The following is a 144179-nucleotide window of genomic DNA, read 5'->3' as shown; positions in this document are numbered from 1 at the left end:
GTGAAAATATTGACGATATTGCATTTCACTCCACAGGGGTGAATTAACTTTAGATAGCTATAGAGATTATGGTTAAAATTGATATTTTACTCTCTGAGTTGAACGCTCACTCCTATTCACCATATTTTTCCAGGCTACAGGAGAAGACCTTTTTCAGAATAACCTGTTCCTTTCCTCGCAGGTTATGAAAATAAAAATTTTCTAACTATATTATTATTATTATCTAAATTTGTAATTTAGAACTCCGCATATACTAGTAGTAGCATTAAGCCTGTCAGGGACTGCATGAATTTAAGTTTTTGTATTAACAAATGAAAAATTTTTATGAGTTTTAAATAGTTTATAAATGATGTAACAGGATTGAGCTGGGCTCCCCTAATTTTAGTTTCTGATAATTACTGGGCTAAAGTTGGCCCGAAATAAATTTATAACAGTTTAATTTAAATTATTTTATATGCATATTGGGCCTAAATTGTGGGCCTAGTCATGGGTTGAGGAATAATTAGGCTTACTACGGGCCTCGAGGCCTTTAAGCTAGCCCAGGTCCTAGCGCCGGTCCGGCCCATAAGTTGGGGCATGACATGTTTGCCATAGCTTCTATCACTTATTGCTCTTGATGTTGCTCTTGCTATCTTTGAATTCTGAGTTCAGCTTTTCTTCTTTTAAACTCTGCTCTCAAAACTTTAGCTTTCTTTTCAATCTGAGGATCAAAAAATTAAATCAATTTATGTACTTTTTGTTCTTCTCGTATAAAAGATATGTACCTGAAAAAACAAAACAAGAAAATCTCAAAGCAAAATGATAAAAAAAGAAATTAAAATAAAAAATAAAATGCCCAAATTAACCAAACTATCAATCGTCTAATATCAAACAAAAACAAATCCTCGGTAACGGCGCCAAAAACTTGATGCGTACTCTGCAAGTATACGGGTCATTCAAGTAATAAAGAAAATATATCGTCCTACAGGGATTTACTACTTGAGTACCAAACTATCAATGTCACGATTATTTGGGCAATCGATAATGTGTGCCAAAGAGTAGGGTAAGAGATGCAGTATTTTAAATTGAGAAAATAAGAAAATTATAATAAAATAAATAATTAAATTTCTAAGTACTATACTAATTTACTAGAATTTCAGCAAGTAACTAAAGATTTAATTAATTAATGGCAAAATTAATTCTAGAGTTGAGGTTCATTAAGTAAATTTCATTAGGATTTGGATAGGCAAAACTAAGATTAAGGGAAGTACAAATTTGAAGGAAATTGATTCTAATTTCCTTTAATTTCTCTTTCAAGCAAACTAAAGAGTGTTTTAAAGGAAACTGAACCCCATTCTCATGTGATGTTTAATTACCTAAAACCCTTTAAGCACTTTAATCAACTTAAAATTCTTCTTAACTCACTAGTTTATTTCTAACACTAGATGATTAAGTTTCATTATCTTGATTATCCATCATAGATTTTTACCACTCGATCCATCAATCTAAGATTAAGAATAAAACCCAAAGAGTACCTACAATGGGTATGTAAATGAGCACACAAGATAAGAATCAAAACTTATATATACTAAAATCTGATTAAAACCAGTCTAAATCCATAAATAAAACTTAAATCATTACACCCAACTCTAAAATCGTAAGTATCTACTCACTCATGCTTGTATTTACAAGTAGAAAATATGAAATAGAGCAAGAAAACATGAAAATAAGACTAAAAATAAAAGAACCCAGAAGAAGAGAATTTTAATCTCTGAAAATGGAAGCTGAAAAGGTCATTCTGCAGGTGTTCTTCCTTAAAAAATGATGTGGTTCCTTCTTTTTTTCTTCTTTTGATTTTTCTCTCTCTTTCTCTGTGACACTCTTACTCACTTTGAATTTATTCTATATGGATCTTTTTGCCTTTAAACCTTATTAAAACCTATCAAAAACATTAAAATTCCAAAAATCAAATATAATGAAACTAAAATTAACAAATTAACTAAAATAAGCACTAAAAGTATAAAATTACTAAACTAAAAAGAGAAAAATAGATACAAAACTATCCTAAAATACCTTTATAAAATGAGTTTATCACTCTCCTGGAGACAAGCTAAAGCTTATTGGTTGATATGGAAGAAGATTTATTAAATCCATTTGTTTCTTTTCTTCTTTGTTTTTTAATTTTTTTCCCCTTTTCTATTGCCAAATTTAGTTCATGGGAGAAACAAAACAAATCTCTTTATCCATATTTTTAAATACCATGCAATCTGAAAGAAGATTATCCATTGCATTCGAAGCAGAAATCAACTGACCATATAATATATGATTTTCCTTCTAATGAACTTTAAGTACTGAGATAGTGAGCAAAAACGCAATGAATTTTTGTGGATCAGAAAAGAAGACAAGGCTGAGCACTATGCTAAAAGTACAATTCTGAAAGTAGAGGATATGGACTTAGCTTTAAAAGAGTATTGAAGATTAAATGATGTTTTACTGTGAGAAATATCTAAGCTTTTTGCCTATCTAAGTAATTTCTTGAAGGAAGGACCCATTATGGTCTATCAGTGAATCTAATGAATGCTTGTAGAGTTGGGCCATCAAAGATGTGTATAGTTGAAGAATGTTGTTGAATTTTTGAGCTATTACAAATAATTTAACTGATAAATGAGCATTCTAAAGCATTCTAAAGCTGCTTAATTTTTATGTAAAGCTGCAGACTGTATTTGCTATTGCAGTTTCTGTTGTTATATTGTTGTTCTGTGGCTATTGCATACTAAAAATATTCAGCTTTTGTTCTTATTACTGTATGATGGCAGACTAGCATAGGCATTTCAACTAATCTGAAGAAAAATAATTCACAAGAATGGAATACTAATGTTCAATTTCTAGCTCTAAAAGAAAGTGTGGAAATGAAAAATTTGAGACTTCTAGCGAAGTCACTTTGGGTCTACTGAAAAATCTGGATCAGTGGGCTTCTGCACTGAGCTCAAAATAAAAGTATCTGACCCAGATTGCTTATATTTGAAACTCCTTTTGACACCTGCAGCTTGATTGTCTGCACATAAAGCCTGGAATGATTCTGATTGGGCTTCTCTAGGATCTTCAGCCATCAATTCAGCCATTTCCTTCAATTTCTTGTGTCGATGCCATGCCGCTTGTATGAAACAAGCAGCCCATGTTCTCCACTGATGAGAATAAAACCTGAGTTTGTGCTTAACTTGTTCACTATGTAGCCTTCTAAACTGTGCTGCTACAAATTTTAAGTCTTCTGCTGTAAGAGCAAATGCCTCCACTTCAGAAATAGCTTTGACGGTTCGGGTGGATGAAGGTAGGATGATGGTGGTGTGTGGGTCTAAAGCCCATGTCAGCAACTCTTCACAACAGAAGTCCCCAGGGCCAATTCTGCTTGAGTTGAAGAATCCGGTGCGTCCACCATTGGTGGTGTAAGATTCAAGATCGCCTCGAATTATGAAGAGCATTTGATTCACAGTATCACCTTCATGCAGAAGAAACATACCTTTTGCACATAATTGAAGCTTTAGCCTCTCACAAATTGCATCCAGTGTTGTTTCATCCATTTGATCAAACAGTGGGACCTATTTAAAATGTAATGAACAGAAGAAGTCAAACAGATATTTCCTTACTAACAAAGACTGAATTCTGCAATTTTTTAACCCCCATTTTATTGCAACTTTTCCTGTTAATCACAGATTGCAATGTAGCAAATATATCAGTATGAATATGTTTATAGGATCAAAGCAATCAACTTACTCGTCGAACTAGATCAATGCATAAATGACGTTTGACCTTTCTCTGAAGATCTATGGGAAGACTTTTGATAAGGGATTGTTCATCAACGCCTTTGGTAGCCAGCCACTTGTACTGATCATACTTTCTAATAGACTGCCTTAGCTGGGGACTTAGCTGCCTGTAATGCATCCATTTTTCTGTATCTGTTCTCTTGATCCTCCACTCTTCTAATCGCTTAGTCATGGATTGAAGGAACCTCTGCAAGTGATTTATGTCATCAAATAGACAAATACTATCTAGAATCTTGTTTAGGGACTTGGGGGTTTCTTAGATGCCAAAGACCGGAGGAATGATTTTTCAAAAGCCAAGAAGCAGTTGGTGCAATTATTTGCATTTTCTTTTGATCACTCTTCAGAATTTTACCTTTAGAACAAGAAATTTAACCTGAAGTTAAAAAAAAAAAAAAATGATTCTTGAATCTTAGTGGCAAAGTTTGGATGAGCCTATAGTAGATACATTTATGCCTTTTCTTTAGCATGTAATTGGTCAGGAGCTAAACGCATTTGAGCTGTTTCTTCTAAAGCTAGCAAGAAGATAAAAATTCCACGAAGACATAAAATCAAAACATAGAAGAACTTACTTGCATATTGCCAATGAGCAATGCAAAGAGTACAAGACCAAGAATCGCGACAATGGTAACGAAAATATTTTCTCCAACATGAATGGTTGTAACTAGATTTTGTCCTAGAGTACTGCACACATTAATGAAAAATAAGCATTAGAATAGCCATGGATGATTCTGAATTGTTTCATCGACCATAAGGTATTTCAATAGAAATATAAAATTCATTACTACAATTATCTTTGGGGAACAAAGCATTCTGATATGCTGATCAATTCAGTTGTTGGAAATTATAAGTTCCTTAAAAGAACTTTGCCTGTAAAAGCTAGCAGTTAGAGGGAGATGCCATCAAGTTGGAAGAAAATTGTATTTTAAACTTTAAATAAGGATTTTAATGATATTATTATTATTATTCTAATTACTAGTATTTTGTTCTTTTTCTCAGGAACAACTGAATAGAAGACTAAGTTTAGATAGCCAGGGTGTTTTCATGCCAGAATTAGCTGTTTCCTTCTTCCATAGCATTTGGTCAATACTGAAAAACAGAACAGAACAAATATTTACTAATGAATTTGTTTGTTTACCTCAGGTTTTTTAAACCCCACCAGAGACAATAGAAGTACTTGTTCATAAAAGCTGAACCTGCAACACTTAATGATACCGCATCACCATATATGCCAAACTGATAATTCAGTTCACTATTTGGCTGACACTGATTTGTAACGTTGCTTGACTTGAACCAGTCAACCCTTGTAGGGTCTTTAACATTGCGGCAATCGAAATACTTATTTGGGCAGTATGGCTTCTCAAGATTGCAGGCTCTATGCCAGCAATCTTCCTGTCTCTCAATTGATAAAAGGTACCAGCAAGCTCCTGAAACCTGTTTAAATGAAGAGAATGAGCCTGTTTAAGGTAGTTCAGTTTCAGCCTACATATAAAAGATCTGTAGATACAGCTCTTTTCAAAAATGAAAAAGAAAAAAAGTAGGACAGAACTAATTAAAAATAAAGAATTCACAATTTCAAGTTATGATAAGTATCTTATGGGGACAGAAAATTGAAGAAAATGCTACATCAAGCTCAACATGATTAGGCAGTTTTTACTGACATGGCCTGCTAACATGAAAAGCAGAAGGTTGTAAGCTGCTCCGGCCCAAGATGTTTGCATCACAATACCAGTAGCCTCAATTTGTGAAGAAAGTGGGAATATAAGATAGACTCTAGGTAGGTACTGAAACAGGATGCTAAACCAAAGGATATTCTTTGAGTGTATCACTGCCCAACCTTCAAGATGAGGGTCAATTACCCAAATCAGCATCTGAAAAAATGGAAAATTATCATTGGAACAACAATTATCATGACCTTAATATCTATTAAATGGCGTGAACTAAATAAATTTTTTAGAGCACTTACCTGAGGAAGGGGCAAGGCAGCAACAAGGTCCAACCAAAATCCTTTGTGCAGATACCTCTCTGCAATTTTTGAAGGTTCTATAACAAGCTCTCCTCTCCCGAATACACGGGAAGAAGGTGCAACATAAGCTGTATGAAATTTAACAAATATATGAATCCAGTAAAAGATATCCACCACTGATCTTATGATGGTAAGGATGACTTTGAGAGGTGTTGTAATATCTATGCACACATCTCCTCTAGCTATAGGCAAGAAGAAGAACAAAGGATCAACAAACAATGAAACCAAGCATGCTGCAAAGAAAATACTGCTCCATTTGCGAATAATTTTGCCTCCAGGATCCAATACTCTTTTCTTTGCTCTCTCAAAATCCTCTGAGAACACTCTCTGTAGTACTTTTGCTCTCAGAGATTTTCCTGTTTTCCTATTATGAATCTCTTCATCTTTGTTTCCTTTGATTGTAGTGAGGTCTGCCACTTGAGAAGTGTCATAAATTCTGAACCAAATCAAAACGAAAAGCTGAAATGTTATATTCGGAAGGTGATTATTATAGTATTGAGTTATGATTAGGATTATTTGTAATTCCTATAGACAAATTGGTATAAACTTAATCCAGACACATTTTACAACATTTAATCTATTGGTATTAATTAACATGAGATTCAATTAGAGAAAAAAGTGATAGAAATTAACAAAAGAGAGGGTGAACCTCAAATATCTTGAACCACCAAATAAAAAACCCATCTCAGGATTCTTCCAAAAGCAACAGTATTGTTCCTGTCAAGATTCCATAGATGAACTCTTTATGAATATTAGGCTTAGAACCTGATGAAATTAATGAAAATTGAGTTTTAAGGAGAAGAAAGAAATTATATAATTGTGCATCAACTTGAATGGAGATTATACCTTCTTTTCCCAGCCTATGCAAAGCAAAGAACACGAAAAAAAAATTCTTTCTCAATTTGAAAGTTCAATAAGATCCCACAAGTTGACCAAGATAGGTTCATCGACATTATTAAGTCAATTAACATACCAAAACAATGAACAGGATGGTGCAAAAATTGAAAAATAAATGTTTGTTCGTGGAAGGTGCTATATTTCATAAATAATTGTTTTTGCTTGCTAGGACTTTGATCTTGAAAAATGTTAAGTTTGAACTTAGAAATTTATTTGTTTACTCTACCTGTAGTTCAACAAAACCAGCTCAGTTAAGCCTGTCTCAGATGGCAACTGTAGGATTAGGTATTTCATGACCTTCTCGTCTACCAATGGATAAAATAATCACCAGTAGTACATTTCCCCAGAATTTACTGACATATCCCAGTCAGGACTCAACTCAATTCCACACCACCTGCCTGAAGAATCCTGGAATCCACATAACTTGTACTAGGTTAGATTTGAAGCTATTTGTCAGGAGACAAATGCGAACTCTCTACTAAATAATAATAATAAATAATGCTTTATCAAAAGAAATTCTTGGTAGGGGAAATATCCCGGTAGATTGATGCTTTACACCTTTAGTGTTGTTCTTTTTGGCCTACTTTGTTCACTTTTTTGTGGCGTATGTAGTTTATGTTTGTGGTTCTATGCTGCTTGCAGCCTTATATTCTTCCTGGGTCTCAAATGATCAATATAGAAATATTTATTCATTTATGTGTGAGACAATTTCACTTGAGGATCAAGCACAAACAAACAGGATGCTTGCTGATAATTAATAAAACAACCAATACAATTTTTTTTTTTCATTTGTAGTCTAAATTCTTAAGCAATTGAGAAAGAAACAATGGCGTTAAAAGTGCATTCCTTTCACTTTTAGTCTGCCAAAAAGTCTGGCTCAGCTGGCTTCTCTAGCCCTTGTTGCTTATGTTTGATATTCCTTCTTGTGCTTTCAATCAGACTCTCCGCATACCTATCCCAGAACGACCTTGGTGGTTGCATTTCAAGCTCACTGCCACCCAGTTCAGCAATTCTCTTAAATTCTTTATGGCGGCGCCAAGCTGCTTGTATAGAACATGCTGCCCATGTTCTCCACTGATGAGAATAGAACCTGAACTTGTGCCTAAGCTGTTTACTATTCACCCTTCTAAATTGTGATGCTACAAATTTCAAATCTTCTGCTACTAGAGCAAATGCCTCCACTTCAGTAATGGCCTTGATTGTGCGTGTGGATGATGGAAGGGGGATATTGGACCGTGGATCCAATGCCCATGTCACCAACTCCTCACCACAGAAGTCACCTGGTCCGATAAGATAGGAGTCCAAAAATCCAGCACGGCCACCATTGGCGGTGTAAGAATCAAGGCGACCTCTTATTATGAAAACCATTTGGTTGACAGGATCACCTTCACGCATAAGAAACATGCCTCTGGTGCACAATGCAGCCTTAAGCCTCTCACATATTGCATCTAGCATAGTTTCATCCATTTGATTAAACAATGGCACCTGCAAACCATGTCAAAGGAAAATTAAGGACCTCAAGAAAGGAATCACTTATACTGTGTTACTTTCACCATTCTACTCCAACTTATCTCATTGTAATCTGGCTCTAATATTCACTAGCTTGTTACCAAGATTTTAATGTGTGATCCTATGTGTTTCTTAATTATTGTCTGCTGCTAGTAATTATATAAACATTTGCAGGATCAAAACAATAGACTTACTCGTCGAAGGAGGTCAAAGCAAAGGTGGTTTTTCACTTTTCTCTGAAGATCAGTAGGAAGGCTTTTGACGAGGGATTCTTCATCAACCCCTTTAGTAGACAGCCACTTATATAAATCATATTTTCGAACAATCTGCCTTAGATCTGGAGGTAGGTGCCTATGATGCATCCAGTGTTCTGTATCAGTTCTCTTAATCTTCCATTCTTCTAGCCGGATGGTTGTGGATTGGAGGTATCTCTGCCAGTGATGTGGCATCAAAATCATTGCCATATTAGCTCACACAAGATGATTCAGAATCCTTAAAATTTTTTACAAGTCCCTAATTAGATTCCAAATATAGTCTTCTGGCTGGTAAGAGGCAATCTGTAGTTCATTTTATCACTTCTCAGGGAAAAGGGTGTGGATTCTTGAATTTATATGTCAAATTTTGGAGGCCTTATGCTCCAAACAGTTAGAGCATTTTTATTATAATTTTATCCAGGCAAATTCTACTAATATTTTTATTTGCTCTGAAGATGCCATTTCTTCTGAAGGCTATATAAGTGAAATTGTTTGGATAGTTACAGTTGAAAGACTTACTTGCATATTTCCAATGAGCAATGCAAGAAGTATAAGACCAAGAGTCACAAGGATGATCACAAATATATTTTCTCCAATGTCAATGCTTGTAGTAAAACTTTGGCCCAGAGTACTGCACATATCAATGAAGATAGAACATTAGAGACTTTGTAGCAGTTGACCGTTTAAAGAGATGAAGCAGTTTTGCATTTTTCTATTGTGGAAGCTCAAGTCTTGTAAACATCTAATGGATTAATTTAATTAGTGTTTCTGATATTTGCACCTTTCCCAGCTAAATAGAGTAAATTTAGCTAGCCATGTCCGATTCATACCGAAAAATAGTTGTTCCGATGTGCACAATCATAAAAGAGAGTTAGAGTCCTTGAAATTTAATACCTTCCAATCAGAAATGACTGCATTGAGGGTTAAATAAGCTTCAGAAATGTGATTACCTCAGGTTCTTTAAACCCCACCAGAGGCAGTAAAAGTATTTCCTCAAGAATGCTAAACCTTGAACATTGTATATCACTGCATCACTGTATATGCCAAATGGAAACAAGTTATTATTCGGATCACATTGACTCGTGACATTGCTTGACTTGAACCACTCAATCCTGTGAGGATCTTCAACCATGCGGCAATCGAAAAATCCAATTTGACATTGTGGATTCTCAAGATTGCAGGCACTTTTCCAGCAGTCTTCTTGTCGCTCCATTGATAGAAGGTACCACCAAGCTCCTGAAGCCTGCCTTCAAAAAAATACATCAACAGGTTGAAAATTATTTTGGCCCATACAGAAACAGACATCAACCATCAAAAGAAATCTTCAATAGCTGAAGACTGCAAATAGTGTCTGCTCAAACACTTGGATAGTGAAAACAAAACTCAAGAGCATGATTAATGTGGTTAGGAAGTTTGCACTGACATGGCCTGTCAACATGAAAAGCAAAAGATTGTAAGCAGCTCCCGTCCGTGCTTTTTTACTCACAACACCAGCACCCTCTATAATTTGTGAAGAAAGGGGGAATAAAAGACAAATTCTTGGAACGTACTGAAGCACAAGAATGAGCCAAAGAAGGTCCCTTCTCTTTGTCACTACAACACCTTCAAGATTGGGAAGAATTACCCAAGCAAATATCTGATACGCAGAAGGGAAAATGATGTTAGTAGAGACATTAAACAGTGATTTAAATGTACAGAAGTTGCCATTGCCACCACTTGCCTGAGGAATGGGAAGTGCAGCAAAGAGGTCTAACAAAAAGCTTTTTCTTAGATAGCTTAATGCAATTTTTGATGAGTCTATAACAAGCTCTCCTCTCCCAACAACGCGGGAAGATGGTGCAACATAAGCTGTATGAAATCTAATTATTATATGAATCACATAAAACACATCAAGCAATGATCTTATGAGGGTAAGGACTTTTTTGAGGGATACTGCAATTTCTATGCAGAGTTCTTTTCTGATTATTGGCAGGTAAAAGAATAAAGGATCGACAAAGATAGAAAGCAAGCATGCCCCTAAGAAAATCTTGTTCCACATATGTAAAATTTTCCCTCTAGGATCCAATATCTTGTTCTTTTCCTTCTCATAATCCTCAGAAAACACTCTGTGCAATACTTTTGAAGTTTTCTCTGCCTTATCTGTAATATCCTTCCTGGACGTCAGATCAGGTACTTGAGACACATTAAATCTGTGCCTAAGCTTTGTCATTTCCACACCATTGATTCCCTGGAGGTCATCTAATCCCCTAGGCTCAGCTTCAACTCTGAATAATTATTTAAAAAAAAAAAAAAGAACATTTTTAACTCCAATAAACTAAAAATACAGTCATCATGATGACAAAGAACCAAAAATAAAGAAGGGAACACACCTTACATGTCTTGAGCTGCCAAATCGACCCATGATTCTTCCAAATACAAACTCTTTGCAAAGATTGAGCCTCGAATCAACTAATGTTTCATTTGATTAATTTGCTTTTTTTTGCTGTATGCTATTATAGCTTTTTGCTGTATATAATAGCCAAAAAAACATAAGGAAAGAGAAAAGCAAGTTCACCAAAAGAAGTCTTTAACATGAAAGAAGATGACTTGGTTAATAACATAATAAGACGGGAAAAAAAAGTATGAGAGAAGGTGGGTGCTGATTTTCTAATAAAGATTTCAGGCATCCGGTAAGACAAGCATGTGAAATCATCATTTTTAAATAAGAAATTGATTGTTTACTTGTTCAATTTATTTTGTCCAACTAAACCACCTCAGGTGGCCCTTGCTCAGCTGGCGAATGAGGGAGTCAGCGCGAGACCACGAGTTTTCAATAATCTACTAAGGGCGTAATAAGTTTATGTAAAGGAAATAAATAATAAAAGCATCATAAGTATTGATTGCAGAGAAGCTGGCAAAAAATATTTGAAAGATAAAGCTGAGGACTTTTTGAGTTTGCTTAATAATAGTTCCTCGAAAGTACGATCAAGTTAGTGAAGTTCCATGTGTGACCGTACATGAAATGAGGTGTTAGTTTGCGTGAATTGGGGGAGAATGACTAGAAGTCTTCCATGGAGATGTGAGCATATAATTTGCGTATCAGAGCTTAAGGTTTATGAGCTTACCATTGAGAGGGAATGTGTCAAGGTGATGAGATTCAGGGATGGCAAGGTACCCTACCCCAACACGAGTTCTACAGTGTACTTGTACCCCGATTATATAGAAATAAGGATTAACTAAAATTGCCATAGTTTTAATAAAAATTTATTTTTATCTCGGATTCCAAGTGTGCGTTCTACCTCGATGAAAAAAGAAAAAAAGTAGGCCTTGGTCTATTTTTGGTGTTGCAGGGGTTTGTCGGTGACTGATTGTTTGGGATCTCATACTTACTGCAGAGTGTATGGTGTATGAAATTCTAACCATATTTTTTTAATAATTTATATTTATCTAAAAATTTAATTCTTTTATAAAATATTTAAATTATATTTATTTAATTATTTATATAAGTGAATTCGAATGTGCAATATAATACCCAAACGTTAGGTTGGTTGTCCCATAATAAATTAAAAGTGAGTTCCAAATCAGTATATGTTATAATAGGGCAGCATGACAAGAGAGAAATGATTGAATTTGCAATTTTGTTCATCCATAACACATCATAAATAGATTTCAATTCAAATAAGTTTATAAGAAAATTTATGTATTTAGAATATTTTTTAAAATGGTAGAATTCATTTGAATTCCATAGTTATGTTTGAAGTAATTTATAAGTAAAATGTATGTCTTTATTTTCATATTTTATTCTTATTTATATAAAAAATTTATATAATTTGAGGTATTTAGACTATTTAATAGAAAATTTTATTGAATAAATTAAATTCTTACAAAATCATACCACTTTTAATATGAATTAATTTTTTTCAAAACGATTTTTTTTTTCAATTAAAAGATTTAAATTCTAACAATTTTAAGCTTTCATGCACACAAGAATTGAACAAGAGAATGAACATAAATGAGTAAATCATCTGTGCTATATTATATTGATGAATAATGAAGCATAATTATATGCATTTATGCACACTTCTTGGAACCCCTTTTCAAAAGAGTCGATTATTCACCTCTCATCTAAGAAAAAATCTGGCTCAGCTGGCTTCTCCAGAGAGCTGCCAGCACCAGAATCTGTCCCAGATTGTTGCCTGTATTTGATACTCAATCTAGTGCTGGCCACCAAATTTTCTGCATACCTAGACCAGAATGAGCCTTGTTGTGGCACTCCAGGCTCATGATCTCTCAGATGAGCAGTTTCTTTTAGCTTTTTATGCCGGCGCCATGCAGCTTGTATGAAGCAAGCAGCCCATGTCCTCCACTGATGAGAATAGAACCTGAACTTGTGCTTAAGTTGCTTACTATGCAGCCTGCGAAATTGTGATGCTACAAACTTCAAATCATCTGCCATGAGAGCAAAAGCCTCTACTTCAGTAATGGCCTTGACCGTGCGTGTGGAGGAAGGAAGGGTGACACTTGGTCGCGGGTCTAATGCCCATGTCAGCAACTCCTCGCCGCAGAAATCACCAGGACCAATCCGGCAAGAATTGAAAAATCCAGTGCGGCCACCATCTGTGGTATAAGAATCAAGGTGGCCTCTGATTATGAAGAGCATTTGGTTGACTGGATCACCTTCACGCACAAGGAACAGGCCTTTTGTGCACAATGCAGGCTTAAGTCGCTCGCATATTGCATCTAGCATAGTTTCATCCATTTGATCAAACAGAGGAACCTGTGAATCATGTCATCCAAGATAACTAATCAATTATACTTAAGTTTCAAATCCCTTTTGTGCTGCAATGAGTTTGAGTCATATCTTGCTATCAAGAATTTTATCTTTATAGTTAAGAAAGTTAACAAATTAATTACTTTTCGAACTAGATCAAAGCATAGGTGACGTTTGATCTCTCTCCGAAGATCCATAGGTAGTCCTTGGAGGATAGCTTCTTCATCAACCCCTCTGGTAGCCAACCACTTATATTGGTCATATTTTCTGATGGAATCCCTTAATTCTGGAGGCAGTTGCCTGTGATGCATCCATTGTTCAGTGTCATTTCTTCTGACTCTCCACTCTTCTAGTCGCATGGTTGTGGCTTGGAGGTATCTCTGCCAAAATACATGATATCAGTATAATTTTACCAAGCTCCGAGAATTTTAAGAACCAACTACAAGAAGAAATCTTCAGGTTCATAGTTGCAAGAAGAAGGTTCAGAGGATTTACTTGCATATTCCCAATAAGCAATGCGAGAAGTACTAGTCCTTGCGTCGAGATTATGATGGTGAAGATGATTTCCCCAACGTATGTGCTTGTATTAAGATTTTGCCCTACTGAACTGCAGACATAGTTGGAAAAGATTATAATGCAATTAAAGCACTTTCATATGGCCCATTGCTCACTCTCAGGGTGTTTTTTTAGCTCACCTAAGGAATTGAAAAGGTAAATTTCATACAGCCACAGGCTTTAGAGGCACAAATCCATCATTTTTCCTTGATGATGCATATAAAAAATTTCACTGAATTAAAAAGGTATCTCCAAATACCAGAAAATGTTGTATCACAGAAAATTAACTGACCTCAGCTGCTGCAATCCCCACCATAGACCATAGAAGTACTTGTTAGGAAATGCTGAGCTTGTCGCACCAGCTTGCAATGAATTGATATATATGCCCCACTCATAGAAGCTATTACTTGGATTGCATATATTTGTGACATTGCTAGAGTTTAGCCAGGCAACTCTTGCAGGATCTTGGACGCTATGGCAATCAAAGTATCCATTTTGACAATTCTCAACTTTGCAAACACTTTTCCAACAATCTATTTCCCTCTGAACTGATAGAAGGTAATAGATAGCTCCTGAGACCTGTTTATGCCAGAGAAATGATATTTGACCCCAAAAAATGGAACTAGATGCTACTTGTCAACTACAAAGAACCTTTGAATTTCAGAAACACGAGAAAAATGGAGTTGTTTATACTGACATGGCTTGCCAACATGTAAAGCAGAAGATTATATGCAGCTCCTGCCCATGCTGTTTCTGTTACTACACCGGTGGCCTCAACGATTTGTGATGTGAGAGGAAATATAAGATAAAGTCTTGGAAAGTACTGAAACAAAATAACAAATGGAAGAACAGTCCTTGTGTCTGTCACTATCGATCCTCGAAGATTGGGGATGATTAACCAAATTAATATCTGAAGAATAAACAAAACATAATAAATCAAGAACTTTCATAACTGAAAGGCATAAACAATGGATACCATCCAAGGAGAAGGCCTTGAACATACCTGAGGAAGAGGCAAGGCAGCTATTACATCCATCCAAAATGCTTTCTGTAAGTACCTAAGTGCAATCTTTGAAGAGTCTATTACAAGCTCTCCTCTTCCAAAAACTCGAGAAGAAGGAGCAACATAAGCTGTATGGAATCTGACAAATATTTGAATCACATAAAAGACATCAACCACTGACCTTATGATGGTAAGAGTGGTTTCAAGGGAGAATCCAATGTTTATGCACATATCATCATTGGCTATAGGTAAGTAGAAGAACAAAGGATCGATGAACAACGAAACCAAACAGGCTGCCAAGAAAATCTTGCTCCATTGATGAATAGCTTGCCCTCTTGGATCTAATATCTTGTTCCTAGTCCTCTCATAGTCCTCAGAGAACACTCTGCATAAAACCTTATCTTTGAAAGACTTCCCTGTCTTTGCATCAATTTCCATCTTGTATCCAAGTACTGCTGCATCAGTTCCATTGATTATAGACAAGTTTCCTACTCCACTGTCATCTTGAAATCTTTCAGAAAAAAACCAGAAAACAGAAATGAAAATTTTGTAAACTTTCAAAACTGTAAGAATTTTACTGGGTTGTTAAAACTTGCAAATTTCTAAGAGAAATTGATATTACAAACCTGGAATTGCCGTAATCCATTCAGGTTCACTTGAATCAATTAATGATTTTATCAGTAAAACCAACAAAAAAAAAATAATCTTTTCCTTGTCAAAGCTAAGCCTTGGATCAAGTTGAAAATTAACTTTGAGCCCAAAGAGCTGGAAAGGAAGTTCAATGTCCACTTGAACAAGGAATCATTAAAAGGCAAGAAATCAGCCAATATCATATATTAATTTGAAGAATAAGAACTTTCAATAAGGGTCTCTCTTTATGCAGCACTAGAAATATAAAAATTATTGGTTAGACAAGTACATTATTATTTTAATTAAACAAAGAATGCGTAGAGAAATGAACCCACAAACGCTAATTAGCTCAGCTGATATTGATAAAGACATATAAGTCCTGACATTGAGTTTCAGAGTCTGAAACTGATTTTCTGAATGAAAGCACTATTTTAAATGTTGTTAAAAATATAATTTGAAAAAAGTTGTTTTATTATTTTAGTGTTCTTATTACTAAAACTGATTAAATTTAATTTTTAAATATTTTTTAATACTCTTTAATTAATATATTTAAAAAAATAATTTTCTCAATAATAGTATCACCAGTAATATCAAAAAAGCCCATAATAAAGTCAAATGTAATAAAGTCAAATGGAATAAATAAATTCTCTGCCAAGAATCCAAGTCCAACTTAATAACAAATATACAAACTTCTGTGCAAGCTTAAAAGCAACTCGCATGGGCCCTAACATCACTGGTATTTGGGTGGATTAGGTACAGGGTTAGATGTTTCAATCAATATTTTAAATATAATATCTGTAAGATAACGCCTGCAAAGCCCAACAAGAAGCTTTGTTGAATAAATCACATGGTTCTTTGGACCCAATAAACTAATAGCAGCAATTTTTAAATCTGTGTCATCATAATCTGGAAGTCTTAAGAAATTTAAAATTGGTATGACATTTAAGTGATTTTTTTAATTGTTTGATCTCGCCATCCATTGCATCATCTTGGCCATTGATTAATGAAAATCAATTTGGAAGGCGTAGAATTCCAATTCTATAATTTTTTTTATCAAGAGGTTGATTATTCGTTAAGTTACACAATTTTGATTATTAATTAGTCCACATGCCTGTTGAATACTTGATCATTTGTTAAGTTACACAGTTTTGATTATTAATTTGTTCACATGCCGGTTGAATAGTTGATCACAACCTGGGTAGTTGACTTGGGGCGCGTTTGGTTAAGAAACTAATTACCCAGTAAAATAACATGGAGATGCAATATGTTTTCTTTTTTTTTTTTTGGGAGAGTTATTACATTTTAATGTTGCCAGTACTTGACCTGACCAAACCCTTATAGAACAAATCTGATCCGACTGAATCTTAATAAAACGGATTTGAATACTATATAATTGGGTGCAGAATAAGTTCGGATTTGAAAAATAATATCCGTAATGGGTTTAGATTTTATATGTTAATTGTTTATTACTCAAACTCATTTTATATAAATATTTAATTAAATATAAAATATATTTTTTATAATAATATTTATAAATTTTATATTTTTATTTTATATAAAATAGAATTTAAATATTTTATGAAATTATTAAATTTTTAAAATATAAATTACTAATAAAAATAAATTTTTTATGTATATTATTTATTAAAATATATAAAATTAAACGGATTCGGGTAATAATAATTGGATTTAAGATGGGTTTAGGTAATTGATAATAAATTTTAATCTGATTTGAAATAAATTTATATTTTCAAAATATTAATCGAGTTCAGATTGAGTGATTTTCGTGGATACACTACTCATTATCATCTCTTAACCCATGAACACATAAGGTTGTGTATGAAACAACTATAACCATCTCAAAATGTTAAACCAAACATCATCTAAGTTAAATATATAATCATTCAAAGGGCTTAAATCACAATTTTTTTTACCCAAGTTTCACCATTATTTTGGTCAACCTTTATATGTAACAGGGATTTTTCTTATCTAAACTTAATCAACTCAAGCTATAAGATATATGATAAAATTTATTTATAAAATATATGAATCCTGTATTTTGAATTTTGAATCTATGGTCCATTAGAACTAAATCAGAATTTACAGGTTGGAACATTGGCAGATAGATTTCAACCTTAGATAAATATATGGAGGGCAATTACAATAATATTTGTGCTAGGAAATAGGAACTACCCATACAATGTCTCCATTATATACCCATATAATTGAGTTGACTAAGCATGTTGAGTGATTTAAGAGAGCGGTGGCATACCTAGGATTTAGATACAAGGAGCTAGCGTTACAAAAATATAATGGTTAAATTATGATATATAGATAACGTTATATTTTGAATATTAATTATTGAATTTTTACTAAATTATAAGTAGTAATATAGATATTTTGATTTAAATGCTCTAATTTTTTTTTTATAAATTCTTGCATTTTTACAACATAAATGTAATTGCTAAACCGATATAAAAAAAGAGATTTACAAAATATAAGTTATTTACGAAGGTTTTATAAAGTTTTGGGGGTAAAGGTAGAAATTTTTTTTGAATTGGGTAAAATTTTAATATAAAAAAAGAACATTTAAAAAGTTATTGAAGTAATTGTAAATTTTTTAAAAAAATTTTGTATGATAATGTAGAAATTGTTCATAAATGAGATAAAATATAAATATAAAAAGAAAATTTTAAAAGATTTGTGGACTTTAAATCTTTAAAAAAAAAAAAAAAGGCTTGAGGCTGATCAGAGAGAGAGGCCCAAGCTTTAAGAAATACAAAACCAATGTCTGAAAAAAGAGACCATAGAACAACAGCTAACAATCCAAATCAAAGATCTGGTCCATGAAAAATTATATTATAAAATAGTGGTATTTTATATAAAATGGTAAAATATAAATATTTTTTAATAATTTATTTACTAAATTAATGGCCCATTGGTAAAAATTAATAAAAAGTTTTTCTAATCTGTCAGACAACCGTGGGACCACCCCAGTCAGGAAATACCAACTGAGAACGATCCTCTATAGCCCGGAACATTTCCTAAGAAATGATCCAGCCGTTAATCACGCTCTGATCCCACGGTCACGGTTCATCCACCAGACTTAGGTTCCTGTCTCCTTTGTGCTAAAGGACACAGATGTACGAGCCTATAGAACAGATCCTGTTCAAGTAAGGTCGTATCCTAACGCCTTGCCAAGAACCCTTTTAAACTAGTTGACTATCTTGTTCAATTTCGATGTGGGACTTAGGTTTCTCATCCACAAAAACCCCAAAAAACTCGCCGAAGCCTTTGTAAGATGCTGAGAATATTTGTAAAAATTTGAGTTAATTTAAAAAAAATAATAATAATCTAAGCAAATTAATAAATGCAATTTCGTAGATGGTGCCAATTTCAGTGATCCCTCCTTCATCTTTGCAGCACACCATTCCTCTGCAACACTCTGCTGACTGACCTCATAAGGAGAAGACATGCAGGTAATCATTAGATTTCCATCCTGACAGCTTTCCTCTTCCAATAGGTTACAGTGGGAAAATAAGTGTTCATACCATCATATGCTATGCTGATTCTCTATTAAATTTGCAGGTCCTTTAAATTATATAAAATCTAAATTAATAAATGTAGAAAGTTAAATTTTAAATAATTACAATTAATTAAACATATTTATTTATATTACTAATTGTTAATAATTTATTTATTACTTATAACTTAAAATAAATAAAAAAATAAAATATATTTTTATGGGATGGAGAGGGTATTTTTTAAAAAAATATTTTTAATTAATGTGATTATTTAAAAGAAAAATAAACTCAAAATTAAGAAAAAAACACAAAAGAGCTAATCTGTCAGACAACCGTGGGACCACCCCAGTCAGGAATTCTAACTGAGAACGATCCTCTACAGCCAAGGACAACTCCAAAGAACTGCCCCAACCGCTAATCACGCTCTGATTCCACGGTCGCAATTCATCAACCAGACTTAAGTTCCTGTCTCCTTTGTGCTAAAGGACACAGAGGTACGAGCCTATAGAACAGATCCTGTTCAAGTAAGGTCGTATCCTAACGAGTTGTCAAGGACCCTTTTAAAGTTATGGCCTATCTCGTTGTACTTCGATGTGGGACTCGGTTTCCTTACACGCGGCACCCTACTTTTGTCTGCGATAATAAAACAAAGCTCTCCAAAGCCTTGTAAAGTACTGCAAATATTTTGCTGACAGATTGAGATTGTTTTTCAACCTAAAATCTGTGAAAAAGTTGTAAAATTATATCATAAAATCTTTAGGTTTTACAATCTATTTAAAATACCTTTTAAAAAATTTTTAATTATATTTATGTAAATATATAAATAAATTTTCTTATACATTTAAACATAAAAAGTTATTAATTTTTTTAAAAATTTTATATTCAAATTATTTTAATTTTAAAGGAAAATTTTTCGTCATTAAGTAATTAATATGATAATAATTAAAATTATATATATATATATATATATATATATATATATATATATATAAACATCATATTTAAAAATATAATTTCAAATTTTAACCTTAAAAAGATATAAATATAAATAATAAAATTATTTAATAATAATATATAGAAATTAAATCATATTTATCATAATTAAAATATAAAAAAATTGTTAAAAAAATAATATACAAATTATAATAATAGTTATAACTATAATGATGTAAAATAAACAAATCACGATTATTTTAATAAATTAAAAAGAAATATTTTAAATTATAAAAATTTAAATTTATAAAATCATATTTATTCAATTTTACTATTTAAAATTACAATTTTATCTTAATTTTTCTTGATTTCAATTTTACATACGTTTACTCGAGATTTTAACAACTATCTTAAAAAATTTAAACATAGAATTTTATATTTATATCTGTCAAATTTAAGTGAAAAAATAAAAATCAGAAAGTTGAATGGATGAACTTTTAACTCAATATCAATATTAACAGTCATTTCTAAAACTGCAACTCATAAACAAAGAAAGAAAACCAGATCAAACAACAAGAACCTCAACCTTTTACAGAGTCTGCATTTCATAGTGAAAAAAAAAAAAAAAATACATACGAATAAGATGTAACTGCATAAATGCCTAGATCAACAAAAGTATGCAAAATGGAGAATTTGAACTCAAATTCATCCAGGAATGCAGAACAAATAACTTACTATTAAAAAAAAAAAAAACGCAAATGGGCTGGAAAAATACACAGGTAGCACGGAGGAATGCAGGGAAATTTTAGCAAATGGGAAAAACTTGAGCAAATACCAATCAATCTCACAAAACTTTGTAATTACTTACTCATCCTTAAAGGATGACAAAGGGGGAGGGAAGAAACCAGGAATGGCAAATGGCTCAAAAATGTGACTTGTATTAATCGGCAAAATTACTATTCATAGCTTCTTTCTAATCTTGTGTGGCAGAAGCAGCCTCTTTCAAACATGACCTCATTATTGTCACAAGCTTTGAGCAAGCATCAAGGCAAAGCTGCATTGCCTGTTAGTAAAAACAAACTTAGCAAAGCCAAACCACAAAATTGTATGCACTTTATATTGCTTAACGTGTACATTGCGGGGGGGAAAAGGAACCAGTTAGTTTGAAAATGTGACGTGTAACAAAGATGGTGGCGTGTAACAAAGATGGTGGCAATTTAAGTGATACCTCATTCATCTTTGCAGCAGACCATTCTCCTGTAACAGTCAGCTGAGTGACCTCATAACGAGAAGGCATACAGGTAATCATTAGGTTTCCATCCTGACAGCTTTCCTCTTCCAAAATTGGATCAATGACAAGGTTTGTACCAAGACAAGACTAGGCACCAAGAGATGTATGTTCCAAAACATGAGAAAATTTGATAAAAGAACAAGCATGAACAAACTTAGTGCAAAAGATTAAAGCAGCCAGATTTATCTTCAAAAAAAAAAAACGAAAAACTAAAGGTAATTATATAGGCATTTAAAGCTTATTGAACCATCTTCAGGATGTTTTTGGCTGCATAATCCTTCACTGCAAAAGGCTACAAAAGAATCAACTCAATAGAGTGGAACATCTTCACAATACCAGATGCAAAACAAATCTACCAATAAGGCACCTAATGTAAACGTAGCCACTCAATTTTCTATTCTCTACCATCTCATTAAATCACATGTTTCATAAACAAAACCCTAAAGTTAGAAAGGAAATTGAGAACATCTTTTGGAGGAGCTCTAGTCCTCAATTCCTCGTGTGACGCCACCAGTGTATATTCTCCAAATAAAGAAATATCAAATCTTCGAAGTCATGTAAAATCCATTGACAAATCCATCAAATTTGACACTATTGTCAAAAAATAGTGAAGATCTCACCATAGCAGCAAAAAAGAAGGAAGGTATAACCAAATGGTACCAAATTGCTTGCACCAGTAACAACTAATGAGGAAAAAAATATAGCCATGAACTTAATCTCTTCTCGACTATGATCCCTAAGACGGATTAATATCTTCGCAAGGGCATGGAAGATAATGAAATACAACAAAATGATAAACCATTGAAATCACAATGAAGGAATTAAGGTCCTAAGGGCTCCCTTTTTTCACCGATGAGGAACATGAGTTGGCAGGACAAAATCAATAAAGAATGATGGTCACCAGGGACGAAGCCATGATTGGGCCAAGGGGGACACTGGGCCCCCCTGAGTTTTCAAAATTTTTTAGGGGTATAATGGTAGTTTCTCAAAAAATCAGTATCTTTTACTATTGCCATATACCCCCCTAAAATTTCAATAAGTATTTTAAAATTTTTTAGGGTATAAACATAATGATAATTTCTCAAAAAATAATATTTTTCACAATTGTCTATCAAATTTTGATGGGGCATTGAGCCCCAATATTTTAAAAATTTGTAGGGGTTTATTAGTAATTTTATAAAAAAAAACTCTAATTTTTTTTACAGCCCTTCTGAAAGAATGATATAATGGTGAAACACAAATTTTTTTGCCAAAGAAAATCCAAAACATCATTGTCTGTCGGCCTCTTTTTCTCCATCCATTCTATTTTAACGTAATCACTAAATTTTATTCTTTGAAATGTAAATTATTGAATAAGATTATCAAATGGAAGTCTAGCCACACATCTCTCTTTTGTGTGCGTGTGTGTGTGTGTATTAATTTTATGAATTAAATTTAATTGGATCCCCTAAATTGAATTTTTAGCTCAGCCACTGTACATATATTAATTTTATGAATTACATATCTTAAATAGAATTTCTGGCTTCACTAATTACATGAGCATAATTGTTTGATAGTAAAGATTTTCAGTTATCTGTCAGATTGTCGGAGTTCTTTTAATAATTTGCATCGGACAATAATCAAACAGACTAATTAGATGAATGCTGATAGATATTAACTAAATGTAATAAATGAATGAGTAAATATATGAGGCATGCTTCATGCTTAATCACAAAAACAAGTGTCAGAAAACCAGAAGTTAGTGCAGGATGCATACCACTGAAACTCCAGCAACGAGGTCATACATCATAATCCCTGCATCAGCCAAGGCAAGGCTTGCACAAGATATTACAATGGGAATATCACCTGCAAACAAAAATGATGAAGCTCATTAATGGGTTCAAAGTTAAACTTATCCAGCATCAAATAAATTTATGTTTATAGATTATGCTGCACAAATGAGGACACAAACTTCCAAAGAAAGATCTTGTATCAAAACTTAACACAAAAAACACCAGTGCCCAATATCAGTTGATGCAATGACAGCTGTGTCAGAAAGGTATTTGTGCTATCTGCAGATTAAACCTATCATTCCTTTGTGGAGGAACATCCATTGTAAGAGAAGCTTAAGTTTTCCTACCCTTCCTTTCTTGTTCATCATTTACCTTTTCATTTTTCAAAAATCTAAATAGGCCCAGACTTAAAGGTTAATGTGAAGCATTAACTTACTGCCACCAGATTCCAACACCAATGCAAAAACATCTACAGTTGTCTTGGGAAAAGTTTCCAACATTATTGCACCTTCCAAAGCTTTATGAAGCATTGAGGAAAATTCTTTATGGTCTGATCCCTAACCAAAATGATTTTCACATGTTAGATACAGATGCTTGCAAAACAAAATAAAAGCTCAAAACATGAGCATCAGAAAATTCATAGATGCCTTTATGTCATCTACCTGTCCACGGACTGGGGTGGCAAAAGTTGTATAGCTCACATTGCAATTCAGCCGGCCTACATCACTATACATCATTGCTTTCTTACTTTCTCTGGGCCCAAATCTGAACCAATAAAGACCCATAAAACTAAAACATGTTACTGTTGCATAGCTGATAGCTCTGCTAGAATGGGTACTTCACAACAACCCCACTGATGAATTTAAATAGTTAAATGAATAATATATATATATATATATATATATATATCAGGGAGAAGATAATATGCGTATTAAGGGAAAAGATAGACTCACACAGATACAATGACCTTTGTATTTCCAAACTCGGCATAAGCTGATCCTGCAGCAGCATTGACAGCACCAGTCCTGAAAACTGCAAGTGAAAATCAACTTAATAATCTTTCAAGGAAATAATATAAAAGCACATCTTCTTCTTTTTTTTTTTTTAAAGTGTGTGTGCGTGCGCGCGCGTGTGTGTGTGTGTGTATGCAAAAGCCAGTAAGATGACACTGGTGCATGCTTGTATATGGCAACCAGCAGGATTCAGTATCCACCACAAAAACTCTGCTTCTAGAACATGAGATTCACTCTCATCCATTGTAGGCTGAAACCCTAAACAGTGGATCCTCAATTACAAAAGAAACACAACCAGTGAAAACACATGATGAGATTATGAGATTGCATGCCCAAATGTGAACAACACATCCCAGGCAGCACCATACTTTGATATGTGAAAGACAGAAAGCTCAACTTTCAGAAAAGCATCTCTTCACGTACTAGAATTTGAACTACCCTGAAACAAATGATAAATAAAACTAACAAGGAATAAATCGAATTGCCTTTGTACCATACCACTTTGAAACAACTGAAATACAGCATTCTTTAGAAAATAATTAGATATGAAAGTGGAACCTAAAGATTTAAATAACAGGAAAGGTGGGGGAGGAAGCGGGGGCCGGGCGGGGGGAGGGAGTGGGGAGAGGTGAGGGAGGTTGGGGGAAAGAACATTCATGATTCATTGAATTTCAAGTCATCTTGAAGAGCCCAATGAAGTCCTCAGAACATGCATTGCCAACAAAAAGTTACAATCAGTAATCACTGGAACCCTAAAATACAAGTAATGCCTTTTAATAATCTTGAAACATCACAGCCCTTCACATAATGGGGAAAAAAGGAAAGGAAAACATTCAAGAATGGAAACATAGGTAAGACTTCTAATATAATACAAAATTTTATCATCAATCAATAAACCATGTTGCTCAAACTTGGGCACTTGTATCAAATGCATATCCAATTACTCAGCTTTGTTCAAGTTATTCATAATTTTTCCTCAAACTTGGACAATTATACCCAATATCCCTGTCCATTTTAAGCGTCCAATAAATGTCCAACAAGGGTTCACCATAGCAAAGAGAAGAGTTGAAGCAACAGAGAACGACATAGATATAAAAACCCCAGACAATATTTTGCAAGTACAAAATTATATGAACAACATTCAAACAACTGATAAACATGTCATATGGCTAGTACCTGAAAACATATCAATAGAGGAAAGAAAATTCTTACCCTTCAGTGAGAATGTTCCATACCCATATAATCCAAAAACACAAAAGATAGAAAGACCCACGTTAATCCAATCACCAATCATGTAAGCCAAATACATCAAGCAAATAACAAGTGTAAAATAAATCAAAATCCTAAATTGTAGCATAAAAATAATAAGATAATGCAGCAAACCAAAATGAACCAGATAGTTAAATAATAAAAATACAGCTTTAAAACAAAACTACTAGAGTAGATTGCATGAGCTCAGAGTTCACTCTACACAGAGATAAACCAACCAATAACCAAGAAAGAAATCAGAACCCAAATGAAATTTTCAAACACCCACCTCGAAATACTGATCATACAAAAAAAAAATCAATTAAACAACAACAAAAAAAAAGGGGGGAGCAACGGGCTATGATCAAGTATAGAATGCAAAGCAACAAAAGCAAACAACTCCGCTTTCAAAAAAAAATGTAAAAGCAACAAAAATAAAAGAAAAACAATCCTAATATATCATGAATAAAAATTGAGAGAGAGAGAGAGAGAGAGAGATTACAGGCGGGTCGACACTGGTGGAAGCCGCGGCCATCGGGACGGACCCAATCGACATCGGAGTCTTTGAAAATGGGTGGCCGGGATTTACGGGTCGGAGCAGGAGAGTACGTGGTCGGAGCTAAACCGGGTTTCGAGGCCATTCTCTCTCTTTCTTCGTTTTGGAGTCCCAAAGGCAAAGGTTTGGAACAACACAGGGCGCTTTGAGAACTTTGTCCAGGGTCGTTACAGGTTTTCCCACTCTAGCATTCCAAGATCAAACGATGTCGTTTAATGCCTTGTTAAGTTAATATTTTTTTTTTTCTTTATATTGTTAGAAACTCCAATTTCGCATCTCACCCCTCATGATTGAAGAATTTATAATTTTGAAAATAAATTTAATATCATAAAATTTTTATTATATCATTTTTACTTTAATTTTTTAACCTCTTGACTTTTTATTAAATTTTATTTTTTATAAATAACATCTATTTATTTTTACTGAAGTTTAAAAATAAATATTTTTACCTTTTTTTGAAAGTTTTTAAATATTTTTGCAAATATCATATCTGTTATTTTTTATTTTAACTGAATATTAAGTTTTTTTTAATATTATAATTTTAAAAATTATTTTAATATTATTAAATTTTATTATATTATTTTTTATTTTGATTTTTAAGTTTTTTACTTTTTTAAAGTTTTTAATATTATTAAACTTTTTTATTAATTTATTATTTTATTTCTTTTATGGAGATGATGGTTTCCAACAGATAATTTGGATGGCTGAGAAGGAATGTCTCTCTTTTCCTTGAACTGTTCACATGTATATTATTATTGTCTGAACTTATTATAATTAACAAATTATTACCATTTCCCTTAACTATTAGGTACTGACATTTTTTTTCATTCATCTCTAAAAGACAGACTCTAATACAAGTGAGTTATAACATATTAGTTAAGATAATTGAATCAAATACCCACCAACTCTGAGCAATCTCTCCATCAATATTCAAGACCACCAATTAGATTGCCAAAGTATATTATTATTTTGATTACTTTAATTTAAAGAAATAATTTTTTGAAGCAGGAATATATCATTTTTGCATCTCAAGTACACTTTTTCATATAAACAAGTAAAAGGAAATCTTTACAGTGCAAATTTGGTGCATGATGTGACCATCAAGCTAGCCAAGTATCATTGACAACCCAAAAGAAAAACAAAAAAAAAAGACAACATGAATTTTCTACTGTTACTTTTTATGTACATAAAAAATTAAATACAATCAAGAAAATTTATATGACCATTGTCTTTCTCCTATTTTGGTTAAAAGTATATGTAGAAATAAATTTAATATATATATATATATATATCAAATGGGCAACCTCAAAAACTTGCTTGCTTCCTCTCTACTTAGGAAACCAAAACAGACTTGTACCAGCAAACTGCATATACCTAAATCAAAGACTTGCCTTAGTGTGGCTAGTTTGTCAAGGAGATTTATTTGCCATGCGGAATGATTCAAACCTAGGTTCAGTTAAGTCCACAGCCTCATCATCCTTGGCACGACAACTCCTAGCTTTTGAAGTCAAGAGAATCAATCTTTCCATATACTCTGATGAAACAGGAACTTCTCCCTTGGTGTTGTGTTCAACAGAGAAGGTATGCTCAACATCCAATGGCATAGAGCACATAGCTGACTGTTTAACTGACATGTCTCCTCTCAGCTCTGCTGCATTGACAAGACTTTCAACTCGAATATCTGGTTTTTGAATGTATGACTCGCTTTTCATGCTGCGTGAAGAAGACATCTGCATGACAAATGAAACATGAATGTATTAAAGGGGTATGTGCACATACCTGTATTAACATTTGAGGAAATTTGGGATAACATTTGCAGCACAATCACTGGCTCACATGTATAAGCAAGCTTTGGTTTCTTGGAAATCAGAACTGATATGTTCAATTTAGCATATATTTATATCGCGGGGACAGGCGAAGTATATGCCCAAAACTCAAGCAATTAACAGCAATTGTTTTCAGTCTCAGAAATTGTTTTCAGAGACCACTGGATTTGACAATTGCAACATGTGTGAACATTAAACAGTAATTCCATGTCCAAGGGATACCCAAAACTCAAGCAATTAGGTATAGAACTAATGGGACGTAAACTACAGAATACGTATTAAGAGGTGTTATACATGTCTACCAAGGAGATGTCCATGGTATTTGTTTATGTTGAATTGTATTGAAAAGAGGTATAGTTTTACCGTATTATCATATTTCTTACTGTACAATCTCGTAATTTCCGCTTGTATTGCCTATAAATCATTTTCGAACTCTCTTTATGTTCAATGAGAAATCATTCAATACCAGCAAAATATTATCAACTAGAAAGCATGATTGTCCAGTGCAATAGATATATTTACCTTAAAGAGATTTACAGGAATGTTTCTCCTTCTAGACTTATTTGGTGAAATAGTTGAGAGGATTTGTACAACCTCACTCATGGTTGGTCGAGCATCAGGATCCAACAGCAGGCACTCCTTCGCTAGGTAAGCCATTATCTGCATTTCTTCTTCTGGGAAGTTACCTTTCAAACGTGGATCGGGCAATTCTGATACTACTCTCCCACTTTCCTGCAAAAGAGGAGTAGCCTACAGAAACAAGAAGTTTAAATCACTCGTATCATTTCCCAAAACAGTTGCAGTTGCGTAATTGTCTTAATAAAAACATGATCATGAGAATTCAGATCCAAAATTGCAAGAAGAGACAATTAAATGGAAAAAAGATGAGAATCTTGGACAATTTCCCCATTCAGGTAGTGCCAATATATACAACGATACATGTAAATAATAGGAACAATTCATCTGCCAAGGAATTTATGATATTCGGCAAAGGATAAATGCTGTCAAGATGTTTAGATTGCACTTAAAAGAAAAGCCAAACCATTAACCTAGGGGAATGAATGCATGCAATACAATGGAGATGATTAAATTTACCCATAAGACGAGGCTTTCTTCTCCTTTATTGGTTGATTTATGGATGGGCTGTCGACCAGTAATAAGCTCAAGGAGAACTACCCCAAAACTAAAAACATCTGACATGAGAGAGGCCCTCCCAACCATTGCATACTCTGGTGCAAAATAGCCAAAAGTACCCTGCATTCTTGCAGGAGAACTGGAACTGCTGGGAACACCATCAGCTTTTAAACGTTTAGCCATACCAAGATCAGTAATCTGCACATTTGTAGTTCATATAGATTGTAAATGTGTATGAATTGAGCAAGTAAATGTGTGATAGCATCTCATAAATCTATCTTACCTTATTCATTTCAAATTATTACTTCCCCATAATCACCCATATGGTGGGAGGTAGTTTGATTCAACAAAATTCACAATCAGCACAATTTTCATCATTCTATTTGGAATTACTATTAATAATATTAACCACCAAAGCATTAAGATCCTTACTTTTGCTCTCCAGTTTTCATCCAGGAGGATATTTGTGGATTTGACATCTCTGTGCAAAATCCTTGGAGCAGCCGCTTCATGAAGATATTCTAAGCCCCTGGCAGCTCCTATTGCAATTATAACACGAGTTTCCCATTTCATGCTTTCACCCAAAACTCCATCCAAACAATCCCTCAAGTTACCATTAGGCATGTATTCAAAGACCAGCAACCTCTCAGAATGTTTCCCTTGGAATTCCGAGCAGTAGCCAAGCAAGGGCACAACATGACAGTGATAGAGTCTTGATAACACTTCAACCTTAGCAACAACATATTGCACTAAATACGTATGGAAAATTGTGGAGTACACACTTATCTCATTTTTTTTCAAGACAACAATGGACTGAAAATTTTTTCCTTAACCAACAAATGAAAAGCAATGGAGAGATGAAGTACCTCTTTTGAAAAGACAGAGTCCGCATCAGGCCCTCCTTGAGCTTTAAGTCGCTTAATTGCTACAATTTTACCATCTCTAAGCTGACCACGATATACATAGCTGCTTCCACCATGTCCTATAAGATTGGAATTGGAGAACTTATTTGTTGCATAATCCAATTCAGAGAATGAAAATCGGATGATGGTGCCATGTAAAATCTCTGAATCACTCCTACACAATAAAGAAGCTCTGCGAAAACACCCTGAGAAATTGGGAACAACAAGTCATAAAAAAAGAAAAAGTTGAGCAACAAGCAGTTGACAGGCCATACTTTTATTAGAACCAAGTCAGGCTGATCACACAAAACAACATCATCATAATAAATCCCACTTACCTGAGATAGGATTAATGGGCCAATTACTATTGACCTTGATTTCTGATGGTGAAGATGCCTTATGACTTATTAAGTTAGTAGCACTGTTGCAACTAGTTTCTCCGTCTGAAGAGAACATCGGAGGCTGGATAGGGCATTTAACTTTTCGATAGACACAGCAAGTTATGGAAGCAAGAAAAGCAAGTGTTGTAAGTATGACACATAGTAGCAGAATGATTACAACAACTTTGCCAGAGAGGTGATTTCTTCTAGCTTGAGTCTTTGCAAGAGATCCTGAGAGTGACAGCACGATATCAGACCATTACTCTTGCAAAAGCAAATGACTCAACCAAAAAATCAATCCACACTCTTTTACGATGGAAAGCCACCTAATACAATGCACAAACACAGTTCTAAAAGACTAAGTTATGCATAAAAACATAAGTATCCCATCACGAGTTATAAGCAAGGGAGGGCAAAGAGGTAAAAAAACAAAAAGAAAAAAAGAAGAAGAACAAGATTACCAGAAGTGCAGTTGCAAGCAGTAAAACAGGTAGCATCAACAGTGCCTGAAGCTATTTTAGGAAATCCATCAGCGGCACATGCACATGTCCATATATCACCACTTGGTCCTCCAACTGCCACATAAAAGGCAAACCAGTGAATATGAACAACTAATTTGCATACAAACACCATATACAGACATCTTCCCACAACATGCACATGTCCTTGGGGCAATATATAGGATAGAGAAAACATGTCTGTAGACAGTTTTTCTGAAAAACTACTGCTGAACTTAAGTTTTTAAAACACAGGAATCCAACTCAAAAAATTCTTCCAAAATATGTATCTCAAGAATAGTGCACGCTTTGACAAGGAGAATTTGGAGGTGCAATTAGATTACAATACAGTTATTCATTGATGAATTTATATTTCATAAAAAGAGCAATAAATCTACCAGTAGCTGTTCCAAACTCCACAATATCAGGAAATATAATAGCTACCAGAATCTTTTGCTATTTGTGCTTTAATTATAGCAGCTCTACCTGGCATATGGATTCGTGAATTGAGGCATCAGCTATTATTTCCCCCTAATTTCCTAGATTAAAAACTTTTGATAGGAATTTTTCATTCGAGGATCTTTTCATGACTTGTTATTATTTGCGCAGCAAAAAGTTTATTTTCTGTCAAACATTCAGCAGTAACTATTATATATCCACTAATTCAGAACTTCTAGATAATTATATCACAATCAGCAGCATACCTATGTTGCAATTGCAGGATGTAGAACAGTTAGATTTAGTATAACTCTGATTTCCTTGATATGGCAATGAACATGTACATGTCCAATTTTTTAAGCCTGACGTAGTGGAAACTTCATCTGCACCACCAACTAACCAGAAATCAAACTTCAGTGCATTTACATAGATGGCAAGAATAACAGTTCAGCACCATGTACAAAATACCTAAACATTGTGAAATGTTAATGATGTAGAAAAATCTCTGATAACAAATTGACATAGAACCAGAGGAACAAAGGGGAATAATGGGGTGAGAAACTAATTCTCAGTTGGTAGAGAAAACATTCTCTAGATTAAAGAGAAATAAATTCTCAATTTTATTAACTCAAGTCAATAATAATCATAATAATAGTTAACAAAATACCTTGAAGACACAGGTAATTATAATAGTATTGTCAATCCTATTACTAGAAGGATTTGTAATCCTTAAACAAGTACACCCTAATTAAATACTAATTAGGAATAGAAAACCAATAAAGCTCTTCTTCCTAGACTTCTTCCAACAGTAAGTAGTTCAAAAACCCATAGAAAATAATCCTACATCAGTTAATGCATTGCAAGGAAAGGCATTTACTTTGGGAATGTCAAAGATAACCTTCCATCACCTAGCCATCTCTACTCAAACATATTCACATTACTGGTTCCATTATCAATGCAAAAATAGTGCAATGGGTGACACACGTCTATTGCAATGGAAACATAACCAGAATATCTTTGATTTTATATGTCCAGGCTTTCATAGGTTTGCCAATGTACCAAGGCAGGTTGTAAATGAGGTATATATTTTTGTGTTTTAACATTAATTGGAAAGCCAAAACAATAGACAGGATAATTATGTATACCAACCACAAAAACCTTGCTGAATCCAGATAAAACCAATGAGGCAAGCAAGGGCAACTTCCACTTGGACCTTCATTTATTGCAACACTAGCCATAAAACAAAAATTCCACTCAATTCTATGTCGTAATATAAAACATATCTTCTAATAGTTAAATTTTGAAAAGAAAAACTCAAGCAATACAATTATCCAGTAACTCTTAGAAAAAATATAAAACTTTATCTAGGAGCAAGCAGCAGTTCAGCACTGGCTGAAAAGAAGAGAAAGACAGAACCATCTCCTAAAGAAAAAATTTTAAACTGTAAACTTAGCAGTAAACATTATCCAACTGTTAATCTGTACTAATATATTTTCAGCAGTTCCAAAGATGAATAATGCAATTTCCAAGAATCAAAGTTTCATCATCCCCTTGAGATTGAGATTCTATTCAAGGAATAATAAGATTGAAATTGTATTACTCCCTAATGAAACAAAAAGAAAAAGCAAAGCACTGATAAAGTTAATATTAAAAAAAAAAAAGGAAAAAGAAATCAAATGGAAACCTTCATTAGAACCAGGGGCTTGCCTCCCAAACTACTTTTTTGTTTCCAAGTACCTCCCAAGCTTCTCTGATTTTAAATCCTCCAATCTGCAACAAAAAAATGATAGCAAAAGCTTAATGAAAGGTGATGACTGTTTAACGCAAGTACAAAATCACAGGTCCAGGAAAAAGGAGAATGCTTTAAAATTTTGCAAACCAAGAAATAAAAGCTTCAACTGATTGTCAAACCACATGCCCGATATCTAACCATAAAAATTAGCACAGAGCAAGACGATCAGGGCATACAACTTTGCAAATTAGTAGGAATTGATGAATACATGGTTGGCCAGAAACACCTAAGCTTCCAGTGATTTTCCATATACAGTGCAATGCAAATTACTCAAGCAAGTTACAAGCAATATAATACCAGATTAAACTCAATTATGGTGCTAGTAATACAATATTTGATAAACGCTCTAAGTAAATTATTGGTCATATAGAGTTTTCAGATGTACTATCTAGCAATGTAATGATATACAACTGTAGACCTTAAATGCAAAAGGTGTCCGAAGAAATAGGGACATCTAGACAATTCATTAATAGGGGACAACTAACACAAATTAATTTAGATATGAAATGACTCCGGAAAAGACTCCTTCTAGACTAAAGGCAACCCAGATGTAACTCCACGAACTAAATACAACCCATACTTTAACTCCCCAACCCAAATATAATCACATTAATGGAGAAAAAGTGAAGACCCACCCGAATAAATAACAAGTTAACAGAAACTTCAGAGTAACATGCTTAAGAGTAACATCCTGCTTCATCCATACAATTGCAATAGAACTATTTTCAAAAATGAACTCAAAACCAGCAGGACTATTGTCCTGCATAAGAAACTTACAACACCATAATAACAGTTCATTAACAACCATTATCTGAAAAACACTGAAAAGGTAGCTCAGTCCAATACAAAGTAACACTCAACAACTCACCCTCAAATTTCTAGCGTTAACTGAATGAAATCTAAACCAAGTAAAACACAGCTAAGAAAGTCCAAAGATAGGATAATTCCAAAATGGGGAAAACCAATCACAATTTGATGATATAGAGAACAAGTTAATAAAAAGTCAAAAAGAATCAAGAAACAGACACTTGACACCATATAGTAATGCCGGATAGAGAAAAATCATGATTTTATTAAGACGGTAAACAAAAATAGGAAATAAGATAAAAAGAAACAGACCCATCAACCACACCTCTTGAAAGCAACATACTTGCAAATACGAAAGATACCTTTCAGCCATTTTAGAATGGCTAATCAGCTAAGTTTAGAATATAATGAAAACCCACAATTTGTTTGTGCTAGTTCCGCTCAACAAAGTAAATAATAATAATAATAATAATAATAATAATAATAATAATAATAATAATTAATTAAGCTGAAAATTTTGTGAAATATCATTGGGACAACGCTAGCTTCTGCCTAACCCTTCTAAAATGATATTTATTTTAATTATTAATTTTCAAAAATAATTTACATTATTTTATGTAATATAAAATATTATAATCACTTATTTCATTGTTTTAACAAAAAATTAATTAATTAAATTTTAATTTTAAAAAATAAAATATATAATATTAATTATTATTTTTTAAAAAAATTTATAATATTATATTTTAAGTTAATTAGTAAAAATAATATTACATTTAATTATTTAACTATTTTCATCAAATTCTACGTATTATAATAATAACAAACTCAAAAATATAATTTTTTTATTTCATTTTTCTCTTAATTATTTTAATATTAATTAATTAAAATAAATTTATCTTTATATCTATAATTTACTCACATAATTATAATCATTGATAAATTTTTTTATTATTATATGATTTAATTTATTAAATAAAATTACATATTTAAATAACTATTAAATGATCAACTTATAAAATTTAAAAGCTACAAAAATAAAAATTATTAATATATATGTAATTTATAAGTAAAATTTCATATGTATATGTATATGATTAAAATAAATTAATTAATGATTATAAGTTTAATTTATTATCTCAAAATAATATATTCTTTATAAATCAATTATTAGATGTATATAATTATATTTTAAAAATAATATTATTTGTACTAATCATTAACCCCTAAAAAAAATTCTATTACCCGCATCATGAAGATCCAACAGTGCCAAGGCTTAACAGTTGAAAAGACTTGGCTTCAAAGACATGAGTTGTAAAGTAGAATTTCAACATTTCTGTGGAAAAAGTGGGACCCACAAGTCAGTGACAGCACTCAATCCAAGAAATTATTTCCAAAGTATAGTACAAGGTGGGCCCCGCGCAGACGACGACCGTATCAAGTTAAACATAATTAGGATTGGCTAAAAGAAATTGTATCATCGCATTAAGAAATTATACAATACATTTACGATCTGTTTGGAAAATTGTTTAGCGGTAAGAAAAATAAAGAGTAGAAAAAAAAATTATTTTTTTTTACTGTTGTTCAGATAAAATGGGAGAAAAATAAAAAAAAGAAAAAAAGTATGATAAATTTTTAATTTTATTTATATATTTAAAAAAAATTAAAATAATAATATTTTAATTTTGATATAAAATTCTACACTTTTATTATTATGTCTTCAAATTAAAGAAAAAATAATAGAAAAATAGAGGTTACTTTCTCTCCTCTTTTTATTTTCTCTTCATTTTTAAATAAAGATAAATATTAATCCTAAATTATTTTTCCTTATTTTTTTTCTTTTCTCTCCATTTTTTCCATATCTATACAAAATGATATGATTTCATATAAAATAACTTATATGAAATAGCAAACTAATTAATAATAAATACATATATATAACAATCATGCAGTTTTTTTTTAATTTTAATAATTATAATTTTTAATTTTAATAATTATAATTACTGACATATTAATTTTATAATGACTTACTGTTTCACATAACTTACATAGAATTATCGTTCCACTATAAAATTACTCCTAACATGATGGCGTGGAGTTAATTTGTAGAAATAATAGTATTTTCTGTATGAAAAAACTTTTTAGGCTCTGACTTATTCAACCTCTAAGTATTAATCTCTCTTCACTTTTAGAAATTGAGATATTAAAGGAATATTTTAACTAAATCTAAAAAAATATATTAATATTTTATATTTAATAATTAATAGTAAATTTAATAATTATTTTTATTAAAAATTTTACTTTAAATTATTATATCAATAACTAATTACTAACATCTATTATCATTGAACAAATTCTTAATTTCTCTTAAAAAAAAGAAAAATTTAATAGCTTCTTTTCATTGTATAATAAAAAATAGACAACTACTATCAAATAAATCAACTAGTATTTTCTCTAATCACAAAACAAAAATTTAATAGCTTCTTTACGCTGTATAATAAAAAAATAGACAACCACTATTTCTACAATTACACTTGCTAAGTTCATAATTAATTTAATTAATAAAAACTATATAGACTAATTTACATTTTTTATACTGACTATTTATATCTTAATTTACTGAACATACCATATTCATAGTCTATTTTTTTTATACCTTATTTATTAAGAATTAAAAATAAAAATACAAAAAAAAACTTAATACTTAAAACTCAAAAAAGCAAAAAAAAAAAAAAAAAGCCTATGGTATATTTATTTGTTTTATATTACTTTAAAGAGGTTGAAATAATGAAATTTAATAGTTGTCATGTGATTTTAGATGTTACATGTCATACTGTCAGGACATCAAATCAAATACCCACTTTGGCCCTGCAATAAGACATCCTGATTCGATACAAAATCTTTAGAGGCAATTCATTAAAATGAAAAATAAATTAATTATTTTAGAATAAAATGGGATTGTAATTGGAGTATTTGTGTGCATATGCCATACTATTATTTTTCTGTCAAAAAAACAAATTAAACCAGCTTATGTAACAATCTATTGATACTATTAAGTGACCAAAGTTACAGAGCATACTATTTTAAAAAATAAAAGAAAATAATTTTTTAATATTTATGTTCAGTTTAATGTTTAATTTTTAAAAAAATAAGTTTATTTAATTTAATTTTATAAAAATAATAATAAATAAAATTAAAAATGAAATGAATTTAAAATAAACTTAAAATCCTCAAAATAAAGTTTAAATTGATAAATTAATTTTCAAAAAAAAAGATAAATTAAATTAATTTAATTTACTAAAAATATTTGATTTTTTTAATTTTTTAAATCGAACCGCTTGATGCTCACCCAAAATATTGGAAAAATTCTGTTCTCTAGCCAAAAGCACTGGATTTTTATTGGTGTTTTAGCAAAATCGCTGTCAGAGAAGGCAAATTGGAAAGATAAACAACAGAAAAATAATAAGTACCAGTAAATACTAACAGCTAGCCACATGCATACCTTAAGCCATCTATAAAGGAGCAAGAGAAGTTAGGTTAGGGTACCGACCTTCAATGGCTTTCTCCAATCGCAACTGCAATCCGATACGAAAATTGAATGGCGATGCAGAGAAAAAGAATTAATCGATCAAAACTTCAACATCGTGATCCAGCGAGAGAGAGAGAGAGAGAGAGAGAGAGGAGCTTACTCTGCGTTTGGATAACAGAGAGCAAGCAAGAAGTATAAATTCGACGGGAGACAGACAGAGTGAAGGAGGAATAATATGTGAAGCACTCAAGCCGAGAAGGCGCTCCGTTTCTGCTGCGGGTGCTGTGCAGGGAGGTCACGTGGCTATGGAATGGGGAAGGTAGGGACAGTTAAGGCTCTGGCCCTTGGTTGTTAAAGATGGTAAATTAAGAGCCGTTGGATTGGCACCGACTGTCAATTGTCGATTTTTGTGCTGATTTCGTTATTCAAATGCTCAGATCAGACACCTTTTCCCTTTTTCACACTTTTTCCATTTTTCTTGAGACTGCATTGTTTTTTTTTTAAATTAAATTTAATATATTATTTATAAAAATAAATTTAATATATTTTAATAATAAAATTTAAGATAAATTTTAATATATATCCCATATAGTAAAAAATACATCAAATATTCTTATAAATTTAAATTTTTATAAATTATACGAAAATGAATTTAATAATTATTATATTACATATTTATATTTAAATTTATATATTTTTTATTAAAATAAAATATATTCATATTAAAATGAGTAATGATGTACATATATAAAAAATATATAGTAATTTCCAATAAAAGAGAATGTAATTTTATAATATAAGTATAAATATTGGTATATTATTAAGTTTTTTAATTTTTAAAATATTTTTAAAGTGTTTTGCTAGCATTAATTGCATTGATATTTCTATTATGCTAAGTCTAGAAAAGTAAATAAATTTAATATGGAAATAATGATTACAATAGAAATTATTTATGTGAAAAAGGGATGACCATCTCTATCTTGCAGTTCAAAACTCATTTAATTTTTTTAATAAATTAGAAGAAAATTTTATTTTATGTGAAAACATTTTCCTTCAAAATATTGAAATGATTAGATCTATAAAGCCATGGCCTCATAATTATTACTATTATTTCAAGAAACTGCAAGAATTAGCATTTTATTTTTGTTTTTTTACCTTCTTTTGTGGCATAATTTATGGATTAAAATAGTTAAAAGCTAGGCAATCTTTGTAATGATTATAGTTAATTATTGATTATGTGGGGGTTCTTTGGCACTAATGAAGCAAAAGTAAACAATTAGATGATTTTACCTCATCCTTTTCCAGCGTCAATTAGACAATCGCCTTTGATGATTTTAGCTTTAGATATGGGCTTTATGATTAGGCTAAAATCAATTAGACAAATCAGTTATACTGAAAAATTACTTTTTTAAACTGTTTTTTTTTATTAATATCTAAAATAATATTTAAAAAAAAATAATTTCAAACTAATTTTTTAATCTTTCAACTACAATCTCAAATGAAAGTCTTCTAATGTGAAGAGTGAAAGGCTTTAAAGGTAAGTTTAATCATTCATTAATATAATGTGATACTAAAATTATATTTAAATATGTGAAATCTTCCAACTGGAGCCAAATAAATGAAAAAATATAATGAAAATTTTTACTTATTAATTAATCCTCTCAATTAATTCTCTTAATCCTTTCAATAATTCTCTTATTAATTAATCTTCGGCTCTTATATCATACCAGGAAAATATAAATATAAAAAAAATACATATATGAGATGTTATTTCTTTATTCTTGATATATTTTAGCATATAAGAATTTTATAAGAATTTAATTGAATTGATTTATTTTTTTATCAATTCCGAGTGAAATAATTCAATTCATTTTATCTTGAAAAATAAAATTAAAAATTAAGCATGATTGTGTAAAATTTTAATTAAATTTTTTATTGCAAATGATTTGTTCTAAACAAAACATAAGATTTCTTCCGAACTCAATTCATTTTCATTTCCATTTTTCATGCAATTATGTATGAATTATATTTCTTTTATAAAATTTTACATTCCAAACAAGGGTATAAAAACCCTACCTTTACCCTCATCTCCTCCTCACTCAAATTCCAATTTCCAGGTCTCTTTAATCAACCTTTGTTCTTTCTAGCAATAAACTATCTTCTTTTCTTCTCCTTCTCCTATCTTTACCAAAATCCCATTCAAATCATATAAATTTTTCATAGTTATTTTCCCTGTGGAGAACAAAATGTTTTCTGTTCATTATCATTCTTGATATTTTCTTTATTTTTATGTTAATCCTGAATTCACAGACCTGCCATCTGAAAGGGGAGACCCAGTCCTCAGGATGTTACAGAAAAATTAACAAAGTATTGAAGAAAATCAAGGGAAATTTCTTGGCTATTATTTGTTCGATTGAGGTATTTATATGCACTAATAACAATTTTTTTTTCCTTCCATGTTTATGTTTAGGGGTTAGTTACTGTATAGACGCTGAAGAAAGAATGGCATTTATTACAGACAGAGTGAATCCAAACAAACTCCTGAGGAAGAATACAAAAGCTGGATAATATGAGGTTCGAAATCAATCCTTATGGGAATGGCCACTACCCATCACCGCCCAGGCAATGCCATGACCCATTGCTATCCACAGGTGCCCCCATGCTTTGGTTATGGACCTTGTGCATATCCCAATTGGGCCTGGGGTTTCTTTTTGTAGATGGAGATATTTTCTCTGTTTAGTCTCTTAGTTGAGGAGTCACAAGATTGAGAGGCCCTTTTTTTCCTAGTCTCTTATCGAGTTTTTGTCTTTCTCTAATGGTGCAAATGGATGCCTCATGCTTTTTTGAGAGGCTCCATTGCCCATAAATGAATCCAAAGGTTATGAGTCAGAGGATTCATACAAAGCTTATTCTATCAAATGTTTAGGATTTTGATCTAAGCTTATGAGTAAGATGGAATCATGCATGATTTTTAAGCTTTTCATGTTTACAAAAGGATAGATGCTAATATGCTGTATTTCTTTCAACTTTATCTTTCAACCACTTGACAGCAAACTCTGGACTATGGCACAATACTGTAAGCTATTGAAAAGAATCAAGAGCAGATATTTCATATTATATATTGAAGAGAAAAATTCACCCCAAGTATCCCAACAGTTACATGGCTATACCCCACTTCCTCTTAGGGAAAAAAAAAAAAAAAAGAGGAGCAATTTTCCTTGTGTACATGAACACATAACTGGACTATGTGAAACCCTAAACCCCCTGCTTTTCCTTTGACCATTTTTCTCTTAAACAACTCATGTCAGCTATTCCCCCAACTTCTTATTCATTTACATAAGCGAAAAAAGGAAAATATACCCCCACAATTTTGAAAACCAAATCCCCCTTTTTTAATCTAGCACAATTCCCAAACAACAAAAGAGGAAAATTAAAAAAAAAATAAAAGAAAAACAAAATTTAAGTAGACAAAAAGGTCCTTGGATATAAAATAGATGAATGTAGGGTGAGGAGAACGTTCAGAGGTACTACTGCCAGTTACCTTGGTTGTGGTCTAGCAGCTGGGAATGACAGGGCTTGCTGGAGTTTTCGATGAGATGATGGATTCCCTAACAACATAGTCTGAGACCGAGTTACCATATCAACCATAGATGGGGTTTGGTAAGCTTGCAAAAGGCTTGTACTATCAGTGGAATCACCTCGTGCAGTTGCTCTTTGCCATGAGTGTGAACTCAAACCTGATAGGACATAAGCCCTTCCAGATGCCTCATATATCTGACGGTTTGCCATCCTTTCCTGCATTTCCTTTAACTCAGCACACAACGCAACACACAATCTGTCACCAGACTCTGTAGATGCAGTTTCTGACAATGACTTGTAACATCTCTCCAAGACACAGACTGCACGAGCTAGATCACCATTTTCAGCAGCAACTCTAGCTTCAGCCATTGCCTCTGCCGCATGAAGCCTATTTCGCTGCCTATCCACTTCCATTGACACCACTTGTGCTCCAATTATTTCAGGCCTCTGTATCTTTACTTGACTAGCTCCCTCCAAAGTCACCGCATCTTTGGTAATTGGATCTCTGTATACACAATCAACTTTCAGCAATGACATCTGATCAATGGACCTATCAACAGGAATATTGATCGTCACCAAAAAATCCCTTTCTTCTTCTGCATACAGGTCTCCAACATCAACAGTGCCCATTCTAGCATTACCTATGATGCTGGTTCGATAACTACCTGCTTTTATAGAACCAATATGCAAACTCCGGTGAACACACTCGACTTGGACCTGTAGCTCCTGCACTACCACACTCAAAAGCCCTCCAATGCACTGTGCAAAAGCATCCTGAATAACACCCTCAGCTTCTATGAATGAAAATGTGCCCCCAGATATCTCAGAAATCGAATGCATTGAGGTAGCATCATGATCAGCACCAAACCCAAATGAATGCACAGGAATGTGGAAACCTGTGCCACCATTCTGATGAATTGATATTGGAAGAAGTGACTTGTAATCTTTTCTACGATGTGTCCCACTAGGACTGGTGACTGTATATGTATCCTGACCATCAGATAATAGAATGATACTGGCAACTGAATTCTTCCACTTCCGATCTACAATCACCTTGGCACCTTTCCTTAGGCCTTCTGCAATATTTGTCCCACCATTAGAGATCAGAGAATTAACAGCCTGTAGTGCTTCCTGCCTTCCAGCCTCAGTCATGCGACGAAGAGGAAAAAGGCGACGGGCTGTTGATGAGAAGGCAATGACAGAAAGTCGATCAGAGGGGCCAAGATTCTGTATCACAAACCCCATGGCTCGTTTTAGCAAAGCAAGCTTTGTTCCTGCCATGCTGCCACTAACATCAAGCACTGTAACTAGGTCAACTGGAGTACGAGAATTTTCAGACACTTGTAGCAATTCAGTATGATCACTGCTATTAATATGCCTTCGACTTGTAACAGGAGCCTTAAGATGTATTAGTACAGTGAAATTATCATGACAGGCTGATCTAGAAACAGCTAAAACTTCTGGATATGTTTTAACCTCTATCGTTCCCACAGAATCAGGATCACCAACATCATCTTTAATAGAAACGTTTCTCTCAGCAATCTCATGTTGCTGGTCTAAGGTTTCATCATCATTAAAGATAGGTGGTTCTTGGGCATGATAAAGTGATGAGATATGCCGGTTTGCATCTAGCCGAGCAGGAGGTAGCCGTCTTAGAACAGTCATCCAAGCATCATCCTGGGGCCAACCAACTGCATTGATTCTTTGTCTTCCATGGGAAATATCATAAGCAGGGTTTTGGAAGGGGACTTCTTTCCACTTTGCTCGGCAAACGGGGCAACTCTGGTTCCCATGTTTTACATTAGAGGTGATGCAATGGAAGTGGAAGGAATGCGAGCATTCTGCAGTAAAAATAGCATGGCCATGTCCTGGTTTCATGGCAGTCAGGCATATTGCACAGGTACTCTGCAGCTTAAAAAGTTCAAACTGGTGAGAATGATAAGATCCCCCATTTTATATATAATAATATGTAAACTACACAGTCTAAAGTATCCACACAAAGGTAGACACCATATTTGAAGGAAGCAAGCAGTCCTATCAAAGACTAGAGACATCAGACATGTTATGTATTCCAAACCCATGAGAGAGATTTTTAAGTTCTCACAGCCCACAAGAGATGCATTTACTCTTTGAAACATTAGTCCTAAAATGTTAGACTAATATAGGCTACAATGAATAATAGGCAAAACTGATTCACAATAAACTAAATAAAAAATTAAACACCAGGAACATGAAATGCCATTTAATGATTTTCTTGGCATATTTGCTGCATATACAAAAATTTTCAGTGGTCAAGAAAGTAAACAATTTCAATAACAATGAGATTATGTGCACATATAGGGACCTCAAGATGCCTCCTTAATAGTCTTATCATATTTTATGAAACTGATCTAGAAGTTTGGATGGTATTAGCGTTATCACAGGATTGTATTCCTTAAGGTTTAACAATAGTAGAAAAGAATTTATATTTTTAATACTAAAAAAGCAAGGAATCACTTGATTTGAGGCATCAAATTAGACTCAAAGAAAACCATGAAACTAAAATAATTCACAAGTCATAAGAAAGAGCATCCATAATAAAATTTTTACATCCTCCTATACACCTCAGTTATCCTTAAAATCCAGAATGCTTATGAGTGCTCAGGTTCTAATGAAAACATAATTATTTGTTATCCAGAAAACAATAAACTAGTGCATTTAGATCATAAAGAAAGAGAAAGGTCATTATATCTGCTTGTATATTTCATGATGCACGTTCAACATCTAAATTTTAGGATCTAATTTCTCAATCCCATATGCATTGAATTTTAGATACCACCACCAAGTGCTCTGAAGATGGATTTGCTATTATATTGAAACAAGTAAAATATTGAAATTTGAGTAGAATACAAGAACTCAGATCCATATTCAACCATTTTAAATTTGACAAACCAAGAACCGCCTTTAAAACATTAGACCTTTCTGATATGTGTAAATTTCAAATGTCATCATGGTGTCTAATATTGACTCATATGCCTCAGTGCAGCTCAATATCGAGATTGAAGCACAAAAAGAAGAAACAGAACCAAATATCCCTTTTTCAAACGATTTTTGCAAAGACAGTCTTCCAAAACTATAGGATAACCAGTTGATCAATCAAATTCAAAGCTTTGTAAAGCACACAATGCCAAATTGTTAACATTCTGACGAGAAGACTTTTCAACAGTAGAGAATAATCAAAGGGACATTAGTAATGATATCTTAAATGTATCAAAGAAAAATATTTCAAAAGAAAATCATCAAAAAAAAAGGGAACATAATGGGCTTGCTCCACTTTTTTTTTTTTTTTTAATTTAGGCAGTCAAGGCATTGCAAAGGACATAATGGCAAATTATCAACAATCAAGGACGAGACTTTTAAAAAGAAAAGAATAATTGAGCAGCCCTTAAACAAACTGATGATGATGCTTTCAAGATAATAATCGAAAAACAAATTAAAAAAATATTTATATTAAAAGCTCATCAAAAGAAGGGAAAATAATGGGTTTGCTCCAGAATTTTGTCCCTATTTTTATTTTTCAGTTCTTTAATTCCCCAACCTTTTCTTTCTTGGAGTTTATTGCAAGAAAGATCCCAATCAACCATCTACAGGCTTTTCTAAAATTACCATCAAAAGCAGAGAGAGAAAGAGAGAGAGAGAGAAATGGAATTTTTGTGTGGGTGTGGGTGTGGGTGTGTGTGGAATAGTAAATTAGTGCTGACCAGACAAGCACTTTTCCCATCAAGAAAATGAAGAGGGGGCGCAGCAACAAAACAGAGAGTGGTATTATAAAACTTTTCTAATAAGCCAAAGTGAAAAATGGTCCTTAAAGGGACTAGTCCACTTTAACTTGCCCCACAAAGGAACCTCGACCTCATTGAGAGAGAGTTGAAAACAACATGACAACAAATGCCCCATCTTCACAAATATTCAGGAATCACTCCCACACCCAACATACCCCACTCTGATAAGTAAGTACATTGAAACTAGAGTGAGAATTGAGAAAGATGCTAAAAACAAAAAGTTAGGCACTATGCAGTGATTAAAACTGACATTAACAGAAATAAATATTACTGTATCATACAAAATGACATCTTGGCATGTAAATCGCATATTTCTTCAATGATTAATTTAGAATATCTTCCCAAACTAAAAATATTAAGCATGTTAGAAACTGATATTAAGTGATCAATTAAATTCCAATCTTCTTTTTTATCCATTGAAGCCTAGTTCACTGTTAGGCTACAGGATGAGGTAGCTCCATCAATAAATTAGCAATATCCGCAGCCATCTTAAATAAGATCACAGTCAAAGTACATTATTACTCAGGAAAAAGAAAGAGCTTCAGAAAGGCTCCAAAAGGGTTAAAAAAATAAATAAATAAAATAAATCACGTGATCACCGGAAAACCAAAACCACCATGGAGATCCACTGATTCAGTCATGGAGGAAAAAAAAAATGGAAACATTCTTAAAATCACATCATTGTTAAAAAAAAAAAAATGGAAACCAAATACACCCAATAATCCTTGCTTTGTTGTCCCTCAGGAGAAAGAAAAAATACCACCAATATTAAAAACAAAACTGATAATACCTACAATCTCAAAGAAAAATAACCACAACACTAAGGAAAAAAAAAAGTCAGCATTTCAAGAAACACAAATAGTAAAAATAGTTTACCAGCAGAAAACACACACACATACATACGGTTGAATATACCTTAGAGGATTTGGTTCCGGATTTGGACAAGCGGAGGCCAGAAGAGGACGGAGTGGAAGTAGTGGAGCCACGGGAAAGAGCAGAGGCAGGAGAGAGGGAAACGGCGTCGGAGAATCTGGAAGGAGAAGGCGAGGAATCGTGCTCAAGAGTTTGAGGAACATGAAGGCACATGTTGATGCCAAGTGCCAGTTTTGCTTTCCTCCATTTGCTTCCCATTTCTTTCAGATCTATCATCTTCAATAGAAACAACCCAAACCAAGAATCCTCCTTATCCCTCTATCTACCCACTACAACTCTGAAAACCACACAGACATGGTTAAAGAAAAGGACATTAAACAATTTTTTATCTTCTTTTTTAACAGGTTTGGCAAAGAGAAGATGGGTCTTGCTTGCTAGGAGAAAAAGGAGTGTTTTAGAACTGATTTATGGGCTCAAGACCATGAAAGAGACAGAGATGAAGAGAAGGGGGGGGGAGTGGGTTTTCTTTGACCTTTTGGGTTGGAGCGAGGAGATGGGTGGTGGTGGTCAGAGGATAGAGCAGCTTTTTTAGGAGATTAGATGTGCATGGAGGAAAATTAATATTTTTTTCCTTTCTTTTCTCTGGTGAATGAATTACGGAAAAGTTTACAGTTTGATTTATTTATATAAATGCGGCCATTGATATTCCCCGTTTTGGCCTTTTTGCCCTTTCTTTTTGCCGCTATTATCTCCCTTGCCATTGCCTAATTTGCCTTTTTAATTTTTTTATAACTAATTATGATAATAACTTAAATTTAAGTATTTATAATTTTTAAAAATATTACTAATTTGAAATCGTGGCATTAAATGAAATCTGAAAAGGAGATGGTTGCAACTTAATAGACGGCACATTAAAAGCTAAAAGAAATTTAAACTTAATTTTTTAAATTAAATAGGATAATTTATTTTTTAATTTTTAGATATTATAATTTTATTTTATACTTTAAAATTTAAATAATTTAGTTTTTATTTATATTTTTATTAAAATTAAATATTTCTTCATTCAATATTATCATTAATTTAAAGTAAAAAAAATAAATATATTTTTTATAAATTAAAAAAATTTTACTATTTAATTTTGAAATTTTAATTAATATTATAATTTAGTCTTTATATTTTAAAAATTGAATAATTTAATTTTTAAATTTAATAATTACTAAAATTATTAAAATTTATTTTTTATTAACTTTATTTTTATTAAATTATTTCTTAAATTTTTTTAAATAAAAAATAATTTATTCAATTATGATTAATTTTAATTAAAAAAATATAAATAAATGATTAAATTGTAATTATTATTATTATTATTATTACTATTATTTTTATTACACAATGAGGCGGCATTATATCCACTGCATTTAACACGATCAATTTCTGGCAATTAATTTTTCTTCACTTTTAAAATAAAAAAATATATTTTTTAATAAAAAATAATTATCAATCATTATCCCATTAAACCTTCATTTAATTAAAAGAAAATCACGCCCTATCGTTTTCCTCATACGTATGCGCTGATTGCATGGAAGGCCATCAACTTTCTGAATTTTCTTAGTCAACAAAAATACAAATATACAATACGTTAAATTCCAATATAATTAATGCCCATCATTCTTTATAATATATAATTTACAAAATTATAACATAAATATTTAAATAAATCCAATATTTTCTTTTTCACATCAAAAAATGGGTTAATTATAAAAAAAATAATCCCTTTAATTTTATCTTAAATGTGTTTTTTTTGTTTTAATAAATTTACACTTTAATCTTTAATTATAAGATTATAAAAATTTCATGAAACTTTAGTGATTAATATTTTTAAATTAGCTTATGTTATTATCAAATATTTTATAATTTAGTTTTTAAATAATTATATTATAAAAAGTTTTAATTTTTAAAATTTTATCTTAATATGAAGACAAATATATGAATTTTTTTGTAACATAGTTAGCCCCTTGCATTAGCCTTTTTGTTTGCCTCAACAACTCAACTAACATGAAATTTGTTTAAATGAATTAATGGAGTTGGTTGCATTTAGTGATTAATTAGCCATTTTTTTATTATTAATTCTGATTGTGACTTAAACTTGACAACTCATAACTTTTAAATCTAAGTAAATATGTACACTAATCATTGGCTAATGCTACGATTTAATATTTTTATTGTCTAAATTTAATATATTATAAATTTAAAATATAAAATATACAATAAAATTTATTTATTAAATATATTAATATTTTATATTTATATCTTAAATTTATGATAAAATATATTTAGATAAGAATTCCCATATGATCCTAATTAAAGATAGAGAGACTTTTGGAAATATGTGGAATTTAATTTTTCTTATTTCCTATTATTGTCTTCATTATCTTCCATACATTATTTATAAGAAACTCCAATTAATTTTAAATTAAAGTTATTTTTAAGAAAAAAAATCCATTTTTGGACAAAGACACCTAGACAATTATTTATTTATTTTGCTTGTGTATTGCTCAACTTTTTTTATTTTAATAATATAATTTAATATTTATTTTTTAATATTTAAAAAACAATCTATTATTGTGAACATAAATAATGAATTTAAAAAATAATTATTTATGATAAATAATTAAAAATATAATTATGCACTTTTAAAAAATAGAGAATAACTAAATTATCGATATAAATAGATAAAAAATAGTGAAATTTTAGTAAATTATGTGTTTAATATTTAAGAGAAGTGAGAAATGTATTTATTTTGAAGTCTTAATAAATAAATTATTTATAAATACTATTTTATTTTTAAATTTTGAATTTTAATATTAATAAATTGTTTATATAATTTTTTTAAAATTATTTCATATACTCATCAAAGGTTAAAAAAAAAATAAAAACAAAAACAAAAATTTTACAAACTTCAAAGTAGTAAAATGAATTAAAAAAAAAAGTCAAAATTTTTAAAAATTAAGAAGGATAAATAGAAATTTAAATTAATTAATATCTAATAACTAAATAAATATCATTTAACTAATTACTAAGTCAAATGTCTTTAATAATACGACACGTGTCAACTTTTTAAGTTTGTTATTAAATTAAATGGCTTAATTTTGTACACTTATTTTAAGCTTCAACTTTAATATATATATATATATATATATATATATATATATATATATATATATATATATATATATATTTTTTTTTTTTTTTTTTTTTTTCTTATGGATGCAAAATGAAATTTTCTGTAATTGTAGAGTTGAAATGTCTTATAATTTGAAAAAAAAGAATCTCAATCAAAGACAAGTTACATAAAAAAAAAATACAAAAATTTAGTATCTGGCAAATTAAACAATCAATTAAATTAATCAATTTCAAGAAAACTTTATCTCACAAATTAGTCAAAGCTCTCCATTGGTATTGTCTCCTATGCAAGCTTGCTAGTCCCCTATACAAGTCATTTTCTTCTCTTGCCCACATGCTTACATATGGCTGTTTAGAATACTGCATTGTATTCTTTCTATGTTCTAAGTATACATCTGAATTGTGATTAGTCAAAATCCATGCTTAATTATCAATTAATTTTCCCAGATGGGTTTGTTACTGGACCCCAAATCCAAGCACTTTTCTGAATTTCTTTTTAATGTTCTTACTGTTGTCTCATGAAATCTTATTTGGGATATGCAAGTTGCCTATTTCAAGAGTAGGTTGGATTCAACTTGCTCCACTTTTTAATATAAGATTATTATTATTATTATTAAAAAGAAAAGAATGGTCATGGGAAAACACTTAACTAAGAGATTATTTTAATTATAATTGACTGATCTAGGTCTCCAATGAATTTATGGGAATAAGCAACAATGTTTTTATTTTCTAAGTGATAAAATCTTTAGAATATCAAAGATAAAATTTTATAATTATAATTTAAAAAGACCATACTTAAAATTCTATGGATTGAATTAAATTAGAGGCAATGAAACTATGCCCTCAAAATCAAAGAAATAATAATCACAACAATTATTTTTTAATTTTTTTAAAAAAATTAAGAGTCTAGAAAATACACAAAAATATTTCTCAAATAATAAGACCCAAGAACTACAAACCAAAACACTCCAAGTGATGGTGGGCAACTTGAAACATGAAAATGATGGCAGGCTTATCCTATTTGGACCTTTTAGTTAAGTGGAAAAAGGTAAATAAATAAATAAATAATAAAAAAGAAAAAAATATTGCCTTTTTTAACACAAAATCTTTTTTTTTTTTAACTTTATTTTAAAGAAGACAATACAATATAATACAATCTATTATTATTTGTATTATTAGTGGATTAAGTTGAATTCCCTTTCAGATAACTTTTTTTTAAATTATTTTAAGGTGGATTTTCAAATAATTACAGTTTTACCTGTAAAAAAGTAATGATAATACCATTTTTTTTCAAATTTTTGTACATCAAGTGCTGAATTACCTTTATCTAACTTAAAAGTATTTGATATGGGATTAATAAAAATAATTATGACTTTTATTAATTTTTAATCACTAATTAATATTATTTAAATATTTTAAAAAATTAATTTCTTACTTTATTAATATTTATATTTTTATTATGAGATTAAATATTAATTTAAAAAAATTTATATTAATAATTATCCTCTTTAAAAATTAAAACTTATCAAAATAATATTTAACTCTTAATTTTTTTAATCTTTTATCAAATACACCCTAATAAATTTAAAAAGGTTTAAAACTCAACAAATTTTTAGCTTTTGCTTAAATTAATTTGTAAATTTTAATTTAAATTTAATTAAATTTAAAAATAAATTTTAATTTGAAAATTAAATTAAATTTAAATTAAAATTTTTAAATTAATTTTAAAAATATTATTAAACTTATCAGGCAAATAAAAAATGAAATTGAACATTTTGCTATTTAAAAAATGTGGTGGCCCAATCATGACAAGAGATAATCAATGGTCATGATCTATGCTGACAAAGTACTCATCAGAAACAGTGATTACAAAGGGGTCATTTTCTCTTTTTACATTAGAGATTTAACAAACTGTGTTCTAATTTCTATTATTATTACCTCATTTCCCTTTGTCAAACATGAAAATGACCTGCAAATTCCATTGATTCAACTGTTGCTCATTTTAATAAAATTTATTTAATAAATTATCAATCACTGGTTGTACAAAATTATAGAAAATTTTTATCCCTTTTATTTAGTATTATTTTTTTTAAGCATGCATATTACACTTAAATTAATTATATTATTAATCCTTTAATATTTTAAAATTAAATAAAAAATTAAAATAATTAAGCATATTAATTATAAAAGATTAAGATGTAAAAATTTTTAAATTAAATTTATTAATTTTGAAAAATAAAAAGTTTTTAATTAATTAAAAAATATATTATCTTAAAATCAAATTTTCAATTTTTTTGAAATGCATATGCATTAATTTTTTTTTATACAATTGATTCTAACAAATAATTTAAAATTAAAATCTCATGATTTTTTAATATTATTGGGTTAAAATTTATTGATTTAAATATAATAAATTAATATATAACTAAATAAATTTTTAAAAATTAAATTTAAAAAACAAAAAGGTCGAAGCCAATGATTCAACGTCATCTCAATGAAAAAGAAAATCTAAAGCAATCCATTAAAACTTGGAGAGATATATTTATAGTGAAGTTGTTCACAATATTTCTTTGTCTTTAATGGATGGTTGGGCACTCACACTTGATCTTAGCTTTTAGGTTGGCCATCTAAATCTAATCAAATATTTCTTATATATGGATAATAAATCTAAATTATCTATAATAAATTAATAAAATCTACTTATAAATTACTATTAATCCTTTGTAAATGGTTAAGATTTCACATTGATTTGGGATAAGTATAATGTGCTTTTTTTTTATGGTTTTAGACACTTTATTTTTCTTGAGCTAACTTTTATGAGTGAGTTAAGTCTAACCCATTTTCTTAAAATGATATCAGAGTCTCTTCAATTAATATTTGGGTCTCCCATAAATATTTTACGCTTCATGTATTCGATTATGGGCATAAGGATTAGTTTGGAATAGGGTAGGAATGACAATTTTATATACGATCCGCGAACACGATACGAAAATATAGAGTTTGGATTAGGTTTATTTGTGTTTGTATCAATTTCGTGTCGACCCATTTATGACACAGATATAATTGTGTCGTATCACGGGTTAACCCGCTAACTCGACTTGACATATTTATGACGCGGCTTAATATTTGTATCATGTGCGACGGTCCCATTATCACTTGTATAATGAACGAAAGGGCACAGCCAGAGAGTACCTATGGAGAGGGAAGAGGCATAGCATGAGTTCATTCTATGAGTGATAAGGGCTCCCGGCTTATCTTGGTATCAGAGCCTGGTTATGTTTGTATTATACATACTTCATTGGTGAGTAGGGGAGAACCTTTCCAACTCTGGTATTTTCTCTTAATCTTTGTACCACTGTTTTCTGCCATCTTCTCTTACCTTGGTATATCGGCTGGAAACCAGTAACTGCTTAATTCCTTCCTAAAAGGTAGAGCGATCTCTGGCCACAACGCCACGTACCAAATATGGCTTGCCAAACACCTAACCCTGTTTCTGAAACTCATCTCCAAACCCCTTCTCCCTCTGAGATTGTTAACCTCACCTCTTCTCTTTCTTTCTCTTCACCACTTCGAAAAACACTATCCTCCAAAATTGATAATCTCGTAGAAATATCCACTTTACCTGAAGATGCTTAGGTTGGAGAATCTCTCCTTCCTCTTCTCAGTCCATACAACATCTACTGACGATCTGGATCTTTAACCAGATCTATCAGATCTCTCATTTCATCCAGAAGATCTTTGTCAAAAGAATATGTTCAGGCCTCTAGAATGGATCAATGCTCTCTCCAGAGTTCATCTGCTGAACAGTATGTGACTTTAGAAATCCCTCCTCAACTCATTCCTAGATGGAGACAAGAAGGGTTTTCTCATCTCCACTTTGGAGCTGTTCGACTTATCCTCAGTCTACATGGGAGACGAGGGCTTCGGTCTGACAGTGTCTCTCCTTGATACACGGTTCTTACAGTATGAACATGCGGTTATAGGAACCTGCCTCACCACCTTGCATGCTGGGAGTGTGGTGTTAACATTCTTCCCAAACTATAATCTCTCGCTAAGAGATCCACGTCTTAGCACTGCCCTTGAAGTTCAGGTTCAACTCACTGGCGCCGCTCAGGTGACCTCTTCGATGATGGCCACCTTACACCATCAAATTATCTATAGATTGCAGGATCATGCTGTAGATCTCTCACAGCCATCTGTCTCCAATGATGCTCTGCTTGTATTGGCTGATACTGAGACCACCCCAACAATTGTTCAGATATCTAGGCAATTGCCTAGAAATGAGCTTGAACAGCTCATCCCAAAGGATTGGTTAACCAATTACGAAAGGCTTCATTCAACCTCTCAGCCAATCCAGATCACAGAATCTTCCTTCAGACGGAATCCTGATGGAACAGTACAAAGTTCCTTCCAGCCACCGTGACATTCTACAGGATCATTGCCTGTATTCCAGACCATGATGGTCCAGCCATTAGAGAAGGAACAAGACAACTATCCCATTGGAGCAGTAACACCAGACAATCATTACATCTATCCTCAGAAAATAGATAGTCACTGCCCTTGGGATCTCCCAGGTTCTGGAGCATGCGACGAAGATTGTGACTGTCGTGACAATTACTGGGAAAATGAGTATGACCATCCTCTGTCTGACAAAAATTGGAGGAAGCTCACCAAACAAACAAGACGAGCCTCTTGCAAGCCACAACAAGTTCTCAGAAGAGACTATCCAGATAGTAGCCCATGGATTGGTATCCATGAGGAAACTAAGCAGAAGAAGCCTCTTCCCATCTATGAGCTTGCCCTTGAGATCATCAGGAAGGAAGGAAAGAAACTACCCCCTCTTAAACCAGTTTCTTCCCCTCCCCCTGCACTTCCTCTGGTACAACCCTGTGTGATGTTCTCACCTACCTCTTATGAAGCAGATTTTCCTCCATTAGCACAACAGACTGACCAGCAGACTAAAATCTCCACCAGACCTTTCATTCACCCAACTAAGGATGATAGTGAAGGTCAAACAACCCCGATCACTCAAGCTGAAGAAGTTTTGAAATGGCAAACCAAGAATGCTGCTGTCCAGAATAAGGCACTACAGCGTATTGATTCCAAGATTGACCAGGTCCTCACCAGGACTCAGCATATTGATCAAAAGATTGACTCCTTCACTGCTTTTGCCCAAAATATGTACAAGGACTTACAAAGCAGAATTACCCAGCTTGATAGAGATCTGAAGGCTTTAATCCAACAACAGAGATTTGGTGTGGAATTCAACCAAAAGGAACAGGAGATAAGAAGGCTGAAAAAACAGTTGGCCCAAGTTAAGGCAGACTTGCATAAGCCCACAGAAGCTCCGGTCTCTTATAGCCCATTCAGCCCTTTCTCTGCTCAAACAACTCCTAATCCTTTTCTTCCTACTCCTGAACCTGCTTATTCCCCTTTTGGACCTTTTAACTATTCATATGAACCACCTCCAACATATCACCCGTCTCCTTTGTTCAAACCTACTTCAACACCTGCCAGATATGAGCAAAAGAGTCCATCTTCCTCAGAAGAATCCCATCCTCCAAAAAGGAAGATTGATAAAGGAAAGGACAAAATGTATCCTGATCATCCTCCTCAGCATATGGTGTCCATACCCTCTGAGCCAGACCCAGAAGAAGATTCTTCTGATGACTCATCCGATGACAGTGAGGACGGGCGAATGGATATCACGACACTGCTCATGGCTGATCCTCAGCCAACAGCCTCCCAAACAGGTCCTTCACCAACCACAGATTCTACCAGTGGCACTACAGGCCCTACAGGGCCTCCTCAAGACCCCCATGTTGAAATCCCTGATGATGAACCAATTCTAGATTTTGAACTACCAGGCGCTTCACAACAGCCCAGGCCCAGTTCAGGCCCATGGTTCACCTTAGATGATGTTCCCCCATCAGGGTGGAGAGATCACCTTGCAGAATTCAAAGCTTGGCTTGATGTTCAAATGCTCCGAGAAGGTGCTGATTCCCACATTATACTCAGAGAATTCATCTCTCGAACTGTTGGCACATTGCAAGATTGGTTTTCCTCCATTGGAGAATATCAAAAAGCCCAATTTTTCCACCTGACTCCCTTACAAGCAATCAACGCTCTCTTTGCTGAGTTTCTCGGAGATGCATCTTTATACAGTAAGCAGTTAAGACAAGAGTTCTTTGATATGCGCTGCTGTTCTTTAAAAATATCAGACATTGAGAAACACTACCAGCGCATGACTCAACGCTATTATCTGCTTAATGGTTATAATGATGTCAACCTCAGGCATACCTACATTGCCTCATTACCAGAGGCATTACAACAGAACTCCACAGAAGTATTGCTGCTACCAGAAGAGCAATGAATGCTATCACTATAGGGGAAATTCATCAAATGACTCTGGCCTATCTTGACAAAATGTGTGAACAACAGAAGTTATTCAAAGATATCATTGACAACAGCAAAGCTTTGAAGAATGTATGCCAGAAGTCTCACCTTGCCATTAAATGCAAGGAAAAGAACTGTGAATGTAAACCAAAGAAGAAAGCCCATTACAAGAAGCATCCCTCTGGATTCAAACCCCCTTTCAAGCAAAAGAAAGGAAGAAGGTCAGTAAGATACTTTCGAAAGAAAAGAACGGGTACAAAGAAGTCTGACAGATGCTATATCTGTGGCAACCGAGGCCACTATGCCAAGAACTGCCCTAAGAACCCCAATAAGGCAGTTAAGCTATTACAACACATACAACAGGCTTCTCACATCTCCCTGGAGCAAGATGATGTCGAATCTTTGTTCTCTGAACAGGATGAGCCCGATGGAGATACAGTCTTTGCCCTTGGAGTAGACACTGGAACAGAAGAAGATTACTCAATCACTTCAGAAGAATCCGATTCGAATCAAGCCCATTACCCGTCTTACCTGGCCCAACACATCCAATCTTCCCAATCCACTTATGGCCCAGACACTATTCCAATTCCTTTAGTCTCGATTCATATTCTTCCCAGTAAGTATGAACGGCCCATTAGTGTCATTGGCTTCCTAGATACCGGGGCTCACAAAAGCATGATGAACCCAGCCATCTTACCCTCAGAATACTGGGTCCCTCATGAAGAATACTTTAAGGCTGCAGATGGAAATGTTTTCAAAACTAGCCTTATCACTAAGCACCCAATTGGAATCCAGTTCTTCCCCACTTGTATCCTTTGGACTAGGGTCATTGGGTCGGATCTTCCTGACAAGGATTTGCTGATAGGCTTTGACTTGTATCAACAGGCGAAGCATTTGAAGATCCTCCCCACAGGATTGAAATATAAGAGGAATTTTCAGCTATTTACTTTTGTCCCAAGGTTATATTCTCTGGCTGATGCCTCAGCTGAATTCCAAGAGCACAAGGAGCTCCTCTTAAGGTCCTGTGCTGACTCCCATGCATATTTTTACCATCACCACCCCCTATGGAAAAACCTGGAATTCTTTGTCAGTCTTCCATTCAAACTCAATGAAGATATCAATCCGACAAAGGCATCACACCCGGGAATGAATCCTACAGACTTGGCTCTAGCCCAAGAAGAGTGCAGACAGCTTCTCCAACAAAGCCTCATAGAACCCACTTCCTCCCAATGGGCCTGCCAGGCCTTTTATGTTGAAAAAAGATCGGAACGACTAAGAGGGAAGAAAAGGCTTGTCATAGATTACAAGCCTCTGAATCATTTCCTCCAAGATGACAAGTTCCCATTACCAAAGCCTGAAGCCTTGTTCACTCAGCTACACGAAGCCCATATTTTCTCCAAGTTTGACCTTAAAGCCAGTTTTTGGCAATTGGGTATTAACTCCTCTGATAGGCCCAAGACTGCTTTCTGCATTCCTACGGCCCAATACCAATGGACAGTCCTTCCATTCGACCTTAAGACGGCCCCATCAGTTTTCCAAAAGGCCATGACAAGGATATTCGAGCCCATACTACATAGTGCTCTTATTTATATAGACGATATCCTTCTCTTCTCCAAAGATGTTACGACCCATAGGACACTCCTCTCCACATTCCAACAATTGGTGGATTCCTATGGAATTATGCTATCAGAAAAGAAGAGTTCACTGGCCCAAACTGACATCGACTTCCTTGGAATGAGATTCAATGATGGAAAATACCAACCGGGACCTCACATTGTAGAAGAATTACTGAAGTTTCCTGATAAGGACTTGACAGTAAAACAAATACAACAGTTCCTTGGTATTATCAATTACATCATGAAGTTTATCCCTCATGTGGCCGGCCACACTTGCCAGTTGTCAAAGATGCTTAAAAAGGATTCCCCACCATGGAGGGAAGAACAGACATGTGCAGTCAAAAAATTAAAAGAAGTGGCTTTAAACCCGCCACCACTAAAGATTCCCAGCATTGGACACCGCATCCTTGATCGATGCTAGTGACACCCATCAAGTGCAGTCCTCATCGAAGAAATTCAAGGAGAAAAGCATATATGCGGACATGCTAGTGGAGAGTTCCCAGAACCTCAGAAACATTATCATTCAGTCTATAAAGAGATATTAGTTGTCAAAAATGGGATAAAGAGATTCGAATTTCATCTGATTGGCCACCACTTCACTGTGGTCATGGACAGCTCATCCTTCCCAAAGGTTCTAGACTTCAAAAACAAGTCTCTTCCTGAACCACAATTACTGAGGCTTAAGGACTGGTTCGCCAAGTATAAATTCTCAGTGCAGCATATCAAAGGAAAACACAACTTGGTTCCTGACCTCCTATCCAGGCCTAAAAACCTCCACCTGATTCAGTCTTTCTCCACACTCCCTTTGATCCTTATGGCATCATCCTCTTCCTCCCCACATACTCCTTCTCCAATGCACAATTTCCTGGTTCCTCCTCCAGACAGTTTTCCTCCTAGATGCTCACCAAACCAACCTATCACAAAGATGGCTAAGTTCGCAAGGGATCACCTGTTTCGCTACCTAAGTGCAAGAAACACCCTAAGGGGATTACTCCCCTCCTCGACTGTCTTTATCCCTGAAAACCCTTTCCTCACCTGTTTCAGTATCCAACCCGGCAGAGAACTCATCCTAGAAGAACTATGGCTCCTCTGGTGCATGGTTACACTCTATTCCACAAGACTGGAATTCCCGCTCATGGCCCTATATCAGTATGTTATGAACAATACTAACAGGACTCTCCTGTCCAGATTTCTAGAATGGTTCAAGCCCATTTCAGCATAGCACTACAGCCTGAAACGCATCATAGACACCCATGGAATAGAAGACAGGCTCAGCGCTGCTCAGCCCAACATCAGAACCTTGTTCATTTTTCACAAGCCCTTCTTTAGAAGGCCCGATGGACTCCTCTGGACCCAGAATACTGAATATGAGTGGAGGACTTATGAGGGGTCAATTATTGACAAAAATGCCATGGGACCCTTGAGAAAACAACTAGCTGAGTACCTCTATGAGATCAACAACTATTATTGCCTGGTGCCTCCCCATGTGAATTGTACATCACTTGGTCCCATCCGGTCTCTCACTGATGAGCCCATTGACTGGATCCATCCCATGTGGCAAGATTCCCAGGATCCAATGAACACAGAGTCACGAGATGCCATCCAGAGTGCTGACCCACCATCTCCTGTACACCGACAGTGGCCAAAGGACTTTTTTGGAATCGACTCTGATGACTCTGACTTTGACACCCTTAATCTGTCTACCACTCCATGATAAAAGTTAAAAATTTGACAGTCATAATGTAATAATGTATCTGTCTTTATTTTGCTTTTCTTTATGTTGCTTTAAGAGTGTCGGTAGCCAGTTTTTAACCGGTTGCCTGTAATGTTAAGAGCCTCCTCGCCTATATAAGGAGTTGCTCTCTTCAGTTGTAATCAGACTCAGTTTCCTTTCGATAATATTCTCTGAAGATCTCTTCTATGGCTTTCTAAAACTCTTCTCCTTCTCTCCGAAAACCTTTGAATGTGTATCATACTCTTATAATCAGAGATACGTATGCTCTACACTTGCCTCTTCAAGAGGATCCTGTGTATCAGAAATATCTTTGTTTTGACATTAAGGTGCGACGGTCCCATTATTACTTGTATAATGAACGAAAGGGCACAGCCAGAGAGTACCTATGGAGAGGGAAGAGGCATAGCATGAGTTCATTCTATGAGTGATAAGGGCTCCCGGCTTATTGTGGTATCAGAGCCTCGTAACGTTCCGGGGGTCTCGGGTTTGATTGCCCTGGCCGTGCGCGGCCCATGGAGACTGAGAGCTTATGAGGAATTTGGTGCGCTACCCGGGCAGGATATCCTTTTCGGGCTAAGTGGTATCAGAGCCTCGTAACGTTCCGGGGGTCTCGGGTTCGATTCCGCCCTGCGTAAAAAACAGCTCTGCGCTAAGAGTGGGCCTGGAGAACCCAGAGTCTGCGCAAGTGGAGTCGTGGTGGGTTGGGCCCTGGCCGTGCGCGGCCCATGGAGACTGAGAGCTTATGAGGAATTTGGTGCGCTACCCGGGCAGGATATCCTTTTCGGGCTAAGTGGTATCAGAGCCTCGTAACGTTCCGGGGGTCTCGGGTTCGATTCCGCCTGTGTAAAAAACAGCTCTGCGCTAAAGAGTGGGCCTGGAGAACCCAAAGTCTGCGCAAGTGGAGTCGTGGTGGGTTAGGCCCTGGCCGTGCGCGGCCCATGGAGACTGAGAGCTTATGAGGAATTTGGTGAGCTACCCGGGCAGGATATCCTTTTCGGGCTAAGTCTTTAACTGAAAAGGATATCCTGCCCAGTCAGCGCACCAAATTCCTCATAAGGTCGGTCCCCCAGTACTGACCCACCACGCTACGCTAGCGCGCAGACTTACAACGCAGGCATTCGAACCCGGGACCTCAAGGGCAAACCCAGGCCGTTACGAGGCTCTGATACCACTTGAACTGAAAAGGATATCCTGCCCAGTCAGCGCACCAAATTCCTCATAAGGTCGGTCCCCCAGTACTGACCTATAATATTAATCGTGTCGTGTCATATAAATCGTATAATAAAATGATCATGTTGGTGTTTAAATTTTTAACACAATTTATTAATCGTGTCGTGTTGATGTTACATATTGACTTGACATAAATACGACCCGTCAACTTGAATTGTCACCCCTAAAATAGAGTAATGTGCTACTTATATGGTTTTTGACATTCCTCCTTGGAGATAGCTTTTGAATGTGAATTTGGACTTCCTCATTTTTTTAGAGTAATCTTTGATTAATGTTGTTAAGAACTCACTGGAATTTAAACAAAATAAAGACATTCACTTTTAACTTAGGGGTTTAATTAGAATTATAATAAAATAATAAATGAATATATATATATATATATATATATATATATATATATATATATATATATATATATATATATATATTTTATTGGCTAAAAATACAAGTCATAATCATGATCGATAATATAGATGATGGCTGCTCCCCAAATAGTGGCCACACCGGACCATGGGTTCACTTATTGCTCCATTTTGGCTATCAAATTAATGGCTGGCTACACGTACATCTTCCACTAACCATAGGTTAGCACCAAGTGGGTTCTTTATGGACCCAAAACCAGCCATATTATTAGATTCCCATGATTTTTTTTTTAAACAAAATTTGTCAAATATATATATATATATATATATATATATATATATATATATATTCATTTGTCTTTAATTAAAATTCAAAATATTATAATATTAAAGACAATTTTAATGATATTGATATAAAATTTATTAGTAAATTTGGCAAATAGAAATTAAATTAACATGGGGAGCTTTGTCTTGTGTCAAATCCTTATCATACACTGAAAAAAACATAAGGGTGGGTGAACCCACTCAGTCACCCATTGCCCTAAAACCAAAGATATGCTTACCTTTGATAGAATTTGTGGAGATTCACCATCAATCATCCAGTCTTATCACTGTCAAATTTTCTTTAAAAATAATGAATAAATTCACTCTCCTCAATCCTCTCATACATATTTAACCTCCATGCTATACCAAAATGCAAGAATAATAAATACATAAAATATCAACCTATACTATACCATATGGTGACAGTTTGATTTCAAAGAATCCAGTCAAGACTTATTACTTCCATTACCTTGGCAAACATGGAAATTTCTTCCTGTACAAACAACTAATCAATAGAAAATTATATATATGCATTATATTATATGGGATATATCATCATTTTAATTAAAATAATAATTAATAATTAACTGAGTATATACACCTAAACATAAATAAAAATTACTCACGAAGTATAAATAAAACTTACCTTTAATCTATCTAATGATCAACTCTCATATAAATTTATTATTTTTCTTTTTTGTTGATTCAAATTATAATATCTTACTAATTAAATTTTATTTTAATGATATTAGAATCGTTTTGAAATTGTAAAGTCTTAAATTAGAATTTTAATTAATACAGAATGAACAAAAAATTATATATGAATGTCATATTTGTAACTGTGCTTAGAGCATTTCTTTGGCTTGCACTCCAAAGAGTTGAAGTTGAGACATGACAACGAGTCCAATGTTTTTAGGCATTCAACCTTGAAATGAATTTGAATAGTATATAATTAAATTTAAATTTAAAAAATAATACCTATATTAGATTTAGATTTTTTTTTAATATTAGGTATTCATTACTTGAATTTATTTATATAAATAATTTATTAATTAAAAAATATAATTTTATACATTTTGTATATTATATTGTAAATAAATAAAATTTAAATATCTTATATATTATTAAATTTTAAAATATAAATTATTAATAAAAAATATATTTTATGTGAATTATTAATTAAAATATATAAAATCAAACGAATTTAAATATTATTCAGGTAATAATAATCATATTTGAAACATATATATTTGAGCAATTTAAGATAAATTATATCCAAAAAATAAATTTAAATATTAAAAATAATATACGAGAGTAGAGTAATTTTTATTGATATTTTATCTGTTGTTATTTTTAATAAAATTTATTTAGCTTTGCATCTCATGTGCGAAAGATTCACGAAAGATTTAACATGAATGGTGGGTGAAAAGTAAAAACTTTAATTTAGGAAATAAATCGATCATCACCAGCCACTAGAAAAGAGCACTAATTATCCATCTTTAGACACAGTTAGAGTGGATATGCATACATGTTCCCTTGGAAAAGCTTGCTTTAATTATGCCTTTTATATTTGACTTGCCCCAGAAAGTCTGCCAAAATTGAGCTTAAAAAGAGAGGTTTAAACCCCACAAGAGGAATCATCAGGACTCTTTTACTTGATGATTCTCCACCAAATGGGAAGTATTTTTGAGGTCTCAAAAGGAGTTAAAAGGAGAAACAGTATTGAGCCTTTGTTCATGTTCTCTTGTGATCAAAATAACCTTTACTTCTAAAAGATAGGACCCCCCTTTTCTTTAATTAATGGATAAGTTCAACTTTATAGAAAAATAAATAAATATATATATATATATATATAGCGAATTTTCATGAAAATAAAGGAGCCTTAATTATAAATTTCAATTAATTCAACCAAACTGACATAATTTTCTAGTGTGTAGCTGTATATAGTACTGTTAATCCATGTGGGATAGATTTAAAGGGTGACTTAATTAGGTAGGAATATTGAATATTGGGAGGGTGAAAGTGATGAGAACTGTTTCAATGGTAGAAAACCTAACAAGGTGATGGATGTGAATAAATGGATGAGAGAAAAGAAGAGTCACCAAGTTTGAATGGTCACAATTCACAAGAGATGTTGAGAGGTTGAAGAGGGAGACAGAGTGTCAAAGCGTGAACAAAGTTTGACAAAAATGAATGGATGCTAATGTAATGAGAGGGTATGCTTTGGTTCTTTTTGTTAGATATATGCAGCTATTGCTAGCTAGTTGTCAATACTTATTGCTTGAACACATGCACTCTCCTCATTCCCCCCAGCCTCCACCCCCACCCAAAAAACCATAATTTTTTACATTAATGGCTATTGGGATATATTCTCCCGCAACTGGTGAGCACACATAAAGTTGTTAGTCTTCTACTTGTCATACACATCATTGCAAGATGGTTGAACCCATTAAATTTTTTTTAGTAGGTTGATTGGGTGAGTGGGTTGAAACTCTAATATAGGTTTGTCAGGTGAGTGATATGATTTCAGTCACTCAAGAAAGTCAAATTAAGTATGAAAACATTTAATTATATTTTTCTTTTTTACATTTTGTTAATATATATATAAAGGAAAGAATTATTATTTGCCATCAATTATCTATCTTATAATATAAGAAGTTAAAAGTTTAAATATTTGTAATAATTTTAGCTTATTCTTTAAAGAGCATTTAAAATACTAAAACGAAAAAAATATATAGTATAAGCTAAATTTGAATTCACTTCTATTTTTATATAACCTTATTTTTTATTGTTTGATTAATACTAATAGAATATATTAAGTATTTAGGCCTTGTTTGGTTTAAAATATTATACTTATTGAGAAGTATATTTCCTAGGAAGTATACTTACATAGAACTTAATTTCTAGGAAGTATAATATAAATGTGTTTAGTATACAAATTAACTTCTTAAAAAGTAGTTTTGCTTTTAAATGGTAAAAGACAATAATACTTATAAAATAATTTAAAGCTTAATAAATTAAAGGACAAATTAGTAAATTCATTACACTTTACTTTTTGAAAAGTTGGTTTGATAATATGAACCAAACATAACTTTTTTTCTACACTTTTCATGAAGTTTTAATTCCTTAATTTACTTATTCAATTAAATAAAGCTTTATTCTGTAAAAATAAGTAAATAAATAAATAAAAGAGTTGAAATTGTATTAGCCTCAAATTTTTAAAAAACTTTCAAAATATTAAAAAATTAAAATTGTGGTTGAGAAAACTTATTGAGGGTATCATATATAATGCTTGTTTGTATACTAATATTGCCGGCCTTTGACTTCTGAATATATATATATATATATTTCTCTATATATTGTAATTTATTTTGTCTAATTAGCTAATATATTGTTTGAATTTCATGATATGCTTTCGATAATGCCAATATAACAAGATTGAACATTTGACTTTGAATGTAATAATGCATGCCAAATATACAAAGAACAATAAAGAAAAAGGTTTAGTAATTTCTGAGAGATGTATTTGTTTACGCATAACTTTGATAAATCAGCCTGAGATCGAAATATCATTTTAAAATTGTATTATATGTTGCCCATGTGATTTCCCTTTCAAGTTGTAATTAGCTTCAAGTCCTCTCCAAAAAATAATGATAGTCAAGGTCTAAAAATTATTTGTTTAATCTTCATATACATGTTATTATATTAATTTTTTAATAGTAGTGGTTAGTTATTGTAGTAGCTGTCAATTATTTATATAGTAATTTTAAAGTAAAAAGCCATTTTAGATAATAATTTTTAAGGTGGCATTTAATATTTTGACTATAGTCAAAATATTATCTCTTTTATTTATATTGCTCGATGACATAGTTTTTATTATAGTGTTTAGAAATTGAAAGAGCGATTCGTAAAAAGTTACATCTCATAGGTTTTAGAGATTTAGAGAGTATTGTAACGAGAGTCAACAGGATAATACTACTATTTTTACATTTAACAGTTATTCCAATAGCTATTTTCATCCAACACTTATACTTTAATAATTAACTATTAATGATTCATATCTAACGGTTAACAGTTATTAAAATAACTAATAGTTATTAAAATAACTAATAATTATTAAAATAATTAATATTATTGAATATAGCTAAAATATTCAGTAAAAGTAACTGTTGGAATAACTGCTAAATGAAAAATAGTTATATTATATTTTTGACCATGATGAAAATATTATTTCAACCTTCAAAAGTTGTGAGTGGTAATTTTTTTATAAACTACTTTCTCAACTTTTAAACCTCTAAATATTAGTCTAAACATTATATCACTTAACTTTATGTTATCAAATACTAAAAATTATTTTAAAAGTGATTTTTCTATTTAATTATTTTTATATAAAAAATTAAGAGAGAGTTGAAAAAAAAAATCATAAAGAATTTAAATAACATAGAAATTGTAACATATGGATTACTTCTAGGAAAGATCACAAACATCAAGATCAAGGAAGCTTCAAATAGTCAAATATAATTAATAATTTTATAGTGTACATATAGGAAATGAAATTAAAAAAAAAAAAAAATCATTGCTAGCTCAAAATCAATTTTAAAAAATGTTATCTTTATCAACACTTAGCAATTGCTAATTTGTGATGAAGAATCCTATACATGTCTTTTTCATTTTTGGGTTGCTTCTCAAACTTTCCAATTTATTGATGATTGAAGAATAATTGATAGATTTGAAGAGCTCTTTCAACATTTGTTACTGTTCATGAACATGACAATTAAATTGGCTTTTTTATATAATTTTTTTAATAATTAAATATTATTTGTCCAGTTGCCTTGTGGGTCTGATAAAAAATTGGGTTTTTAAATACTAAATTCTTAAAAATTACAGAAATTAAAAAAAATTATTTTTTTAAAATTAAAAACAAAGAGTATTAACATCTTAAAAATAAAAAGAGAATTAACCTTATTTTAGTCTATAATATATGATGTGATTATGAATGATATTTTTTCATGATATTGAGCTTAAAAAGTAATAATTAAAATTTTTTAAAAAATTAAGACTATTTATTTTATAAAAATAATTTGTATATGAAAATATTTTTTATAAAAAAATATTTTTTATAAAAATATTTTTCATTATTTGATTGTAATGTTATATATATATATATATATATATATATATATAAAATAACTTACCATTTTAAAAAATAAAAGTCATTTTTTATAAAAATAATTTGTATATGAAAATATTTTTTATAAGAAAATATTTTTTATAAAAAAATATTTTTTATGAAAATATTTTTCATTATTTGATTATAATGTTATATATATATACATATATATATATAAAATAACTTACCCTTTTAAAAAATAAAAGTCATTTTTTAAAAAAATAACTTAATTTTTTTTATTAAGAAAATATTTTTGATTAATCAATTTTTTTGAGTGCCCTAAACATCAAAAAATATGAAAATTATTTTTTATTTTTTATAAAATAAATGGAGCTTTAATTATTTTAACTTAAAAATAAAAAAATAATTTTTATCAAATTTCTAAATTCATATTATAATTTACTCAATAAAATTGTATGTGTCTGTTGGGCTTTGGACAAATGAGTTTCTCTTGAGTTTTGGACTTCTCTTTCTCTATTGGGTTTATGGGATACCCAAGCAAGATGGGACTGATTGTGTCCAAATTTTGGGTTTGCTATTTTATTTTATGTTTGGGCTTTACACCAAACATTCTTAAAAAAAAAAAAAAAATTTCTTAACATTTTTAGAAACTCTTTTCTCCTCAAATTATCTCATTTTTTTAAATCTTTTTATATCCTTTTTAGGTAGCCATTATGAATATTTTTACCAATGATAATATCTCTTTATTTATTATTATTTTTTTAATAAATTTAAGATCTATATTATATTAATTTAAAATAAATTTTAAGCATATTTTCTCATACAGTTAATACATTTTGAGTTAATTAATATTAAAATTTGTTATTATTTTAGTGCCTTAAATTATTGATTAAAAAAATCTTATTTAAATTCAATTGTTTTATTACTTGTTAAAAGCCTCTGCTGTACCTCCTCCTCAGCTCCCTTTATCCCTCTAAATTAATTCAAGTTAAACTAATTGAAAACTAAATTAAAAATAACATTAATTAAATCCAACAAAAATAAGTGTTAAATCAAATCAAATTTAAATTTTTATTTTTATTTAATTTATCAATTTAGACTTATTTTACTGAGTCTTTATAATTTATTTATTTTTTCCTTTCATTACAACAAATTTAAATTTTAATAACATATCTTATGTATTGTTAAAAATTTTGAAACATACTGTCAATAAGAATGAATTATCATCAAATATATGATAATTTTCAACGCAATTATGTATATTGTATATATTATTAATTACATTATATATTATCTTCATGTCAAATACATTACCTTTGAAATTATTTATTACTTTAATATAATGTATAAAATAATGTTAAAAGAGTATTATTGAAATCTATATTTGTTATAATGTTTAGAGTCACTGTAAATTTCATTTTACACATTATATATTAAAAAAATTCATAAGATCATTAGATTATTGGAGCTTATTTGATGGATTTTTTATCATACAGATTATTGGAGTTTATTGTCAGTAATTTCAATATTTAGATAATCATTAAGGCTTTGTTTTCTTTAAGCATTTTTTGAATTTTTAATATTTAGAGTATTCAAAAAATATTAATGGAAAATATTTTTTAATTAAAAAAATTAAACTGTTTTTAAAGAAAAAGATTTTATTTTTTTAGAAAATAAAGTCTTTTTTGAAATTTGATAATATTATTAAAATATAAAAAAATTTATTGAATCCTTGAGTTTTCCAAACGGGGGTTTACCTAAATACTATTCTTGATCCGAATGTGGAAATATTACATACTTTAATAGAAAAAATATTTATATGTAGATAATATAAATATATATTATTAATTTAATATTATAATTAAAAAATAAAAAATAAAATTTTAAAAACTATTTTCTTAAAATATAATTTTCATAAAAATTATTTTTATATATAAACTATTTTCATCAACATAAATGGAGCCTTTTTTAAAAAAAAAAAATTTCTTGAGTGCACAGTTGATTTAATGTACAAGCTTTTTGTTTTTAATATTCATGGTTGAAAATTTCTTCAAAAAATATTTTCCATTTTCTTTTGTTGTTTGGCAATCCGAAATTAAGGAAATTAGAAGGGAAACTGCTTCCATTTCAAGGGAAAATGACTCCCCGTTCGTTTTCCCCATCCATGGCCAACTTGCTTTTATGTTGCTTTCAGTTTGCTGTGAGGACGATGATGCCGTTGACGATGATAAAAATAATGACAATGATAATGATAATAATAATGATATTACTATTATTATTATTATTATTATTATTATTATTATTATTATTATTATTATTATTATTATCTTGAATTTTCTTTTTCACTAGCTTTAATCTTTTTATTTTTCTTTTTTAAAATTTTTTTATTTAATAAAAATATAATAATAGAATATTAATTAATTATTATATATATTATTTATAATATATATAAATATATGGATGAGGGATAAATTTATAAATGTATAAAAATATTCATATAATTATATTAATTTTTTATTTAAATTATCTTTAAAATTTTAATAAATTTTAAAATTTTAACTTATACTTGCTATTATAATCTAAAATACAAATTTTAGAAAAAAATTATAATAATAAATTTATGTTCCATTAAAAAAAATCATAAATCATGTTTTAAAAAGGAAACTAATTTCAATTTGGATTGAAATGTAAACTCACAATCTATCCATCATTTCTAACTTTAATTTTATGGACTTTTTATTTTAAGGCCAAAACTTTCTAATTAATTATTAAATTTTACTAATTTATTTTTTTTATCTAAAATTTATAATTTATATATAATTTTGTAATCTATCTATAATATGTAAAATATAAATGGAATAAGATTTTAATTTATATTTAGAAAAATTTATGCAATTATAAATTATTAAATTTTAATAAGCGAAGAATTTTAATAATTTTAACACAATTTTCATTGCTTGTAGTGTTTTATTCTTAACCATTATACAAAAACCCTATTATTTATAAAAAAAAATATTAGTCAAATTTAAATGGAATAAATAATAAAATATAAATATAAAAAATGTCATTACCAAATATGCATCCTATTCCAATTTGGATGATATAAAACCTATTCCCATGTTTTAGATAATTTAATTACTTTAAAAATAAATTTTAATAAATTATATAAAAATATATTCATATAATAATTTATTATAAAATATTGATACAATAATAATACTAATTAAAATAAAAAAAATTGACATGTCAATAATTTTGTCAATATATGGTGTGATTATGGATGACATTGAGCGAAAAAAGTAATAATAAAATTAAAGAAATTAAATTATTTTAAATTAAAATTAAAAAAATATATTTTTAAAAAATACAAATCGAATCGAACCAAAATTCACTAACCGAGTTTATTAGATGGATTTTCAATTGTACAGATTCTTGGAGTTTATTGTCAGCAAAGTCAATCTTCAAATAAACATTTAATTTTTTTTTTGGATTTTTCCTGAGTTCATTGTTGATTTCATATATAAGCTTTATGTTTTAATATTCATGATTGAAAATTTTACCTATAGATATGTGATCATTATTATCAATTAATATTTTATTAATAATAAACATAATTACAAAATATATTTTTTTAAATAAAATAAATTCAATTACAATCCGCTCAATGCCAGTTATATATATATATATATATTATCTTATTGAAATTTTTAAAATTTTATGATTTTAAATATAACTCTAATATTATTAAATTAAAATTTATTAATTAATTTTTAATAAAAACTTAGCAAATTATTTAGAGGTAAGCCATTCAAGAGTGTTTTTAAATTTGAGATTTTGGGTTTTATTTATTGCAATAACTTAAAATTATTAATACATTTATATCTTATAATCTTATTTATGAATTTTTTTTTTAAATTTTGGTAATTTTTTTTATTTAAGGGAAATATAATGCATTAGGTATAACAATTGAATCACATGATGTGAAAATCCTCTCATTTTTTTTATATCTTATAAATAAATGAAAAAATTCAATTTCGATATCTCCCTATTTTCTACATCTTAAAATGTAAGAAAATCAACCGGACATTCATCTAATTGACAAATTTTTGTAAGTTTGGTGATGCAAATTTCATAAAAATAATTTCTTAAAAAATCTTTCTCATGTTTGTCGTTGTTTGGCAATCCAAAAGGAAATAAAAATGGGGAATTGCTTCCCTTTCATTTTCCTTAACCATGGCTGAGATGCTTTTATATTGCTTTCCGTTTGCTGTGGCTTAAAATTTTTTTTCTTACCTTTGTTTTCGTTTTTTCACTAGCTTTCTCACTTTGCTCTTTTTTTCCTTATTTTTTTTATTTAATAAAAATTTAATATTCGAACTATAATTAGTGAGTTATATAAACACTTTAATAAGACATTAAATTATATTTTTTTATTATTTATGTTAAATAATAATAAACCTAAGCACACATAATTAATAACATTTTTAAATTCTATAGTCTCATTTTATTAAATTTTCATAGATAAAAATCTAACTTTGATTAAGGAGTTCAATAAGACGATAAAGACTTAAAATTATGAATTCATTACCACTAAAATTTAAAATAATTTGATTATATTATTTCAATAGACAATTAAGGTTGTAAAATGACATTTTCTTATATTATATTTTTAAAATATTTATTCATTTAATAATTTTGAAGCTAGTATGTTTTTTTTTCTTATTTAAATTTAATTCATTATAGATCCAAATAGTATTATTAAATTCGGCGTAAAGGTTAACCCAGTGAAAAGATTGAGTGAATGGGTCAATAATTTAATCAGTGAGTTATTAAAAATTAATTAAGTATAATACCTATTAATATAAGTAAATATAATTAACTAAATTTTAATTATTTAAAATAAAATTATAACATTTATTAAGCTATATTTAATAAATTTTAATAGTATTTTTTATTCTCTATACTAAAAAAAATAGATTTTATTAAATAATTAAACTGTTCAAGTTAATTGAGTCACGTTGATTTACGGATTCAATCACCGAATTGATGGAGTTACGTGGGGTCACTTTTTCCTTTTGTTTAATTATAAATTCAGATCGATTTGAGGACTGATTCATTAATTTAATTAATAAATTCAGTTTAAATTTAATAATTATGAATATAAAATATAAAATATACGATGAAATTTATTTATTAAATATATAAATTTTATATATTAAATTATTAATAAATCAAATTTAAACCAAAATTTTCCTTTCTTTTTTATAAGAAGAGAAAGAGGAGTTGTTGCAATTTTTAGCTTACAAGTTATTGGATTTTACTTTTCATATATCATCAAATCATTGGCTTCTTAATTAAGAAGTAAAAAAAGCGTACACAAATAGAAAGAGCAAAAGAATCCAATGCAATTTTCTTTGGATAAACTTTAAAATTGAGAACAAAATACATAAATATGGTGGCTTCCCTGTCCAAGGAGCTGGCAAAAATTGAATGCTTGTTTGCCAAGTTGTGATGTGATGGGAAAGGGTACAGTCGTACATGTTGGCAATTTAGTAGTTTGGTAGACTGTGTAATTGAGAAGTTACCACGTTTGTTTCCCATATTGGTCCACGTGTCATAATGTTTATGGTTAAGCTTAATTAAGCAATCGTAATTGTGGTTATGCTTCCTTAATTAAGAAAATTGCATTCATTTAATTTAATGATACACTACTTGTACTTATGATATGAAAAATTATTATCTATTTTTTTTATTTTAATAAAATTAATTATTTAATTTTTATATTTTTAAAAAATATATTAATTAGATTGTATATTTTTATTCTATATATATTTTTTCAATTTCTTCATTTAATTTAAATTAAATTCTCTATTAATAAATATATTAAAGAAAAGAAAAATTATTATTATAAAATTAAATAGTTCTAAGCTTTAAAAAATTGAAATATTATATAACTATGTTTTAAAATTTTAAATACTAATTTTTCCTATGTATTTGTGTTGAGATGAAGACTCGATTCATTTTGATTAACAAAGGTACATAGGAGAACGGTTGCATTTATAATTTAAGGATTGCAAATTTTTTATTTTAATTAATTATATGAAAAAATAAAAATTATATTTTTATAATAATTAGGTATAATTAATTGCAATTATAATTATAATTTTAATTATTTATATGAAAATACATAAATAATAGTTTTATATTTTAGTTATTATTATAGTTAATTTTATTTTAATTAATTATTTTAATTATTAAGATCATTTTAATTATTTTAATTATAATTATTTAGTTATTATAATTATAAATTTTTAAAGAATTATTTAAAATATAAAAATATTATAGTTGCTATATTTATTTTAATTATAACTACAATTATTTTCATTATTATAATTATTATATTTTTATTTTTAATTATTTGAAATATAAAAGCATTTTAAATACTATAATTATTTTAATTATTATAATTGAAATTATAATTTTTATTTTTAATTAATTATTTGAAATATAAAGTATCATTTTTTATATTTTATTTTAATTATTTTATAATTATTTTTATTTTTATTGACAATTTAAATTGATATAAAATAATCCTTAAACTTATTCGTAAAACAAATTAATTGTAATACGTAAAAATTAATTCGAAAATATCTATGATTGTAAATAAAATAAATCTCAAGAAATTATTGTTATCTGGAATAATTTGAAATTTCCATCTACACCAAATGAATATTACCAAAGAAAGAAGAAATTAAAAGAGCAAGTAGATAGAAAAGAAGAAGACTTTTGAATTAGCTAGATTTGAAGATTAATCCTAATGAAGGAGAAGGTGTGCACGTTTTGTGAAGTGGGTTGGTGATAGCAATTCAATACCAACCACACCAAATTAGAAGTGTGTTAGCTTAATTGCTTTCTCGCCATTTAGAATTTGTCTTTCTCTGCACTTGTACATCAAACAAAATATCCACAGAACAATCTCATATATTATTTACATCTTTATGGACTGTGACGTTTATGAACATCAAAGCACCACCTTCTACGTATCTGCTTCACAATTTGCCCATTAAGATCAATTTTTTTGACTTCTCAAAGTTTAATTATAGTTATTCTAAGCGTTTGATGAAATTATTTTTAATTATTTAGTGTATTTTATTATTGAAATTGATATATAATTATTAATTTATTATGTAATATAATATAATTTTTTAAAATATAATTATTTTTGTATGTATATGCATATATTTTTTTGCCACGGAAGAATGAATATTAATTATAACTTGTTTAATTATTATGTATAATATTTTTACTTTTAGCTATTATTTTTTTTTATAATTATAAGTACTTTATTGATATAAAAATTAATTTAGAGCCATAAAATTTTGTAATTTATAAATTAAAAAAAAATTAAAAAATTAAATAAAAATAAAATCAAATCATTTATATAAAAAAACTCCTATTTCAAAGTCAATGCAAGTTATAACTTATAAATTATCGATTAATTATCATATATATTTTTAATAAATTTATTAAATATTTATTATTATTTAAATATTATTTTATTAAAAAGCGTATCTCTTCCTCGAGCAGAAACCACTTTTAAAGTGGATCAAGTTTGAAATTCACATTATTTGAAATTTAACTCTAATAAATTACCTCTCTTTAACTTTTAATTCTTATATATTATGCAGATTATTTATTATTTTATTTTAAATATTATATTAATATTTAAAAAATAGTAAAAAATAGCAAAATCCTAATTTGTGATTTTTTTTTTCTGTTTTTATGGGCTTTCACTCTATTGTTCTAAAATTTAATTTATTATATTTTGTAATATTTACAAATTTTTATTATTTTTCTGTATAATATTTTGAATTTTTTAAAATAATATTCAGCTAATTTGAAAAAGAAATTTTTTTTTTAAAGAAAATTTTAAGTTATTTATTTTTTAAAATTTACGAGATTGAGTGTGAAAATTTCTTAGTTGTGACCGAATGCCATGCAGCCCAACAACCTACTCCAATTTGACAGGTAAAGGAGAGAATCATGCATTTCTTACATTCTACCCTACGTGTCAATACCACAGCCCTTCGATGGCATGAAGATCAAACGGCCAGAAAATCGTTTCAGCTAACACACCCAGCTTCCCACCTATCACTCTTTTTTTTTGCGTACGGTACTCTCTATTTAAAGACTTCAACAAGCGTGACAATCGAAGATAAGAAAAATAATTAAAATTTTCCCTTAAAAAAGTTTCTTAGGAACCAAACAGCCTGCAGCCAGCTGACATCTTTCTTGCCTCTGTTGTCTCATCTCTCCATCAGGATTTTCCCAGCTAGTTTTCTTGTCCCAAATGGAAGTTTCCGGCGGAGAGATAAATGGAGATCATATATATAGCAATGGGTTATGCGTAAAGGACCCATTGAACTGGGGTCTAGCGGCGGAGGCATTGAAGGGTAGCCATGTAGAGGAGGTGAAGAAAATGGTTAAGGAATATAGGAAGGCGGTGGTTCGCCTTGGGGGTGAGACGCTAACCGTAGGACAGGTAGCTGCGGTGGCTACTAGAGGTGGCAATGGAGTAACGGTGGAGTTATGTGAGGCGGCCAGGATTGGTGTGAAGGCAAGCAGTGATTGGGTAATGGAGAGTATGAATAAGGGGACAGATAGTTATGGGGTTAGTACAGGGTTCGGGGCCACTTCCCATAGGAGAACCAAGCAAGGAGCTGCCCTGCAGCAGGAGCTTATCAGGTCAGTTATTTTATTTTAATTTTTAATTTTCATGTCTTATTTTGGAGTTTTATTTTTCTTTATTTCTGGGTTTTAAGGAAGTGAAGGTTTTGTTTGAGGTAGGTTTTGGGTCACAGGATTGGGCCTGTGGCTTGTATATAAAAGTTCAGTTTTATTTTTTTCTTTTTGGTGGGTAGTTAGGCCTATCCTGCATTAAATTTTGGGACCATATGATGTGAAAGTGATACTGATATAGATAGATAGGTAGATGGGAGGCATGAAGCAGCCAATAGGTAAGGTAACAGTAGGAAGAGATTTTCCCTCTGAAATTATTTGAAGATAAAGCCTTAATAAATGAGTAATTTACTTAAAAGGGGGTCATGAAAATATTTGGAGGACCCATTATATTCACAATGACACCAAAGTTTTAGATGTATTTGTGGATGTAATATTTAATATAAAAAAAATTATCTAGACTTTAACATCATACATTTAAAACTCATAAATTTAAAATATAAATGTATTGATTTGCTCCTTTACACTATTTTAGCTTAGTCCCTGATCTTAAACAAATTTTGATGAATTAGCCCCTTTGGATTATGTGTCAGCTTGTCTTTAACATGTATCACTAAACTAATCTCTTGTGTGTATACTGTCTGCTGCTTCAGGTTCTTGAATGCTGGAATCTTTGGCAAAGGAGTAGAATCAGGCCACATATTGCCACATACAGCAACAAGGGCTGCTATGCTTGTGAGGATCAATACTCTTCTCCATGGCTACTCAGGCATCAGGTTTGAGATCCTAGAGGCCGTTACAAAGCTAATTAATCACAACGTCACTCCATGCTTGCCTCTGCGCGGCTCAATAACTGCCTCGGGTGATTTAGTACCCTTTTCGTACATTGCCGGACTCCTAACAGGCAGACCGAATTCCACTGCGGTGGGGCCTAAAGGAGAATCACTTGATGCCGGAGAAGCCTTTCGCCTGGCTGGTATTGGTGGCGGATTTTTTCAGTTGCAGCCTAAGGAGGGTCTTGCAATTGTTAATGGCACTGGAGTTGGTGCTGGCTTGGCATCTATAGTACTTTTTGATGCTAATATATTGACTCTTTTATCAGAAGTTTTGTCTGCAATTTTCGCTGAAGTTATGCAAGGAAAACCTGAGTTTACAGATCATTTGACACACAAATTAAAGCATCATCCTGGACAGATTGAAGCTGCAGCTATTATGGAACACATTTTGGATGGAAGTTCATACGTTCAGGAAGCAAAGAAATTACATGAAATGGATCCCCTGCAGAAGCCTAAGCAGGATCGGTACGCTCTTCGCACTTCACCACAATGGTTAGGTCCACAAATTGAAGTGATTCGATCATCAACCAAGTCAATTGAAAGGGAGATTAATTCGGTGAATGATAATCCACTGATCGATGTGTCAAGGAACAAAGCCTTGCACGGAGGGAATTTCCAGGGCACTCCAATTGGTGTTTCAATGGATAACACTAGATTGGCATTAGCTTCCATAGGGAAACTCATGTTTGCTCAATTCTCTGAGCTGGTTAATGATTTCTACAATAATGGTTTGCCTTCAAATCTCACAGGAGGAAGGAATCCTAGCTTGGATTATGGTTTTAAGGGTGCTGAGATAGCCATGGCAGCCTATTGCTCTGAGCTCCAATACCTTGCGAACCCTGTTACAAACCATGTCCAAAGTGCTGAGCAGCATAATCAAGATGTCAACTCATTAGGGCTGATTTCTTCAAGGAAAACAGCAGAAGCAGTTGATATCTTGAAGCTCATGTCCTCAACTTTCTTGGTTGCACTTTGCCAGGCAATAGATTTAAGGCATTTAGAAGAGAATTTGAAGAGCACAGTTAAGAACACAGTGAGCCAGGTGGCTAAGAAAGTTCTAACCATTGGAGTCAATGGTGAGCTTCATCCTTCAAGATTCTGCGAGAAAGATCTGCTCAGGGTAGTCGATCGCGAGCAAGTGTTTGCATACATTGATGATCCTTGTAGTTCAACATACCCACTAATGCAGAAGATGAGACAAGTCATTGTGGATCATGCATTAACCAACAATGATTATATAAACAACATAGATGCTTCAATCTTCCTCAAGATAGGTGCTTTCGAAGACGAATTGAAGTCTGTCTTGCCAACAGAAGTAGAAGCTGCAAGAAGTGCTTTTGAGAGTGGAAATCCTGCAATTCCAAACAGAATCAAGGACTGCAGGTCTTATCCACTGTACAAGTTTGTGAAAGAAGATTTGGGAACTGAACTTCTAACAGGAGAGAAACTCAGGTCTCCTGGCGAGGAATTTGATAAGTTGTTTACAGCAATTTGTGAAGGAAAGATTATTGATCCTCTCCTTGAATGTCTTAAGGATTGGGATGGCACGCCTCTGCCAATTTGTTAGGAGAGATTTTTCTTCTGCAAATCTTGTTTTCTTTCTCTTTTACTGTGATCAAGGTATTGTAGTGTGAGAGCATTCTGCATTTCCCCCCTCTTCCATATGTAATTTGAAAGTATATATAAAGCTAGCAAGGAGTGTATTTCATGATATCACTTTGTTTCAATAAAAGTTTAATTGTCAAGTTTTTAAACATTGCCTCAAATTTGCTACCACAATCTTTAGAAATGTTGTTACCGTTGCTTTAGGATAACTTTTCTTCTTGTTCAGAACTAAGCAATTGCATTATTTCTTGTCGTTATAGTTTAAAAAAGTCTGCAATTGAAGAAAAGAAACAACATATGATACTTAGAAATCCACAGCCAGAGCCATGAGATTCTCAGTTTTGCACAGCAAGGTTGTTACTGTTTTTGAGAATGACTCGATTTTCAATTCTACTTTTAACTAGAATTCCAATTTCTGATATATTTAGGCTCCTAATTAGCTAAGGGTTTATTTCCAATTGAGTTTAAGATTGTTAAAACATTATTTCTATTTAAATTAGATCTTTTAAATTATTTTTCTACTTGGATTAGGAGCTATAAACTCTCTATATATAGCCATATATTTTTATATTTTATAGATTTTAATAGACTTTAATAATTTTCTCTTCAATAAAATTTTATTTTATTTTATTTTCTCCTTAAATTTAAGAGTTTAATCATGTGTCAATTCTTTTTTATGTTACAAATTTTATCTTAAACTGACTATTTTATGTAGAATTAAATTAATCATGCCAAGTTAAAAACCGTTACATGGTTTAATTTCTCATGGCCAACGGCATCACCAAAAACACCATTTTGGAAAATGTAATGGGAAGATACACAAAAACAGAGTCCTATTTGTCACTGAGAAACAATTAAAAAAAATTAAAATAGTAACATCTATGCTAGGCAAGAAGGATTATTGGGTGTACTCGATACATATGCATTATCTCTAATAATTAAATGAGACTCATTCTCTATATTATAAAAATTATTCACTTTTCTGTGAGAGTGTACTAAAATTATTATATAATCTTCCCCCTTCCCACTAAATTAATTATATGCTATCACTGTTATTCCATGTAGAATAGCCTACATGGAACGCCAATCCAATGATACAATAACAATTTAGTAATTGTGAGTCCTGCAAAAAGTTATTTTCTAATGTGTTAAAAATAATTTTTTTTTTGAAAAAATCTTAATTACTTTTTCATCTAGTTGTCACGTTATAATTAGTTTGTCATTCTATATGTGTTAATCTTACATAAAATAGCTGGATTATAATATAATATCCCCTTTCAAATACTTAAAATTTAATTAAATATAGTGTATGAAGTGAACTACAAGTTTGTATTTAATAAGAATACATATATTTTTTTAATTGATTGATAATTTATTAATTTTTATTCAAATCTAATATTTCATAAAATTGAAAGTAAATTAAAATTTAAAATAATTTTAATATTAAAATTTGAGATCTCGACTTTTAAATTTAAGTCTCAATTAACATACTTATATTTTATTGAAAATTGTAGTTATTTAATTCTTTAATGAGTAAATATTTTTTAAATAAAATATATTTTTTTTCAAATATTATATAAATAAAAATAAAATTTTTATTCTTTCCATGGACACAAGCACATCTTTATTTTTCATCGAGTTCATATAATGAGCAGTGAATAGAACAAACATCTTTATTTTTCATCTGGTTCATATAGTTGCACTAATCGTCCATTTGTGGTTGTAAAGGTCTTGCATTTGTACCAGAGTCGTGCAAAATTAACATATTTATCATCATCAGCATTTATCTATGTAAGCCCAATTTGATCAAGAAGCAGATTCAAACAAGGAATTCATAGAGCTCACATTACGAACTGTTACACGAACCAATTTCACTTGTTCTTTGGTAACAGTCATCACCTGAAATTAATTAATAAAGGGTTTAATAATCTTTGCAAGAAGGAAACTATATAACAGAAGAATTCAATGTTGATCTGGTTATTGTAAATAGGCAAACCTTTCTGCTAATGGTCCAGATTACATTTTCTGTGCTAGGAGGACTTGTAAGAGATCCCATGTATCTGTAATACTTTCTAGCAATCTTGATGTCATTTGGATTAATTAAATCCACCACTTTCTCTGCTTCTTTGGGGCCACCCACCATTCTCAAATGGTCACTCAGCTGATGAAAAATAGAATAATTAATTAAGACCATTCAATTTTAGGTTAATGATATTGAAATTGTTTCAAGAGTTGTAAAGTTTCGATTTTAAACTCTCATAAGAACTAGAGCTAGTATTAGGGGTGTTCGGTTTCGGTTCGGTTTGGAATTTGCCTATGAACCAAAATCGAATCAAAACTTTGGTACGGATCTAGTTCGGTTTTTCATTTTTTCGTTTCTGATTCGGTATGATTTTCAGTTCTTCAGTTCGATACGGTTTCAGTTTAATTCTCGGTTTTTAAAATACTTTTATGTAATTATTTTCTTAAAAAGTCATACTTAAATTAACATTTAAGTTTTGAATTGAGTTATTAATACATAATATATTATATAATATATCTTTTAGCTATACCTAAATTATATAATCTTTAATTATATGGTGCATATATAATTTAGGATTAAATATATTATATAATATAATTATATAAGTATATCATATAATATACATTTTAACTATTTATTTATCATATAATATTTAACTATAAGATATAAATATAATTACGAATTTATATATATATATACATTAATTAATATAAGATAATAGTATATTTATAATTAAGAATGATAAGGTAATTTAATGTATTTATAACTAAAATTATTAAAAAAATATAAAAAAATGAAATATAATATTTGAATGTATTTAGTTCATAATTATATATACATATATAAGTATATATAATTATATTAAAAATATATAATACATCGAAAAAAACATAAAAAAACATATATATAAATTTGATTTTCAATTTAGTTTTAGTTCGGTTTGGCACGATTACAGTTCTTAGTGAAGAATCAAAATCGAACTAAAGTATCAAAATAAATTTAATTTAGTATGATTCTTATCGATTCAGTATGTTTCTTCAGTTCGGTTAGGTTTTCTTGGAAACCGTGCGCAGCCCTAGCTGGTATATATATTAGAGATGGTGGACGGTGGTCTAGTACGTACAGATGATAAGAACGAGTTTGGACTTCCTGTTTTGTATATAATTCCAACCACAGCAACCTTACCATCCTGGCTCTTATGAACCATATGCATCTCTAGAGCATGCCTGCAATTACACGTGAAGGACTGAACTATTTATGCAAGTGTTATGGTTGTCTTCTTTCAATTCATATTTTGTGTTATTGATGAATAACATTTTCTTTTGCTTATTGCTTTTTTTTTTAAAGAAAATAAATCAATTTCAATTACTTAATTATATTTTATAATTTCCTTTTATTATTTTTTTAAAAAAATCAAATTTATAAATACCTCCTGCCATTGATGGTGTGCTCACAAGGTGAATGCCAGTGACACTGTTGGAGAACATATTCAGTTCCATTTATTTCAACTGTTCCTGCACCACTTTTCCATCCCAGCTGCTTACACAAAACAAAAATTTTTTGAGGGAGGAAAATTAATTAACTAATTAATAAATAATAATAATAATAATAATAATAATAATAATAATATTATTATTATTATTATTATTATTATTTTTCCTCCCTCAAAAAATTTTTGTTTTGTGTAAGCAGCTGGGATATTATTATTTAATTTCTTATCATCATATCATGGCCTCTATTCTTAAGAGTGGCATTGGAAGGCTTGTAGTCTCTATCAAGTCTCCCTAAATGGGAAACCATTTTAACTCTTTTGTTCAATAGATTAATAGGTGACTGCATTGATCCATTGCAACATTTACTCCATTTTGAGTCATACTCTGTTTCATGGCCTGAACACAAAATATACATAAACGATCTGATATCATCATACTAATAAAAGAAAATAAATTAATTTCTTTTTCAAAGTAATTTAATGTATGCATGCATATATATACTGTTACACCCCCTAAATTTTAATAATTATTTTATATGTAAATATTAATATTTTATTTTATTAAAATTATGAGAATTTATTTGAAATTTTCTGAATTTTAGAAATCAAGTTTGATTTTCTTAAGATAATAAATTTCATTGATTTAAAAAAAATTAATTTAAAAATCACGTGGTAAAAATAAAAATAAATTTAAATTCTATAAATTTTTTTGAGTTTTCTAAAATTTTTTAGAAATTTTTAGGTCTCGTTTTAGACTCAGGGTAAAGTAAAAAATTCAATTTTAGTGGTCCTAAATCGAACCAGCTGAATCGGATTAGATCGGATTTGACTAGTAGGATCAAACCGGCATTCTTCCTTTTTCTTTCCCCTCCCCCTGTGCGCCCCAACACTCTTCCTCTCTCTCTCATTTTCTCTCTCCTCCCTGTTCCCCTGCGCCGGCCAGCCACTCTCCTCCCTCCTAGGGGTGAACATTCAGTTCAAACCGAACCGAACCGAATCGAATTAAATTATAAAAATCAAATTACAAATTTTAAAAATCGAACTACAAATTTTAAAAATCGAACTGAAATCGAAATGGATAAAAAACCGAATCGAATCAAACAGCTCTATTTCGATTCAGTTTGATTCAATTCAAATCGATCGGTTTTATTTTTTATTGATTTTTTAATTTAGACTTGATTTTCAAGTTATTTGATCTGATTTTAACCTTGATTTGAACCTAATAACTATTAATCAATGAAATTAAACAATTTATATATATATAATTACATATAATTCATAAATTCCCTATAAAAATAAATCAAATAAAAAATCAATAAAATTATTTGATTTGGTTCGGTTTAACCGATTTTTTTCTTCAAAACCGAACTGAATCGAAATAACTGAAATTTTTATAATACAAAATCGAACCGAACCGAATTATTTTAAAAATCGAATCAAATTATCAAATTGAGGGAGTTCGGTTCGGTTTATTCAGTTTGAACCGAATAATGCTTACCCTTGCTTCCTCCCCAACTCGCCGACTACCAGCCTGGACCCTCCCTCGTCACCAGCCGCCGTCAGGAACGCCTGAAAAATGGGTTTGAACCTACCTACACGCAGCGTGTGACCTCCCAATTTCTCAGCCAAAATTCTGCTGATCTGGCCACAAATTGGACCGGATCTTGTCGCAAAATTTATTTACACTTCGAGAGCTTTCCATAGATACTAAGATCATCAATTTTCATCAAGCGGATCGTCTAATTTTTGCCTGGGAAATTTTAGCCCATTTTGATTTTTGGGCTAAATTTCTCTCAAACCGAGAACCTCACGGGAATTCCGAGAGTACCGGTGTGCTCTACACGATGAGAGTTTCGTGGCAATATAAATTTCAAAATTTTTTGACACCAAAATTTCGGTGGATCCCGCAAACTTCACAGTAATTTTTCGAGCTTTAAATGAGCTTAAATAATTTTGTAAATATTTTATTCTAACCCCTGGTGTTATGGGCTTCTCGTAGATACTTTCGTTTTGTGGAAATTCGACTATCGCCTGGATCTGCAATTTCGAGCCGAGTAGATAAGCTGTTGGAGTTGCTTCAGAATTGGGTTGAGGTTATAGTCCTCTCCACCATTTTCAGACGCCCCAGATGCGTTCCAAGTATCAGAATTGGTGTAGGTAAACCTGAACCCTAAGTTTCTTCAGTTATCTAGTGTCGAGTTTAGATTAAAAATTCATAAAATATTCATGGGAGGTTAGAAAATTATAATTCCTTTTGTATTAACTTTGTAATATTGCTAAGGACTATGAAGCAAAATTTTAGAAATTTTAGAGTTCATTTGAATGATTTATAATAAAATGTTAGTTATAGGGACTAAAATATAATTTTTCAAATTTATGAGTATTAACTGTTTGAAGGGTTCAGGAGGGGCCATATGATGTTGAGATTTAGAAGTGTTATTTGAATCTTTTTACAGGTTAGATAAGTATTAGATATAGGAGAAACTTTGTCGGATTTTCTGCAAAACTTAGGATTATCTATTGATTCTTTAAAATTCTATTTTAAGTAAATATTAATAAAATTTTTGATATAATATTTAGGTGAGCTGGGTCAGTCTCCTCCTCTGCTTAGCCACCATGGTAATTTTTAGAGTACTGTGAGTAGATATTAATTTTATTTATAATTCAATATTATTATATTTAAAGCATGTTCATGCATCAATTGTACATATACGTATGTTGTAAATATTAGGCACACTTTATATTGCATTTTTTCTTGATGATATTGCTGTGATTGTTGTTTTATGGCAATCTGGAGCTATGTGTGTTAGTGGGAGTGTATGTAGTGCGTATATAGATATTGGTAGGATGGGTAGATGCGGCTGGAGCTTGACTCGCTGAGACCCGATCCTTATTATGGATAAGTTAATGTAGGCACGGCTTTAAGTTGATCTTACTCTATGAGTCAAACGCTCACTCCTGTTCAGCCATTTTTCTAGGTTACAGGAGAGCTTATTCTTGTGTTTAACTTGTTTCCTACCTGGCAGGTCTACTAGCTGTTATTTCCGTATTTTGTATTGCTAAATTTTAATTCAAGATCTCCGTATATGTAGAACCATTTTATTTAGCTTGGGACTACAAGATTAATTATTTTAGGGATATAAACTTATTAATCCATGTTTGTGTAAATGTGTGGATGGATGGCTTATTGGATGAGGTAGTTGGACTCCCATTTGATTGCATATTGATTTGTTGATGATCATGAAGGAGAGCTGAGCTCCCCATATACATGTATATTGTGATCACAGGTCGGGTGAGCTAAAAACTCTTCGTTCAATGGTACAGTTTATGGCTGTAACTCTATCCGGTTGATTTCTTGAAAGTGGGCTTGTATATGGGCTTCAAGGTTGGGCTAATGAATAGTTAGGTTTACTATGGGCTTTGGGGACTTTATGCTAACCCAAGTCCTAGTATCAGTCAGGTCGTGACATATATGTTGAACAAAATAGACTCTTGCATTGCCATATATGCTAAACAAAGCCTAACCAACTTGGCGTGTTTCTGCTATGAAAGTATGGAAGAGAAGAGAAATGAAGAATATGGAACACAACAATTGGATTGCTAGATTTCCCATATCTTTTAGAGCAAATTAGACTCAACACCTAAAGAGAAGATTCTTGTGTGAGCTTTTATGATATCCAGTAATGGGGGGAGGCTTGTCTGTTTCTATATAGCATTGATATATATCCAATATGAATATTGGGTCAATTTTAGCAATATTTTTCTTTAATTTTGGCACAACAGAAAGACTAAAAATAAGAGTAACTATTCCCTATTAACAAACTAACATAAAATGGTTCTCTTAATGAGATTTACTTGTTCTTCTTCCTTCATGAGTATTACTGTTATATATGTATTGCATTCTTTATACATTTTTTTTTAAATTCTTGAATTTAGTGTCTTGATTGTGGTTTCAAATTTAAATTATTGTTATTCAAACTATCTAGTTAGTTTAAAGAGAGGGGAAAAATTTATGATTAATGATTCACAATATTAGTATATTGGTGTTCTGGTATTTCCTCAATATGTCAAGTTTGTAACCACACTGATGTGTGATAGTTGAGTTGATCTTGCAATTATCTTAACAAAATTAATTAATTAATTAATTAATTAATTAATTAATGTATAATTTTTTTTAAATATTACGTGCATGAACCTTTTGACCTTCATATGTATGTTTATATGTTTTTTTGGTACATTTTTCTTAATGATAAGTTTAAATAATTTTTAATCGGTAAGTATATATATATATATATATATATATATATATATATATATATATATACTTGATCCTAAGTTTCACCCTTATACTTATTGAGATTGTACAATTTAGCATATTTTGAACTTTTTGTATAAATTAATCCTCAAGTTTTAATTTAATATCAATTTAGCCTAAAAATCAAAAAGAGCTTCTTAATTAATTTTTTGACTACATCAAGAATAATAAAAAAAAATTAACCTTAAAATCAAGAGAATGACATTCTTAATTTTTGGTCTAAATTAAGATATTTAACTTAAAAATTTTAATTTTTAAGTTAAATTAAGTTTAAATTGAAATTTCTGAGTTATTTTATATAAAATATTAAAAATGAGTTAAACTGAACATTTCAATAAATATAAGAGTGAAATTGAATATTTTGCCTATTCAATAATCAATTAAAACATTTTTCAGGTGTGAATTCTTAAAATATAATATAAAAATTTATAAATATTATTATAAATATATATTTTATATTTAATTAATTATTTATATAAATAAATTTAAATAATAACTACTCAATATATAAAATTTCAACTCAACATAAATATTATTTTATATCAATTTTTATATTCAATTGAATAGATATCAGATAATACACAATTTATTGTCATTCCTAGCACATAATGACATACTGTATGAGAAATTATAAAATAAAATAGCAATTCCACGTAAAATGCTATATATAGAATGGTAAGTCAATAAAATATAAACAAGTATATATATATATAAACAAAACTTCACAATAATTTTTAATATTTATCTATATGTAATTAATTTATAATTTCACATAAATTGCTATCATGGTTTCACCATATAAGGAAAGTGCTGTCAAACAAAAATCCAAAGGTCATTTTCAATTGAGACAATCATAACTTTTGTTGATGGTAAAACGTGTGGAATTTTAATGGAAAATTTAATATTACCAACTTGTCATTGCCAATATTAGTTAGATTTATTTGGTATTTCTGTTTTTAGTCTTTATGCAGGGATTGATTTTGGTATGGGAAAGTGAGGCATTCAACCAGATCGCAGAGATCCAACTTTAATTTTGTAATTTTGATTTTTATTTCAATTCGATTTCGATTTAAGTTAATTTAATAATTAATTTTAAAAAAATTAATTTGAATCAGAACTGCTTGATCCAATTCAATTCAAGGAAAAAGAAAGACAATTTTGATTCAGTTCGGGTCCTAAATATTGATCAATTTTGGTTCTCATTTAATAGAACTAATATAATTTTGGTTTGATTTTAAATTTAATATGAGCTGTATTTGAATTTAATTGTTAGAGTTTTTATTAAGAAAAATATCATAAAGACTATCAAATTTTATGTTGAATTTAACTATTTTAATAATAAAAACTTTAAAATAGATAAATAATTTTTCAAATTGTATAGCATTTAAAATAATATTTTTTAAAATAATAAATTTAAATCAGAGACGGAAAGTCATTGCGAAACTCAAATACCACATTTGGCCATTTCTAATTTCAATTTCACCTATGCCTAGAGCGAGAGGGAAAAGGCTCTGTAGGATAAATTTAGAAAATATAGTAATTAAAATATATATGTAAGATGAATTTTTTATTTAGATCTGATTTATTATAGATTTAATATACAAAATATATGATACGATTTACCTGTTACATAGTGTACTGGCTCTAAATAAGAATTTTCCAGACATGAAATAATCAGTATGCACTTGCAGGCTAGCTCAAGCTGGAGAAGAAATTAATGCAGATAAATGAAGAGTGAATGGTGGATTTTAATTATCAGGTCTTTCTTCTGGTCTGTAAAGTTGCATTGATCGTCCATTTGTTCGTTGTATTGGTCTTGCATTTGTATCAGATTCCTGCAAAACATATTCACACAATAGCCAAGAATTTCAAGAAAAGAAAAGGCTCAATTGTATATTTTTATATATGATCAAGAAGCAGATTGAATCAAGGATTAACAGAACTCACATCATGAACAGCTACTCGAAGCAATCTCACTTGTTCTCTAGTAACATTCCTCACCTGAAATGAATTAATAAAGGGTTTAATATATATATATATATACACAAGAAGGAAAATTGTATAACAGAAGAATTTGATGATTTTCTGAGTAATTATAGGGCAAACCTTTCTAACAATGGTCCAAAGTACATTTTCAGTGCGAGGAACTGTAAGTGATCCCATATATCTAAAATTCTTTCTGCTACCTATTTTGATGTCCCTTGGGTTAACTATACCCACGTCTCTGTGAGCTGATATGAAGGGTAGAAAGAGCATAAATATTAGAGAAAGAAAGACAGATGGCGGTGGCCGCCGGCGGTGATGCATGCTGGTTTATAAGCATACAATACTTACAGATGACAAGAAAGAGTCTGGCCTTCCTATTATGTACATGATCCCAACCACAGCAACCTTTCCATCTCGGCTCTCATGTACCATATGCAGAGCAAATTTCCTGCCATTGATGGTGTGCTCAGAAGGGGAGTGCCAGTGACACTGTTTCAGATCATATTCAGTTCCATTTATTTCAATGGTTCCTGCGCCACTTCCCCATTGCATCTGCATCCACATAAGAAAAGATCTTAATGGGAGAACAGAAAATTCAAGTAATTAGATGCTTTTTTTTTTTTTTTTTAATTTTATTTTCCAATCTTTAGTTCCTTACCATCGTATCATGGCCTCTATCTTAAGAATAGCTTTGGAGGGCTTGCAGCTTCTTTTAAGCCTCCCTAAATGGGAAACTATTTGAACTCTGTCATTCAACAGATCAATTGGAGACTGCATCGATCCGTTGCGACATACACTCCATCCTTATTGTTTGAACATATAAATGTAACATATAAAAAAGCAATTCCCAGCTGAGCAAACAAGTTTGAACATATAAAAATGCAAGGAGAAAGTAACATTTAGTCAACGCCTTTGCTTATTGTTAGTCAACCATTTCCATAAAAGTAGGACGTTCCTGCTTACAGCTTTGTTATATTGGTTGGTGGGCGGGTGGCAGTTGGTGGTCCTTGAGGGAGAATTATATTCAGTAATCCTATTTATGCAATTTTTCTTGGAATAGCAAATTAATATAGACAGCTTTGTAAATTAATATAAAAATATTATTAAAAATTTTAGATTATGAAATTTATGTATATCACTAGTGCTTGCCTATAATTTTTATTAATAATATATTTTAAATTTTTAATAATATATAAGATATATTGTTAAAGTATAAATTTATTGTAGTACAATTTCTTTTATAACTTTTCTATTGATAAAAGGTTTCACTTGGAATTGAGTTGAATTTATTTAAATTAGAAAATTTAAAATTGTAGTTGAATTAGTATTACTCATCATGTTATCACGCAGAAAGATTTTTGAAAATCACTTCAGATTAATTTGTGATTTGTGATTTAGTCTAAAAAATTAAAATTTATGGAATAAATTTTTTGATTTCTTAATTTAAAAAGAGAAAAATAAGAAATTCAATTTCTTAATTTTTAGATTTCAGCTTAAAAATAAGAAATTTAATTTTTTTTTAATTTTTAATTTTTAAATTAAATTAATTCGCTTAAATTAAAAATTTTAAATTAGTTTAGAATTTTTTTAATAAGCTAAATATAATATCACCGATAAACACAGTGATAAAATTGAGCTTTTAGCTGTTTCTTGCATTGGAGGGACCAAAAGACACCTTTTCGTTCGTCTTTCTACATAATAATTATTTTTCTAAAGCACTTCTTCCGTATTATTTAATTCTGTTTACCTAATTCCCTAGCTAGCTGTGTTAGTCTATCCTATTATTTATCTCATTGTAATTTACTGTAAAGAAAAAACTTATTAAGGCCTATAATGTCGGTTGTGGAAGCATTAAATCAACCCTTTAAAAATAAAATAAAATAAAAAAGGGATTCAAATTAGTTAGTTCAGTTTTGGATTAAAATAAAAATAAAATTTCCTTTAAAAAAATTTTTAACTATTAAATTTAATCAAAACTTAATTGAATCGAGCTGAAATAAAATCAAAATTAAAACTGAAATTAAAATCGAAAGGTTCTTTAATTTGATTTTAGTTTCTTAATCTTGAAATCAAAACTATCGGTCTATGTAATTTAGATTCTAATTCCAGCTAAATTTGAAGCCATGGTGGGTCTAGATTCAACTACCAATTCACACATGGCCAAATTTCATTTTCTAAATCTTTGAATTTTGGGTTAAAAATTGATTTTCAACTCAAGACATACCAGATGGTTTCTTGCACAAGTCCTTACAATCGTTCTTGGTTCTTGATCTCGTTAATAATATCTAGAATAATGCCTAAGACATATCAAGCAGAGGATTATCAAATTAGGGTTTGATTTTTTTGTCACACTAAACGTATTGAACTCTTTGATGAACTTGAAAAAGAATTATACAAATCCCACATATAATACATAAACACCAAAAAAAGATTCTCATCAAAATAATCCTTTGCTTTTTTCACTGAATTAATCAATATCAGAGAATTCCATTTCCATATATCGATTAATTTTCCAAATTTCAAAGACATATTTCTCTATGTGCTTGTCATTTTCTCGCAGGTGCCTTGTCATTTTCATGAAGGGGCAAATGTGAACAGAAGAAGATGAAGAAGAAATTGCTAAGATGAATGGATGGATGTTCTAATCTTGATGTAATATTTGACTATTAATTTAACGGAGGAGAAAAGATGGTAAATAAATTCTTTATTTCAACAGTCTTTTTTGGAGAACATCAGTTTCATTTAGAATTGTAATTGAAAGGTTTTTAAAAAGTACTTTCGAAAAAACACTTATAAGAAAATTTTATTTATTATATTTAATTGTATTTATTTTTTATATTCAAACATTTATTTATTAAGAAAATTAATATTTTTTAATATATATTAAATATAAAAAAGCTACTTCTTGGTTGATTTTGAATACTACACCTAAAGAACAAAAAATAAAATTTTCTTCTAAGAAAAGAATTTCCATAGGGAAGTTATTTTCTATGGAAAATATTTGGTTTGTCTTCCACTTAAGAAATGGGCAATGGCACCTTTGTTCAAATGCCAAGGTCTAAGCAAAATCATTAACTGTTTAGAATATTCCTTATTATAAATTGCATTAAATTGCTAACTTTCTATGCTTGTTGGAGGGAAAATGTGACCTCTTTTTTTCCACAAGTTAGAAAAAGAAAATGCAATGGAGATTAAGGTCGTGGATTACACATAGATTATGCAATAAATTGCTGCTTTATTTATTATTAATAATTTATTATCGTTATAGCATGGAAATATTAAGGTGTCCATAAATACGCAGAGCTGTAAACCTCGTCCATTTTGATGGGCTTTTATATGCATGAGATTTGTTGGAGTTTTGGTCTTGATTTGAATGAATACCCTTTGGATTCCTTTAGCATTGGGTTGCAATTAGAACCAGAGTTCAGCTCAAAGTTCATATTAGGTTGGGCTTGAAACATGAAATGCAGTCAAGCTGAGTCTGTCTCGGTATAGTTCATTAGTTCCCAAAAGAGATATCATGAGTAATGATATATGTATGATTATTTAACTTGAAAATATATAAAAATTAAAGAGTTTTTAATTCAGTAATTACATAATTAAAAAAACAGTTAATGAGGGAAATAAAGGATTATGTCGTTTAAATAGATATGTTAAGAAGTTTTAAAAAGCTATGTTCATAATATTAATCGCCAAGTGTCAATGATATAAAGAATTATTTATAAAAATTTATTAGATATCAATTCTATTACATTTATATAAATACATAAATATAGATATATAGCTATAAATATACATTCCATCCTATTTCAGCCAAAATAATAATTCTCCTTAAATTGATTAATGGGGCTCAATCATCCATGTCATGCATTTTAAATTAAGGAGATATGGATAATTATTGTATATATTGGAAAAATTAAAAAATAGTGCTTTTTAAAAATAAAAAATTAATGTTCTTAATTTTAAAGAAATAAAACTTATATATTTAGAGATTTTCCGATCTCAATTGGATTACACCAAGGATCAGCCATAAGCCCTTACCTTTTTACATTAGTTTTAGATGAACTGACGAAACATATACAAGAGAGTATTCCTTGGTGCATGATGTTTGCGGATGATATTGTTCTGATAGATGAGACACAAGAAGGAGTCAATAGAAAGCTAGAACTTTGGAGAAGTACTCTAGAGTCAAAGGGTTTTAAGTTAAGTAGAACAAAGACAGAATACATGCATTGCAAGTTCAGTGAAGGCCAAACTGGTGATAGGGAAGGAGTTAGTTGGAATAGAGTGGTACTGTCCCAAAGTAATCACTTTAAATATCTAGGCTCAGTCCTCCAAGTAGATGGGGGATGTGAGGAGGATGTTAGTCATAGGATTAAAGCCGGATGGTTGAAGTGGAGACGTGCCACGGGAGTTTTATGTGATCGTAAGATTCCCAATAAATTGAAAGGAAAATTTTACCGTACAGCCATACGACCGGCTATGTTATATGGTAGTGAGTGTTAAGCACTGAAAGAGTCGTTGATGCGTCCCTACCGCAAGTGCACGGGTCGTACAAGTAGTATAGAAAAGATATCGATCCCACGAGGAGTCGTGTTAATGATTGAATTTTTGATATAAAAGTTGACTAAATCGAAGTATTTATGAAATTAAAGTAATGAATTGATGGGTAATGGAGTGTAAAATCTATATGTGCAAAATCAATATTCTATTCAACAATGTATTAATTAAACTAAAATTGCATCAAATTGAAATAAGCAAGTTCCAATATGGCAATATTCAAAATGGCAAGTGATTAAATTCGATTAGAAATTAACAATGGTAAAAAGGCGATTCCGGAGTTCGGGATTTCATATTTGAGCTATTTTGGGATTTTAAATTGGTTATCCAATCTTATGAAACTTATGGGTTTTAAGGAGATTAATTCTTAAATCCTTTGAGTTTCCTTTCGAGTGAGACAAAGAGTGCCTTAATCAAACTAATCCTACTTTCGTGGAGTTAGAATTAATTAAGACCCGTTAAGTTCTTTAATTAATCTGTGAATCCTCTTAATCCTTAGCCTATTTCTAGGTCTAAGTTAATTAAGTCCAATTTCTTGATTATCTATCACAAGGCCTTCACCTTTCGGTGCTTCAACCATGGATTATGAACATCACTTAATGGGATCCTACACTAAGCATGTCATTAAGCATACAAGAAATGAATAAAACTCACTAAGACCTCAAAATATGGATTACCCAATCAAAATCCACAAAATATCTCAAATATTACAACCCTTACTCCAGAATCAAAAGTAAACTACTCACTATCCATAATGCTTACAAGATATGATGAGTTTAAATGGAAATAAAGCTTTAATCTAAGCTAAGAAGTAAGAAATTAAACACTAGAAATGTAGAAAAATGTAAGGAAAGAAAGAAATCTGCAAATCTTGGTTGAAAATGGTGTGGAAGGTAAAGGTGACTCTTCAAATTTTGCTCAGCCCCTCCTTTCCTTTTCTGCTCCTTGTCTCCTTCTAAAATGGGATAATGAGACTATTTATAGCATTTTTCTGACATGGAGCCCTAAAATGGTATGTTCTAGGAGGAATTATTTGAAGGAATCTTCTGCCAGCTCATTAATGAACTCTTTATGAGACTGCATAAGTGGACTGCATAAGTTATGCAGTCCCTTATGCAGTTTTAACTGGTTCGAATCACTTATGCGGTTGCATGACTTAGTGCATAGGTTATGCACAATTCCGTGAAGGTGCATAAGGGAGGCGAGAATGTGCATAAGTTATGCGATCTCCTTATGCACATTTAATTTGGTTCTGGAACAGTGATCTTTCTCCTTATGCAGATCTGCATAGCTTATGCGGCAAGTTATGCACAGTTTGGTCAATGCATATTTCAGCTTGAAAACTTGTTTTTGACATCTTTGGCTGTAGAAGACACTCCTCAATGGCAAAATTCTCTTCAGTCCTTCAAAAACACCATTTTTCCTACAAAACAAAGTAAAAATAAAAAATTGATCCAAAATCGACAATTATGAAAAACTAACTAATTAACTAATGAAATTAGCTAAAAATGACTAATAATCAAATAAAATAGTTATGAAATTAGACCTAAATGACTATGCAAAATATGTGCATCAAATACCCCCAAACTCAAGCTTTTGCTTGTCCTCAAGCAAACTTCAAAATGTAATACAAAATTTTTAGGGGTGCCTTATCCAAAGAGCTATGAAAATTACCTATTAAAGTAACTAAACACACCTTTAGCCATACCAACAATCCATATACCCATCCTTCAAAATGCAAAGAATCTAATGCTTATCCAAGCTTTCACCGCTTAGCCATCAAGTCAATTATCATTCAAAATCCCCAAACCAACCAATTAAAAGAGAGAGAGTCATGCTCAAAAGGAATTCTAGAACAATCAATTGTCAAAGTGTCTCTATATAGAATGATGGAATTAAATGAATGAATGGATAATTTTCCAATCCCATAGGCAAATTCCCTATTCCTATCTCCACTAATGTAGCAAATACTATCAAGAGATCAAAGGTCTTTTTAGGGATGTAATGGGGCTATGGGGTTCAAAAAAATGAGGCTAAGAAGAAAGATGGGTAAAAAGTATTCAAAGCATGAGAATATTTTCAATTTTGAAACATAAGGTACACTTTATTATATCTTTTCTCTCTTTTTTATACATAGGAGAAAGAAATACACAATGAGGATTATCAAGTGCTAGCATATCTTACAAGACACATAAAATGGAGGGACATTTTGATACTTTAGACTTGTATTTTGCATTTTCTTTTGATGCTTGTCCCTAGAATTTGCCACCCCCAAACTCATTTCTTTTAATACTTTGGGTGGATTTCTTTCATTTTGAATGACAATGGTGAAAAGCACATATACTAGCACTTTTACAAGATGACAAGCACTTCTTCTCCCTTTTATTGTATATTTTTTCTTTTTCTCTTTTTTCTATTTTTTTAGAAAGTGTACCTAATATTCAATATTATTCTCATGAAAAGGGTTGGAGTGTTTGGTTCATTGGCTAGGTAGTAAATAGGATTTCAAGAAAAATTAGGGATAAAAAGGCTCAAAGGGGTTTGCAAGGGTCAATTTTAATTAAGAAAAAGGGCCAAAGGTTTAAAATGAGAAGGTTTGAATCAAAGAATGCCTAATCATTTCTCTTTTCAAGTATAAGCTGGTATTTCGCCTTGAAAGGTTTAGAAAATTTGTTCTAGGATTGGTGAGACATCATTTGACTACCTTATATCCAATAACTCCCTCTAAACACTTCCATCTCCAAATGACTAGTTGGGTGGCTTTTTGGCTAAGAAGATATAGGCAAGGGATAACACTTCAAAACTTTGCACCTCTTAGGAAACTTTCAATCCACAAACCCAACTAAAGGTAAGTCAAATCACTCTCATAGGCAACTTTTCAATACTCAAGGGATTTGGCAAAAGAATTTAATGCATGATGCATGATTCCTAAAAATGAGTAATGCATTAACTAAATGGAGGAAGTCTATTTGTATGCAATGTGTACAATTTCTAAGTGATGTATAATGTGTGTGTAAATGTGTTATGTATATGTATGTATGGATGTATATGTAAAATATTTACAATATATGTAAATGAAATGGGATGAGATGTTCCTATACTCAAAATGTGAAAAATGAAGCAAAAATAAAGCAAAAATCAGAATGTGCACCCCCAAACTCAAAATTGGACATTGTCCTCAATGTCTCATGCAATGTGTTATCAAAAGTCAAAGCAAATGGTAATTACCAGGAATTGTAAAGATTAAGAGCAAAAAGAAAGAGTTACCTGGTATGTAGCAGATGAGAATTCAAGATAAAGGGATGCATAAGGAACTGCACAGGTTATGCAGAGTTAAGTGCTGTCCAGAGCATGTGCATAAGTAAGGTGCATAAGCCGTGCGGTGCTGCATAAGAGGCAATATATGTTGCATAGGCTATGCAGGACAGTTGCATAAGGGGAATACAACACATGCGATCTTTGCATAAGTAGCAGAAAGGGTTGCACAGGCTATGCAAAACAGTTGCATAAGGGGAATACAACCTGTGCAGTGTATACAAAAGCTGCTGCATGGGAATTGGCAAGGGAAATGTACAACCAGCAGTAGAAGTATTGAAATATATACAGAGTATGGGCAAATATGTACAAAAGGGCAATAAGTGCAATGAAAATCAAAGAAGACTAATGTAATAGCTATCTAATAAAACTTCAAGAAAAACAGAATTTGAAACAAACTAATTCAGAATAAACAAACATAATCCAAAACAAACTATAAATGTTTGAACATATTTACAAAGAAAAGGTCCTACAAGATTGAACAAAAGTAAAACAGAAGCTAATCTATGTCTATTGTTTTGCCTTTGTCCAAGGATGTTGCTAAGGGGCTGGTGGCTGCTGCTGGCTGTCGAAATGATGGTGCTGGAGGAGGTGATGGAGGTGGGGGTGGCATGCCCAAAAAGATCATGAGTTGCTTCACCATTTCCTTCAATTCTTTCTGCTTGTCCCTGGTTTCCATGACAAGGTCAAATAGGTGATCATGACGATCCTTGAGTGTATCAAGACCAGTGTCAAGCTTCCTATCCACAAAGTAGATATCATCACTAAGCCTGTCAAGGTAGGTGAATAAGGCTTTAGTGTTGAATGCAGGAGGGGCTGTGGATGAGGAAGGTTCAGCTGTAGGAGGTATGGGCAGCAGGCACTGGGATGTCTGAGCGGTGAGGGTGGGGTAGGTGTAGTAGGGTCTTTGTGGGGTGATGTGAAAGGTTGGGTTTCTGGTTGTGCAATAGGCTCAGTTTCTGCTGCAGGGTGGGCAGTATCAAAATATGACAAATTGAACCCTGTTTTGGTTAAGTGTGCAGTATCAAAATATAAAGTGTCCACAAGTGCTGGTATTGAGTGCTCTGCAGGATTAAAACCAAAATGCTTGGCTATGACAGTGATGAGGCCACCCAAAACAATGTCACCTATGGATTTGGTGGCAATATGCAGCACATGCTCACAAAAGAAATAACCAGGAGAAACCTTAACTTTGTGAAATGCACACCATAACATAAAGAGTTCAGATTTTCCTACAGCACCAGAACTAGTCCCTCTGCCCAATATTGTGCTAGCAATCAGCCTATGAATAAACCTAAGTACAGAGTCAAGTATTTGGGATGTTTTTGATCTTCCAGCAGAGAAAGTTTGAGGTTGGTTTGTGATGATTCTCCAAAATTGGGCAGCATTCCAAATGCCCTTGTTGGCTACCTCTACTCCAGTATGTGGTACTCTAAATAACCCATCAATTGCAAAACCAAAAATGCATGAAATTGGTCCAATGACAGCTCTCTATTTTGCCCTAAGCATCTAAATTTCATAATTGGTTTATGGTCTACATCATGCAATTTAAGGGTAGCAGAGAATGAAGAAATAAACTCCAAAACTAGAGTTGGATAAACTATCTCCTGTTTATGCACAAATTCCATCCAACCCATACCATCAAGATATGCAACTACATTGTCAAATAAACCAAGGGATTGTAGACAATCAGCAGATATATACCTAGTGGGTTGTACCCTTCTATCCTTGAGTCGCTTAAAAGCTGCCTTTTGAATTGTATCAGGAAGAGGCCAAGGTAGCTTTGATACCTGTGAAGCTACTGAAATTGGCTTTTTGCTAGAAGAGGGTGTGGAGGCTGGAGCTTTTGGCTTTTTGGGTGGCGGTTCCGACAATGGGGTGGGTGGGTCTTTGCGTTTGGACAGAGGAGGGGCAGAAGAAATGGGTCGCACAGATTTGGAACGGATTTTACGTTTGTATGTGGTTGGGGGAGGTGGTGGGGGTGTCGGTTGTGGAGGGGAATTAGGGTTAGGGGGTATTATTGACAATGGTGAAATCTGGAGAGGGGAAGCTGGACGGGAATGGGGAGGGGACTCCATTGCCGATCGAGAGGATGGAGAGATAAGGGCGAAAATGAAAATGTAGGGGGAAATTTAGGGTTTACGTGATGAAAGTGCTAGTGGAGAAGACGGGAGAGAGACGGTGAGAATGCCGGAAGGAATGGAGGTTGAAGGACGGTCGTGGGGAGAAGAGTCGGGAAGTGGAGGTGGGAATTTTGTTTGCCGAAAATGAATTTGAATCGGGTTTGTAAGAGACTGCATAAGTGAAAAAATGATTTATGCATAACCTGTGCACTCTTTTATACATGTTTCAGAATGATTTGAACTTCAGAGAAATAGCTTGTGCACAAGTGCATAGGTCATGCACTATCCTTATGCATGTTTCGGTGACCCTTGAAATTTTGAGGAGTGAAGTCATGCGGGAGTGCATAAGTTATGCACTCCCCTTATGCACCTCTCGGCAGAATTGGTTTTTTAGAAAATCGGGTCATGCAGAAGTGCATAGGTTATGCATTCTGCTCATGCACTCTTCGGCAATTTTTGGAATTTGGGTTGGTGGTCATGCAGATGTGCATAAGCTATGCACTCTGCTTATGCACTCTTCGGTGGGTTTTGTTTTTCTGGGTTTCTGGTCATGCAGAAGTGCATAAGCTATGCACTCTGCTTATGCACCCCTCGGCAGGTTTGGTTTTTTTGGGTTTCTGGTCATGTAGAAGTGCATAAGCTATGCACTCTGCTTATGCACCCCTCGGCAGGTTTGGTTTTTCTGGGTTTCTGGTCATGCAGAAGTACATAAGCTATGCACTCTACTTATGCACCCCTCGGCAGGTTTGGAGATTCAGAGTTTTTGGTCATGCGGAAGTGCATAAGTTATGCACTCCCCTTATGCAAACTTCGGCAGAGAGAGAAAATGAAGAATTTGAGGTTATGCAAATGTGCATAGGTCATGCACTCTGCTTATGCAAGTTTCTAAAGATGTGAAATTTGACAAAATTAGGCTATGCAGAGTTGCATAAGCTATGCACTCTCCTTATGCACTTGCAATAAAGGTGAAAAATGGCAAGAATTGTGGTTATGCAGGATTGCATAAGCTATGCAGTTACTTATGCACAATTTAACAAGATCAAGAATGCAATAGAACATGAATTGCAAGTGTGAAAAATACCCTAGAATGAGGAAATATAATTCTATGAAGCATAAACCATGAGAATTTTCACCAAAAACACATCAATATATACAAAGTGTATCAAAAAGGCATCACACAAGCATGTAGATATTGATCCTACATAAAAGACCTTTGAGAACTATGCCATTTTGACTCAAATTCTGCAAATCAACATTTAGCACATTAAAACTCAAATAAATCTGCATAAAGTTGCATCTAACCACAAATGAGAAATGAACTCTCCAAGTTTTGCCAAGAAAATGCAGCATTTCTACCTTGAATTCTACAACCCAAAGAAGCTCAAAACTGCAAAAATGACTCACTTACCACCATATTAACATTATAAGCACAAGTATTAAAAAGTTACACACCCAACCTCACCAAAAACACAAGCCATTTCTTTGCAGACACCCTTTTGCTGCAGATTCCATTTTTTTGCTTTGCATAAACGGATAGCGACTCTGCCCGCAGTTATGCGGCAAAAACCAATCGATTCTTTTGAAGGACAAAATTTTCAAGTTAAGAGTCACTTCCCCAACAGTTCTGACCTTTCTTCATTGAATTACATCTACAAGGGACAAGATTTAACAATGTCAAAAATTGAATTTGGGGAGATTTAAGATAAAATAAAATCAATGAAAATGAAAGTAAATTAGCAAAAGCAAAATAAAAGGACTTGGGATGCCTCCCAAGAGGGCTACTTTATAGTCCTTAGCTGGACTTTTCATGAATTTCACTGAAAAGAGGTGAGGGATTGGAGAGCTTGTAACAGCTTGTTCCTATTATTGGGTCTCCAGTTATGTAATGTTTCAATCTATGCCCATTGACCTTAAAATTCCCAGATTTTTCACTCCAAATTTCAATTGCTCCATAAGGGAAAACCTTAGAAACTTTATATGGACCAGTCCACCTTGACTTAAGTTTTCCAGGGAACAATTTCAATCTTGAGTTGAACAACAAAACTGAATTACCTTCTTTGAATTCCTTTTTCCTCAGATGCTTATCATGCCAAACTTTAGTTCTTTCTTTGTAAATACGGGCACTTTCATAAGCATCCATCCTCAATTCCTCAAGCTCATTAAGTTGTAACAACCTTTTCTCACCAGCTTGCTTAAGATCAAAATTCAAGGTCTGAATGGCCCAATATGCTCTATGTTCTAGCTCCACAGGTAAATGACAAGACTTACCATACACCAACCTAAAGGGAGTAGTTCCTATAGGGGTTTTGTAGGCAGTCCTATATGCCCATAAAGCATCATCTAGTTTGATAGACCAATCTTTCCGAGAATTGTTCACTGTTTTCTCCAAAATATGTTTGAGCTCTCTGTTAGAAATTTCAACTTGTCCTGAAGTTTGAGGGTGGTATGGGGTAGCTATCTTGTGCACTACACCATACTTCCTCATTAGGCTCTCAAATTGCTTATTGCAAAAATGGGAACCCCCATCACTAATTATAGCCCTAGGAGCTCCAAATCTGCTCAAGACAAATTTCTTCAAGAATTTCACTACCACTCTAGCATCATTAGTTGGAGTTGCAATAGCTTCCACCCACTTTGACACATAGTCAACCCCAACTAAGATGTATCTATTACCATATGAAGGAGGGAATGGCCCCATAAAGTCTATTCCCCAAACATCAAATAATTCCACTTCAAGAATATTATTTAGGGGCATTTGATCTCTTTTTGACAAATTTCCACTCCTTTGACATTTATCACAATCCGACACAAATTTCCTCACATCCTTAAAAAGATTTGGCCAAAAGAAACCAGCTTGCAAAATTTTACTAGCTGTTTTAGAGATTCCAAAATGTCCTCCATAATCAGAAGCATGGCAATGATGCATAATACTCTGTACCTCCTCTTCAGGAATACATCTCCTTATTAAACCATCACAACATCTCCTAAAGAGTAAAGGATCGTCCCATCTATAAAACTTCACCTCATGCAGAAACTTTTTCTTTTGTTGCCATGTCATACCTAGAGGTAAAACTCCACAAGATAGATAATTCACAAAGTCTGCATACCAAGGTAGTTTAGCAACAAGAGAGAAAAGTTGTTCATCCAAGAAAAACTCATCAATAGGGATTTCATCCAATTCTTCATCATCCAATTTCAACCTCCTAAGATTATCAGCAACTACATTTTCAGCTCCCTTCTTATCTCTAATCTCCAAATCAAATTCTTGTAACATCAGAATCCACCTAATGAGCCTAGGTTTAGCCTCCTTTTTACGGAGCAAATACCTGATGGCTGCATGATCTGAAAATATAACCACCTTTGAGTCAATAATGTAAGGTCTGAATTTTTCCAATGCAAAGACAATTGCTAAAAATTCCTTTTCAGTTGTTGCATAATTTGTTTGAGCCTCATCCGGTGTTCTACTAGCATAATAAATAGCATAAGCCTTTTTGTCCTTTCTTTGACCAAGAACAGCCCCAATTGCATAGTTGCTAGCATCACACATAATTTCAAAAGGTAGGCTCCAATCAGGTGGTTGCATGATTGGTGCAGTGATAAGAGCTTGCTTCAACCTGCAAAAGGCATCCAAACACTCTTGGTCAAATATAAATGGTGTATCATTACTTAACAAATTAGACAAAGGTTTGGCTATTTTAGAAAAATCCTTGATAAAGCGTCTGTAAAACCTGGCGTGTCCTAGGAAACTTTGAATTCCTTTGACATTGGTAGGAGGAGCCATCTTCTCTATCACTTCAACTTTGGCTTTATCAACCTCTATTCCTCTGTTAGACACCAAATGTCCAAGCACTATCCCTTCCTGAACCATGAAATGACACTTTTCCCAGTTTAACACAAGGTCAGTATCTGCACATCGCTGCAAAACTTTAGAAAGGTTAGCCAAGCATATATCAAATGAAGATCCATAAACAGAAAAATCGTCCATAAAAACCTCCATTATGTCTTCAATGAAATCTGAGAAGATTGCCATCATGCACCTTTGAAAAGTGGCTGGTGCATTACATAACCCAAATGGCATCCTCCTATAAGCAAAGGTTCCATATGGACAAGTAAAAGTGGTTTTCTCTTGATCATTTGGATGGATAGGGATTTGAAAAAAACCTGAATATCCATCTAAATAGCAAAAGTAAGAATGCCTAGCTAGTCTTTCCAACATCTGATCAATGAAGGGAAGTGGAAAATGATCTTTTCTAGTGGCAATATTTAATTTTCTGTAATCTATGCACATTCGCCAACTAGTCCCTGTTCTGGTGGGAATTAATTCATTATTTTCATTTTTGACCACTGTCATTCCACCCTTTTTTGGAACAACATGTACTGGGCTCACCCAAGTGCATGCGAGATGGGATATATGATCCCTGCATCAAGCAACTTCAAAATTTCCTTTTTAACAACTTCTTTCATATTTGGGTTTAACCTCCTCTGATGTTCAATAGATGGCTTACAATTTTCTTCTAAAATGATTCTATGCATGCAAAAATGTGGGCTTATTCCCTTAATGTCATCTATGGTGTATCCTAAGACTTTCCTAAATTGCCTCAACACTCTTAACAACTTATCAGCCTCTAAAGTACTCAAGTTTGCATTTACAATTACTGGATAAGTGTTATTAGTGCCAAGAAATTCATACCTGAGCTGAGAAGGAAGTTGCTTAAGTTCTACCTTAGGTGCATCTTCTTCCTTGAATGATGGTTGCTTAAATTCAACTTTTTCCTTTTGTGTGAGTTGAAAAATTGGAGCAGAAATGAATGGTGGACTACCCTCTAAGTGTTGAGCATATGCAGCTACATGAGGGTTGTCATAATCTATGCCTCCTCCATGAACCAAACAATTTTCAAGTGGATCTTCTGGATATTTCTTTCTAAAGTGTTCTTCAACCAGCTCATCAATGATATCAACTCTCAAGCAAGTATCAGCTTCAGAATGATGCTTTTTCATAGTGTTATTAATATTGAAAACCAATTGCTCTTCACTAACCCTAAGAGTCAGCTTTTCTCCTTTCACATCAATCAATGCTCTCTTTGTAGCTGTGAAAGGCCTTCCCAAGATAATTGGAATATTAAAATCTTCCTCCATGTCCAAGATGACAAAGTCAACAGGTATATAGAACTTCCCAACCTTCAGAGGCACATTCTCCAAAATCCCTTCAGGATACTTAATTGACTCGCTACCAATCAAGAGAAATGTGGGTTGGTTTAAGATCTCCCATGTTGAGCTTCTCATAAATGGAAAGGGGCATAAGGCTAACACTAGCCCCTAAATCACATAAGGCTTTTATAGAACAAGACTCTCCAATGTGGCATGGAATTGAAAAACTCCCTGGATCCTTAAGCTTTGGAGGAAGTTTCCTTTGGAGGATAGCACTACATTCTTCTGTCAAAGCTACAGTTTCATCATCTTCAAGTTTCCTCTTGTTTGAGAGAATTTCTTTCAAGAATTTTGCATAAGAGGGCATTTGTGAAAGAGCATCAACAAAAGGCACATTTATGTAAAGTTTCTTCAAAACCTCTAAGAACTTCCCAAATTGCCTATCAAGCTTGGCTTTGTGAAATCTTTGTGGAAAGGGAAGTTGTGGCTTATAGGGCTCAGGAGGTATATATTTCTCTTCCTTCTCTTCAATTTTCTCTTTACATTTTTCTGCACTCTCTTGTTTTTCACTCTCATCAGTTTCTTTCTCATTTTCTCTCTTCTCACTGTTTTCACTCTTCTCATCATTTATAACTTTCCCACTTCTTAAAGTAATAGCTTGACACTGCTCTCTTGGGTTTTCTGGTTGACTTGGAAGTTTTCCAAAAGATTTAGCACCTGAGGAAGATGCTTGTTGTGCAATCTGGTTTTCCAAAGATTCATTATGTGTTTGCATCTGCTCCACCTTGCTTTCATCTCTCTCATCTCCTCATCATGCTTATTTTGGTTAGCAAGAATCTGTTGCAATAAAGCTTGATGGTGGAATTTCGTTCTTCTTGATGTTTTGGTGGAGGGTTCATATTTTTCTGCTGAAAATTAGGCAATGGTTGCCTATTTTGCTGATATGGAACTTGACTTTGCTGTTGTGGTTGAAAATTCTGATTTGGAACTTGACTTTGCTGATTTCCCCATGAAAAGTTGGGATGATTCCTCCAATTTGAATTGTAAGTTTGAGAGTAAGGATTCCCCATTTGCTTGTTTCCATAATTACCAACATATGCTGCTTGTTCTCCATAATCTACTCCACAGCTGGTAGTTTCCTCTGCATAAGCCACTTGTTGTGAACTTCCAGCTGATGATGATGAACTAACCAACATACTCAAATCTTCCATCTTCTTAGCAAGGACATTTGTAAGTGCATCAAACTTTGCATTAATCATGTTGAATGGATCAAGATCATACATTCCAGCAGCTTGCCTCTTTTGAGTTGGAGCTGGTCCTCTTGGACTACTCCAAAGATGAGTATTCTTTGCAATTTTCTCCAATAGCTCATAAGCTTCATCTTCATGCTTAATAATAAATTCTCCTCCTGTTTGAGCATCAATAATCCCTCTAATTGCAGGAGTGACATTTGTGTAAAAATTCTGATTTATCATCCATTTTGGAATGGCATGATGTGGGCATAATCTCTCTAATTCCTTCCATCTCATCCATGACTCATATAGAGTTTCATCTTCTCTTGGTCTGAAAGCTGTCATTTGATTCCTCAACTCTTGAGTTTTTCCAGGTGGAAAATATTGTGCAAGAAATGCATCAGTGAGTTGCTCCCAATTTGTGATGGAGTTGTGAGGTAAAGAATCAAGCCAATCCAATGCTCTGTCTTTCAAAGAGAATGGGAATAGCTTCAATCTTGCTGCATCATCTGACACTCCAGGTTGTTTTTGCATGTCACAAATCATAGCAAACTTCTTCAGATGTGTGTGTGGATTTTCAGAAGGATGTCCTCCAAATTGAGAATTTTGAATCATTTGAAGAACTCCAAAATCCATCTTGTAGCTATTTGCATCAATCCTTGGTCTTGCTATGCTCTCTCTCAAGTCATCAAAATGAGGAAAAGCATGATCCATCATACTTCCCCTAGGCACGTTTGCATTAACAACTTCTTCCCCTTGGGCTTCATTTTCATTGTTTTGACCATTTCCAGCATTACCAACACCAATTCTAACTCTTTCATCAGCCATGTCTGCTTCAATTTCGGTTTCTCTCAAAGCTTCCTTTCTTTTTCTGGTTTCTTTCTTGTTGGCCTTACAAAATTTCTCAATTTCTGGATTGAACAATAAGGTTGTGTCACTTGAGCTTCTAGCTCTTCTCATAAAAGATTAAAAGTACCTGAAAAAGAACAAACAAACACAAAATGAAAATATAAGAAAAATAAAACTAAAACAACTAAAATAATCAAGAATTCTATCTTAAACAAACAACTCCCCGGCAACGGCGCCAAAAACTTGATGCGTCCCTACCGCAAGTGCACGGGTCGTACAAGTAGTATAGAAAAGATATCGATCCCACGAGAAGTCGTGTTAATGATTGAATTTTTGATATAAAAGTTGACTAAATCGAAGTATTTATGAAATTAAAGTAATGAATTGATGGGTAATGGAGTGTGAAATCTATATGTGCAAAATCAATATTCTATTCAACAATGTATTAATTAAACTAAAATTGCATCAAATTGAAATAAGCAAGTTCAAATATGGCAATATTCAAAATGGCAAGTGATTAAATTCGATTAGAAATTAACAATGGTAAAAAGGCGATTCCGGAGTTCGGGATTTCATATTTGAGCTATTTTGGGATTTTAAATTGGTTATCCAATCTTATGAAACTTATGGGTTTTAAGGAGATTAATTCTTAAATCCTTTGAGTTCCCTTTCGAGTGAGACAAAGAGTGCCTTAATCAAACTAATCCTACTTTCGTGGAGTTAGAATTAATTAAGACCCGTTAAGTTCTTTAATTAATATGTGAATCCTCTTAATCCTTAGCCTATTTCTAGGTCTAAGTTAATTAAGTCCAATTTCTTGATTATCTATCACAAGGCCTTCTCCTTTCGGTGCTTCAACCATGGATTATGAACATCACTTAATGGGATCCTACACTAAGTGTGTCATTAAGCATACAAGAAATGAATAAAACTCACTAAGACCTCAAAATATGGATTACCCAATCAAAATCCACAAAATATCTCAAATATTACAACCCTTACTCCAGAATCAAAAGTAAACTACTCACTATCCATAATGCTTACAAGATATGATGAGTTTAAATGGAAATAAAGCTTTAATCTAAGCTAAGAAGTAAGAAATTAAACACTAGAAATGTAGAAAAATGTAAGGAAAGAAAGAAATCTGCAAATCTTGGTTGAAAATGGTGTGGAAGGTGAAGGTGACTCTTCAAATTCTGCTCAGCCCCTCCTTTCCTTTTCTGCTCCTTGTCTCCTTCTAAAATGGGATAATGAGACTATTTATAGCATTTTTCTAACATTGAGCCCTAAAATGGTATGTTCTAGGAGGAATTATTTGAAGGAATCTTCTGCCAGCTCATTAATGAACTCTTTATGAGACTGCATAAGTGGACTGCATAAGTTATGCAGTCCCTTATGCAGTTTTCGGCTGGTTCTGAATCACTTATGCGAAGCTGCATGACTTGGTGCATAGGTTATGCACAATTCCGTGAAGGTGCATAAGGGAGGCGAGAATGTGCATAAGTTATGCAGTCTCCTTATGCACATTTCGGCTGGTTCTGGAACAGTGATCTTTCTCCTTATGCAGATCTGCATAGCTTATGCGACAAGTTATGCACAGTTTGGTCAATGCATATTTCAGCTTGAAAACTTGTTTTTGACATCTTTGGCTGTAGAAGACACTCCTCAATGGCAAAATTCTCTTCAGTCCTTCAAAAACACCATTTTTCCTACAAAACAAAGTAAAAATCAAAAATTGATCCAAAATCGACAATTATGAAAAACTAACTAATTAACTAATGAAATTAGCTAAAAATGACTAATAATCAAATAAAATAGTTATGAAATTAGACCTAAATGACTATGCAAAATATGTGCATCAGTCGTATGCATCTAAGATAAGAGTTGCAGAGATGAGAATGTTAAGGTGGATGAGTGGACATACCAGACTAGATAAAGTCCGTAATGAGAGTATTAGAGAAAAGGTAGGAGTGGTGCCAATTGAAGATAAGTTGAGAGAAGGGAGATTAAGGTGGTTTGGTCATGTGAAGCGTAGACATACGGAGGCTCCAGTTAGACAAGTAGAGCACATTAGGTTAGAGGATAGAAAGAAAAAAAGGGGTAGACCTAAATTGACTTTGAGGAGAGTAGTACAGCATGACCTAGAAGTATTACACATTTCTGAGGATTTAACCCAAAATCGTTCAGAGTGGAGAAAGCAAATTCATATAGCCGACCCCAAATTTTTAGGATAAAGGCTTAGTTGAGTTGAGTTGAGTTGAGTATTTAAAGAGAAAAAACATATACACTGGATACTAAATAATCTCTTAAAAGACACAAATTATTGCAAAGAAAAGAGCAATAACTCCCCCACCTCCCAACACCTCATAATTGTGCATCATTGACATGAAATTAATTGCACCTAAATCCAACACTAAGGGTGGAGTTTTCCTATTTATAGTGCTTATATTTTGAGAAAAATTAATTAAATATTTTCTCAATCTCATCAATTTAAGTGGCGTAGAAGCAATTTGAATGAGATAGCTTGGCCATCCCACTTAATTTTGCCTCATTTGGTGGACATCCCATTACTATATTTATATTAAAACTATCAAAAATCTCATAAGGTGTGGCAATGCCATTCCTCTCTACATACCCTCTACTTCCTTCCTAATCTCCTCGATAAAAAAATCCCTACAAACAGTCTCTAGTTTGCTACATATATAGCTAGCTGGTAGCTAGGCTTATATATAATTTGTTGTATATATATAGATATATTATGATCATTTACAGAATCTTTCATCATTTGTATATGTGGGATTTATTTATTTATTTTTTGATTGGTAGAATTAAGCAGATGGGTGTGAGGAGTGCAAGAATGAGTGTTATAAGGCTTGCTTTAGTCCTCCTTACGTTGCTGATGATGAGCTCTTGCATAGCTACTATTCGATTATTAGTTTGGATATTGCCATATACTTCTCTCAAGTAGTTTAGATATCATTGTATACTTTTTTATCTTTCTTATCTATAACTAGCTTATATATACTTTGTACTTGTATACTGTTTACATATAAGAGAGAAATATAATTCACAATTCAAGCTAAAACCTCTACATGGTATCAGAGCTTCTGTTCTCATCATGAGTTCTTCCTCTTCAGCCATTTCGTCCACCTTAACTTCATCCTTCTCATCCTCTCCTTCATCTGCTCACCACACCTTCTCTATCAAGCTGACCAACAAGAATTATCTTGCTTGGAAATCTCAGTTTTTACCTCTACTTAATTATAAAAAATTACAAGGATTTGTTGATGGCACTTGCACTGCTCCTCCTAAAACTATTGTTAGTTCCACTACCTCTGAACCTGTCCCCAATCCTAATTATGAAAGTTGGTTTCAAAAAGATCAAATGCTCTTAAGTTGGTTGCTTTCCTCCATTACTGAGGAAATTTTTCCATATATTATTGGGCTGTCATCTTCTTTGGAGGTCTGGCAAGCTCTTGCCAAAGCTTTTGGCTTAATTTCTCAAAATTGATAGCTCCAAATCCACATTGAGCTCCAGGAGCTAAAGACAAATGATCTCTCTGTTTTTGAATATCTTCATCATGCAAAGCAGTTAACTGATGAACTACAAGCAGCAGGTCGACCTCTTCAACTTGCAGAATTCAATGTTATCATTTATTGGAATATAGGAGCTAAATATCATCCTATCATCATTGCCTTGAATCTTTGGACTGAACCTGTTTCGTTTAATGAACTGTATGGGCAGCTTGTAGCCCATGAAATCTTAATCAAAAGTGCACATGAACCTCCTACTATTAACACTGTTGTTTAATCTTCACTAAATCCACCTCTCTTGCCAACACCTGCACGTCCTGCTTCTTCTTCCATCAATAACAATTTCAGGCCTCGTGCTTCATGTCTGATTTGTGGTATTAAAAATCACACCGCTAATAAGTATCGCTGGCGATTCAATCCTTCCTTTAATAGTGGTTTTTGTGCATCTTCTCCATAAGCAAATTATCATTCTGTTCATTCACATCAGCAACCTACTCCAGCACCAATCACTTGGTTTCCTAACACTGCAGCCAATTTCCACATTACACCTGATATGTTTATTCTCAGTGTTACACATGAGTACAAGGGTGATGATCAAGTCCATGTAGGTAATGGACATGGTGTTCCTATTTCCCACACAGGTACTGCATCTATACCTTATGCAACTGGTTCACTAAAATTAAAAAATGTCTTATGTGTGCCACACATAGTGAAGAATCTACTCTCTGTCCAAAAGCTCACCACTGACAATAATTGTTTCTTTGAATTTTGGCCAAATTTCTTTTGTGCTAAGGACTAGGTCTCCAGGCGAATTTTGCTTCAGGGGCCAAGTGAAAATGGCATTTACAAATTTCAGAATCCATCTAAGCAAGTTATGGTTGTTGAACACCTTACAATGGATGATTGGCATCGACGTTTGGGTCTCCCACACCAACGAACTATCTCAAAAATAATCAATGATTTTCGTTTACTTTCTATCACAAATAAAATGACTCTTTATTCATCATGTCTTTTAGGAAAAATGTCCAAAGTTCCTTTAGCATCTATTTCACATACTAGTCAAGCTCCCTTCGAAATTATACATTCGGATGCATGGGGTCCTACACCTGTGCAATTTGCTCTAGGTCATCGTTATTTACTTTTATTTGTTGATGATTTTACCCAATATACATGGGTCTATTTCTTAAAGAATAAAAGTAATGTCTTTAATTGTTTTATTCAGTTTGAATAATTTATTCTTCGCCAGTTTAATTCCCATATAAAATCATTCCATTCTGATTGGGGGGGTGAATACCAGCGTTTGCATAAATATTTTCAATCCACTGGTATCCAACATCGCATAGCTTGCACATATACACATGAGCAAAATGGTACTATTGAAAGGAAAATCTGTCATTTGGTTGATACTGGCCTAACCTTTTTATCAGATGCTAATGTTCCTTTAAAATTTTGGAATTTTGCCTTTGATTTTAGTGCTCAATTGATCAACACACATCCCTCGACATCACTACAAAATGAAACTCCCCACATTAAGCTATTTAACAAGTCACCTCATTACTTAGATTTCAAACGCTTTGGGTGCACCATTTTTCCACTTCTCTGTCCTTACAATCGTCACAAGTTTCATTATCGCACCCAACCTTGTGTTAACCTTAGTCAAAGTCCAAGTCATGCTACTTATCAGTGCCTTGATCCCACTACAGGTCGCATTTATCTGGTTTGTCAGGTCAAGTTTAATGAGTCTGTGTTTCCATTTAGGCTTCTTGTCATGTCACCTGTGCCCTCTGCATCCAACTCGCCTGCAAATACGCAATGGCTTGTATTGACTGGACATTCAACACCTCACTTGGCAACTGGAGCAAATTCAGGTCAGTTACTAAATCAATCTCCTCCTTTATCTCCTATTTTGAATTCAACCTCATCTCCATCACCTCTTTCTCCTCCCCAAAATCAGCAAATTTTCACTCCTAATCAACAATTTGTTTCATCAGATCTGCCAACCCCTACCTCACCAAATCACTCTGTTTCGAATTGTAATACTGGTCAAGTTGTGACTGCATCTACTTATCCATCCCTTAATCTGTCCATTGACTTATCTCATTATCCTCTTACCTCCTTTCACTCTAATCCTGCTGGACAATCTGATATGTGTACACATGCTATGACATTATGGCCTAAAACTATGCAGAAGCATGTTGTCAATCTTGTTACTAAGGACACTGATTATCTAAAGTTTGAACCAAAGACTTATACCCAAGTCAGTTCTTATTTTGAATGGAGAGATGCTATGTCCCAAGAGATTAATGCTTTAATGCAGAATCAAACATGGGAGTTAGTACCCAGACCACCAGATAAAAATATAGTTGGGAACAAGTGGATTTACAAAATCAAAAGAAAACCTGATGGTTCAGTAGACAGGTGTAAGGTTCATTTGGTAGCCAAGGGGTACTTTCAACAGGATGGATTATATTATGATGAGACATTTAGTCCATTAGTGAAGATGTCAACAATTTGCACAGTGCTCTCTTTAGCAACGGCACATGGCTGGCCAATTCGATAACTCGACATATCTAATGCCTTTCTCCATGGCTATTTGGATCATGAAATTTTTATGGACCAACCAAAAGGATTTGTTGATCTTGCTTCTCCCTCCTATGTTTGTAAGCTACGGAAATCATTATATGGGCTCAAACAGGCACCACGAGCTTGGTTTCATCATTTGTCTAGCTTCTTACTTCAGTTGGGGTTTATTGCATCTAAGGCTGATTCCAGTCTCTTTATATATCACAATGGTGGTGTCTCTTTATTCATCCTTATATATGTTGATGACATCTTGGTTAATTGTTCTGACAATACTTATTTACAGTGGTTCATGTCTAAGATCAAGGGGGCTTTTTCGGTCAGAGATATTGGAGCATTATTCTATTTCCTTGGCTTAGAGGTACATCACACTTCTATTGGTTTATTGCTAAATCAACAGAAATATATTGTGGATCTTCTTTCTCAAGCATCAATGCTGAATTGCAAGCCCTGCCAAACTCCTATGGCCACCACTCCCCCACTTACTAAATTCAATGGAGTCTCTTTTGATGATGGTGTTCTCTACCGGTAAATAGTTGGTGGATTACAATATGTGACCTTAACCCGATCAGATATCTCTTTTGCAGTCAATAAATTGTGTCAATTTATGCATAATCCAACAGATGATCATTGGAAAGCCGTTAAGAGATTGTTGCGTTATCTTTAGCACACTAAATCATATGGCACACTAAATCATATGGCCTATTCTTTGCTAAAGACTCACCTTTGGACTTGCAATGTTTTTTGGATAGTGATTGGGGCAGTGATATAGATGATCGTCGGTCCACCAATGGGTATGCTCTCTACCTTGGTCGCAACTTGATTTCTTGGATGTCCAAGAAGCAGCCTACAATAGCTTGCTCCTTTACGGAAAGCGAATATAAAGCTTTAGCCAATGCCACTGCTGAAGTTATGTGGGTTCAATCTCTTCTACATGAACTTGGTTATCCTCTTCCACAGCCTGCTATCTTATGGCGTGACAATGTTGGAGCTATTTATCTCAGTGCCAACCCGGTATTCCATGCTCGCACCAAACACATCGAATTAGACTATCACTTTGTGCGAGAGCAAGTAGCCACTGGTACAATCCAAGTTCGATTTCTTTCTTCTGAAGATCAGGTTGCAGATATCTTAACCAAGCCTTTAGGCCAATGTTTGTTTGACAAGCATCGTGACAAGCTTCAGCTCCAAATTTTACCGCCATCAGCTTGAGTTGGGGGGGAGGGGGGGGGGTGTTGGGGGTGTATTCGAGTATTAGTTTGGATATTGCCATATACTTCTCTCAAGTCGTTTATATATCATATCAGATTTAAAATTCAATTGTATACTTTCTTATCTTTCTTATCTGTAACTAGCTTGTATATACTTTGTACTTGTATACTGATTACATATAAGAGAGAAATACAATTCACAATTCAAGCCAAAACCTCAACAGCTACAAATAGGAAAGCTTTAACGGTGGAAGTTCACGTACAAGAGCAGCGACACTTTGTCGAGGACAAGGATATGAATGCTGGCAACCCTTATCCTGGAAGCAGTGTCAACAACCACCATTACATCCCCAGGCAGGGCTTTAACAACTATGGCAGCGATGGCGGCAACAGTGGCAGTGGGTAAAACCTTGCTATATATAATGTTTATTATATATGTAAGAGATGGGAGTGTAAGATCTTTAATATATACTGCAATATGAAATATGCAATAATATATATTTCAGATAAGAATCATTATTGTGTTCATCAATCCACCTGGGCTGATGGCCATTTTTCACGATCATAAATTCATCATAATTTCCATTTACACCAAATTGCAAGAGTTGAATTTGACTTGAAAATCGAATGCTGGAGGCTGAAACACAAGGTTCTTTGTCTTGTAGGTCTGTGTACTTCACACTAAATTTAGTCCATGAAGGCTTTGATTGTCTTTACATGGATCGGATTTCCATTCAGAAGATTTAACCCACAAGTAATACAGACCTCACTAAAAATTAAAGGAGAGATCTAGAAAGGAAAAGAGTGATTTTTAATCAGCTAATTTTTTTTAATTTTAAAATTTAATAGAAAATTAACGATTTAAGTAATGATTAATGGACTATCGAGCAAGAGATAATCTTCATCGACTCAAACTCAAAATTTTTTTGCTTTATACATTTTAAAAATTAGAAAAAAATTAATCAAAACTATTTCCAATTGACTTTGAATTAATTAAATTATTAATTAGTTTTTTTTAATTTCTTGATAACATGTATTTTTTAATGTGATCAATTGAAATTATAAATGATAAATAGTATCTAAAAACATTTTTAAAAAAATCAAATAATAAGTTTTTTTTAGGTTAACGAATATACTTAAGTATATTTTATTTGTATGTATATGTCGTTATTAATTAATTATAATTTTTGAAAATTATATGAATATTAAATGATAAAGATGTGCGTTATTCAATTACAGTCAAATAATAAAATTAAATTAATAACATTAATTCGATTATTTAATAGTGACAAATGAAATTTCTTCACAAAATACCTTTGTTGATTTTGAGCCTAGTTAGATAAGCTAGTTTTACCATGAAGATGGATATAATTGGAGATCCTATTTATACAGTGCCAACAATAAAACCCTAATCCCACTTACTTTTGCTGAACTAGCTCGCCTTAATTACTATTGAATGCCATCATTTACATTTCAATTTGTAGATAAATTCTCTCCAATATGGACAAAAATTTCTCTAAATTCATCATTTTATCATTTTTAAAATAATATTATAGGGTCAACCCATTTAATTATTAACCCTCTTTGGTGGAGATCCCATTACCAAATTTATATTAATTATTATGCTCAATCACACAAGCCCTATGGACTTCTCTATAAAAACGGAGTGGATTTGTCTTCCTCTCCTCCATTGAACTCTTGTCTCTGTACTAGGGTAAGCTATAAGCATGTATATATAATCTTTTTCTTTTCTTTTGAGGTTATTCTTGTATATAATTGTATAAAGTTTGAATACTTTTATTCTTTGGTTTTGGTAAACAGAGAAAAGTAACCAAGAAGAATGCAAGAATGAGGGTTTTGGTGCTTGCTCTAGCCCTGATGATGGTTGGATCCTGCTTTGCTGGGACCAACAAAGAATTTGTTGTTGATGAAAGGTATGAAGCTGAGAAATGGAGCAGCCGGCACCTTGTCGGAGACCACCAGGGAATTGATGAGCATGAGGAGAACGATAATTGCTGTGACCACCATTCCACTCCCAGGAGTAAATATGGTGGCGGTGATGATCCAGGTGGCAAAGTTTAGCACATCTGAATCATAATTAAGCACCATAATAATGTTTGTGATATGTTTTCTTCTTCTTCTTTTTCTTCTTCTTCCTTGGAATGATAAGTCATAGTAGATCTTGCCAGCTCCAATCATAACTGAGGAGCTATATCTATATATAATCGATATGGTTTTTGGAACTTTAAAGTTCAAACTTTAATTAGTCTGTGTACATCTTGTGTAATCACACCATGTGAATAAATAAATCTTGATGTTGTTTAATTACGTAAGTCTACGGATTGCTATATAAAAACCAAAACCATCTAATTTGTGTGAAAATTAATGATGGATTTTTTTTTTAATATTGAGAAATTAAAATATGGTTACAACAAAGGGTTGGTACGAGCGGTGAAAATTATATATTCTTCAAGTGTTAATCCCCACTAAAAGCACTTGATTTTATAATGAATCTCTCAGTGTAAGCAGGTTTAACTCAGTAAGTTAGGAGATACTTGTAATTTACTTAAAAAAAATGGGATTATTGTTATTATGAGATTTTAATAATTTCACTTTTATTACATTAAAGCATCAGTTATTAAAAATGATGACATATATACGCTTTTTTTCAATAATTAGATTTAAAATAATTTTTTAATATTTTATTATCTACAAGTTAATATTTATATTTTGAAATTAATTAAAATTTAAAACTTCAAAGATAATCCAAATTTAAAAGAATGTCAATATTCCAAACAAAATGTACATCATTTTATATGTCTTATATAATTAACAATTTAATTTTATTGAATTTCAAATATTAATGTATGTTTTACAACAAATATTTATATCAGTTGGAAGTTTAAAATGATAATATCTTATCAATTCGATGTCCATAAAAAATAAAGTAAAACATAAAAAACACATTTATTTGTTAATAATAAAAAATAATTTTTTAATTTAAAAATTAAAAATTATTCATATCTTTTATAATTTAAAAAATAAATTATTTTTTAAAATATATTTCAAAACTGATTTTACTATCAAAGTTTGTTTAATATGCGTGTTATTTATTTTATAATAATATAATTAATCTGTTATCATTGTAATAAATAAATAGTTCAAAACAATTATTCAATTTTAATTATGAAAATATTATAATATAATTCTTGTCATAGAAAGTCATTGATTTTCATTTGAAAAACAATTGGAAACAAAACTTTTATGTAAAAGGAAGACAACATAAATAATTTAAAATTATTTTTTAAATTTTAGTTAAAAATTAATTTTTAATTATTTATTTATAAAACTAACACATGTGAATACATTCTTTTGTTTTCTAATTCTTTTGGAAATTCTCCAGAAAATTATCCTAAATTTTCATAAATGAGTAAAACTTTAACTTCTAAAAAAAAAATTACTTTAAATAAGTGATTTATATATTTATTATAACCACATGAAGTGCATATATGGCTAAATAATACCAAACTTAGATGGAAGGGTTCTACCCATAATCCGGTCAGAAGAGGGCTTTCCTCCATCCAGAGGGGAGAGGAAGGCCCATGAAGGGCAGGAAGCTCAACAACAATTGAGAGAAACTAAGCAGGAAAAAATCGAGAGAAAGAGAGAAAAAAGTAAAGATTTCCCAAGCTTAAGGGCGAATATCACATTGCTGGTCAATTGATATTTGACTTATTATTATTATTATTATAATCAAAATTACGTAATTAAGAATTTAATGAAATAAAAATTAGAATATAATTTTTGTTACTTCTTGATGCCTTTTAATATTTTTAAATATTCTCATAAAATTCTCTCCAGCAAAATAATATATAATGCCTTTAATTTATTTTACTTGAAAAATGAAAATTAATATAATATATAATCATAATTTATATTTTATTTAATTTTTTTTTTAATTTTGTAATGGCTGCAACAAATATAATAGAAATGATGGCAATTATGATAAGTTTCTTTTTTCAAAGAAGGCAGTGACAAGTGATTAGTGTATATACATAAAATTGACTCTCACAAAAACTTTAAGTCAAGAAAATTTTTTATGTAGTAGAAATAATATAATATAATTAACTTTCCAAAATAAAATTTTGTCAAAAGTGTATTCTACCAAAATAACTCAAAATCATATGCATATCCAATACATCTTGGTAGTTGTTCCATCACAATAACGGAGATGTGGGGTGTTTTTCTTGTGTTACAGCTTGCCTAGGAAAAGGGTGAAAGAAAAGTTATTATTGAAACAAATAGTATGGCCGTTGTTTCTTGTCTGGTTAAGGAGAATGCTGCTGTTACTTTAATTTTTCTCCGGAGAATAGTATTCAGGATTTGTTGAGAAGGGAGTGGAAGACATTTTGGAAGTACTTTGCCATTGGGTGCTTACTTTTATGAGCAGCCCCCTGAAATTTCTAATCTTCTTCCTCTGGATATTTGTGGTGTGGCTTTTGCTAGGAGCTGCCCTGCCTAATTGCTTTGTTCTTTTCACTTTCCTTTTTCTTTAAAAAAAAAAAAAAAAAAAAAAAAAAAACTCAAAATTATATGCATATCCAATACATGCAATATTGCAATAAAGTTTTTGTAAAATCCTACCATATAAGGTGGAATTTCCCTATTTATTGGTGTCAAAAGATTTTCTCTCGAAGCATCATTTTTATGATGCCAATATGGGATAAAATTTATCCAAAAACCATCATTGATAATTTTTAAAATAATTTAATATGGTCATCCCACTAAATTAATTAGCCTCATTCGGTGGATACCCCATCACCAAATTTTTATTATTTTATTATTATTATTATTGTGAATCACGTAAAACCCTAGCCAGCTGACCCCTATATAAACAGTTTAAATTTGCCATCCTCTTCTCCACTCATCAACTGTATTTGCTTTTCCCTTGGGTAAGTAAATTTATGTACATTTATATAACATTTGGATTTTTTTTTTTCTAATCATATATAAAAGCAATTAATTGATGTATATATATATATATATATATAAAATCATAATTCTGGTTGGTTTTGTAACAGAGAAGAAACTAAAAGAGTGCAAGAATGAAGCTTCTAGTGCTTGCTCTAGTCGTGATGATGGTGGGATCTTGCTTTGCCGGAGACAACAAGAAAGCTTTCGCCGTCCAAAGTGAGGCAAGGAGTGGTCGGAGCCTAGCAGACGATAAGGATGAAATTGACAACTATCCTGAGAGCACTGCACACCATGGAATGAGTAGGGAAGAATTCGACAAACAATATGGTAGTGGCAGTGGAAATGGGAAAGGCAAAGGGAAGTAATACCACCTATGTATTATGATTTATGAAGGTGAATTATATCTATAGTTAAGGTGTTGTAATAAATCCTTAATTAATAGTCTCTGGGAGATCAATCTTATGAGGAACAATTTAATTGCCATTGATAATGGCAAGTTCCATCATAATCAACAATCAAAATTTACCTGTTGTACCCACAAAAGTTGCATAAAATAATTTCTCCCATACTGAGATCTATGCATGGTTTATGTGGGCGATGATCCTTGCTAAAATAGTTTGTGTAGGGCATGATGTCAATGTATCTTGTATAATTAATCACAATATGAATAAATAAAGATCTTGTAGTTTTTATGTAAGATTTGCCTTATTCATTATATATATATATATATATAAAAATTAATTCAAATTCATCATTAAATTAAAAGAAATCAACATATTCATTCCTAATATCTCCTGCAAATTAATTATATGTATGCATGCCCTAAAACTCTTTTTAGATATATGTATCCCAAGATCAATTTTACCAATGCATAATTCATGCTCCAAAATTGGAGTGGATGACAAAAATTTATGTGTCCTAAAATCAATATTCCACGTCTTTAGTCCTGAGATGCACATACACATGTGTCCTAAAAGTCAAGAGTACGTGCATTCGATCAATCAAATTAAAATTTTAATTGAATCTAAAATATTTGTTATTTTATGTAGTTTGAATTTTGAATATAGCCTCATGAATTCAAATTGTATAATTCGATTAGAAAGTTTTGTGTTACGATTCAAATGAAATAAAAGTTTGAACTAATATAAATACTAAATTTTTTTTTATACTATTGTGGGAAATTATGAAAAATTCAGAAAACACACTAAAATTAGAATTTGAGAGTTTTGAGTAATTATACTTTTCTCCTTATATTGCCTATGATATAGACCTTAAGGTATAATCTCATAAATCTTGTGAAGATTTTGTGAAGGCTTTTGTGATGATTTGTTTTGGAGCTGTACCTCGTCCATGTTAAGGCCATGGCCCTGGAAGGGTTCTCTACAATAGTATTGGCGGGTATGTCGAGTTGAGCTAGTCTCATTTCATTGGCTGCTGCCCCTCCTCAAAGATTATAGGAGACTGAGAGGTCATGAGCTCTGTCCACTCCCCCTCCCAAGGTTGCAGTTGACTGTGATGTTTGCTTTGACTCCTGAAATCCAGCATCTGACTAAAATCTATGTCAAAAATGGTGGTTTTCTAGTGAGCAGTCATGTTTCTTGCTTGTTGTGGAACTTTTGTGTTTTGTCCTTTCCAATTTCCTTCTCTAGCTCCGACAGATCGAAGCACCGACAGCATTAATAGGGTTCATAGAGATTGCTTTTCCGGTTTTCTAAGGTTAGAGGTTTTGGGTTTGGATATCTTGAATGTGTTGGGTTTCATAGTCTTTTATTGTTTTACTTGGCCTTTGTAATTTTGCCTTCTGAGAATGCAAATTGAAATTTGTGTGATAAAAAAAAGATAGATATATATATGTCATATTTGTCCCTTGTCGCGGCATATTAATAAATAAATGTTGATAACTTTGTTTTTTAATAAAAAAAAGTTGATAACTCAGTTGGCAACACTTTCAATTCTTGCAAAACGTCGCTAAAGATCTGCTTAGCTTATATATATATATTTATATACGTAGCCACATTTGGTTAAAGGATAATTAACAAGAAAATGAAAAAAGGTTAGATGTGGCAGGTGATGAGATGCTTGGGAAGGACACGTCAATGATTAAGTAATTTGGAATGAAATCGAGTGATTGGAAATATCTTTATAATGGATTAAGAGTAATTAAGGAATATGTTTTTATAATCATTTGAAAAAGGTATTTAAATTTTTTAAAATAATAATTTATTAATAAAATCATAAAAAATTTAGAGGTTCAAGCTAAATTAAATTCATCAGATCCGCTAATACATTCAAGCTTAGGATTAAAGTGTTAAGTGAAAAAACCTGAATCAATATTAAAAAGTAAAATATTATATAAAAAGATCTGAGACTCAAATTAAATAGTGAAATTAGCATGTAAAATAACTGTAATTATTAATAAATGAACTACTAAATTAATTTATCTCTGAATCCAAGCTAAAATCTAATTAGACTCTTATAAAAATAAATTCCGTTATATACAACATGACTAAACTCAAAAAAATCTTATTCAGTAGAATGGATAACAATAACGACTTCTCTATTTTCTATTTTAATATATAAAAATTAATTTGAAAATATGTATAATTATAAATATAAAAAAAAATTCCGGAGGTAATATTTATTGAAGCTCATGAAAATGAGAATTTATAAAGGTGTCGACAGTATGGATTTAATATATTATCGGTTACTTAATTATCAGGGACTGGTTAAGAATTTAATGTGTTTGACATTTTATTGTTATCCATTGAGTTCTGGTCATGATTTTATTATTTGTAATCTCCACCAAAATTATCTACATTTTTCTTTTCTTATTCAAGAATCACATATTAATTGAATAAAAATTAAAGGTGGTAAATTAGTTGGATGGAAGGACTTAATAAGTTGCTTATTATTTTGAATTATGAATTGATTTAAACTATTTATTAAATCGTTATATTAAAAAATTAAATTAATTTACAAATTATAGATATTTTGAATTGAAATAATATTTTCGATGAAAATTTAATATTTATTAGTTTAATTACTAAGTCAAAATTTAAATTCATCAAATAATTAAAAATATTAGCTTCATATTTGAATATTTTGAATTTTTATAAGTTAAAATGAATTATAAATTATTTTAAATCGAGCAATTTTAGATTGAGTAATAATTTTCCAACAATAGAGTCTTGAACTATTATTATTATTATTATTATTATTATTATTATTATTATTATTATTATTATTAAATATTCAAGAATGATTAATTAGTAGGGGAGAAAGGATAAATCCCACAAAAATTAGAAATGAAATGCTGATTAAGAGTCTGATTATTTCGAAAAAAAAAACTTTTGTATGAAAAATATTTTTTATGAAAATTATTTTTTATAAAATAAAAATATTTTTTATTATTTAATTATAATTTTAAATTATTGATGTGTTTTATATTATGCATGTATAAATATTTTTATATTTTAATAAGAGTGTTAAAATTAAAAAAATAACTTATATTTTTAAAAAGAAAAAATCAATTTTCATAAAAATTGCTTAATCAGGAAATGTTTTCATTAATCAATTTTCTTAGTGTTCAAATACGATAAAATATATATTAAAAAAATTTTAATTATTTTCTATAAAATAAATTAAACTAAAGTTAAATTGGATTGCCTTAATTTTTCTACTGGGTGAATAAGTGGTAATTAAAATCAAATAATTAAATTTCATCAAACTAATTATTATTATAAACTGCGTTTTGACATCACAAAGCAATAATTAATTCTCACTTTAATTAATTCTATTATCGATCATAAGTGGAATTTCCCTATTAATTCTTCATCATTTTATGGGTATATATATCCATAAAATGATGAAGAATTAACATATATATATTCCTTCCCTTCAATTTTTACACAGTGCCTTCATCATTATAATATGGTCATTCCACTTAATCTTGCCTCATTTGGTGGATGAACTGATCCCATCACCAAAATCACTTTTATCTTATAGCTGTCAACCATATAAACCCTATCAATTCCTCTTTCTTTTCTATGTTGTAACACCCCTGATTTTTTTATATATTATTATTGGGCTTCGTGTAGGTATCCTCAATTCGCGGAAATTCGACAGTTGTCCGAATCTGTGAATTTCGGCTACAGACACTACCACTGGAAAAGTCTCGAATTGGATCGAGGTTTTGGCTACCCCACCATTGTCAGCATCCCGAGCGTTCGAAGTCGACTGGCAAAGGTAAACCCGAACCTTGCTTTTTCGTAATTTTCTAATGCTTAAATAGGATTAAAAATCCATAAAATATTCGTGGTAACTTAGAAAATTACAATTCTTTTTGCAATAGCTTAGTAATATTTCTAAGGACCGCGGGGCAGAGTTTTATAATTTTTAGGGCTTATTTGAGTAGTTTTTGCAAAAATGATCAATTATAAGGACTAAATTGAAATTTTACATATTGTGATGGATGATTGATTTGATGGGCCCAGGAGGGGCTGTGTGACGTGATTGAGTTGTGGATATGTGGATTGTGGAGATAGAAGTGTGTTTTGAGCCCTTTGCGAGTTGGGTAGGTCCTAAGTATAGGGAGACTCACGGATTTTCGCACGACTTAGGACGATTTGGTCTTTTCCTTGTTTGTATGGAGTCAAATTTATTAAATGATTGTAATAAAATTGTCAGTGAGCAGATGACCTTTCTTCCTCCGCCCACTACCGGTGACCACCGTTAAGTCTGTGAGTAGAATATTAATTTTAATTGTAATTTCGATATTATTATATGTTCAAGCATGCCCATGCATCACTTATATGCATATATTTATGTAGTTAAACTCTAGGCACGATTTATGTTGCATTCATAACTGTTGATGTGCCGTGGATGTTGTTGTGGTAATTTGGAGCAGTGTGCGTGCGTTGGCGTGCGTGTGATGTGGTGTGGACTATGGATAGGACGGGGTAGTCACGGCTTGAGTAATTCGCTGGGACCCGATCCTTCAAGGGGTAGTCACGGCTTGAGTAATTCGCTGGGACCCTCGATTTGGTTATTAAGTGGAAGTCCGAGCTTGAGTAATTCGCTGGCACTAGGTTGGATTTAAGAGAGTTGTATAGGGGATCAGCTCCCATATGTTATGATTGATGCTACAGGGTGCGTGAGTGCTCCAAATTATCTTTTTGATGCTATGATGTGAATTTATTGCTGATGTTGCATTTCACTCTACAGGGTGCATTAGTTTTAGATAGTTATAGGGATTATGGGTAAAATTGATATTTTACTCTCTGAGTCGAACGCTCACTCCTGTTCAAAAATTTTTACAGGCCACAGGAGGATATTTTTTGAGGTTAACCTGCTTTCTCCCTCGCAGGTCAATTATTACTGTTTGTATAAACTTGTTAAATCTTAGAATTTCCTCATGTGTTAGAAATGTTTATTTGATTTGGGTCTGTAAACTAAATTATTATTTTGGGACCTGTAAACTTAATATGATATGCATGTTTGATGGATTGGATGAGGGAGCTGAGCTCCCATTTATTAATATGTTGATGAGTATGTGGAGGGTGAGCTGAGCTCCCCAATTGACTATATATTGTGTTTACAGGTCGGGTGAGTCGAAAACTCCCCGTTGGAAAGTCCATTTTATGGCCGGACTCTGTCCGTTTGTTTTCTTGATATTGGGCCCAAATGGGCCTTAGAGTTGGGTTAATGAACAGTTAGGCTTACTACGGGCCTCGGGGGCTTTAGGCTGGCCCAGGTCCTAGTGCCGGTCCGACCCATAGGTTGGGTCGTGACAAATGTGGTATCAGAGCTTAGGCTCTAGATTCATGGGAAATAATATAATTGGGAGTGTAAAAGGAGTCTTGTTAGGATGTTACATGCGGAGTATAGGATTCTGTTTCGTCTTTTTCTGTAATTCTTTATTTCTAGATTCTGCGTTATACCTCGGGAAATATAAAAGTTCCTCATTTAGCGTCTTGATTTTCGTGGAGTACATAGAAATGTGAAATAGAGTTAGCAGACAGGTTGAGGTCTATCATGAGGATACATACTCCAAGAAATGCTATGTTTTTATCAGTATGGGTTTAAATGGTGTGCCCATTTCGTGCAAGGCACGAGTACATAAAGGTGAGTCTTGAAAGTACAGTTGCCCTAGATAAGGATGAGGATACCACTGCTGGCAGTCATCAGTAGATGACCCAGTCAGAGTAAGTTTATGATAATAGAAGATTCAAGAGAGATAAGAGATTAAGAGACCTAGTTGGTCAGGACGTATCGTAGTAACTATACAATGTTCTCGATGTCTGCTCTGTAAGCTGCAGATTTTAAGTACCGATATGAGATTATTGTGTAGAGCTGCGTACTTCCCTGTAGTGCTTATGATGGGGATGTTGCAGGCAGTCTCTGTTTTGGTACAGTAATACCAGAACAGAGTTCTATATCTGCAGAGGAGTTGGAAACTCTTGATTAGGGGTCTAGAGTTAGAATATTGAAAGGTCACAGTTGGGTGATAACTAGAGTCATGGACTCGATTACTGACATGAGCTAGAGTTACTGAAAAGTTGCCATCGGACTGCAGGTTTGGACTAGTTGCAAAGTAAAGGTGACACTTATAGAGTGAGAATAGTATACCTTGTGTGTATCAGTATGGAATAAAGTACAACTCTACTACCTAGAGAAGGTCGAAACTATGAATTGATGATTTATAGAGCTATGATATGATAAAAGAGTCATTAACTTGACATGGTTCTGGCAAGGTGGTAGATGTAGTACCTTTGTTGCAGCAAGTTAGGATATATTCCTATCTTTTCAGAATGGATCAAAGGTTATTATTGATAATGATCACTTATGGAATAGTGTCCCAGATGGGACTGTAGAGTGTGGTAGAGAGTAGTTGGCTCGGGTATCCTGGAGAGGATACAAGTTCCATTATAGGAATCATATATAATCAGATCGTGATGGATGTAAATCCTTTGAATTGGATGACAGGTTTGGGTGCCCGGAACCTTAAGTTTTGGCTAATTGAGTAAACATGGATAATAATAATAATAACAAATAAATAAAATTACTAAAGAATCAGTTCTCGAGGTGGTAAGGGTATTATGTAAGCTAAAGGATAAGAATAGAGATCATACAATAAAAGTATGATCAGTAATTTCTTTGAGTTCCTTTCTAATTTCAAATTATTCAAAACAATAGTATAATCTAATTATAATAGTGTTAAGAGTAATAAATTAGCGAAGATAAATCACAGAAGGCCAATGGATAAAGAAAGTGCAGAATGAAAGTTTGGACAATTGATTGCAGATGCAATATAATCTAAATGCTAGTGGAAGTACTAGCTAGAGTGGTCAAAGGACCAAATCTGAGTAGCACAGACATATGATAACGCGATAGAGACTCTGAAAGATATAGTTAGCAAGTACTGCTATTATGTTAGGAAAAAGAATGGAACCAGGGATAGAATAGTCAAGTTCTATTTTGGGTAAGACAAAGGAAATAAATGAAAGGACAACCTAAAGAGCGCATAATAAAAGGAACAAAGTTAAGATATAGGATAGGCTAAGTGTTATTCTTGGCAAGGAGAATGACAAGGATGGAAAACCCAAAATGGGACCACATTAGTGAGAAAAGTGATGGAGGTATGGAATACAATAATAATGAGTAAATGTTAGGTGTGCGATGGTATTGCGGACTACCTAAATAGGTAGAGAAAGAGAAGTTAGTAAGCAGTAAGTTGAATAAAAGTTAGTCTAAGGGATCAAATAGGTATGATGAGAGGAAAAGAATGATAGATAATGACACATAGGTTTTAGGTTAGACTTTTGAGATAGTGAGAAGGTAGTTAGAGGTTCGTTTTGAATGTCAGGCAAACATTTTTAGTGTGATCAATGTAATCACTTTGCGATGGACACAATAACGACAGAGCAACAGTAGGGGTAGAATAAAAAGTGACAAGTATGGATGGTAATAAATCACTAGAAAGTTTAAGGATCAAATTAATGACCATAGATAAGGGTGGAATTAGTGTTTGAAGAATCTATTAGCGAGAGAAATCTTTCAGGATTCAACAAGGGTTAAGGGCACAATATAAACGATGATAGATATGAATCATAGGTCGAGTATAAGTAAAGTTAATAAATTATAAAATATTATGTCAGGAAGAACGATGGTATAGTAAAGGGTTCATGCAGATGATACCTTATAGGTAGAGCACAATTGTGCTAGGAGATGATGAAATTTGAAGAGAAAAACTAAGAAACATAGGTTAAACATTATTATATGGACAATCGGGCGTAGTTGAATATAGAGGATATTTTTCTTTCTTTTCAAGTTTAGCTCGTGTTTTTGATTCCAGAGCGTTATATAAGGAGCAGAGACTGAGGCAAGGAGACCTAGTTATTTGAGATTTTGATAGGCACCAATTCATATACAATTTCCTGATATGAGAATGACAGTAAGTGCATACCTAGTGTTAAGTATGAAAGGACGATCAGAGTAATGACAGGAGTTAAATTGAGTTAGCTACTAAGGCTTGCGACTGTTTTAAACTATGAGCTAGATGAAGTACTATTTATGGATGAGTTTCAATAGATGAAATTGTTGCTGATGGGTAATTTGAGGTTGAAGTTTAGAAAGCTATGGGCAGTATATATGATTATATTAAGGAGAATGAACACGTGAAGTATCTTGTTTGGAATTAAGGCATGACACATATTTCCTACAGCCGTGTTAGTTCAGATGGAACTTATAGTTTATGGGGCTCATATTCATCCAGGATAAGCAATTTCTTACTAAGGCTGGTAGGGAATGATAATGTTCTGATAGTTAAGTTGGAAAAAAAGGGGATACAAGAAAAAATTCTCTATGGGTAATTATAAGTGTTACATAAGGTGAAGAATGTGCTGGTAGGAGTAAATCATAGGATTAGAATTCTCGAAGCAATGAAACTAGTAATCAAGATAAGACTAAGAAATAAAAAGAAAGTTAAAGTTGATGATGGGATAGACATCTTAGAAGGAAAAGGTGTAAAGATGAGATAGGACTAAAATTAAGGAATAAGTACAGCAGGTTGAAATGATACCAACAATACCAAAAATAGGAAAAGGGAAGTGGATAAGATGCAAAGGACAGGAAGAGAGCTCGATAGAGTCAGTTATAATGATGAGGATAAGGAGTGTCTAACCACTGCCCCTGTGTTAACACTACCTATGAGCGGTGAAGGATACACCGTGTACTGTGACGCCTCCAGAGTTGGCCTAGGGTGTGTTTTGATGCGGAATGGAAAAGTAGTGGCTTATGCTTCAAGTTGCACCAAGAGGCATGAGCGTAACTATCCCACCCATGATTTGGAAATGGCGGTGTAGTCTTTGCACTAAAAATCTGAGACACTACTGTATGGTGAAGTGTGCGAGATATACACCGACTATAAGAGTTTGAAGTACATCTTCCAACAGAGGATTTAAACTTGAGACAGAGGAGATGGATGGAGCTCGAAGACTATGATTGCACCATCCAGTACCACCCTGGGAAGGCCAATGTAGTAGCAGATGCTTTAAGCAGAAAATCTTCTGGCAGTTTGGCGCACATTTCAGCAGAGAAGAGACCGTTGATTCAGGAAGTACATGAGTTGATGGATCAAGGTTTAATCCTAGATCTTTCAGACGAGGGGGTATTGTTGGCTCACTTTTCAGTGAGGCCAGACTTGAGGGACAGAGTTAGAGTTTCCCAAAGACAGACCAACAAGCGATGAAGATTATAGAAAGAGTAAAAGAAGGTGAAGGTGGTGAGTTTGGATTTGCCAATGATGGCGCCCTAGTGCAAGGTTCTAGGATATGTGTGCCCGATGTGGACAACCTCAGGAATGAAATCATGCGAGAGGCACACTACACACTGTACAGTGTCCACCCAGGTTCCACCAAGATGTACCATGATGTGAAAGATAGCTATTGGTGGAATGGCATGAAGAGAGACATAACAGACTTTGTGTCCAAGTGCTTGACTTGTCAGAAGGTGAAGTTTGAACACCAGAGACCGTCAGGGAAGCTGCAAGAGCTCCCTATCCCAGAATGGAAGTGGGAAATGATCACTATGGATTTTGTGACTGGGTTGCCTCGTACCACGCGAGGATATGATTCGATATGGGTAATTGTAGACCGCTTGACCAAATCAGCTCACTTCTTACCTGTGAAGACTACATATTCTGTGGCACAGTATGCCCGGCTCTACATTCGAGAAATAGTCAGATTGCATGGAGTTCCGGCTTCCATAATATCTGACAGAGGGCCCCAGTTCACTTCTCGGTTTTGGAGAAAGTTGCAGGAGGCACTTGGCACACAGTTGAACTTTAGTACAGCTTTCCACCTCGCATGCACGGACAGTCCGAAGGACAATCCAAACATCGAAGACATGCTTCGCATGAGTGTTTTGGATTTTGGAGGTCAATGGGATGATCGGCTAGCTTTGGTGGAGTTTGCCTACAACAACGATTACTCCAAAGATAGGGATGGCACCCTATGAGGCATTATATGGAAGAAAGTGTAGGTCTCTCCGTGTTGGACAGAAATGGGGGAAGCGAAGGTGCATGATGTAGACCTAGTGCAGTACACTTCAGAGGTAGTTCCTTTAATCATGGAACGACCGAGGACTTTCGATGAGAGAAGAGTTATGCGGACCCTGCATCGAGGGTTGTGGAGTTTGCAGTGGGCGACTATGTATTCCTGAAGGTTTCTCCAATGAAGGGAGTCATGAGATTTGGAAAGAAGGGCAAGTTGGCACCTCGGTATATTGGACCTTTTGAGGTTACTGATAGAGTTGGAGCAGTTGCCTACCGGTTGGAGCTACCACCCAACCTCTCTCACGTTCATCCCGTGTTTCACATCTCCATGCTCAGAAATACATTCCCGATCCTTCTCATGTAATCGCAAAGGATGTGATAGAGCTAAAAGAGAACTTGACATTTGAGGAGCAGCCTGTAGCCATAGTGGACTACCAAGTGAGACAGCTGAGATCCAAACAGATCCCTATGGTTAAGGTTTTGTGGAGGAGTCAGTCAGTGGAAGAGTGCACCTGGGAGTCAGAACGGGACATGCGTAGCAAGTACCCTTATCTGTTCAATGTGTAATCATGTACTTTATTCTGCCTTGTGTAAAATTCGAGGACGAATTTTCTGTAAGGGGGGAAGAATGTAACACCCCTGATTTTTTTATATATTATTATTGGGCTTCGTGTAGGTATCCTCAATTCGCGGAAATTCGACAGTTGTCCGGATCTGTGAATTTCCGGCTAGATGCACTACCACCGGAAAAGTCTCCGAATTGGATCGAGGTTTTGGCTACCCCACCATTGTCAGGCATCCCGAGCGCGTTCCCGAAGTCGGAATTGGCAAAGGTAAACCCGAACCTTGCTTTTTCGTAATTTTCTAATGCTTAAATAGGATTAAAAATCCATAAAATATTCGTGGTAACTTAGAAAATTACAATTCTTTTTGCAATAGCTTAGTAATATTTCTAAGGACCGCGGGGCAGAGTTTTATAATTTTTAGGGCTTATTTGAGCAGTTTTTGCAAAAATGATCAATTATAAGGACTAAATTGAAATTTTACATATTGTGATGGATGATTGATTTGATGGGCCCAGGAGGGGCTGTGTGACGTGATTGAGTTGTGGATATGTGGATTGTGGATATAGAAGTGTGTTTTAAGCCCTTTTGCAGGTTGGGTAGGTCCTAGGTATAGGGGAGACTCTGCCGGATTTTCGGCACGACTTAGGACGTATTTGGTCTTTTTCCTTGTTTGTATGGAGTCAAATTTATTAAATGATTGTAATAAAATTGTCAGGTGAGCAGATGACCTTCTTCCTCCGCCGCCTCAGTGACCACCGTTAAGTCTGTGAGTAGAATATTAATTTTAATTGTAATTTCGATATTATTATATGTTCAAGCATGCCCATGCATCACTTATATGCATATATTTATGTAGTTAAACTCTAGGCACGATTTATGTTGCATTCATAATCATGATGTGCCGTGGATGTTGTTGTGGTAATTTGGAGCAGCAGCGTGCGTTGGCGTGCGTGTGATGTGGTGTGGACTATGGATAGGACGGGGTAGTCACGCTTGAGTAATTCCGGGACCCGATCCTTCGAGGGGTAGTCACGCTTGAGTAATTCGGGACCCTCGATTTGGTTATTAAGTGGAAGTCCGAGCTTGAGTAATTCGGCACCAGTTGGATTTAAGAGAGTCAGATAGGATCACCCCATATGTTATGATTGATGCTACAGGGTGCGTGAGTGCTCCAAATTACCTTTTTGATGCTATGATGTGAATTTATTGCTGATGTTGCATTTCACTCTACAGGGTGCATTAGTTTTAGATAGTTATAGGGATTATGGGTGAAATTGATATTTTACTCTCTGAGTCGAACGCTCACTCCTGTTCAAAAATTTTTACAGGCCAGGGAGGATATTTTTGAGGTTAACTCGCTTTCTCCTCGCAGGTCAATTATTACTGTTTGTATAAACTTGTTAAATCTTAGAATTTCCGCATGTGTTAGAAATGTTTATTTGATTTGGGTCTGTAAACTAAATTATTATTTTGGGACCTGTAAACTTAATATGATATGCATGTTTGATGGATTGGATGAGGGAGCTGAGCTCCCATTTATTAATATGTTGATGAGTATGTGGAGGGTGAGCTGAGCTCCCCAATTGACTATATATTGTGTTTACAGGTCAGGTGAGTCGAAAACTCCCCGTTGGAAAGTCCATTTTATGGCCGGACTCTGTCCGTTTGTTTTCTTGATATTGGGCCCAAATGGGCCTTAGAGTTGGGTTAATGAACAGTTAGGCTTACTACGGGCCTCGGGGGCTTTAGGCTGGCCCAGGTCCTAGTGCCGGTCCGACCCATAGGTTGGGTCGTGACATATGTAAACAGCTAACTTTTATCCTTCTTCCCCAATTAACACAACTCTTAATTAGGTCTTACCACTCAACTAAGCGAAAGTTTTAATCTATATTTGAGTTGGATCAATTGGGAGTGTGCAAGTCTTAATTAATTTTTAGTTAGTTTACATTTAATATTCTAATTAATTATCCAAACTCAATTGCACTTATTAAGAATCATTTAAATGTCTATTTATTACTAATTTTGTATCGAGAATTATTAATGACTCTTAACAATTGTAATGTTGCATTCGTTTGAAGAATCATTAATTAATTAGATTTATATGAATTTAAATTTTGTTTGCTTTTGTGACGGTTAAATGAGGAGCACAAGCATGAGGCTTCTAGTGCTTATTAATGGTGGTGAGCTCTTGCTTGGAAGCAGATGGGAAAGTTTTGAAGATGTATGATCATGAACTTGATGAGAGGTTCCTGCTGGAGGAGGATCATGGGAATGATAAGGTTGGGAAAACTACTGCTGGAAGCAGTGCGAACAGCAATAACCATTACATTCCAAGGTGTTCGACAAACAAGATGATGGTGACGTTGGAGCTGCGGCGGCCGGGGGTGCTGGCAGTGAATAAAGCCTCCTTATCGTAGTAGGCAGTTGGTTGTTTGTTACATGCTTGTGAAGTGGTTGTTTTCTATTAGTCTGTGCATGATCTGTACGAAATATTATCTATCTTCTTCAATGACTAATTAAAATGATATTAATAAAAGAAATAAATAAATCATGCATTATTTATTTAATGAATTTTGATTTTAATTAGTATATATTCGCATGCAGAGTTGAAGAAGCTATCCTTAATTTTTTCTTGAATTATGTCAAGCATTAATGAATGAAAAAAAAAAAAAATTTATCCTCCAATTGATGTATAGTCTAATTTAGTTTAGTAATTAAAAATATATTATCCATCAGGGAGATGTCAGATTTGAGTATCTTTTATTTTAGTTCCTTTATTATAAAAAAAAAAATTAGATTGATTTTTCTGAATTTATTGCTGAATTTTATTGTAATTCTTGTTTGTGATTAATGAAAAGAACAGCACAAGAAGAAAGATGAAAGACCAGCAGGAGAAACATCCAGAGTATGAACTCCTAACGGAGAAGAAGAAGCAAAATCAGCTAGCCAATTAGCTCAGCAATTTGTGTCTCTAGAAATTGATAAACGCGAACATCCTAATCCAACATTAAAAAATTAAAAAAATCGAAAATAAGATAAAAAAAAAATGATTATCTTGAAAAAATTATTGTTAATTTTAATATTAAATTTTCTACTACATTGTTTCCATTTTTTCCCAGAAATAAAGTTCTTAATTCTTAATTATACTGCTAATATTTGGATTATAAATGCTTACTCTAATGAAATAATTCTTTTTTTATATAACAAATGAAATAATTCTAAAGAATAAATTCATTATTCAAATGGCTGATCTCAGGTTCCACACCAATGACAAAATCTGGCTAATTCACCCCACCGACCATAGTAATTTATATACAAAGATAATAACCTCACCTAAAGAATTTAGGAAAAAATAATAAATAAGTTAATTGTAAATGAAAAATATGTACAAATATTTAATGGTAAATCACCAATGAATTGCTGTTTAATGACACTGAATTATTTTCAGAATTATAAACTTATGAGTTAAATCCCAATTAGAACTCAATCAATCAAAAGTAACATTACAAAGTGAGGTATACTTGAAAATCTGGAATTAAAATAAACCACCAAAGAGTGAGGCTGGTTTAGTGAGAGGTCTGCAAGCATTATCACAGCTAATCTGACAAATTTCCTCTGTGGCTTCTTTTATTTCCATGCAAGAAGGCATGCAATCTTTAGCACAATCGCTTAGCCATTCTTCATCCTGACCACATGTCAATGATGCCATTTCCACTACCAACACCATTATTAGCGTCATCCCAGCAACTTTCTTCACATCCATATACATATTTATAAAAAGATTCCACAGTAAAATAAAAAAAAAAATTTCCAGGCATAGACACTAGGATTTCTCCCACTTATTAACCAAATATATGCCTCTTAATCTTTGCTAGGATAATGCCACATACCTTAGCTACCAAGGCTTGTTTATATATATGGTTATAGGCCATTTTTAGTTAGTGTTTTTGCAAGTTTGAATCTAACAATACTTGTTTCTTGCACAGCAACCAAAGGAGAGTCCTTGAATTACCAAGCGGCGTGGAGAATAACCAGGAGAAGTAAATGGTTATGCAACTAAAAATTTGGATATTTTAAGAAAATTTCATTTTTAATTATGCTTAAATAAACTTTGGCTTATCTCCATTTTTATCCTCATGCTATTTATTCTCAGGTTGATAATTTTTATATATATGTTATAGCTTGAACGTGGTGCTATAAAATAGATTTGATGAAAATATTTCAATGTGTATTCGATAATGCAAACTCATTTAACCTAATGATTCAACATATTTTAATCAGATTCACATAATTTGGATTTATCCATGAACTCACATAACATATATCAATGAAATTTGTTGCGGCAGCTAGCCATTGCACGATGAAGCAGCATAGAATAGTAATACCCACATACATTATAAATCAGCAATGAAATTTGGATTGTAAGATCAAACTGAAATCTTTACATTGGTTTTGGTATATTAATTAGACCACCTTTATATCTCTCCTATTTGGAATAAAACCAAATCAAAGCCTGAAGATAGAGATTCCAACAGTATTGCAAATGGATTTTCCTAGTCAACGTTAGGATATAAATTGGTGAAGGAGCTTTTTCTTCTCCCTCCTTAATTTTTCGCTTTTCACTTCCATTTAAAGATAAAACTTATAACATAAATCAACCCACATAATCGTGAATCATCTGACCTCCAAATTGCCGCCTAAGTTGATCCTCATGTTGCTGCAATTGTGGATGCTGATGCTGTTGAGCATTTTCTACACCATGCCTGAGCCCGAGTGTTAGTGAAACGGCTCCTAGTCCTCCAATGTCGATGCCACTATTCCTCTGGTATGGCAAAAAATTCATCACTGATCCTTCCATACTAGTTGGAACCTGTAACTCTGTTCTTGATCTTTTCTCTTGATTCCACTGCTCTGCATGCAGTTGTTCTCCACAGCCCGCTGAGGAACCTGTACCGGAGCACTCCAACTGCTTATTAAGCATAGAATCTGCACCCATATTATTTGCGGATTGCTCCTGATTTTGCTGGCTAGCACCCTCAGCAGATTTTCCATCAAGATTCCCAAGTATTCGATTTTCTGCCAAACCTTTGGTTTCAAGCATGTGTATTTCTTCAACCATAGGTTTCCAAACGCGTACCCGGGCATTTATAAACCAATTTGAGACCTACACTAATCATTCAATTTATTAAAAAAAAAAAGAAAAATTGATACACATCATCTAGCAAGGTTTATTTCTCTACCAATTCCCTGTCACTTCCAGATTTATAAAGCATGCACTAGTATCTACATAGAATCGTTATGCATGTCTTGATATAAGAAGCTATATTAGAACATCACATCAAATTCATGCTCTCTTAACAAGCAGGAAATTTAAAATATCAAAGAATAGAAAAACTCATGCAGTCATGCTGAGGTAGGAAAATTAAAGCAGTCAGTTGGGCCTATCGGCATGCTCAAAGCATATCAGTATGAGAATGACTATGCTAAAAGTTTAATTAGTTCAATCATTCATACCACTGCAGTGGATCTAATGACGATGGAAATAAACAGGTATCTGACTTGCCTGGTTTCGAGTTAGTCCCGTTTGAGTGGCCAACATGTGCTTATCTGTGTCCGTGGGGTACCTAGAGAAGGAAAGATTGAAGCATTGAATCACACAGAGAGCTACAGATACAAGGGAGAGGGAGGAAACTGGAGGAAGGTGGGACTCACGGATGAAGAAAATGCTCAAACAGCCAAGCTCTAAGAATGGCCACTGAACGTTCTGGTAGACCTCTTTGGGGCCTCCAGACGTGTTGTTGGGGTTCAAAGAAGCCCACATTAGCCCCACCAGATTTGTTCCTCTGAAAGCTTTGATCCATGTATCTCAGCGTTGATGTGCTTGTATCACCTTTACTAGTGCTCGCACCTGTATTAGGGGACAACAAATCGTCCCCCAGGGCCTTTGTTACATTCTTAAGCTGATCCGAGATAGCATGTTTTAGGCACCTAAAATTCCTTGAAACTGTCTTGAGAGCCAAAGAAACGTACGGGGTAGCAGCACTGAGACCTGCAACAGATTCAAATGATGAAGCCACCATTTGCATCTGCTGGTGATATTGCTTATACCTTCGCCATACCTTTCAACGACAAAGACCAACAAAGTCACCAAATATGCTTTCTCATAAAAAAAATAAAAGAATAGCAGCCCCAAAAATAATCTTGAAAAACTACAGCAACAATAAAAGCATATAGATTCTAGACAATCCCATGAGCATAAACCATTATTTTGTAGGCACAATATTCAATAATAAAGAGATGGTCTCTTGTAATGATAACAGAGAATAAATATGAACATCTTTTGATGGAAGTGAGTGGCACCAACAGAGGTTTTACTATGGAAGTACTGAACTTAGCTCCAAATTGGGAAAACCAACAATAACATATTTAGGCAAGTTGAAAAGATGTTGTTCTATCAAGATAAATAGCCTGTTCTTTTCACAGCAATAATGGCGTCATTATAGGGACAGCAACTTTTTGGATTTTGAAAGTAAATGGAGTGTACTGTTAAATGAGACATAATTAGCATGACTTTGTACCTGGGAGGGGGGACCTCACGACTCTACATATCCATAAATGATTGTTTTCACATGAACAAGTCCATCTTTCGCTAATCTTAAATGGAAACGTGGGACATAGACGTCCTGTTCTTGTTCCCTCAAATTAGAATATTAACTGACTCATCAATGCACCTATTTACAAGCAGGAATTATGAAACCTTTTCTATCACAGTGTGGATCCTTATACCAAAATATAACCTAGACAAAACTATGCAACCTTCACCCTAGAGAAAGTTTGATATTCTTGGAAATTTTATTATCAAGTAGGAGTAGCATGGAACCATAGGATTGGCCACATATATTCAAGAATGAAATTCCAAACACCTAACCTTGAAAATTTTCCAATCCAATTTCAAATCAGCTAAGGCCGTGAGGAAAATATATATCATGCTTAAAAAGAAATTGAGCTACAAGAGAATAATTATATGTGTACGTTCGATCCCATTTATAACTAATGTAAAAATGACTCCTCCATGCACTAATACAAAGATACCATGTGGAGACTGAAATTCCTAAAAGAAAATATAAGTTGTTCTTCTCAACCATTAAGCATGCTAGTAGTATCAAATAACCTGGTTAAAAATTCAAAAAATCTAAAATTTACTGGACATGCAGCAAATCGAAATTTATAAGATAGCGTCATCAATGGAAAAAATTTTCAAGCAAATTATACATATCTATTATGGAAAGCATGAAAAATCATAGAATATTTCAAACACTCTATTTTCATGTGACTCGCAAGTTTCTTGGAAGAGAAAAAATGGAAAATAAATAAATAAATAAATGAGCGCAGTCTGCTATAATTCTTCCCTGAATTACAAAATAAAATCTGTACTAATTCCATTCTTTTGCAGTGGAAATCTTTCTATGGGAACTAAAAGGCGAGGTAAATATTCAAGTAACAAAGAAGATCTAATTTCAGTATTCAGTGATATTACTAATTATAGGTATTATGCATTTCCTAAATTTTAAGCACATAAACAAGTATCCTCTCAAAATTACCATGATTTTGAGATGTAATTCATTTCTGTCCTTAACCAAAGTATACGTGTCTTTGCTTCATAAAAAAAAAAATAAAAAATAAAAGCAAGCCTTGTTACCATTCTGGAGTGGCTGGTGTGGTTAGCGGCCTAGTTAAAGTCCCATGTGGGGTGTGCCCATTGGCTGATCTTTCAGGATCCCACATCAGATGTGGAGTGTCCATGTATTTGAGTTATATGAAAACAAAAATTCTCTTAAAATTGCCATGATTGTAAGATGTGATCGATTCTATCCCTAACTTAAGTGTGTGTATCTTTACCTCTGTGGAAAAAAAAAAAAGCACATACACAACAGTTGTGGACATTGAAAAGGAACATCACCGTGTACACATTCTCTCAATTATACCTGAGGCCCACCTTTTAGCTAGGTTAGGTCGTGGTTTCATTATGTGACTGCAATATTTAACATCAATCATCTTTCAAACTATTAATTACATAGCTAGCCAACCACTCATTTAGCAGACAACGCACTGAGACACAGCTACTAATCCTGAGGTCAGACCTAATTGGAAAAGCTTAGGAGTGGAAAAGATGAAAGTTAAGAGCCAAAAAAAAAAAAAAAAAAAGAGAGAGAGAAATGAGATTTTCATAAAGTGCTGAACACATGATGACAAAGGTGGGACCTGCAATCCATATGCACCCCATAAAATAGCTTTGTTGAACTATGCTTGAAATCTAACCTAAAATCTGATGTAGAGTATGAAATCTTTTACATCACAAAATGGCACAGAAAATTAGATAAGATTCACAAGATGATATAGAACGCAAGCAAAAGCACTGTTGAACATAATCTTACAATCAAATTCATCTGAGTGAACCCTTTTGCTAGCTTATCACAATTATTTGATTTTGATATATTGTTAGTGTTTATTAATTCATAACAAAACGCTCTAGACATGACAATGGACAATGACATTTCACACTGACTTAGACGTTCCCAAATCTGGATCCCCCTATTATCTTCGTCTCTTCCCACTCCCACACCTTTTGAGTACATATTCATGTTCATCTTCATATCAATTTATTTACAAAATTTGGCACTCAAGTTTTAATATTAACATTTAGGCTTGGACCATGTAATGTCGTAAAATCTATTAGGCATTATACATACTAAGTTTTTTTTTTTTTTTTTTTTGATAAGCAAGAAATTTATTGAATTTATTCATACTAAGCTTTTAGCATATGTAGAAGGTTAAGCAAACTCAGTTCTTTATACACCTAATACCTATTTTACATTAAATGCAAGAATTCTGAAATATACCAAGTCAAACACTTGAATGGTATTAAATTTAAAGTAGCAATTGATCATTTAAAGCAGAAGTTCTTGGTAAAGTTTACCAGAGAGGCTCCCAAACAAGCACGAATATTTTGACAATGTAATAATCCTTCTTTTACCATAAAAGCAAAAGGGTAAAGCAAAGGAAAGAAATTATCATGCAATTACTAGTAAAGAAAAGCAGATATAGTGATCCCTAAAGAAGAGATCAAGCATATGTAACCAACCTCCTCCTGCAAATATAGGAGCTTTGCCTTCTTTTGTTGGTACTCCGGCGTGAAAGATTCGCAAGAACTCCTCGCAACTCCAACATCACCAGTTGCTTCATTAGAGCCGTAGAACGCAGATAATGAGACGCCGAAACTATTGTTGTTGTCTTCAGGCCCAGTCTCCGCATCAGCTCCAGAAATCCTCGCAGACCCCTCACAAGCTATTAAAAGTTTTGAACCTGTTGCACTACAGAACTCATCTAATAGCTGTTGAGCTGGCTTCAAGAATTTAGAACTCTTTAGAATAGTTGCATATCCGGTAAAAGGCCCGAGAGGACCAGCATTTCGAAGAACATTATAATTAGACGTACCCACTATATCATTAAACGATTTCCCACTACCTCTACCGATAACTGCTGGCTTTGACATTGAACACAAATAATTTGAAGAATTGAAAATTTTGGAATCTTGATGATGAGGTTCTTTGAGAACACCAGACTTTGATTGCAAGTATTCAGACTCGTATCCCTCTCCAAACTGAGTTACATTCCCTCTAGATGGTGGATTTGATGAAAGAGAAAGAGATAGAACCTGAGTATTGGGATCACTTGTAAGAGTCCTCAACTCTTGGCCATTCTTCCTAGTAATAAGACCCAATTCACTACTCCATTGATGGCAATTGTCGACAGGCCTGTTCATCCAAGTATTGGCATTTTCGAAATATGAAGCAGTCGATTGATTTCCATATGCGGCCGGAAGGAGAATCCGTTCATTCCCTCCAATATTGGAAGCTGGACTAACAACATCAACCGGTGTGTTCTGGTAGAGTGGATGCATATGGGAAGCAAATTGCATCTCCCTATGTTGTTTTTGGCTATCTTGACCAGGAATTTCACTGGAGAGATTGGCCAATGAAGATTGAACACTTTGATATCCATTGTAAATAGGCTTCATATATTGTGTAGGCGTAGAAATATTGGTTACCCTTGCATTATTTGACAAGACATCCCCATCAAAAATAGGTTTTTGATTGTTTTGCCTACCTACTGATCCACTTGCATAATTCGCCATCCAGTCATAACACTGCTGTGAATCACTGCTTCTCCAGTTGCTACATGCTTGTGGGTCACTGGAACTGGCTTTAGGTGAAGCATTAATTTTGGAGGAAATTGGATGAGACATATTAGAGAATGAAGAGATCCCTGGCATAGGCCTACTGGGTTGTACTGCACCTAGTTCTTCATCAAACATCGCACTCCTTGGAGCTGGTAAACAACCATTAGAACTAGTTGCAAAATTGAGCGTTTCGGAGGAAAACACTGTAGTAGTTGTCGGGTCATAGAGCATATTGGCATTCCTAACATTTCGAACCTGAACAAGATCTGGGTTTAGCCCAGAATGGACTGACAACTGTTCCAAATTGTTAGGGACGTCATCCAAATGCTGAACTGAAGTTGAAATCACTTGAACTCTTAGCTTATCTCTTCTGCTTTGCTGTGCTACATGAGATTCACCTGGCCTGAAACTGCTAGTGTCCATAACACAAGGCACCACCTACTAAGCTATATACTCTTGGGAATTCACCTGTTATCCTGAGTAGAATCTCTCTCTCAACTGATCTCGTCAGACAACTGAAGCCCTTTCGGAGGGACCTTGCTAGAAGTTCAGGAAAATTGAAAGAGAAAGAATCCAATATGGTCTTGTCATTTTATTCGCTCCCTGAAAAGTTTTAATATACATAAAAAATGATCAAACACTACTCTCTCTTTATATGGATATTTAATTCAAGACAAGAACACACACACACATAGAGAAGCAGCAATGCAGAAAACATAAAGAACAAAACAAATCATGTAATAATGAGAGAACAGTTAGAGAAGCAGACGCGAATCTTGAAGGACGAAGCAGAAACAACAAAACTCTAGGAGCAAAAACTACTGGAAAATATATAGCTTCACCCCTCAGAGAGAGAGAGAGAGAGAGAGAGAGAGAGAGAGAGAGCTTGCCTTGTCTGAAACATGCTACAAAAATTGTTGGCTTTTGTCAACTAATAAACTCTCTAGTAGCTTCACCCACTCAAGCAAAACAGTGTGCAAGCCTTCGCCATACAAAAAGAAACGTTAAAACACAACACTGTCACCATAATCGATAACTCTTTTCCTGCATACACTGCGATGATACTTCGCGTACTGTTAACCCTAGTTCGTTAAAAAAACCACCATGAAACCAACTAAACCAACTGTTATTGCCATAAAATATCAAGAATCCAGACTTCAAGTTGCAGATCCAACTGATGAAGCACAAACAAATCTTAAATACAGCTCCCTCGCTAATTTAACTCTGAGCTAGGTTTGGTTTCGGTCTGACAAGAAGCTTTAACAAACAAATAATAAAACAAAACGATTAAAATATTCAAAGAAAACCCAAGACTGAAAGCTTAACAAAAATTTAGGAAAAAAAAAAGTAAATAAGGAGTCGATGGAATAAAATTTCAACCTTTAGAGAGAGCAAATCTTCGCAGTATGTATGTCTTCAAAGAAAGACACCCAAGAAAAGAGAATTTAAAACTCATTACTATTAATTACCTCCCGGTGAGATTCCGGTGAAGTTTCGGTGAAAGCTTTTATTTTAAAAAAAAAAAAAACCTAGAAGTGGACACTAATCAAAGATAGACGGAGAACAATAATTGCGAAGGTTTTTCATAATTCCGTTAGCTTTAACGGCTGAAGAGATCAACCCTTTTCCAAAAGACTTTAATGTACGTGTGTGTTTGGTCTGTTAGACTTAACGTGGAGAGAAATTGTTACACTCGTGTTGAATCCTGTCTCCACGTTGGGACCCTTTTCGGTCCAAAATTCTTTGTTTTTTTATATAAGGCAAGGCGTTATTGTCTTAAGAAACACCCCTAATACTTCGCTTAATTACGAAAGTGCCACCTCCTACCCCATATTTACACAGATTTTGTATCTCCTTTAATTTTTTTAATTAATTGAATTTTATTTAATTATTAATTAGCAATTAATAATAAATAGTTTTTCTCAAAAAAAAAAGTTTTATTGTCTATTTGATATTAAGTTTAAAAAATTAAAATTATTTTTTAAATAAATATATTATTTTAAATATTATTAAAAAAAATTTTAAAATTTTTTATTATTTTAATATTTTTATAATTAAAATTAATTAAATTTAATTTTAAATTTTTTATTAATATTATCTAATTAATATATTTAAAAAAATAATTTTTTTAATAATAATATCAAATAAACTTTTAAACTTCTGCATGGATGGTAAGTTTAAATTAATGTTTTTAAATATATTTAATAATTTTACTAATTATAAAATTTTAAATTTAAATATTAATTATTTTTAAATTATTTTTTAAAAAATTTAAAACATAAATTCATTCGTAAATTTTATTTAAAAAATCGCTTATAAAATATCTCATATTTCAATTTTCTCTAAAAATAAAATTAAAATATTTTTTAAATTTTAAATAACAAATTAGCATAACAATGCTATCAAAGTTGATCTCCTTTAATTAAGAGTTTTAATAATATTTTAATTTTATTTTATAAATATTAAGATATGTCCTGAAATATTTTAAAAATTAAGGCGAGAGGGGTTTTTCTAATATGAATTTTCATGCATTAGTTGTATAGAAAGGCTATCCCTATCCCTTCCTGCACTCTACCCTGCAGCGAGGGAGTAGACAAGACTCGCACAGGGCACTGGGGAATGGGAACCTTGCGTAGACGTACGAGCAACTGGAGATTACGTCACCTGCCGGTTGTCGACCTGAGGTTCCCTCAAAATTTTCTGTCTCGCTTTGAATGTCGTCCGCCAGATCTTTTGCTTCGACAGTACTGTTTATTACCGATTACCGATGAAAAAGCCGGTCATCCCTCTGTACGGACACTCTTACTATCTGTTATTACTAGAAAACCCCGCCTTCCATTATTTACCCTCTGAGATTGCGCATCAACCCAATAACCCCAAATAAACATATTGAAAAAAATCTCGACCGTCGGATCCATGTACCATTCTGTTCTCCAGAATTTGAAGACAAAAGATGTGATTCCTTTGGTGGTAGCAAAGAGGTGATGAGAGCCGTCGGATTGGGAGACATAAAATTAAAAAAGTATTTACGTGATCTCTGATAACCGTCCAATCAAAAGGATGGGTTGATAAATATAGGGCACTGGTTGTTTACTGAAACGGCTGTCACTCACTCTTTTGCAGGTGGCTGTGTGACCCACGTGGTCCACTGATTCTGTGATTATTTCTTTGTCTCTCTCTTTCTCTCTGTGTTTAATACTCCATAAAAGCTAAAAAGAGGTTTTGGTACGGCAATCATGATTTGTATATAATCGAGGTTAGCAGATAATTTCTGTAAAATTTTATTATTAAATAAAACAAAAAATAAATTATTTATTAAAAATATTAATTAAATTCTTATATATTCATACTGCGAAAGACATCTGACCCTTTTATGTGTCCGTTTATCATTGTCTTTATAGGTGTAAAATTATTTTTTAATATTTTTAATAAATATATTTAAAAAATATAATTTTTTAATAATAATTTTAATAATAATATTAAATAAGCCTTAAAAATATCTTTTAAAATTTGTGATTTGATATTTTTTTATAATATAAATTACATGATTAATATGCAATAAAATTTGACATGTGACATTTTATTAATATATATAAATTATAAATTATTTAATAATTATCTTATAATTTTATAATAAGTAAATAATTTATAATATATTAATTATTATATTAATTATTTTTATTATAAAATATTTATTAAAAAATTTAAAAAATAAAAATAATAAAAATAAAATTTAAAATAATTAATAAAAAATTTAAAATATTATATTATTTTATATAAACTAAAATTATTAATAATGACAACTCCATGGCCATCAAATCTAACTGGTGCTTTTGACATCTTTGTTTGAGTGAAGCAAACTATAAACAACAAGAAGGAAATGGAAGCCCAAAAGATTTGGCAACATAACAAGGAAGGGAGAGAACGAAGTATTGCTTTTGAATGTGGTTTGCCCTCTTCGAAAAATATAAATTATTTATACAATGATATGGTCATAACCACTGCAAAAGGAACAATTGCAGGCTGATGTCACCGCTTGCAATCTGATGTCACCTCGCTAAACGTCACTACAGAAACCCTAGTAGGGTCTCTTCTGCCTGCGCCTCTCTGTGTCCTTCTCTACAAAATCAATATTATTATTTCTCTCCGTCTATGTCTCCTACACTTCATTTTGCTGCAGGTCATTTCTCTCTACGTTATGGCACTTGCTTTGTCAAGAAATAACACGTTTGCCACAACTACAGAAACCCTAGTAGGGTCTCTACAAAACGCGTTATTATATTTTTTTAATTTATAATTTTTTAAAGTTTTTATATTATAAATTAAAATTTGTTATAGAGTTGTCGTCTATCTAATCACCCTAAAAATATCTAATCTGCCAAATAAGTTATTATTATTATTTAATATTTAAATTAAGCATGCAGGAGAAAAGACAGATATGTTGAAATGGGAGTTTGACAGCTGTGAATAATGATAGAAAATTCAGCATCGCATAGTGCAGGTAATGTATTTCTTTCTGGGGTAGAGGGGTTAGGGTTAATTAGTGATGTACTTGGGCTAGCCAGAAGAGTGACAGGGTGATTTTCTGGTCACATTGACCATTCATGTGCCATATGAAAAGAAAAGAAAGAAGAAAAGAAAGAAATCATCACATAAAAGGGCGAAGAGGGAGGGCCCTCAGCTACACAAAACAAAATGGGAATATAGCTATATCCATGTTCTAATGTTTTTATTTATATATATATTATTATGTATGTATATATTCTTCTTATCCATCACATGTGACCCATTGGTGGTGGCGGTGGTGGTGATGGACAGCCACAAACAATTTGGAGAAATCACTCATCATATCTGTATCACATCAGAAAAGAATATACAGAGAGAGGAAAACAAACAGAAGGTTATTTTATTAGTTCCAAAATTTATCAAAATTTGTTAACCACTACTATTTAAAAATTTTAATGATTTAGTCTGTAATGATTAAAATTGTTACCAATTTGGTTTTCCTATTCAAAATTATCCACATATTCATACATATATGTATAATTGTTTAGAAGGTTTTTGATATGAAGTTATTTTATAATTAGGTTGTAATTTTTTAATTAAAATTTAGAATTAAAAAGTATTATATTGTAATGTCTATTTTTTAATTAAATAATTCTAGTTACCAATTAAAATATATATATAAATTTTTTAATGGAAAATTTAGTTATACGGATATTTTAAAATAATCCACAAATACTTATGAACAGCAAAAATTTTACAACTACATTAATTTTACTGCATATAAAGTTAATGTATAATAATAATATGAATAATTTCTAATGATGTATAAAAAAAAATATGACAGTAATTATTATTATTATTATTATTATTAAAAAATTTTATAGTAATAATTGTTATTATTAATATTTTTTAAACAGTAACTCAAATTGTATTGTAAATTACCTAGAGTCATAATTTTATAGTAATAATATGTTGCAATGCATATATTATAGTTATATATTTATAATAGCAAATTTTATTCTTTTACCCATAAAAACTTTTACAGCTAAATTTAATATTTTTTAGATATATAAGAATAATTTTGTCAATTTAATTCAAATACAGTAAATCTAGAAAGCTACTATAATTAAACAAGTAGAGTACAAACAGGACCAAACATTATAATATCATTTATTAATTTAATTTCATCTATTAATGTGAAAATAATGACTTAAATTTAAGAAATAATTGTAAAAGAAATTGAAATATGCACGAGATGAATTTTAATTAATTTGCCACCAACAGCAATTGAAAAGGAAAAGCCATAAACTTGCTAATACAATGACAAAGGAGACACCAAATTTTTATTTTATAGTCTTCATGAAATGCTATAACCAAGGTAATAGCAAATATATTAAAATAATAAGTTATAATACATATAAAAATATAAAATTTATTATTTTATTAATAAAAATATACATATATGTATATTGAGTAGACGTAATAATTTGTCCTCAGCACTGGATAAACACTAATGAGAGGCGATTGACACAAATTAAATCCCACTTTGACATACCTTTAAAACCCATTTGGGCAAGGCAACAATATAATTGTTTAATTTCTTAACCTAGGCCATGGACCAGGTGACACCCACATTGCCCAGTCCCTTATCTAATCCCAAAGCTTCCCACACAGCATCAGATCCATCAACAATATTGTTCTCACACGGTGGCTGATCTGCATGCTCTTCATCGCACCCATTCATAGAGTCACACTCGTCCACAACCTTAGCCGTGGTACTCATCCCATTACTAGCAGTAATCGTTATCATCTGCCCACACCTTGACCCTCCATTGTACCACCCTGTGGACAGTGCCACCACCATCTCTGATTTGTCGTGGTATTGCTCGTCGCACTTCGACGGAGCTCCTCCATCACCACCTTCACTGAAATTGTTCAAAGTTAGTTGGGCATTTGTGGCAGATGTCACTGGAGGTGAGCATGTGTATGTAGTGTAGGATTTTCCTTTACATGGCATGGAACCAGAGGGCTGACAGTCGCCTGAAGAGGGAGACCAGCCGCCGCCACCTCCGCTGCATGTGTTTGTGCCAAGATCTGGGTCGTTGTTGCACGAATAAGCTGACCGTCGCAGTCATCCGCGGTTTGACATGGTCCATCACAGGAGGAGAGGGCATTTGAAGGTGATGCAAAGAAGATGATATTGAAGATTACAAAGGAAAGGAAAAGCAAGTGAAGATTTGCCATGAACCTATTATCTAATATGTTTATAATAGATTTTTTTTCTCAACTTGAAGATTTTATATAAGAAATTAATTCTTTTCCATGGAGCTTCCCAGAATTTTCCCCACTTGACTTTTCCCACCATTACGCATGGAACGACGGAAGCAATTTATGTAATTTTAATAAAATTAATTTTTTAATTTTTATATTTTAAAAAATATTATTATTTAATTTTTATATCTTATTTTTATTAAATTATT

The 144179-nt window shown here is 32.4% G+C and overlaps 9 protein-coding genes, 2 long non-coding RNA genes, 3 other non-coding genes and 2 pseudogenes across 24 annotated transcripts; 4 read left to right on the top strand and 12 right to left on the bottom strand.

Annotated features, from left to right (window-relative positions):
* Window positions 1-2789: 2789 nt before the first annotated feature.
* Window positions 2790-6914, bottom strand: LOC110634990 (protein CNGC15b). The gene is made up of 8 exons (XM_021784167.2): window positions 6670-6914; window positions 6473-6540; window positions 5764-6259; window positions 5459-5668; window positions 4936-5231; window positions 4370-4481; window positions 3751-3987; window positions 2790-3575 (listed from the first exon to the last, which is right to left on the bottom strand). The coding sequence occupies exons 2-8, from the start codon at window positions 6505-6507 to the stop codon at window positions 2916-2918; spliced, it is 2046 nt and encodes a 681-aa protein (XP_021639859.2). The 5' UTR covers window positions 6508-6540; window positions 6670-6914; the 3' UTR covers window positions 2790-2915.
* A 473-nt stretch (window positions 6915-7387) lies between these two features.
* LOC110634993 (protein CNGC15b) lies at window positions 7388-11169 on the bottom strand. Of its 2 annotated transcripts, none has more exons than XM_021784169.2 (7): window positions 10853-11169; window positions 10204-10747; window positions 9907-10119; window positions 9434-9726; window positions 9003-9114; window positions 8424-8660; window positions 7388-8205 (listed from the first exon to the last, which is right to left on the bottom strand). In XM_021784169.2, the coding sequence occupies exons 1-7, from the start codon at window positions 10882-10884 to the stop codon at window positions 7576-7578; spliced, it is 2061 nt and encodes a 686-aa protein (XP_021639861.2). In that variant the 5' UTR covers window positions 10885-11169; the 3' UTR covers window positions 7388-7575. The 2 variants fall into 2 exon arrangements, with proteins under 2 accessions (XP_021639861.2, XP_057995996.1); XM_058140013.1 differs by having other exon boundaries at window positions 10858-11169.
* A 1306-nt stretch (window positions 11170-12475) lies between these two features.
* Window positions 12476-15642, bottom strand: LOC110634992 (protein CNGC15b). Of its 3 annotated transcripts, none has more exons than XM_058139932.1 (8): window positions 15418-15642; window positions 14973-15302; window positions 14792-14885; window positions 14486-14698; window positions 14081-14367; window positions 13729-13840; window positions 13377-13613; window positions 12476-13239 (listed from the first exon to the last, which is right to left on the bottom strand). In XM_058139932.1, the coding sequence occupies exons 1-8, from the start codon at window positions 15435-15437 to the stop codon at window positions 12577-12579; spliced, it is 1956 nt and encodes a 651-aa protein (XP_057995915.1). In that variant the 5' UTR covers window positions 15438-15642; the 3' UTR covers window positions 12476-12576. The 3 variants fall into 3 exon arrangements, with proteins under 3 accessions (XP_057995915.1, XP_057995937.1, XP_021639860.2); XM_058139954.1 differs by having other exon boundaries at window positions 14792-14846; XM_021784168.2 differs by having other exon boundaries at window positions 14792-15302; window positions 15418-15641.
* A 2745-nt stretch (window positions 15643-18387) lies between these two features.
* Window positions 18388-18604, bottom strand: LOC131170134 (small nucleolar RNA U3). The gene has a single exon (XR_009141081.1). It is a non-coding gene; the product is annotated as a small nucleolar RNA U3 (small nucleolar RNA).
* Window positions 18605-19263: 659 nt separating this feature from the next.
* Window positions 19264-19479, bottom strand: LOC131170145 (small nucleolar RNA U3). The gene has a single exon (XR_009141091.1). It is a non-coding gene; the product is annotated as a small nucleolar RNA U3 (small nucleolar RNA).
* Window positions 19480-20445: 966 nt separating this feature from the next.
* LOC110635016 (exosome complex component RRP41-like) lies at window positions 20446-25958 on the bottom strand. The gene is made up of 7 exons (XM_021784196.2): window positions 25705-25958; window positions 23895-23973; window positions 23604-23706; window positions 23378-23498; window positions 22926-23014; window positions 21107-21256; window positions 20446-20941 (listed from the first exon to the last, which is right to left on the bottom strand). Exons 1-7 carry the CDS (start codon window positions 25841-25843, stop codon window positions 20852-20854), a joined length of 771 nt encoding a protein of 256 aa, XP_021639888.1. The 5' UTR covers window positions 25844-25958; the 3' UTR covers window positions 20446-20851.
* A 940-nt stretch (window positions 25959-26898) lies between these two features.
* On the bottom strand, window positions 26899-37523 carry LOC110635010 (receptor-like serine/threonine-protein kinase NCRK). Of its 7 annotated transcripts, none has more exons than XM_058139674.1 (11): window positions 37085-37523; window positions 32620-32705; window positions 32085-32165; window positions 31203-31330; window positions 30462-30579; window positions 29959-30231; window positions 29585-29826; window positions 29151-29447; window positions 28680-28916; window positions 28107-28334; window positions 26899-27488 (listed from the first exon to the last, which is right to left on the bottom strand). In XM_058139674.1, the coding sequence occupies exons 3-11, from the start codon at window positions 32152-32154 to the stop codon at window positions 27168-27170; spliced, it is 1914 nt and encodes a 637-aa protein (XP_057995657.1). In that variant the 5' UTR covers window positions 32155-32165; window positions 32620-32705; window positions 37085-37523; the 3' UTR covers window positions 26899-27167. The 7 variants fall into 7 exon arrangements, with proteins under 7 accessions (XP_057995657.1, XP_057995743.1, XP_057995710.1 ...); XM_058139760.1 differs by having other exon boundaries at window positions 31203-31318; XM_058139727.1 differs by having other exon boundaries at window positions 32094-32165.
* Window positions 37524-40147: 2624 nt separating this feature from the next.
* Window positions 40148-45991, bottom strand: LOC110634994 (E3 ubiquitin-protein ligase WAV3). Of its 2 annotated transcripts, none has more exons than XM_021784170.2 (2): window positions 45379-45991; window positions 40148-42553 (listed from the first exon to the last, which is right to left on the bottom strand). In XM_021784170.2, the coding sequence occupies exons 1-2, from the start codon at window positions 45610-45612 to the stop codon at window positions 40601-40603; spliced, it is 2187 nt and encodes a 728-aa protein (XP_021639862.2). In that variant the 5' UTR covers window positions 45613-45991; the 3' UTR covers window positions 40148-40600. The 2 variants fall into 2 exon arrangements, with proteins under 2 accessions (XP_021639862.2, XP_021639865.2); XM_021784173.2 differs by having other exon boundaries at window positions 40148-42547.
* A 27533-nt stretch (window positions 45992-73524) lies between these two features.
* LOC110659945 (phenylalanine ammonia-lyase) lies at window positions 73525-76642 on the top strand. The gene is made up of 2 exons (XM_021818055.2): window positions 73525-74058; window positions 74706-76642. The coding sequence occupies exons 1-2, from the start codon at window positions 73664-73666 to the stop codon at window positions 76453-76455; spliced, it is 2145 nt and encodes a 714-aa protein (XP_021673747.2). The 5' UTR covers window positions 73525-73663; the 3' UTR covers window positions 76456-76642.
* A 1553-nt stretch (window positions 76643-78195) lies between these two features.
* LOC110659887 (alpha carbonic anhydrase 7-like) lies at window positions 78196-80424 on the bottom strand. The gene is made up of 6 exons (XM_058153208.1): window positions 80235-80424; window positions 79946-80051; window positions 79640-79742; window positions 78490-78654; window positions 78341-78392; window positions 78196-78245 (listed from the first exon to the last, which is right to left on the bottom strand). Exons 1-6 carry the CDS (start codon window positions 80422-80424, stop codon window positions 78196-78198), a joined length of 666 nt encoding a protein of 221 aa, XP_058009191.1.
* Window positions 80425-85969: 5545 nt separating this feature from the next.
* On the bottom strand, window positions 85970-96262 carry LOC110659886 (alpha carbonic anhydrase 7-like; annotated as a pseudogene).
* A 6678-nt stretch (window positions 96263-102940) lies between these two features.
* LOC131169808 (small nucleolar RNA R71) lies at window positions 102941-103048 on the top strand. Its single transcript, XR_009140719.1, has one exon. It is a non-coding gene; the product is annotated as a small nucleolar RNA R71 (small nucleolar RNA).
* A 9408-nt stretch (window positions 103049-112456) lies between these two features.
* Window positions 112457-113186, top strand: LOC110659878 (uncharacterized). The gene is made up of 2 exons (XR_002495813.2): window positions 112457-112575; window positions 112683-113186. It is a non-coding gene; the product is annotated as an uncharacterized LOC110659878 (long non-coding RNA).
* Window positions 113187-115757: 2571 nt separating this feature from the next.
* On the top strand, window positions 115758-116532 carry LOC131180734 (uncharacterized). The gene is made up of 2 exons (XR_009149416.1): window positions 115758-115813; window positions 115943-116532. It is a non-coding gene; the product is annotated as an uncharacterized LOC131180734 (long non-coding RNA).
* Window positions 116533-131347: 14815 nt separating this feature from the next.
* On the bottom strand, window positions 131348-138592 carry LOC110659944 (BEL1-like homeodomain protein 4). The gene is made up of 5 exons (XM_021818054.2): window positions 138574-138592; window positions 136096-137796; window positions 132666-133072; window positions 132517-132577; window positions 131348-132117 (listed from the first exon to the last, which is right to left on the bottom strand). Exons 2-5 carry the CDS (start codon window positions 137614-137616, stop codon window positions 131608-131610), a joined length of 2499 nt encoding a protein of 832 aa, XP_021673746.2. The 5' UTR covers window positions 137617-137796; window positions 138574-138592; the 3' UTR covers window positions 131348-131607.
* Window positions 138593-143201: 4609 nt separating this feature from the next.
* LOC110659877 (kiwellin-like) lies at window positions 143202-143952 on the bottom strand (annotated as a pseudogene).
* Between the last annotated feature and the right edge of the window lie 227 nt (window positions 143953-144179).

This window comes from Hevea brasiliensis, chromosome 1, assembly GCF_030052815.1.
Source record: "Hevea brasiliensis isolate MT/VB/25A 57/8 chromosome 1, ASM3005281v1, whole genome shotgun sequence".
NCBI classification, from domain to species: domain Eukaryota; kingdom Viridiplantae; phylum Streptophyta; class Magnoliopsida; order Malpighiales; family Euphorbiaceae; genus Hevea; species Hevea brasiliensis.
The sequence above is the reverse complement of the archived record's forward strand: the minus strand, read 5'-3'. Positions and strand labels throughout refer to the sequence as shown.

Coding starts and splice junctions, on each gene's coding strand:
- LOC110635010 (XM_058139674.1), bottom strand. CDS start 32,154: ATGAAGGTCCAAGTGGAAGTTGCCCTTGCTTGCCTCATTGGTTTTATC. Junction 30,580..31,202: donor CATCCTGCAATTGCAACATA/GGTATGCTGCTG, acceptor GCCTTTTATGTG/GCAGTTGGAGGACCAAGTGG. Junction 29,827..29,958: donor GCCCATTAATCCTATCTCAG/GTAAGTGGGATT, acceptor CCAATTTCTCAG/GGTGTTTTCGCAGAGCTTCT.
- LOC110659945 (XM_021818055.2), top strand. CDS start 73,664: ATGGAAGTTTCCGGCGGAGAGATAAATGGAGATCATATATATAGCAAT. Junction 74,059..74,705: donor CTGCAGCAGGAGCTTATCAG/GTCAGTTATTTT, acceptor CTGCTGCTTCAG/GTTCTTGAATGCTGGAATCT.
- LOC110659944 (XM_021818054.2), bottom strand. CDS start 137,616: ATGGACACTAGCAGTTTCAGGCCAGGTGAATCTCATGTAGCACAGCAA. Junction 133,073..136,095: donor TCCTATATTTGCAGGAGGAG/GTTGGTTACATA, acceptor TGTCGTTGAAAG/GTATGGCGAAGGTATAAGCA. Junction 132,578..132,665: donor TTTGAGCATTTTCTTCATCC/GTGAGTCCCACC, acceptor TTCCTTCTCTAG/GTACCCCACGGACACAGATA.
- LOC110634993 (XM_021784169.2), bottom strand. CDS start 10,884: ATGGGTCGATTTGGCAGCTCAAGACATGTAAG. Junction 10,748..10,852: donor GGCAGCTCAAGACATGTAAG/GTGTGTTCCCTT, acceptor ATAATTATTCAG/AGTTGAAGCTGAGCCTAGGG. Junction 8,206..8,423: donor GCTTTGACCTCCTTCGACGA/GTAAGTCTATTG, acceptor CATGGTTTGCAG/GTGCCATTGTTTAATCAAAT.
- LOC110634990 (XM_021784167.2), bottom strand. CDS start 6,507: ATGGGTTTTTTATTTGGTGGTTCAAGATATTTGAG. Junction 6,260..6,472: donor GGTGGTTCAAGATATTTGAG/GTTCACCCTCTC, acceptor GATTTGGTTCAG/AATTTATGACACTTCTCAAG. Junction 3,576..3,750: donor GCATTGATCTAGTTCGACGA/GTAAGTTGATTG, acceptor CATTTTAAATAG/GTCCCACTGTTTGATCAAAT.
- LOC110659887 (XM_058153208.1), bottom strand. CDS start 80,424: ATGTATATTTTGTGTTCAGGCCATGAAACAGAGTATGACTCAAAATGG. Junction 79,743..79,945: donor CACACCATCAATGGCAGGAG/GTATTTATAAAT, acceptor GTGTAATTGCAG/GCATGCTCTAGAGATGCATA. Junction 78,393..78,489: donor TCTGGACCATTAGCAGAAAG/GTTTGCCTATTT, acceptor AATTAATTTCAG/GTGATGACTGTTACCAAAGA.
- LOC110635016 (XM_021784196.2), bottom strand. CDS start 25,843: ATGGCCTCGAAACCCGGTTTAGCTCCGACCACGTACTCTCCTGCTCCG. Junction 23,707..23,894: donor ACAAAGGTCATTGTATCTGT/GTGAGTCTATCT, acceptor TTATTGGTTCAG/ATTTGGGCCCAGAGAAAGTA. Junction 20,942..21,106: donor CTGCTGCAAAGATGAATGAG/GTATCACTTAAA, acceptor TTTTACTAACAG/GCAATGCAGCTTTGCCTTGA.
- LOC110634994 (XM_021784170.2), bottom strand. CDS start 45,612: ATGATAGATCTGAAAGAAATGGGAAGCAAATGGAGGAAAGCAAAACTG. Junction 42,554..45,378: donor CCGGAACCAAATCCTCTAAG/GTATATTCAACC, acceptor GAACTTTTTAAG/CTGCAGAGTACCTGTGCAAT.
- LOC110634992 (XM_021784168.2), bottom strand. CDS start 15,437: ATGGATTACGGCAATTCCAG. Junction 15,303..15,417: donor ATGGATTACGGCAATTCCAG/GTTTGTAATATC, acceptor TTTTTCTGAAAG/ATTTCAAGATGACAGTGGAG. Junction 14,699..14,791: donor CTGCCTTGCCTCTTCCTCAG/GTATGTTCAAGG, acceptor TTTATTCTTCAG/ATATTAATTTGGTTAATCAT.